The sequence below is a fragment of the Halichoeres trimaculatus genome, unplaced genomic scaffold, assembly GCF_033239565.1.
Source record: "Halichoeres trimaculatus isolate MK-OKI-2021-1 unplaced genomic scaffold, fHalTri1.1 fHalTri1_scaffold_4, whole genome shotgun sequence".
In the NCBI taxonomy this organism is placed as follows: domain Eukaryota; kingdom Metazoa; phylum Chordata; class Actinopteri; order Labriformes; family Labridae; genus Halichoeres; species Halichoeres trimaculatus.
Genome location: NW_027437182.1, coordinates 16,996,902 through 17,141,080, shown reverse-complemented (window position 1 = coordinate 17,141,080; position 144,179 = coordinate 16,996,902). Strand labels below are relative to the sequence as shown.

The window sequence follows — 144,179 nt, the reverse complement described above, 5'->3', positions numbered from 1 at the left end:
TCAAAGGTTACATTAGTTGTTGATTTTTTGGGAGGAATGAGTAGGGACGGTCTTTTATTTACCCATAAGTGAAAGTGCTGTTCCATGGTCATGCTCAGTGATCTCTTAAGTTGTCTGACCTTCACTCCAACATAAATTATCATTCAGCTCAGTCTTTATTTAGAGGACGTGCCAGGGCCTTAGATGCAGCATCCTCACTCTGTGAAATAACATCAAGGCTGGTTCGTAGCCAAGAATTCCAAGAAAACCAAAGACCTTACAATCCCATACCATGACCCTCTTTGTGGAAACAAAGAGGCGACAAAATCAGTAAGATTTTGGAGTTGTCACTCCAGGGCCCCAACGTAATTAACCAAAGATTACAAAGCAAGAAAAGAGTTGATCGTCGGGGGTTACGGGCTAATTTCAGACATGGACTGAAGACTTTCTATCGAGATAGAGAAAGAAAACAACATGCCTCCTTTGATCATTCTCAAACTTTTGGCAGAAGTTGAAAGTCTTCAAGGAAAACTGCGGACTCCTCTTAATCACTTTGCGGTTTGCTCAGGGATGCCTGTGTTTACAGAGAGGAGTCTGATGAAAAACCTTTGATTACATGATGAGCATCCACACGCTGACTCCAAATTCATATCATCAAATGAAAGTCCAAAAATAAAACTGAATCATGAGGGATTCCTCTCTAACTGTCCTGATTAGTGGTTGACAAACCTAAAAGCTCAAACTAAACAGCACCTTTTGTGTTATGAGAATCATACTGAGCTGAGATGGCAAGTTGTTTACCTCCTCTCTAAATGTGTGCCATTACATCACTGTAAGAGACGCTTACACCAGTGTTCAAAGGAAAGCTTATATCTGTGTGTTGATTTGAGGACAGGCTCTTTCTAAATAAGTAATTACCACAGCTCTACATAATCAAGTTTCCTGCAAAGCAGCAGTCTGTTTCAGGTGAATTCATAAATATACTTAAAGTGGTATGTGCTGTAGTCTCTGTGAACTGTTTGTTTACAGAGTTTCACTGCAGAAGTATAAAACAGGAATGCACAGTAATAGAAGAAAGTGTATAAAGGCAACTGCACATCTTAAAAAGTTGTTGCACCTTAGGGTGTGTAAGAGGAAGAGCCAGGTGCAAAGTGAGCCAGAGAGGAGCTGCAGCTCTGAATCTAACAAATGGCAAAAGTTGTTGGTGGTAGAAGTTTGGCTTGACCTCTGCCAACACTGGAGTTATAATTGAAGACAAAAAAAAAGTGAAACAGCACAGTTGTTTGAAGGCTTGCATTTCCCTTCTAGTTTTGTTTTTATTTCTGTTGTTTTATATTTCAAGAGTCTTAAGAACTCTTACGTTTTGTTTCATAAATGTTTTACTGAAAGCTCCTGTGAGGAGACATTTTGTGCTTGTAAAGACAAACTTAAATGAACCACGGTGCCTTTAAATGACCCACAAAATCAGACAAGATCTACTGTGATACAATTTATTCTTTCTTTAGAGCTCTTTTGGTAGTGGTGCTTAAAGGCAGGGTTGGCAGTCCTGAAAAAACAGCATGAACTTGAATGTAGCATCTCGTCAGGACTCCACCTAGCCCCTCCTCCCCCCTCCTCTTGGAGCTCCTCCAAAACAACGTCCCCCGCTCACATGCACAAGCGCCGCTGACCCGCGACAATGATTGTGAATGACTGAAAGACGGACTCAGCACATCATTTTATGTTTTGCACTACATCAAAAAAAAGGTTAAAACGTAAAGCTAAAAAACAAACGTAATACGTTTATAATACTCGCAACTGTCATGCTAGCATTATCCACTTTTACCTGTGACACGATGTCAGGAGTAAAGCTATAATACAAATAGTATATGGACATTTTCTCTAGGACTTACTAAATATCACAGATTTTTTTTTGCTTGTCAGAGCCCCTGTGGTGAGAGTTTATTAGACTCTGATCCAGACTACAGCCCAGAGCCAAGTACCTCATCAGGTCAGAGGGGACATGCCCGAGGTCGAGCGAGAGGGGCAGCAGTCAGAGGCAGGGGAACAGAAAAAGAAAAGAAAGCCTCCATCTTTCTTTTCTTGCTCTGTTTAGCGGGAGGAGCGGTTAGCAGTAATCAGGGTATGGGTAGTTTCTCTGCCATTCTTCTGCTGAGTGCGAACCTGTTCACCGCTAAACTAAGGAACACGCATTGAGTCAGGGGCAGTGCGTGCCAGTGAAATGTATGCGCAGCAGGAGCGCAAAATGGCAGGACGGGATTTGATTGGTTTAACACATTGGATCGATGTGATTGGCTGATGATTTTCTGGGTTTTCTCCTGCTGTAGATAGAGTACATTATTTGCTCTCATTTAAGAACATCATGTATTGCTTGCCATCAGGACATATAGATCATTTTAACTGGTTTAACAAAAAGTGTATCGAAATCAAACTACCATTTATACCTTTACGAAACCACAGGAGTAAACAGGACCATCAGGAAAGAGACTGACTTTCTCTGTACCCTATTTAAATTTTAAATGATGTCATATGAAGTTAAGGCATGCTCCTTCAACAGCCTCGTTTTGCATTTCTGACAGATAAGATCTGGAATAATGGAGAATTTACTGTTTAAAGAAAGCAACATAAGATTTTTTGTTTTGTCAAAAAAAAAAAATTCTGAAACATATGCAGGACAAAGTTGGCCCGACAAAAAAAGTTAGCTCTGTGTCCACAGGGGGCGCCAAACAAACACAACTAGAAGTTCCTCACAGTAGCTTTAAATACAAGCCTAAACAAACAGAGAAAGACGAGAACAATACATGAACTCAACACTTAAAGACAGCAGTGAGTTTCTTCTTCAACTTTTATCTTCTAATCTTTGCCTTCTTTGCTGTGTACATTATACACTAGAAGTGTGCAAATAAACAATTGAAATATACAGCCTAAAAGCCCATTAACAAAGGCTTAACAATAAGCCCTCTCATGAGAGACGCAGACCTGAGGGTTAAAACACCTCATATAATGGTGATAACTAGCTCACTATCTATTTCCCAAGAGACCTGCCAGCAGCAAAGAAAACAAACAAGAAAGTAAATGAAATTTAATTCACTAAGTCCTCCTGTCTCATGAGGGGAAAACAGTTGTAACAAGAAAATGACTACATTTATGAAGCCAGTGATTGTGGAGCTTTATTGACAGCAGGTTGTCATTTTTACAGAGTGAGCTGAAAGTAAAATCAAGATCAGACCTAGTTTAGCCTACGTACACCTCTGAGAAATTCTTTATTTATAAAGCTGTTACATCATTCTGAACATTGCATATTATGATGTTTTACAACAACAACAATCTTATTTTGCACAAACCAACTATTTGCAGCATCTACTGTGTGTGATAAAAGCTATCAGGGATAAAAGCTGGTACTGGACCTACTTCTATGGCTCTGTTTTCCTAAAACAAGGTGCTGTAATAAACCTCCAAGTGTAGCAAGGCACAAGCAGACATAGATGTAAGGTTTTCTTTCGTCTTTGATCGCCAGGGGAGAAAGAAAACTGGAGATGGTGCTAATAGGTGGTGAAGTAAAAGTCTCAGCAGGTGGAGTTTCCTCTTCACCTTCAGAAGCTGCAGACAGTTTCCGTATGGAGCCAGCAAAAAGTCCAGGGCTGCAGAACAGCTTCTCCTCTGAGAGGACTGTCTGGAAAGTGTGGAGTCCCAGCGTGCAAATAAAAGAGACCCTATGTGTGTTTCCAGTGGAAGATGAAATCTGTTTTCTTTACCCAGCAAGTCCTGCATGTTGTGATGCATTTAGAGTAAGATATTTCAAAATGTTCCATTATTAGTTGCACGTTAAAGAAACAAAAAGGTTACAACTAACTTAACATTGAGGCTCATAAAAAAGTGCAGTGTGCATACAAAGTGAACCTTCATGTGTTTTTCCATCATTACTTGAGACCTAAAACATTATCTCTCCAGATTTTGTGTCAATCCTAAATGATAAATCTGACCAAACAATTATGATGACTTAAATTGAGTGAAATAGATTGTAAAATTGTGTTTAATTTTCAACTTAAACGGATGCGATCCTCAGTGGAGACACTTCAATAGCAACAGTAACAAGATATTCTTTAATGCATGAGTGCCCACGTTTTCCAAATGGAATATAAAGTGGCTCAAATGCCTGAACACACCATTTCCCGTTAGCCAAAGCAGACACTCCCATCAATACCTGGACATTTATGGGTCACTTCCTGATCAACTCCCATCATCATTAATGATCCCTTCATCTGAAATATCATTTTAAGACCCTGACAGTGTGCACACCAATTTTCGACACGTCATTACGAATAGTGTCGGAAAGGAGACGGCCGACTTTCACGCTTCTATCAAAGAAAATGGCATTGTGAGTCGTGTTGGGCTTCTGAGGCCCACATGACAGGGTGAGTGCAGGAAGTGGCTGCAGGATAGAGTTATTACTGTAAAGCTGCTGGAAAGAAGCCCAGATATTTGGAAATTGTGCCTAACAGGAGATCAGGACAAACCTATCAAGGTCTTGTCATTTAAAACCCTTTTTTTTAAAGTTTCCATACTTCATGGTGAGCGATGAGCAAATTTCGCTGTAGGCTGACTGGATGTCAGACAGGACCAGATTGTGTCTTCGCATGACAAGCACCTGCCAGCATACAGATGTTGCTGGCAGAGTTCAATGTCAGCTCTTATTGGGATTAAGCAGATTAGCTAGTTTGACTTCTCCAAACTCCTAAAGCTGTGTCCTGGACTGCAAGTGTGTCATCATTACCCACATCACTGCATTTAGATCTCAAAAACGTCCCTGCAAAACCTTTCAGCGGCATACATCTCTCCATATGTTGGGGGCTATTTGCTGTGATTGCCTGAGGGCTCTTGGAGACATGAGGCAGCAGCCAGAGCTTTCCCTCACAGTCAGAAAAAGAGGGGTCAGATCTGTTAATGACTGGCTCACTTTGCTGGATGCGGTGTGGAACTGGCCCCGATGCCCCAGTGGTCCCCTGTTTTTGAATGCTGTCCATCTGGCTGAACCGTTCAAAGACTTTCCATGTGGAGAGTGACTTATAGTTCTGCTCAAAACAAAAAGGATCATTGTTCAGAGCTCTGCTTCAACAACCTTGGAATCTATTCTCTATTATCCCACTCCGATGCATGCCTCTGAGAACAACGACCAACCTGGTGGTTTAGAAATGCACATTAATATGATAAATAAGATTAAGACGCTTAAAGTGATACTCCGGGATGGAACAAGTTGGGTCCTATCACAAGGTTTAGGGCAGAAATTACCCCTACAGCAGTGTTTTTGTGCAGCAGAAGCCCAGGGCGCACACACCAAACACCCCCTCCCTGCTCCTCTGCCGGTTTCCTCTGCACTCAGACGGGGCCAATTTTTACTTGACCAAAAATACAAATAAACGGACTCTCACTGAAAAAATCTGATATCGGTCTGCATTTATGCTTTGTTCAGAGAATTTTCAGCGCGTTACTTTCACACAAAAACACTGCTAAATAAGGCTCTAGTTCTCATCCTGCCGTAAAAGGGCGCTACCTCCGCTGCAGAGCCACAGCTGGCTATGAGGCTCTCGCACTAAGTGTATCAATCTGCGCGCGGCGTGCCAGATATAAACAAACGCAGGTAGTCTGCCAGGATGAAGAGACACGATGAGAACTAAAGCCTTATTTAGCGGTGTTTTTGTGTGAAAGTAACGCGCTGAAAATTCTCTAAATAAAGCGCGAATGCAGACCGATATCAGATTTTTTCTGTGGTAGTTTATTTGTGTTTTTGGTCAAGTAAAAATTGACCCCGTCTGAGTGCAGAGGAAACCGGCAGAGGAGCAGGGAGGGGGTCTTTAGCGCGAGCGCTCTGGGCTTCTGCTGCACAAAAACACTGCTGTAGGGGTAATTTCTGCCCTAAACCTTGTGATAGGACCCAACTTGTTCCATCCTGGAGTAACACTTTAAGGTTCCAAACTTAACACCCAAATATCCAGGTAAAATCTAATTTGTAAAAGACACTGGAGGTAAGATAGTTTTATATCCCCTAAAATAAAGGGGTAACGGCTGTAAAACACCAGATGCCTCTCCTGTTCAGCTCTGCTCAGTTATAGTAGCTGTTTTTGACAGACACTGGAGCTGTGATGCATCAGTTCACAGTAGGGCAGGTCAAGCGGGACAGGAAGTTGTGCAAAACTACCTAAAAACACCCGGTGACTTTCAAAATAAAACCAGGATTGTTTTTAGCTTGACTGCAACAACAAACCGGCGTAATGAGCATGGCCAGGAATCAACAGGTTGGAGGTTTCACAGCCCAACATGAATGAAGAGAGGCTTATCAATAGAGTGGGAAGTCCTTAGTCTCTTGACTCCAGCTGTCTGTCAGTCATGTGGCTCTGAATTGTTCATCTAACACAAGATATGAGTCAGTCCATAGTATGACCAACAAAACAAAGGATAGTGTTAACATTTAAAGAAGTCTTTTCTGCACTTCTAAATTGAAAGAGAAAAAGGAACACTGAAATTTTACTGACCTTCAGATGTCAGTACAGTAATAAACCACACAGAAGAAATGTGAACATGGCTCTGCCAGCCACAAACATTCTGTCGTATGGATCTCTGTAGCTCACCTGGTTTTTACCAGAAAAAACAGCAGATTGACTTTTACTGGGTTTTTTTTGGAAGAACGAGTACAAGTTACTATATTCCCTCCAGGTCTCTGTACATGAAACTTTTTTTTCTAATTGAAGCATTAGTGATTTGAAAATTGCATTTCATTACATGTCAGGTTCAAATTGATTAATTGTTCACCCCTAACACAGCTGGTGTGACTTGATGTCCTAACTGTGCGTTCACACCAAAAGAGGCAAAAGAGACAAAAGCGGCAAGCACGCCCTAGAAAGCAGACGGCGGCCAAAGTGGCAAAATATCTTAGCCACTTTGGCCGCACGTGAGTGCCATCAAAGTAAAATTGCGCTTGTCATTTACAGGAGCTGCACAGCTGCAGCTGCTTGCTTGTGTTGAACTTCAGTTTAAAGCATTGCATGAACATAATGTAAAATCACTATCTAATCAGTCACGAGCAGAGCAAGTGAAAACCAGGTCACCGGCGTGTGTTCAGATCCTGACATACAATCGGGTAAGAAGCCATCCACGCAAGGATCCAGAAGGATCCAGCAGAAGACTATTTGATTTTAAAAGTAACCTGCGCCCCCCGGCGTAAACCTCAGATCGTTGCCGAAAACAGTTAGTCTGGAGCTCTGGTGTCATCTCATTCAGATGAGGCAAGATATGCTCGCATGCTAGGCTAGGCTACGTCTTTGTCATAGACTACACTTTCTACTTTTACAGCACATTTTTTTTAAACTCACTAGAACAACCTACTACTTCCGCGACACGATCCCAGGCAACATTTTTTTGTTGTTGGTCGGGGTAGCCAAAGAGGCGCCCATTAAAAACAAATAGGATGAGCCTGAACACAATTTATGAGCTTTTTGGTATCCATGATGGAACTAGTAACCAGAGTTACATGTGTTGTTCTTTAGGGCCCGCTCAGTCAAAGGACATCTCTACTCTGATTGGTTGCCACTGTTTGCTGCTGAACTGCGTCATAGCTAATTACCATAAAGCTGACCGAGGCTCAACTTCTCATCAGGTGCCGCTTTTGACGCTTTAGCTGCTTTAGCCGCTCAGGACGCCAGGGTCTCATTGAAAATGGATTAACTTCTGGCGTGCTTGCCGCTTTTGTCTCTTTTGCCTTATTTGGTCTGAACGCACAGTAAGACAACACTCAGCGGAGCGGTGCTTTAGTGGTTTGGAGCCATAAAGAGTGAAGAAACACGAAACAAGTTCAAAAAGGGAATTACTCTCCATATTTTCAATAGCTTTTTCTCTCTAAAGCCATTCCAATTGTAGCTTGTTGGAATCTTTCCTGGTTTGTTCATAAAACTTAGTACTTCACCAGCTCCTCCCAAAACGAACTACTTCTGAAATGCCAGCAGTATAAGCCATGCGGAATGCCTGCTGAGTGCAGTAAATCTGACTTTAGCTGCTGCAAAACACAGCAATCCGTGTCATGATACCACTCAGACCCTCCAGGATTGGAGGCGGTTGCTTGCTGTCACCAGAGTGGACGCCCATTCATGAGACGCTAACTGAGCCATACCGATTGTGGTTCAGAATCTTCCTGCATTAACTTCTGCTGAGTTTTCATTTCAATGTTGACCAACTTCTAAAACAGAACACTTGTTTTGAGTAAACATATAATAGGTATAAAACTTTTTCTTTGACTGCGATGACTTTCAGAAACATGTCATTTCCCCAAATAGAGAACCTTTCAAAGCATTATTTTTCATCTATGATTCAAGGATTTGAATACCTTTGCAAGAATTCACTTCAAAATCCAAAAGAAACAGAAAACAAAAACAAACTAAATCTAAAACAATAAAAGTCTTTCAAATCTGTGATCCGTGCAAAGTGGAAACTTCAGGCACACTGAAGCTGCACAAACAGGTTTTCCTTTGAAGAGGAAAACACAGCTTCCAGTTTGATTTGAGTTATAAACTCTACCATGCACTGTCACTATTTTCAAGACACATACACCAGCATTCACACACAGGTGGGTCCAACATTGAACAAATGAGTTGTGACAAAAACATGATGATTATGTTGTTTTTTTGCCATCAAGCTGAATTACATCTTTCATGCCACCACTTCAGCTGTAAAATGTCTTCCATTGAAGTTTCATCCCTTCAGAGTTGTAGATCTGTTGCTCTTCTGGTGTGTGATGGACAATGTTTACTGTGGCCATGATAAACTATTTCCTCATAAATGGTTTTGTCACGGCCTTCTGCTGGCTGTCATGTGGGATTCCGCCTGCAGACTAAAACAACCATAATTCACTGGCTGTATTTACCTCCTCAGAGGACAGAAGCTTGACAGATGATAAATGGCCACTGCTGACAATCATCAACACATACCGCCCTGTGTTTGCCTTGAGTATAAGTGGCGCCAGGACATGGAAATAAGACTGTGACATATCGCATACTGGAAGAGAGACGGAAAGTAAAGGAAGGAGAGAGAGAGCTCTATTAGCGGCTGTTTGAAATCTCTGATTTGTATATCAAGCGTGTTTGTTTCTCTGTGTGTTGACTGTGTAATGTTTTCCTACTGTGAATGGATTGATGCTGTACATGCAGACCTAGCAGGGGAGACGCACAGCTGTAAAATGAAGATGTTTTTTTCTTCCTGCTGCTTCTGTGCGGTGGAGTCTTACAGCATATGAGCACATGACTCAGAAGATAACACAGTCAGGGTGATGAATGTGCGTCTACTTACAGCATATTTTGTATAGAGACGTTTTCCATATGGCCTAATGATGTGTGGAAAAATCACCTGCTGCACAGCCTGTGCAGTCTTTAGTGTTTTTTTTTCTGTTTGATAGCTTGTTGACAGTGCACATACAGTAACTCTGTGTGTAACAGGGTGGGGTGATGATTAGAGAAATCCTTTTTACATCACAGCCGCCTATAATCATCATTATGTCTGTCAACTTCAACACGTCGTTTATAGAAACATCAGACTCCCCAGTGTCTCTTCTCTGAGTTGAAATCCTTCAGAATATAAGCTTCAGCAATACAAACAAGACTCCTGCTGTCCCAGCACCATACTCGGTACTACTCATGTTCGACCAAGAAAAGAAACAATGCTTAGAAACTGAAATAAATGAAGTAAACAGTTTAAGTATATGCTGCACTGTGCTGTATGTTTGCAAAGTTTGATTTGTAGTCTCATTACAGTTTTTAATTGGCAACCAACACATTTCATAATAACTTCAATTAACACAGAAAAACATCAAGAAAAAAAAGAAAAACAACAACAACAAAAAACCTTTATCTTAGCTAGTTGGATGTAATTTTATTCTGCGATAAAAAAAATATTCAATGCAAAGAAATAAAAAAAAGAAAGAAGAAAAATTTCATCGTACCCGCTCTTCTCTCACAAGATACTAATTAAATAAATGTTTACAAATTGAAAAGGAGCTGCAGGCCGACAAACTTTTTTACATTTAATTATCCCTTATTTTGAAAATTAACAAACAAAACAAATAAACGAGTGTAAGAATCCGCATGTCAGGTCACATTTTGCCACAAAACAAACAGCCAAATTTGGATTAAAACATTTCCTTGGATTTGTTTAACATACTGGTTTTTATATTTTTTATCAAAACACTCACTCCATAACTTAATCTTATCATACTTTATCTCTCATGATTTGGCTAAAACAAGAGGAATTTGCACAAAGCTGTAAAATGTTATGGTCGTGTTTGCTTTTAAATATCCATCTTGTGGTGAACAGATAGCGGTGACAAATAATCCACCATTCCTGAAGCTATACTTGGCAAGCCATTTTTAGTAAAATCCTTCCATAGTTCCTTGGTGTTCTTTAAATAATAAAAAAAACTGCTGCATTTTGACAAAGCAAACCTAAAAGTTTGATTAAAAAATTGCAATAGTTTTGAATAGCTCTTGTTCTAAATCACAGTGCCATTTTTTGAGTGTTTGATAATGTCAAAAGCATCAAAGTTCCTTGGTATTAAAAAAATAAATTAATGAAAAAAATGAATGTATTTTGACACAGCAAACAATTGAGTTTGACTTTTTTTTTAAATGCAATAGTTTTGAATAGCTCTTGTTCTAAATCACAGTGCCATTTTTTTTCTTTTCTTTTCTTTTTTTTTTCATTAAACGACAAAGTGAACAGTAGTCTTGATTGACTTCTTAAGACATAACGTAAAGGAATACTGTGACTGGCCAACAAAAAAAAAAAAGAAGTTATTCTCTTGTTGTTTCAAAGTAGTTAAACACTAAAGGAATTATCATATCCAGATTCCCACACAACTGTCACTCAGAGGCCCTGGATATTTGATGGCTTGCCCTTAAAATTGCAGTTTTTCTGCCTGTAGTGTGTCTCTCAGCTCCATCCTCCGTCACAGAAATTACTCCTACTGTTGACATTCACAGGTCTGCAACTGCTGATGCTTTGTGAGGCCATTTTAGCATATTAAGAGGACACACTTTTTGTCTGCTGCAGACAGACAGAGAGCAAATGGGAGAGTATTGTCACTTGGTTCCTATACACTTTGTAGTAATCCAGAGTACAGACTGCTGAGGGCAAACTCTATACCTGTGCAAAAAAACTGATGCCTTTGGAATGACCGAATCAGAAAGAAAATTCACCGGTTCAGCATACACTCAGCAGAATATGTTTATTTGTATACTTTTTTCTGCTTTTCCAATCCCCTTTTCCCTTCATTACTATCAACAGCGGGTCAAATGCTGGTCTGTGTTCAGTGACTAGCTCTGTTTGCAGGTTTAGAAAAACAAACAACCAATCAATGGGTCTGTTGGAGGAGGGACAGTCTGACTAAAACTTCAGATATTTGATGAAGAGATGAAAAAAAAAAAAACAACACTCTTAATCTTAATAAATTCATGCTCAGCACGGGACACAGCACAATTTGATGTTGTTCTTTTTTTTACCAAAAAACATGCATGGTTTTTTAATAAACATGCACAGTATGTTTTGAATGCACCTACAATCCTCCACCACACAAAACAAGGATAATACTCTATTAATCAAGCCTTTTATCCAGGTGAAGTACTCCCCTGAACACAATATTAATTAGCACCAAGTCTTTGATCTCCCACTAACAAGGAAGTATGCAATTTATTAAGTCTTAAATAAACTTTTTATGGATTGAGGTCTTCGTATTTTCCCTAAATTTAGCTGTCTGATTGCAGCGGCTGCTTCCCTCTATGGACGCTTCTATTCTTGGGGTAACCTTGTCCAAAGATGTTTTGCTGCATCTTGGAAAGACCAATTTGGCCTTGGATGGCATTTAGCCTTTCATTACAGAAAAAAAAAGACAATTATAGTTCTCATCTATGCAACACTAAAGCCAATGGAGTGCCTTTGTACGCTCTCCTTCGTCTCCCTCCATGTGCCACACATTATCTATTTGTTAGAGAATTAGGAGATTAGTCATGTCAGACCTTGCTTCCTTTGTGGGCTATCGGTGAATTATGCTCTGTGAAGGACGTTTTCTCCAGCCAGCAGTGAAAGGATCCCTCATTGTTTGCATATATTTCCCACACACATACTTTTTTATGCTGTTTGGGCACACACGGGGAGCCGTACAGCTGCTCTCTGCCCTCAACCCTGCCAACAATCATTACCGAGGATCTGAAACTTAACACTTGGATGCATTAGGCTCATGTGAGAAAATGTACTCCTTGTTTATTTAAGTCCAAAAAATTCAGGGCCATTAACACAGTGTGTTTTCTACTTCTACATATCAGAAGGAAATACTGTTCACCCGCGGAATTGAACTTTTCCGGCAAATGAAACTCAACCTCTCCCCTCAGTTAGTTTCAGCAGGGTTGGAGTCAACAGCATGACATGTGGAGGCACTTCTGCTGGAGGTTAGTGATGCATCACATATCCAAATAGTTTGAAAAGGGCTCTGAGGATTTAGATCACTGTCTAGATACAGTATATTTGATTTGTTCAATTTCACCCCTGTGAAAATCCAAAGAACAGACCGTTTTCAGAATGTCAATGTTGTGTATCACCGCCATCGTAATGCTTACATATCCTGCTTCAAGACTCGGAGGTCTCCTCAGAATCCGGTGCACACGGATGAAACGGATGATTCCCAGAGATATCCCAGGGATATTGGATTTCCCCGGCAGATGAGACTATTTGTGACCAATATGTCAATTTTTTTCAGTCTGTTTGCAAGTGGCAAGAAATGCAGGTGCTGACATCTCTCCACCTAAGCAGACACATGTTCTGCTGACCAGCAGAAGCTTAGCGTCTAGATGTGGACAGATAACGCTGTGGCGATTTATTAACACCCTGTCCGGGTGACAGGGTCAGCTTAAGACCTGACTCACATTTGGAGGAAAATTTTAAGCCTGACACTGCTCCCTCGCATCTGATTTGTGGCAAAAGTCCACCTTGGTGGTTTAGATATCATGCAAATTATGATTAATATGTGAAAGATACAATTTAAAAAGACTTCCTAATGAACTGAACTGAACTCTGTTATCTCAGGTCAGGGTAAAATTTGCCAGAATCCAATTCAGCCAGGCAAGATAAGAAAGATGAGCAAGATTTCATTAGGTTCTAGTATGATAATTTAAAAATGCAGACACAAATAGCCGCCTCCAGATAAATCACCCTAATGATAACATTGGAAGATCGATCAGTGCTGGCAGCAGCCTGGTGCTCAGTAAGGGGATCTACTTTCACAAGGCATTTCTATTTAGACTGATGTGCATAACAGCAGGCCAGCAGACAGGCAGTTCCCTGCTCCCCGCGTGTCACTCTCTCTTTCTCTGTCAGACTTGAGAAAATAGAACTTATCAGCTCTGCAAATTAATTCAGTAGCTTGTGATACAAGTGTGTTGCCCAGAATTTATTTATTTTGCCAAGTTTCATTACATTCTCTTTAAATTGAAGGGCTACTTGCAGAGTTTCCTGAGTAGTCCCATCATTTACAATGATCGGATGTTGAAAGTAAACGCCTGCCATAGCAGCCTCAGGCTACGTTCACACTGCAGTTAAAAGTGACCTGAATCTGTTTTTTGGCTCAAATGTGACCTGTATCTGATTTGTTTCTGACAGTGTGAACAGCACAAGTTGCATTGAATCTGACCTTTTCAAATCAGATTCAGGCCACTTTCAAATTTGGTACTAAATCAGATACATATCTGATATTTTTGAATGCGACCGCGGTCTGAACAGCCAGGTCGCATTTAATGCGACTTAGACGTCATTCTACAGCACCAGTTTACCTCAGGGCAAATGATTTCAAAGTCACTTCATGGACAGAACATAACTACAGGTTATAGAAGTGATTGTTAAAAAGTGTATGCTTTTTTTTACATAAAGAGTTTTAGTTATTCATCCAGCTACAAGCTTGATTAAACAATGCATAAAAGGATGAGTGATGAGAAAAAGGGAGAGAGCGCTGGGACATCGACTGGCGTCTCCATTACACACACAATTAAGGATAAAGGTGAATGAATCGTACTTTTGTTTTATGATATCTAACAAACTTAGTTTATTAACACTGCGCCGACTTTTTGAATGGATTAATCAGAGACACTGATGATCCATCTCATCCGTGCGTATTTGCTGCTGTACTTTCCTACGAGACAGCGTCAGTCAGAGATCCATCTGCTCCTGTCCGATCTGCCCCCAGACAAACTACGAAACATCAGAACAGATGACAAAACTAAGTTTTTGCCTCTTTGTTCACCTGTTCAGCGCACTACTCTGAGATGTAGCACGGTCGGTGGGAGAGACCCCGATGCAGGAGACACCCTGGTGCGGGAGAGAACGTCCACCTTAAGGTTTATAAGAAATAAAATATAGCCATAATTACTTTAATAAGATGAGCTGCTGTAACATCAGGTTTTGCGTTATGGAAACAAATTTTCCAGCATTGTGAAGCACAGTTTTGCTCTGTGTTTGTTGCTCCTCATCACACCATGCTGTGCGTGATGTCATTAATGATAAATTGAGCATGCGTGTCACTTCTGACGCGTGAGCTGTTTAAATCACAGTCTGCAGTCAGGTCACATTTACAGGTGCTATCTAAACAGCTAAACACAAAAATTGGATTTGAGCAATAAATCGGAATTGAGCATTAAGGGCTGGGCCCTGTTCTACAAAGCAGGATCACTGCCTAGCGAGGTAGCTTTGAGGATAGGTTCCGGATTCCCTGTTCTACTACACGGGATCACTCCTCAGCGAGGTGAGTCTCCATGGCAACATACGCTGAACAGCTAACCTGCTCCGGGGCAGGTTAGGTTCCAGATTGAACTCGCGGACTATAAAAACCCCGCCCACGAACCAATGAGCCCTCACGAAAAAGTGGCTTCTCCGTTCTTAGAGGATCCCGTGGACATCAGAGCTCGACCCACTCTCTTTTTCGGATGACCACCTTTATGAAAGGTACCGATTTTCCAGGGAGGGGTTGGTAGAACATGACACCTTCTACAGGTAGTTAAAGGGAATGAAGAACTCTCATTGCCGTAATAAGATCTTTAATGCCAACACTTCTCTTCCAAGACAATATTTTATTGCCCATATTAAAATCGTCACAGGAATTCATGTAGGGCTCATGTGGGCTACATATCACAAAAAACGTAAACACGATAGAAATGAACAAATGAATCAATTCATCTATGAAATAAATTAGGTATGTTGCATGTTACAGTAAAAGTGCATGGTGAACAGTGCTATTTCAGTATGATAATGGCACAAAAGATTTTTTTTGCACTTCACTTACACATTTAGACTAGACTAGAAATTTTTCTGCCAGCACTCCTTCCATGCTTTAGCAGCGGTGGTGTTGCTTTTAACGTTAATTACATGTTTCACCTCGTCATACTTCCTCATGATCACCTCCTGCTCCTCCTGTGTGAAGTATGCGGTCCTTCTCTCTCCGGCCTGCTCTGACAATCCAGACAGCTTCATGTTCGCGATTGGTCAGATGCAGCGGGCTCCGCCTTATATACGTGCACGCGCTCATTGCCAAGCTGGATCCACCTCTGAGGTTGATAACCAGCAGCATAAAACTGTGTAGTGCTACCGCGCTCAGTTCAGCGAGGTAGCTCCAAAGCTATCTCGCTAGACTGAATTTGCGTCGTAGAACAGGGCCCTGCAGTCTGAACGTAGCCTTTGAAAATGTAATCTGAACCTGAAGCTCCTGTTGGTGTTAGCGCCCCCTGTTGACAAACTGATGCCTCTTGTTTCCTTTCAGATGTTATCCTGTACATGTGAAAATAGGGGCGTGTGTGCCCTCTTTACCCCCTTTTAACCTCATTTGAACTTTGATGACCACAAACAGAGCTGTGAAAACAGCTTTTTTTTGGCTTAGTGGGTATGTGACTACTAGTACGTACGGAGCCAGGTTCAAGCGGACTCAAGAAACAGCAGGTTTTGTCACTTCTGTATTGTCTCATATTCTTACACTGGTGGTTGCTGCTTGCTTGTAAGTCTGATTTCACTCATAATCTGACTGACAACTTTTCATTCACACCACAAACTGCAGCACATCCATAGTTCCTCTGCCTCAAGTTGTCTCCCAGGGTTCAGAGCTTGGCCCCTCCTGTCAGCATATACTGGTCTTATACTGTCTGTAAATGTCTTGTCTGACGTAAGATGTTTCTTATTCCTGGAGATATTCATAAATAATGTGTATTTGTGTCTGTGGTGGAAATGTAACTGAGCTGCTGCTGTCTTGGCCAGGACACTATTGGAAAAGAGATTTTTAATCTCAATGAGTCTTTTTTTCATAAAAAGGTTACATAATAAAAATAAAAACTTGGTTCAGCTTGGCAACATCATTCTTTAATATGGTCTCCATTTTTTCTGCTACGCCGATGGCATCCAGCTTTATATTTCCACAAGTTCAATCACAGCAGAAACCCACTCCACAACAACAGACAGCCCAACCAAAATCAAAACATGGATGGTTTTGTCATGAGGTCTTAGCAGGTGACATTTGTTTGTGGCATATGTACATAATAATGTTCCCCTCTTCATATTCAGTCTGGATCAGTGTGGAAGGTGGAGACGTCAAATGGTCCCTCCTATCATGGATGTTGTGGTTTTCTCACTATAGGCTGGTCAATGCCACCTAACAAGCCATGTAAGCTGTCACCAAGCAGATCACAACTTTGCAACTTGACCATTGATCGTGTTGTGACAGCTTTACTAGCCTGGTGTGCTGTGGCCTTTGAAACTAAAGTGTTAAGATTTCCAATTTCAGATGCGGAAACCTGGATTTATCTAGGTGTAAGCAGTGTTTTTAAAACCAAAATCTCTTTCTGCTTTTTAAAGAAGTCAAGCATGCATCTTGAGAATCTCTGTTATGGAAAACACAAGAAGAAAGAGTGTGTTTGGCAGCTTGCAGTCAAGACTTTGTCCAGCACCTCCTGGCAGAGTTTACTTTTGAGGCATTAGGTTTAACTGTATAAAAATAGCATCTTTACCCATGGACTTGTTTTTTTTTTTTTTTTTTTTTTTTTCTTTCATACCAAGGTGTCAGTGTTCATTTTGGTCATAATCCTCATAGGAGCTTTCACAAACTGATTAATTTGAAACGTCTCTTTTGCTCTCAACTTAGGCTAATCATCCTTTTTTCCTCAGCAACCATTCAACATAGCTACATAAACATGTTGGATTCTGGGAGGTGATAAGAACTCAGGAGAAGCTTTACTCCCTGTATAGAGCCAGTTGGCAGAAATGTGGACATATCTGGCCTCACTCTCCACATTGAGCTTTTTTCAAATGAATATTGGCACGCTCTGGCTCACTAGAGGCACTTTATGGTGTTGTCAATAACAATGGCTGCCTGTGGCTTATTTATTTTCTTATCAGCCTTAATCAGACTGTGTTGACAGTGACATCTGTGCACAGCCATATCCAAATGCTGCTGATCCATGTACATATTTGTGTTGTTCGGTGTCATATGGCTCCAGTGTATGATTTGACATTTGTGTTTGAAGATAGAATTGACCATCTTATTTTGGTTATGGTTGCATATGTTCTTAAAGAGGCTGAGCTTCATGGTGTGTGTTTAAGCAGGCATAAATGTAAATGTGGGGGCTTGTTAAATAAAAAAGTGCAGAGGGATTTAATTTGAAGTTGTTTCCAGCATAATAAGATGATAAAAGGGATTCCAGTCCAGATTGTACAGCCGACGAATGAGTGAAAGTTGCATAAAAAGACTCTGGCCTTTTGCCCTCTGGTGTCGAACTGAACAGATAGCTGCTGGTTTTGGACAGCTGTATGACTGACTGCATCTCCGCTGAGGAGCACATTTTTCCACTTTTCTTCCCCCGCTCAGCTGCCAGAGATGCCGAGAGGCGTTTGCCTGTCTGAAGAAGCGACGCTGGACTTGTGGGCAAATGCGTATGTGTGTACGTGTGTGCGTATGGGTCTGTGTAGTGTATGTGTACTGCCCGTGTCTACCTCTCTCACTTGCTGAAACATATCCGTCCAAATTTGACAGTGCGGGGGCAGACAGCCATGTTGCGGAATTCTGATCATTTAAATGCTCAGAGGCCTTCTTGACTAGCAGAGGTGTTAAAAAAAGAAAGACACACGGAGAGGAAGATAGAGAGCAGCCCTTCATATGCCTCCATATCACATAAGGGACTGCCTGCCACTTTCCTGTGAAAAATAATGCTCACTTGTCAATCTTCCAACAGCCAGTCAGATAGCCGCCAGTCCCATGGAGACCTATTGAGGTGTATGCTTTGTTTCATCTGGGGCACGCCTCAGAGGAGAGCGGCACTGTTGTTTCGATGAATTGCCTCCAGAATATAGGGTAGGAAAAAAAAACACATTTGACACAATGCTTTGGCTGATGTGTTATCCTGCTTCAATTACAAAACAAAATGTTTACTCAAGAATCTTCGTGTAAATAAAGCCCAAAGCTGTGCAAGTGCTTTTTTTTTTTCTATTGATGGTGTTACTACAGCTTAAAACCTCTTCAAAGAGTTTTAGCCGGCTACGAAACAAACTGAACAAAATCAACATTAGCTGGAGAATTAATCTATGAAGTAATGTAACAATACAGTTACCATAACTCATGATATGATATGATTCATAAAGCTGAGATGAAGATATGATCTACAGACAGTCAAACCATCAAGTAATCAAGTTTATATCCAATTCCCATAGGAGAAAATGCAGCCTAAAAAAATTACTTTTTGTGTTGTTGTTTTTTTCTTTTTTTTACTTTTATTAATTTCGCCTTTTAACCGCAGTGCCTTACATTAAGGTAACTTTGGGTTCCTCTGATTATGAACCTGCTTTATGCATTTACTTTGAAAAGATGTAATGGTACTTTAGCCACATTATATATTTATTGGTGTAAATGGCTTAAAGAACAGTTAAAATGTTTGATATCACAGCTTCTTGGAGAAGAGCTCTGACAACAGACTGGGAAAAACATACATTCACTCAACAGGGCTGAGATTAGCTTTTAGCTGCCTGGTAAATGGTAACTCTGGAATAACTCCAAGTATTTATGATACCTTAAAGGATGTGTTATGAAAATGTTAAGTCACATGAGGAACAGCTTTTTTTATTTTTTATTCTATTTGTCTTAAAAAAAAAAAAAAAAAATATATATATATATATATATATATATATATATATATATATATATATATATATATATATATATATATATATATATATATTATTATTATTATTATTATTATTATTATTATTATTATCATTATTATTATTATTTATTTTTTTTAGAGAAGACTGAAGAAGACTGCTGTGATGTAATGCTGTAATGCCCATATGTCTTTTTATTGTCTTTCTCACTTTTTTACCTCAACTTTCAGTTTTTTCCAGAAGTTGCCAATGTATTTGTTCATATCTATACAACTACAGAAAGGAGACTGGGGCTGTGTCCTAAATTGTTTACCTTTGCACTGAAACCTACTATTTTAAGGGCGAAAAAAAACAAAACAAAACAAACAAACAAAAAAACATTGTGTGCTTTGGTTTCCTGGATTTTAAACTCAAAACGGTCAGGAAGCTGGACACTTCCCACCCTCAGTGATCGCCATCTTGGCTACATAAAGAAAGGAACAGGAATCAAACGATGGTTGGTGGTTGTAATCAATGAATAGCAGAAGAACACCTGTGAACAGTTGTAAAAAGCAATCATAATTTCTGGGAAGTACAAAGCCACAGTGTTTGATTTCAAGAAAACACCCCTGTTAGATTCTGCGCCCTGTTCTCGTGTACACAGTGAGTGAAAAAAGATGATGGCTATCCTCCCAGGGGGGTTATTTTTGTCACAATACCTTCTTGCCCATATGCATGACCAACAAAAAGATGAACATCCTGGCTTGTGGAAAGAGGTTGTCGGGATCAGAACCAAGTCCAATTCCTCACTCAATAAGCCGAGTTTAAACAAAAGCTGAAATGCAAAAGATAAGCCTTTCTCTGTTTGAAAACCACTTTTTAAGCAGCTGTTAAACAGCCCGGCACAGAATCTCTTAAAGAAAAAGATTAATACCCGTCCTAATTACTTAAATTACTGCCTGATGATAAATCGGCTAACACAGGGCTATGTACACAAAGGTACTGTTGTCCGCCAGAAAAAGCAATTCTCTGTAGTCAGTGGCACAAACTATAAAGGTGTCAAGTGATTTATCTTTGCAGCAATGCAAATAAAGAAAAAAACACCCTGCAGCTTGAGGAAAGGTCTGCATATCTGTCCACACAAACATTTCATTTTGAAATGCAAACCCTGTTTAAGTTACATGATTCACAGCTCTGAAGCAATCATAAAACCTTATAAATGTGAGAAAACATAACTTTACCAGCAGAAAGGCTCTCATTTTTCTCTCACTATGTTAACCTCTAACAAGTCCAGAGCAGCCATCCGTGCCGAAAGAGATTCTGTCCTAAACATCACGTAGGGTCGTCCTAAATGAGGAGGTTTGTATCCGTCTATCTCGCACAGAGACGGAGAGATTGAATGTTTTGCTAATTATTCACGGGGATTATAAATCACCGGGGTGTCAGCGATGGCAGAGGATGCTTCCTCACTCCTTAATACAAATGACACGAAAAACAACAGCTGCAGCAATAAAACGCTCTGCCATAAAAAAGAAGGATAAATAAATGTACAAAAAAAGGAAAAGCTGGCAGTCATCAAACATGTCGGCATGGATCTCAATGTCACCTCAATGACTCGATGCAGGTTTTAATGTGCTGGTTTCTCCATGCTCTGGTCTTGTGCAGTCAGTTGTTTAATTCATTAATCTCATTCAAGCTGCCTTTATGTTTATCTTATTGGGTTTTAATTGTTATTGTTTTCCTGTCTGTGTGGCAGGTTTCCTAACTGTCCAGAGGAGAGTTTTACCTCCCCTCCTGAGGAGGAACAACCAAATCTGATTTGCAAGATCTCTGCAGTTTGATATTGGTCAGCCAACAAATGCATTTTGTTCGATGACAGTTTTATATTTCACAAGCTTTCAGTTGTCATAAAGTGACACATTTTAATAATGGTGATGTTTTTATCAAAGAACATTCCCAGATGAACTCAGAAAAAAAAACAAAAAAACATCAGCTCTGTGGTTTTCATTATGCTGTTGGCTATTGACTATCTCTGTGCAGTGGAACCCAGGATTCAGAAAGAAACATTATGTAATCTGTAAGCGGTCCTGCTCAACCTGTAGGGATTCCAAATTGCACAAGCACTCTTCAAATATGTATTTTCCCAATCAGAGATGATAGAGCCCAGTAGCTGATCAGGCTGTTAGGGACAGGAATCAAAGAAAAAAGTTTCATCAATGCATGATTTACAGTTTTCTTAATACAATGTTGTCTGCTCAGCTCTGCTTGCTTTACTGAAAAATGTCTTGTGTTGCAAGAAACAGTGCAAACAACATACAATCAAATGATGTGCCTTAACTTTATGAGAAAGGACACTATCAGAGCAATGTCTAAGAGATTTCAACCAAGGATAAAAACAGCAGCAACCATAAGGACATATTTGTTGACATAACACAGCATTTAATTTTAGGAGTGCCATGTGTTTGGTGAGCTACGCCACTGGTGTAATGGTTTAAAAGGCGACTCTGTCAATCGGTCAGTGGTCGCCAACTGTTGGTTAAAACCATAGACTGTATAAAACTTGGAAAACTTGGACGTAGTCTCGCTGACGTCACCTGTCTGTTTCTGTAACGGAAAATGACGCACATCGGCTATAGCGGCCATATTGGTAGTGGCAAGGGCTTCGCCTACAGCCATAGGGCGCCTGTCGGTCACGTAACCCTCAGCTGTGCCTCTTATTGGGGGAGCTCACGATGTTAAAATCCTCTGAGCGGCCTTGTAAGAAAAAAATCTACCCTCGCACAGTGAGTGCCAGTAGTAAAATTAACAACTCCAACAGGAGACATTTTTGAACCAGGCTGTAAATAGGTTAATTTCTGCTTTGAAAACAGCTTTGTTTGGCTTGGTGTGTATGTGACTTCCGGTACTTCCGGAGCCAGCCTCAAGCGAACACTCGAGAAACAGCAGATTTTGAAAGCCACTAGATATTGCAGTCAAACTTTAAACCAAAACAGTGAGTGCTCATGTCTTAGCAAAGTCATTAGTTTCCAACTCTTGGGACAAGCATAGACTAATGTTTTGGCTTAGTGTTTACCAATCATATTACTATAATAAATGGAAACCAACTTTTTTTTTGTTACCCATGTAAAAGTTGAAATGTGCCGAACTCATTCCCACAGAGTAATTTAAAAAGGTGTATGTAAGAATAAGTCAATGACCCTACCTCCCTGCTTTTTTCTTAAGATGAAACCACTGACTTTGGTTTCCCACAGGATTGATGCACACAGTAGAACATCATGTTGCCCCTTTTCCAGGGCTCAAATTCTGATGACAGAAATGTTAAGTTAAACATTGAACACACAAAACTATCTCATGGTTCATAAAAAGAGAAGCGTTTTCTGCTATTCAGGACCAGTAATGAACAAAAAGGTCCTACAAAAGTAAATCACTCTTTGTATTCATACATTTACTCCACCCCAGCAAAACTAACCAAAGTGATGATTTATTGCATCACAAAGCATTTTACTGCACTTTGTACACCGTGACCTTAATCTACAAGTCTGAAACAGACCATAAAAACTCCAGGAACCAAAGTTCCTTTAGTTCATGTGACAGCATAATGAAACGGCCAATAAATGACTGATGAGGGACAATATTCTCCAACAGCCTCTCCCTCCCAAGGCGAGTGTCACCCTCTTTCTCTCCATTTACTGCTCCCTGTCATTATGCAGGGCGGCAGCTGAGGTGGTTAACTACACCGAAGCCGGGTGAGATCGGGTGGTGACTCTGGCTAATGAAGGTGAAACAGGATGACACTTCATTTCCACATTAGCCCCCTCCTTGTCCCTCCTTACTTCTCTCTGTGGGTTAACAGTGACCCGATACGCCCTGCTCATCTGTGTTCTGTGGCGGTGCACAGTCGGGATTTTATTCCTCTAAGGATTGACTTTGTATGTCATCACACTCACAGACACACAACAAGCGGCTTACTAAAACAGGTTTTATGTTGAACTGATGAAGCGCACAACCTTCAGATTCAGGTTGTGCAGCCATTGGTTTGAGACAGACTTACGCTCTGTGCCAGGACCAAGTTTCCCCTTTAATCATTTAAATGATGACAAGCTGGAACATCTAACTGCTGATTCAGACAAAAAGGTTTTATTGGACAGAAGTGACCTGTTGGATATGTTCGCAGTGTTATCAGATGTCTTGTTGAAATGATCTCAGGCTGCTTGGACTTCCAGTTTTATATGCTTGTCACCGAATGTAAAACACATGGTGTGTTAATATTCCTGGTAAACATGTGACACTGACTCAATAAAAGGCTAAATAAACCACTGGGCTGATTCATATTAATAGAGGGAGAGTGCAGTGTGTCTTACTTAAGTGTTCAGCTTCAGTCTAAGGCACAGAGGGATAAGCTTTTCTGTCTAAGGCTTGTTTTTCTTTCTTAAGCAGAGCTGGATTTGTTCTCACCACGGGATTTCATATTAAGAAAATTAATTCTATGTCAGACTTTTCTTATTATTCAGAGATAAATAGCCACTCATTCTACAATATTCTTTAAATTGTCCTTTTTGTGACATTATTTTTTTTTCCTCAAACAAATTTATTCATGTTTGAAAGTTTCCTAGTGCTCAGTATCCTTCCTGCCTATGATTCCTCTTCCAGCCCTCTGAGGCGTGAGTTTCCATGATGTGTGCAGGCAACAGTTGCTGTGAGCTGCAGTGTCCACATAGCCAAGGGTCTGTGATAACATGATAAGACAGTGATTGAAAGACACAGAGGGGAGGCTGAAGGTTTCAGGCACTCAGAGGGCAGGGATAGATACTCAGTGACCCAGAGGAGCTGCTGGGGGCTGATGGGAGAGGTGGATGTGAAGGAAACTGACGTGTGTGGAGAAAGTCAGCAGATGCTGAGTGTTGACTGAAATGTTAATTCTTCAGTTTTGGGGTTTGTGTTGATTTCACTTTTCTCTGAGTGTAGCAAAAGATGTGCACTTAAAGATAAGTAGTTTTTGCAGTCATCCGTCATAAAGAAAGTACGTTTGAGCTCAAGTGTGATGTATGACTCTTTTAGTAAAGGGCTGCCTCATATATTGATGTCCTCTGAAGAAAAGAGGAGTATGAATTTGCAATCCTGAGTCTGTGTTTTACATTTAAATCTTGGGTACAGTTGGATAGGTCAATTCCGCAAAGAGATCTAGTATTTTTTCCTTTTTTTTTTATTATTTTAAAAAAAGCAATAAACAAAATGCATAGACAAGAAAGTAAAATTGCAAAGTAGAATATATCGAAGTTTTTTAGTTTGTTTGTTTTTAAGTCCAAACTTTTGAGATGAAGTGAAAAGTGCAAAGTAAGGACACTTCTGTGTTTTACCTTTTACATTTTGAATGAACTCAAAATGTTCTCACTTAGTTGTTTTTCCCAAAGATACAAAAGGAGAACACACTCATGCATCAAACTTTATTTTCAATGTTTTAACCTTTGTTCAGGAAATGCAGCGCATGAGTCAGCAAGTGCATTTATCAGATTCTTTTTAAATGTTGCATACATTAGCCCTTGGGTGTAGAAGAAAATCTGGCATTATTTATCGATAGTTCTCCACCCACAAAGACATCAAAATGAGAAAAAAACAACTTAAGATGTAAAAGCATTTTCGAAACCTCACTGAATCAAGATGACTGCTTGCAAAAACAGTTTCTCTCTCATCCTTTTATTTTAATGTAGATGTTCATCACACATTTGCAAGTCTCAGTAAAACTGTGCAAGAAAAAAACTCTAAAAAAGGAGGTTAAATGCTAAATCCACCCCCTGCATTAGGCCTGTAATGTGTAGCTCTTCTTTAATCTGCTTTGACCAGTTTAAATATTCTCCAAGTGAGTTGTGGGAGTGCCCCGCCACCTGCCTACACTGTTACAAGATTAATTTCCTAATCCCTGCTAATACTTTCTCCAGCAAACATTTTAAAAGACACACAAGTGGCGAGTGCACCGCGTGGATTTCCAATATGAATTGACTGCTGTCAACTTTCCCTAAATGATGTAATGGATTCTCCAGATTGACTCGAAGCAGATGATGATACCGTGTAGTTGATATTGTAAAGTCTGGGGAATTAAGCCTGGAGTATGTGACCCCAATTAGCACTTATCTCCATTACTGGGAGCGCTGCAGTCCCATGAGGTGGATTTTAAACGCTCATTGTCAGTCAGTATGAGGCGTCAAAGAACTTTGAGAATGACACCATTTGAGTTTGTCAGCTTTATCTAGAGAGATTTGGCTTACTCGTTATAAAAAGTCATTTTTGTATGCAGAGAGATGTGGTGTTGCTATGAAAGGATAAGTCAGCACTTTTCTCTTACACAGGGAATGTGGCTTAATAACACTGAGTTGCTGCTGAGGGTGTTGATTAGATGCAATAGGTGAAAATCTGAAATGCTGGAAAAACCAAAACAAACCAATATATATTCATGAGGTTAATTACAGGATGTGCTAAAATGATACCTTTTCATTATTACGCCCATTGTCAAAAAGCAAGTAGCACTGAGAGGTGTCAGATTACAAAATCAATGCCAATTATATAGATATTATGAGGCAGTGCTTTTCTTAGGTTGGTAGGTTTTTGCTTTGCGGAGAACTCTAAACTGTTTGCTGTCAGTGAGTGTTTTTTGTTCACGGTTTCTTATTCCCACTGTGAATCAGCCTGCATAGGGTGTTAAAAGAAGAAATGAGGTGTGGGGACAGCTGTTGGGTAAAAGTGTATACTTGTTCATCGTACTTACTAGGAACTTTGAAGCATTTTTCGGTGTCCTCCCAGATAACTGATATTTCTTTTTATATTTTTGTATTTGAGGATAAAAGGCTGTGATTTGGGGAGCAAAAGGAACATGTATTAATAGTTTGTACTTACCAAGTCTTGCTGAAATCACTATTGTTAACACAAGTCTTTTTTCATGTGTGTGTTTTCATCCAGACACTCAGCCTTTCACTGTAATTCTCACTGGACCCCTAAGTCCATGTCTGGGATAAAACTGAGGTCTCTGACATTGTTGATCAGACTGTGAATGTGTACAAACAGGGATGGACCATAATTTGGTCAGGGTATGGTATTAGAGGTTTAGAATAGAATAGAATAGAATAGAATAGAATAGAATATTTCTTTATTGTCCACCAAAGTGGAAAATTGTCTTTGGCTCACCAACACAGGAGACAGACAACACTAAGATACATAAGAATGTCACACATTAAAACATATATGAGACTAGAGGTAGACCGATATATCGGCCGGCCGATATATCAGGCCGATATTTGGACATTTGTCTCGATCGGCCATCGGCCGTATTTTCTTTTAAAAAGCCGATTTTTGATCCGTTGTATAAAATGACGCAATATTTGATCAGGCACAAAAAAGATGAGCACCTCAAACTTGTGGAACCACTTGGATACATTACATACTTTTGTTCAAATTATATTAATAAGTTTAAATTTCTTTTTTGACATTTTAAGAAGAGTGTGAATGTTTACTACTGCTTGTGTGATTGTGTGTTTACTCAGACAAAATATTTCATTGTTTTGAAAGCTGAATAAATGTTCAGAGGACTGGACACGACTTGTTGTAATAGATTTCTTTTTGTTGCTCAGAAATTGCTGTGTTTCACAAAAATGTGATAAATATATATTTATTTAACAATCGGCCTGAATATCAAATTGGAAAAATCGGCTATGCATATCAGCATCGGCTGGCCAAATTTGGAAAGCATCAGCATCAGCCCCCAAAAAACCCATATCGGTCGACCTCTATATGAGACACAATATAAAGGTTTAGGTAAAACAATATCTAGTTAAATGAATTAATAAAACACAGTTTCAAAAACAGTCTAGGTCATTTTGTGGATTTGTCACTTAGTCCTATTTAAGGTGGTGGTAGCATTTGGTATGCGTGGGCCCTAGACTTTTAGTTTTTAAAGTATGCCTCATGGCTCCTGAGTCAGGGAATGGTGGTCATAAAAAGTGCGGCCACCCTATGCTCCATCCAAATATTTACTGGGGATCTGCTTTCCATGAAGGTATTTTGGGTGCAAAACGTTTTAAGCACCTATAACATCGAATTTTTAGTTGTGTACATTGAATTTGTATGTGTATCAGTAAATCTGATTTCCCACACTCTTGAGTTGTGTACTTGTAAAATAATTTCTTGTATTTGTCTATTTTTTGTTCTTCCCACAAATACAACACAAAAATACACATTCACAAAATTTTAATTTGAAGTGCACAAATCACATTTACTGTTGCACAAATCATATTTACAGGTGCAGAAATCCTTTTCTACGAGTCACATATTTCAACACTGACACGCTCACATTTTGCACCTATTGTTGCAGTGCACTAGGTGCAAAACATACTTGTGCACCTGTATCGTATGAAGTGAGGGTGGGGTTAGAATTTGAATATGTGCAAATCTGAATGTGAACTTGTGCAATAAGTATGTGAAATAATTTACCTTGAAAATAGCTGTGTCCTCTAACACATGAACACAAATTGCTACAAACACTCAAATCCTCCCCACGAGTCACACATTCTCTGTTTTTTTACAAGCGCAAATCAGAAATCGCACTTCCGGTTCTGCTGGATGGATGGCACTAAACGATGCCTCAGGGGTCACCAACGTGGTGCCCGCAAAAACCACTTAAGGTGCTCGCAAGGCATGTTCCAAAAAACAGCATTGCGCAATAGCAATAATGGAGCTCCTTACTACCATTATTGCTCCATAAATCATTAATAATAATTGTGAAATAATTAACATTGACCTGTGAGCAGTCTCTTCACATAGTATGACTACTATTACTATGATAAATGTTGTTAAAAAGTGATCTGTGCAATTTGTTCAGAAAGTATTTATCAGACAAGAAGCCCTTTGTGCCACTCATTCGCAGTGAGGTAGCCCCTGGTCTCAAAAAAGTTGGTGACCCCTGCTTCAAACACTCACTGACTACTGTTAAATATATAGTCTATTATCATATGTTATAGATAATGCAGTTCATGCTAACTTTAAATTTCAGTTTAAAACATGCTACTGGATAGAATAACCAGTGTATCAGATTGCACTGTGAGTGGAACAAGTTAAATTTAGCCCAAAAAGTAAAGAATTTTGTGTTTGTTACAGTATTTCTTAGTTGTCACGATGCTTCTTGGCAATAAATCTTATGCCCTTCAAAAACCCTTTTTAATGGAGCCAATTTTGCAAAGAACATTTATGTTTGGGATAAGCAGCAGAGTTGAATATGTGGGTCGCGTCCATGGAACATTTGCCAAATCTTCTCTACTGATGTCAAACAGTATTGTGCCATTAACTCTTGTTTGGTGGATTGGATGATTGAAATCTGAAAAACAAGACCTTTTTTTTTTTTTTGCAATTTAACAACTTGTTTCTTAACTCTCTGTTTTTGTTGAATTGTTCTTTTACGTTAATTTCAACAAAATGACATCATAGTGTAAATGTAGAGAAATCCTATGCTCGTTGCAGCTACTGCTGCTTCATATTTATTCAAAAATATCTTTGTTTGAATGACAGATTTTCAAGTCATTTATCAGAAAGTTGTGAGAGCACCGTCTTTACCTTTAAGTCAGTGTGATGTGTATTCACTTGATTCTTTGTCTGTAATGGCAGAATGCATTCCTCATCTTGTGTGTCTGAAACTGTTGACTTGTTAACTGGTAAGTGAAGGCAACTTTATGGGTGGTTTTATGGGTTGAATGAAATTGTGTAATCAGAATAATTAAGTGTAATGAATCAGCAATTCAGCATGATCAAACAAATACCTTTATAGCCTGTTAATTTCTTGTTTGTCTGTAAAACTCTTTACACAATGAGTGCTTGTAAACGTGTAATGTTGTATAAATTGCACATTGATGATGAGGCCACTAATGCTGCTAAGACTTGCAATAAGAATGTGATTTCAGTTATTAGGATCTCATTGATGCCAGATTTAGCTGCACACTCAAGAGATTTATTTAAAAAGAAAAAACAGTAAGACTGCAGCAGTTGACTGCAACTGTATTTGTTGATGAAGTAAAATTCAGCACACACCAAATCAAACACTAATGTCGCTCTCTAGCTTCATTTCACAACATCCTGATCTCTTGCAGATGCTAAATGAAGCCATTAATCAAATCATGTTTTGGTAGAAGGTGTAAAATTTAAAGTAAATAAAACACACTGATTGCTCACTGATTTTCCATTGTGTTTCCCAATTGGTGTTGTTATATCACTTTCAACCAACAAGTGGCTTGTAATCCAGCTCATGCCAAGAATCACGAACGAGAGCTCCGTTTCAATGCTTCATAATCACCTTGCTTATTATTCAGAGGAGCCTACCCACTGTTGATAAACGCCTCGGAGCAAATTTGTACAGAGGGTTTGGTTAATGTGCACCGCTGTTTTAATCAAGTGGACCTTTGTTTTGTGCAGCTGTAGAGTTTGTCCAGCAACCTTGCACTTTCTCATGGTCATTATGCATCGATCACATCAGAGTGAGAAATTCTGCTGAGGAGAAACTCTGTTCGACTTGACTGCTTTTTAGCATCTCACACATCTGTCTCTAAGTCCGCACCTCTTCTGGCAGCATTCACACTCTAGCTGTAAATCCTCCAAGCATTTTATCATGCAGTGGTGACAGTGAACACCCCGAGTCAGCTACCCCGACCCCCAAGGACCTCTGCCACTATCGACCAAGTGACCCAGTGTACTGTAAGGGGGAAAACAACATTTCCTGCATCCGCTCTGAGGTCCCCCGGCAGAGAGAGAAAGAAACCAGCGATGTGAGTGACACAGGGTGACAAACACTTTGAACCCAGACAACAGGAAATTAATGCAAGTACCGCAGCTCAAGGCACAGCACATTTCAGGCGACACACTTAAATTGACACTTCCATCCAGATGACACATGTTGATACCTTGGCTCAGCTCGTGATTCTCTGCGTCTGGTTGTCCTCCAAAGCTGCTGGCACACTGGCCACATAAAGACAGAGCCTGCAGAAACTGGAGCCGCCCTGTGAATACAAATGTGGGCAGTTGAGTCTTTCCATTCAGGAATAAGTCCCAACAAAGCAACTCTACTAACTTAATACAAAAGGAGGGATGGCAATCATGCAGTAAGATTATCCTGTTAAAGTCATTTGAAGCACAGCTTGTTCATTGGAATCAAATGCCCAAAAGTCTTTAGTCTAATGCCAAAACAGCTTTCTCTCACTTTGTGCAATGACAGCAGCCAGGTTTGGCCTCAAATATTTTGTTTCTGACATGACCTGAGGAGCTGCTGTTACTTCAGTACTGCCCAATCCAATTAACCCTTCAACATCAGAGACACTCTGATGCTTTTTCTTCCAAAGTCAAATGCCCAAACTTGAGCTGTGTCCAACACTGCCTCTGAATCTAGAACAGTGAAAAAAAAATCATCATAGATATTCTATTTTGTGATCTAGTCACAGGTGTTGATCCAAAGTGTGGTATTAGAGGTTTTGGTGGGCCCTAGACTTCACGTTTTTAAAGCATGCCTCATGGCTCCTGAGTCAGGGAATGGTGGTCATAAAAAGTGCGGCCACCCTGTGCTCCATCCAAATATTTACTGGGGATCTTCTTTCCCTGGTCTGCCAGCCACATCTGTACACTGTGATATCAAACTGAGCTGCAACGTGGCTCTCACTTGATATCACCTTCGAGCAGAAATGCCCCCGATGAGCTCAAGACAAAACAGCCATTCGACATCTGTGAGGATCCCCCTGGCTCTGCTTTAATGCATTGAAACAGTGCGTGTGCCGGGAGGAAATATTGCAGGTCCCCCCTCCTAGTCAGACAGCACAATGAGCTTTTACCGTACTGATTACACAGTGGGCTTAAGCATTGAATTGCAGAGCCAGGCCACAGCCTGTCATTAAAAATGCTTTCCCGGGAAGGACATCTGCAGTGGCAGCTAGACTTGTGCTGTACATAAAGGGTGAAACTAATCAATCAGGCGGCAGCGCTACCATAATCCATTACACTGAACGTTATTGAAATACATTCAAATTAAAAGTCTATTTCCAGGGCTTCTGCTGGAACATGTAATAGGCACCATTCATGGCGCTGAGTGTCAATACTATGATTATCACAAATAAGCTCAAAGCAATTTAGCCCCCTGTATTAACAGAGACTTGGCTGGGAGGGCGGAAGCACGCCTGACATTAGACCATCTGATCATCTAAATCTATTTTTGATTGTTGGAGATCTGAAACCACCGGATCAGATAGCATTAATTGCTTGTCCTCTCTTTTTCAGTCAACATAATGCCTTTTCCCGTTCTCTGTCTGCAATGTGATCCACAGAATCTGAGATGTAATTTACATGATTGGCAAGACATCTTATTGTCATCTGTACGAAGGCAGACACAAGAAGTTTAAAGAGGAAGCTTTAAAGGTCAGGTCAGTAATTTCATAAGCTGAGAAATATAAATTGGATTGATTTTTGGGCTTTCCTTTAGGAATGAAACATGTGGCTGTAGTGTCAAAATCTTCTCTGACTCCACTCATTCATTGCCAGAATAAGCCTTTACTGTCAAATTCTTTGGACTTTTATCAGTGTGATATACAAACTTAGATTAAATCATTGATACATTTGTGCTAATATTTATATTTTTCCTCTTTTAAGTGGTTTTGGGTGTTTTTTACGCCTTCATTCAGAGGGAACTGGATTGTAGAGTGAGAAACAGTGAGATTGGGGAGTGAGCTGCCAGCTCAAGGGCTTATGGGTTGGGCAAACTAACAGCTAGGTTATACCAGTGACTGTATCAAATTGTATGGAATTGTCTTGAATAGTATTGTGTTGTATCTTACTGAAACACGTTTTATTGTATAGTATCTTATTATCATGTGTTATAATGTGTCATGCCCCATAATACTATATGGTCCAGAGTAGTTTTGTGTCTTTACTTACCATAGTGAGTTAAATCATATTACTTCGTATTCTTTTGTTTTGTATCGCTTCATATAGTTTCATGTCATGGGTGCACTGATTGCAATTTTCTGGCCGATCACCGATCTTTAAATAGCCTGACCTGCTGATACCAATTTGGGCCGATATCAATTTCTACTTTTTGCTTTTTAAAACTGACAGCAATATGTCTTCAATGTTCCGATCTTACTTTACAGAAAATTATTGATGGGTACCTTTGGAACAATAAAATCTTTACGTTTTAACTTAAACAACCAATAGAGTTTCTCAGAGCAAAAAGCAACAATAGCTGGCTGTCAGACCTTCCCAGAGGTACAAAATATCAGTTTCGTATGTAAGGATGGGCCAATCACCATCTCTGATCTCTAATCACTGATCCCCCAAAATTAAGGAAGTTGTCATTTCTATTCTATTTGATATATATATATATATATATATATATATATATATATATATATATATATATATATATATATATATATATATATATATATATATATATATATATATATATATAATTATAATTATAATTATTTATATTATACTGTATTTCTATTTTCTATATATTCTATTTCTATATTCATACATGTCTATTTCATATCATTTTGCATTGTCTTAAATCATACCATGCAGAATCATACTGTACCATATTGCATCATGTCACAACAAGAGAAAGGGGAAGGGTATCAAAAATCAGTTTCTGTTAAGAATCCATTAGAAATTTTTTAAAGGTCCCATATTATGCTCCTTTTCTGCAGTTCAATATGGATCATTGATGTCCTCATAAAGTGGTAGTAACATGTTTTGGTCCAAAAAGCTAATAAATCAAGCACAGCAGCATCGTTTCCAGGCTCTCATAGCCCCTCTGTTCAGAACGCTCTGATTTAGTGGGCGCGACCTTCATATGTTAATGAGCCACTGCTGATACCACCCTGCTCTTCAGCGTCACTGAGAGCAGCACCATGTAACCATGACTACAGAGCTCTGAGTGCACAATGTTTAGAAAACAGCAAAGCTCGTTAACCGTAACATTACAGACTAAAACAACAGGCTAACCGCAGCTAAAGTTAGCATCCTGAAGCTTACACAGAGACAGAGGGACACTGAGGAAAAGCTCTTACATCTGCGAGTGTATCTGTGCCAGTGGACCAATCAGGTCAGACTTGCAAATCCCCAAAATGTGAACAGCCAGTTTTAGGTAAGGATTTTACATTCATAAGCACTACTAAGTACAGGTTTTGTCATTAAATATCACATTTTGTGGGCTGGGAGGAAAAACAAAGACACACATTTCACCAAAAAACTTAATAAAGTGATTTTTGCATAATATGGGACCTTTAATCCATCAATATCATTAGTCTGTTGCTTGACGACTCCCTTTTCAATTCTTTACATTACCCTGGAGTGGCCAGCCTTCGCATTAATGTCAAATGATGGCCACACGTCAATCACACTTGCCAGTCAGCAGCAGAATTTCCAAGATGGTGAAGAGATAGAAGCCATCGAAAGCTTGGCTTCATTTTAACAAAAAGGACACTAATAACACAAAGTGCAATTTGTGCAACATGGTAATATCATGAAAGGGTGGCAACACCACCAGCATATTAAAACATTTGTCACATTTGCATGGTGCTAAATATCAAGAATGTCATGTCATATGTTATTGACACAGAAAACCTGTAAAGCCTACTACTTGTATGCAGCTGATAAGAGTATCAATTGATAATAAAATCTTTCTTAATACATATTCCTACCACCACTCAAGTAGACTGAGAAATTTATGACCAGTGTACTATGATTCAGTCGCCTCTTTTTATGTTTGAAGTTTGATATGGAAGTGAAATTTGCAGACACTCCTTGTAATATATTTTCCTAGACGCACCCAGCAAAAGAGTTCTTTGTGCATATACTGCTGGCCATGGTTGAAATAAACTGTTGATAAGAATCAAAAATGTGCAATTGATTCCTGGCAATGTGCTCTCATTTCAATAAAATGAAACACGATTAGATCTCACAACACCTCACTCATACTATATTGAAAGTGACCCGTAGGTCAGTATGAATTAAATTATGCTGCATATTGCATCTTCTTTTAGTTTTCTCAGATGTTTTTTTTTTATATATATATGCATATGCACCTGTTTCATCACTTCATGCCAAGGTTTAATTGCATTAGAGGCTCTTATTGATGGATAAAAAAGACCAACCTGAACTCAAATGTTACCATGACATCTTCACATTTTTAACCCCTGTTTGAATCATAGCTAATTTAAAAAAAAAAAGAAAGAAAAGAGCTCATATAGGCATTTGTTCTCTGTTCCTATGCTTTTCAAACTGAGAAGGGAAGTGGAGCGAGCCTTGCATTGCCTTCTTAACCAATTATTTGACTAAGACAAACTACGACACAAATAGGACAATGACAACACAAAGGCAATGAAAGTTATATGGCAAAGATCACAGAGAAAAAAGTGTTCTTGGAGATGTACACTCGCTTGCAGTTGCTGGGCGCCTGTGGGACCACTTGGCCAGGATTAGCATGACAAGGTTCCTCTGCAAACGCCCTTCTGCATCTTAATGAGCAACTACAGTCCAACAGAGACATTCATAATATATTTTATATCTCGTCTTCATAGTCTCCCTGCACCTTCGCCACCAGCAAGGAAACTCAGAATCAATATTCAGTTGCGATGCACACCTATACTCAAGGTTACAACTGTTTTCCCTCTACTTATCAATTATATACACAGTTCTGGGCCCCTCACCGACTTTATGGATCCTATTCATGTCCCACTGCGAACGATTACAGTTCCCAGGCAAGGTATTTTGATGAGACCCTGCAAGAGTCAAATCAATGGATCTTGATGCCTTAATCATTTTAAACAGAAATTCTAATTTATATATTTGCACATATATATCTACAAACATTTATTATTCACAAATTAACATATACTGCATAATCTAATGTTTTCCCCAGGGTCTTGTTTTACAATATCATGCAGCTACTAATGCATGTTTAATGGAAATAAAAATACCTTTGAGCTTCAAATAACTTATGATATGTTCCTGGAGCACATGAGCAGAATTTTACATATCATCAATTCTCTTTTATTCCATCAAAGCATGAACACTATTTTCAGTAGAGGGAACCTGAAGCTGATCACTGATGTTTTAGCGAGTGACCTTCAAACTCAGACTACTTCTTCTACTCCTAAGGGCAAAGACTGTTGCTTTGGTCATGTGATCCCCACATGATTGTTGGTTTTTCATCCTCTTTCTTTAAATTTCTTTAGCAGAAGTGTCTTTTTATTGCTGATCACATTTCTCTTTTTGAATAACAATGGTATGCTTCAGAAAGGAAAAGTTTTGAACTGCTGCTGCACGCTGAAACTTTTGTTAAATGTAGGTATCAGAAATTGTCGTCTCTCTCCAATTTGAATGTTAAATTTGTTTTCTCATACCTCTGAACCTGCTTATTACAATAGCAGCAGCGCTCAGAGCATAAAGATGGGAATAGTAATGCTTATAAAGTAAATAGTGTAGGTGAGGGGCCATTAAGTTGTTCCATGTTTCTTTGCCTCCTCCTGAATGATGGATAGAGGTGTTGATGCAGTCTAATACAGCAACATAATGGATTACTTTGCATGAGCTTTGGCATACAGTGCGTGTTGCGTGAGTGGAAGTTTTCTATTTTGGCCTGCAGACGCTTGTACACAGTAGGAGATCCTGTAGTTATTGCTCAAGGCACCCCTCCGGCAAGTGCCAATGAGTTTATCAGAGGAATGTTAGATTTACTGATGAGACAGAGTCTCTCTGCTGCAGAGGACAAAAAGCAAAGAATCAAACATCTCCCCTGTTTACTGCAAAACACAGGGATAACTCATGCTATTACATAAAATGTATTATACAATTGGTGAGTGAAACTGTTTTAGCATAAAGGAAGTGGTTACTCATGGTGAAGAAACTTTTACATCACTCACAAAATATTTGACTGTCAACTGAAATAAATGTGAAAGGTCCTATATTATGCTCCTTTTCTGCAGTTTAATATGGATCATTGATGTCTTCATGAGATGGTTGTATAACATGTTTTGGTCCAAAAAGCCAATAAATCAAGCACAGCAGCATTGTTTCCAGGCTCTCATAGCCCCTCTGTTTAGAACGCACCGATTTAGTGGGTGTGACCTTCATATGTAAATGAGCCACCGCTGATACCGCCTCGCTCTTCAGCGTCACTGAGAGCGGTGCCACAAGCTCCGAGCGCACAATGTTTAGAAAACAGCGAAGCTCGTTAACTGTAACATTACAGGCTAAAACAACAGGCAAACCACAGCTAAAGTAAGCATCCTGAAGCTAACACAGAGACAGGGGGGACACTGAGGAAAAGCTCTTACATCTGCTTCACAGCACACAGCATTTAAAATACTCACATTTCCAGGGTCCCAGGTTTGTTTGCGGGAGGTTGGTAATGCGCCTGGATTCAGGACCAGTCTATTCGCTAGCCCTCTGTTGTACTGTCCAAAGTTGGAAAAGCAGTCGGCCGTGAAGTGACTAGCACACACATGCACAGTTTTACTGAGTGTAGCTGGCACATTTCCCTCATAAATGAACTCTAGCCACAATCAGGTCAGACTTGCTCCTGATCGGTCAAAAAAGAGAATCGCTGACGTCGGCAAATCCTGGAAATTAGAAACAGCTCGTTTTTGGTCAGGATTTTACATTCACAAGCACTGGGAGGAAAGCCAAAAACCCACAAATTTCACTCAAAGACTGAATAAAGTGATTTTTGCATAGTATGGGACCTTTAAACCTTAAAAAAACAAACAAATAGACAACCCGAAAATGTCACATGCGTTCTAAATACTTATTTGAACAGATGGGTAATTAGCTGCTGTTTAAAGTCTATTCTCAGTGTATTTTGGCAACCTTGTGTTTGATATATTTCTAAGTCAAAACCTGACAAATAAAAAAAAAAAAAGACAATTAAGTTATTGGTCCAAGATGTTAGGCATATAATCCAGAGAATGAAAAACAATCCCACCAAACACTGGTCCCCAAGAGCAGAGTTTAACACAACATCCCCTCACATAGTAAAAACACTTTTCTGCGAAAGCTTGGCTCAGCCGTGGCCTCATGACTGGTGACGATAAAGAAAACTACTCCAATGTGAGATGTTGTTGACCACCAATGGTTATAAAGAAATAAATCCTTGGACAGCAGCCTTCACAGACCTACCTAGGAGTTTGAAAAAAGTGCAATAAAGTTGAAGAGTTTGTGAGATAGTTTGGTCAAGTTATTTCAGTATTCAAAAAACATGAACACTAGATTATGCAATATTTAAATTCCTGAGTTAAAAAAAAGGAGTCAATTAGCAACAAAATGAAAATGTTTCTCTTCTATAGAGAAATGAAAAAGCTGTGTTTTTTTTCTTGAAAGGAAGTTTGTTTAATGTATTCAACCACAGTTCAGCTTTCAACAAAAACTGAGCTAACATCTTTTTGAGCTGTATGATGAAATGGCCTGCACTAAGGGCAAGGAAAGACATATTATGAACACTACAGCATGAGCGTGACCGAGTGACCTTCCCCTGTGATTTGTGTGGCTTTGTAGAAATCTTTTGATTAACATTGTTTACTTTTTGTCGGTGCTGAAAAGCTGAAAGACTGAAGCAGCTTTGACCAGTGTTAAACTATCAGTGCCTTTCATTTAATTTTTGCACCACTTCTTATCTACTGCTTATCTTATTTTGTCGTGCAGCAAACTTTTTTTCTGCCTCTATCAGGTGTTTGGGAGGGGAAGCAGTTGTTCCTAAAGTTCCATCTTCCAAGACTTGTTCTATTCCCTCTGAAGAAACCCACCATAGATTCATATACACGCTCACGGTACTGTAAGTGATACACAGATGATGAGTCTCTGTACTGAAACCACAACTCAAGAACTCTAAATGAATGAAATGCAGGAGTCGTGCCATTAATCACAGTGACTTGTTATGAGGGTCCAGGCATGACGATGTTTCTGCTCAAATATTTCTTCTTCTGATTACAGAGGCTTTGGCAGGTCTCACCTTCAAACCCAGTCAGAAGAATTAGCCGTTCCCCCCTTGAGGTAAATTGGAACTCTGTATACTGGCAGGGAATAGTTTATTTCATCTTTTTTTTTCCTAAGCCAGTCACTCTCATCCTTTTTCATTTGAAATCATGCATCTAGTAATTTCATAATTATGGGAGGGAATTATAACGAAGGCAGCTGGAGCTGCAGGTTAATTGGATTTTTCACCTCGACGGGACCGGATCTAAGTCGCCCATGGGCCGCAAATCTGTGCATTTGAAGTCGGGAACAGGACAAAAGAAGCTGGGGGAAGAAAAGAGTGAGCTGTTAAAGGATCCCCTTTGACTTCAAGAGTTTGAGAAGTTACTTTTGCGCTGCCTGTTACTGTTTGTGGCTTGAGAGGTTTTCCTTTTGCGTGTACACACAAATCACTTTCATGCACGTAGATGGCATCTATAATTGGCGCTGTGTTTTCTGTTCACAGGAGTTGCTGCAGCAGTGGCTACTGCAGACACTACTGATAACCTCCCAGAGTTCCCTCTCTGAGGGTTTGAAATAAAGTTCTTAAACTGAACTCAGCATGCATGTTAATCACTGTTAATGGCCACAGTCCTCTTCATTCTTGAGTTGGATGATGAGTTTTTATTTGAAGCTGTCCTGAAACTACATAAACAATCATTCTTTATGTGTAAAAAACAAAACAAAAACAAAAAAAACAAATGCACATAATGATTTATATAATTTATGTTCACTTTGTAATTATTAATTTTTATTGCATGAAGCAGGCAAAGATGATTGATGAATACAATTACGTGTCCCTGTGAGTAAAATACTGAATCCTTTTGGGTTACAAAAAAAAAAAAAAAAACCTCACTGGTTTTAGTTTCCCTGAGAGGACACAGGCACCCTGGAGACTTAGTGCATTCAGGGATTAAAAGCACACACAGACACAGACTCACACATATAGAAAGTCTTTCATCAACAGGAAATTCTGTTTCATGCTATTGCATCACATCCTACAGAAAATCCTCGGATACTGAAAATGTACCTCTGACTCAACATCCACAAGTGCCCATGTTTGGTCTCACATTACTCTCATGCCTCTGTTTAGTCAATAGCACATCCGTCTTTAGCAGCTTCAGCCCAATTCTGCTGACAGTATTCTCCAGCATGGTTTCCAGGGGCCGACTCGCTCCTCTGTGGGAGCAGCCGAGCTCTCAGCCCCTCGGCTCCTGGCCTACTTCTGAATCAATGTTTGACAAAGGGCGAGTTTCTCCCTGAGCAAAAGACGGGGAATTAGAGAGGTTTTCGCATGGTGAGAAGGCCACACGCAAAGCTAGAGGGTGCCCAGTCCACATTCCCTGTCAGACAAATAGCCAAAGTAAGATCCTGTTTCACCGACTTTAATAATGAAAACAAACCGGCTAAGCAGCCAAGTTTATCCACTGCAGAGGTCACTGTTAGGAAAAACAAACTGCTGCTTGAGAGGAGGGTTAAGATAAGGGTTGACAATTATCAGTTTGTCTGAATAGTGGGAGAAAACCAACCACTTTAATTTCACTGTGAACTTGGTGTTTAACAGATTAGTTACATTTCCTATTTCAGGGTACCCAAGACAGTAAAAGTGAAAGTAAAAAGTGAGGGTGTTGATGCTCCCAAAACAAAGAAAAACCCTTGTGTGAGAAGTGCATCAGAAAACTAGTTTTCAGTTTGCTGCAGAAAAAATCCTGAAGTTTAAAACGTTTTTTTTAGTACAAAAAAAGAGAAACTTCCTCCTCTGCAAATGTAGGACAAGTTGTCTCCTCTGAATCCTATACTTTCATTCTTTCTCTCTGTAATACCTTTGTTACAAGTTACAATTTATAAGATTTGTACAATATACATTTATAAAACTGTCAGAGAAATTATTAATTTCCAGAAAACACTGTACTTATGTGCATGGTAAAATGTGGCATGAAATCAATGATGCTTGCCTGTCCTTCATTATTATGCATGCATTGTTATATCTGCCATTTCAACAGTCAACAATCACCCCAACATTTGATTCCTAACTGACATTCAAGAGGTCGTTGCAAGAGATCACAATAAAAAGAACGTAATTCTTCTATGACAATTTGTAGCCTCAGATAATTGCACGAAATGTCACATAATTGTGGAAAAAGTCAAAACAACACACAGCCCACACAGCATTATGTGCACCGACTCTGACAGAAAGTGCCATTTCTACTAAGTTCTGAGTCATTTCCTTCAATGCCAAATGGTAAATAGCGCAATTTCGAGCCCCCCTGCAGAGAGCTGTCAGTCCGCCTCAACTGGTGTTATTTTAAAATGCTTCCCAAATTAGCATTACCTGAGGCATAAACTGAACAAGAAGAGACTCCCGGCTTCAGAGGCAGAAGACATTAATTAGAGCAAATATGTGTCATACTCGGACATATTATGTGTAATATATTTCTACAACTCCAGCCAAGTGTAGCATTGACCTCTTGTTAGGTCCTTAGACACGTTTCCACTCCCACACGGCATTAAATCCAACATTTTACAGGAGTCCTGCAGTCCTGGGCTGCTTAATAGTGCCAGCTCACTCAATAATTTACTAAGTGGACAATGCTGTGAACCAGTGTCATTTTTGAACCTTTATTAGTGTTACAACCACACAGAGGAACATTTACAATGCAATTTTCCTACCTGAGTTTCTCATCTTTGAATCACATGGAAAGATTTGGCTTCTCTAACACACACGGTGAAATGAGCTCTCTCTATTCTGCAGCGATTTGAAGAAGAAAAAAGAAAACATAACACAAAGCAAATAAATCTCGTGGAGAACAGATTCACCATTTTTTTCTTCTCAAGGTGCTCGAGACTTACTAAGAACCTGAGTCAAAAGTATCTTTTGTCCATAGCAAAATAATCGGCAGTACCAAAAACACAAAGCATTGAAAAGCAACTGGCATTTGACAAAAAATCTCACATTTATTTTATTTGTTAAACAAGTGTTGAACTTTACATCAGTCTTAAGTGATGAGCCCCTTGGTAACATGTTTACATAGAAAACATGAGCTACAGTACAGCATGTATACCAGTGCTGGAAAATATTCACACATTTCCCATTTATTTTTTGGAAAGATTTCAATAAATAAAACGTCCAAACTCAGGCGGAAGAACTACATTTATGATAAAAACTTTATTGTCAAAAGTCGGTTTCATGTACGCTCGCCCATCCCTCTGCTATATGACTGTTAAAAAGGTCTATTTCATTAAGAATTACACAAAAAAACTGTGCAATGCATTAATCACTTTAACTGGGGGTTTGCATTCCCATTCTACTAAAGTAATCATACTTTGGCAAAATCAAAAAATGGTTGATATCAATGAAACTCAATAAGCAAAAACACTGTTCACAAGTGGAAAAAGTGATAATGCATCTTTGTAATTGGTTGAATCTTTCTTCCATAAAATTCAAACATACTACCATGATGAAGTGTTGGAACCATAAACACGCTGTATAACATATGTGCAACTTCTACACAATAGTCTCTCAAACGTTAAATTTTTTAATTAAAAGGTTTCTTCATATTTACGGTTTCCCATGATTTTTTATTTTACACTAGCAATACAACAAAATATATATTTGAGCCATTTTCCTTGACAACAGTTCAATGTACAGTTGAGAAAATATAAGGCCAGGGGCTTGATTGCTAGTGGTTATACAATCCAAACTTCATGGTGATGGAGGGCGAGTCTGGGCCAACGGGACCTTATATTCCTTCTCTAACAGTCTGATCAGGAACATTTACAAACAGAGTCCTCGTCCTGGCCCAGAGAGGGTGGGTTGTTTACAATAAAAAAAGGAAAGAAAAGAGGCTTCGACGCAGATGTTGAGGACTGTATGTACAACCTTTCCACCGGGTAAATTGCTGATCAGATGTAGCAAGTAATGTTATTTTTTTTTTCTTTTTAAACTTTTTTAAAATTTTCGTACCTTAAATTTTTCTCAATAATTCAACAGCAGCAGCACATTTAATACATAGTTGGCTTGTCTCTTAAAATTGAATTCAACTCTGCATTTTATGTACAGTCTCATTGAATTTATGCACTGCCATTGCTGTGCACCAAGTCTGCAGGGGGGGGCGAGGAGGCATGTCTGGGGAAAAAGGAGATGGCAATGCAGCTGGAGGAGAAGGGTTTGTAAAACGACAAGTGTTTGAGACGGGGCTTCAAGGATCTCTTCAAAATAAAACACAAACTTTGCCTCCCTGGCACCAGTGTGTCCTCCAAGAGGTCAGGGCTGCAAAAGGGCAGGAGCATGATTATTTAAATACATTTAAAGGCTTGTCACTAGCTGCATCTGTCCTTCCCGTACATCGCCCTCTGGGATGCAGCCTTCTGTAGTGATAGGAATAATGTAACCATCACTGCTCCCTCGGCCTATCTGGTAGTAAGCCTGGAGCTGGTGGCCAGATCCCAAGTTAGGCATGCTCTTGTAGTAAACGTCCTCATTCTCACTCCTCTTAGAGGGAGACAGGTCCTCCACCACATCAGGGCTGCTCTCAAGACTGGGAGAGTCCCTCAGATTAGGCATACTAGTGTACAAGGAGTCTCTGTTTGGGGACTGCAGACTGTCATCAGGGTTGGTGGGTGTCAGCTGGCTGACAAACGTCTCCACTCCCCCGTCTGTTCTCACCTTCTTCTGGGGAGCATACAGAAGCGAGTGAGTCCGCTGGGGAATGAGCGGCGCCTCCAGCTCCTGCTGATGGTGTAGCTCGAGGCCCACCGTGTCACCCACGTGCACCAAAGACGAAGCGTCGGCGACAATAGCGTCGTCTTCACTGCTGCTGCCTCCCACCACCGTCACCTTGGGCGGAGCCCGCTCCGCATGGTGGTGATGGTGGTACTGCGGGTGCTGCTGGTGGTGGGGTGGGTGGTGTAAACTGGGGTGCTGCTGCTGTTGCTGTTGGAGGCTTTTGTTACAGGCACGCAGGTTGTTGTGTACTAACTCAGAGATGATCATTTTCTCGAAGGCAGCATCGTCCAGACTGAGGCCGCAGTCTACGACCTGCACGCTGTCGCCAAAGTCCCCATTGCGGAGTGAGTAGCTATTGTTAAAGTTACCATTTAGCGGTAGAGTATCCATTGCACTTGTATCCCTCACCGCACTGTTCAGTGAGTGCCCTGAAAAGAGAGGAACATGTGAGTCTTTTTTTTTTTTTTTTCCATTTGTCAACATCAATAACAATCAAATAAGGAAAGAGAAGTTTAATGCTGTTCAGGATGCACTTTCACAAAGAAAACTGTCGTTTAGGCCATGCCAGAGAACTGTTAGTTAGGCACAATCCCCAACATCCACTTAATACGCATGCATCATCACAATGAGAAATCATTTTACTTTCTCACGTATACATTTGAACTTTCCCTTTCTTTAGAATAAGCAGAGCATTGTGCTTTTTAGTCTGCCACAAAAGTGACAAAGCAATGAGAAGGATCCCAAACAACATTAAAAAACAGACTGAAACAGTAAACACCATCACAACACACCAGGCAAGAGTAGATGTCCACAGGTATGAGGCCACAAACGGGCAAGCTACAACACTTACAGGTTTTTCTAGCAACTAAGAGGGTTGGATGTGCCAAGGGAAAGAAAAAAATGGCAGAGATGGGAAAAGATGACATGGACAGAAAGGGAAAGTAGTCATGTATCGACATGGGACAGCCATCTTTGTTCTCACTACAAGGGGAGCCCACAAGCAGCACTCCACCATCACCACACACAGCAGGTGAAAAGACTCACTTTAGACAACTCACATCATGTCTGTCTGCTCAGGCTATCTGGTCTAAGAGCAGCTGATGTACAAAAGAAAGTAAAATGATTTATTTTAACATGAAGAAGAATCACTCAAAAAGAACAAAACACAAAGTAAAGTCTGCAACTTAGCAAGAGCAAGGGTTCAGCAAATAAAATAGACAAGCGTTAAATAGCTTTTACTTTTATAAATAAAAGCCAAAGGCTCCTTTTTTTGTAGGTTTTTGTTTGTTTGTGTTGGTACACTTTGTGTCCATTAGCGGGCAGCTTGTGTACCCAAAGCTGGCAAAGGTCAGAGCTTGCCTGGAGCCCGGCACTTGGCATCCGTCACAATGACAGTTCCCAGCGAGACCCCGGTCGCTAGCAGTACGGCTGAAGAATAACACAGCCGCTGCAGAGGTCAGAGGCAGTCATGTTTGGAATTTCTCTAGGCATGGAGGTCATGGAAAACAGCAGCAAACAGGGATAAATGTTAGTTATGCCATGATTGAGAGAGCAGATAAAGGAAAAATGTGATCTGCTAAAGCTAACAGGCCTCCTGGAAGAACAACTAACTTAAAAAATGAGGATAAGGACAAATGGGATATTTTCCTTGAACGTTTGTCTTTGTCCAAAAAAAGGGGAGTCATTGTGATGTTTGGGGGCAAGTTACAAGGCTTGTTTTTATAAGACTATCAGAGAAAGAGGTGGAAATGACAAGTTTGTGAATTAAAAAGAAGGGTAATTTAAACAGCTGCTGCCATGACATCCATGTGTTTATGACTGCAAAAGGCAATTAATGTCCAGAGAGGTGTGAGGGGAGTACTGCTGGAAACTGAGTGTGCTGAATGCCACAGTTGGACGGGCATTTTAGGATTAAAAGAAAAGAAAGTAAAAGAAAAAGGGAAAAAAAGCTCTAAGTGTTCCTTTCTGCCAGAAAGAAAGCAGCACATTTTGGGGGGTTGGATAAAATCGCAAATTAAGCCAAAGAGAGAGAAGCAGAGTTACGTCAAAGCTGTCAGATCCTGAAGATTACTTCAAATGACTCAGGAAATCTTTTATTTCTCTTCAGATGAGGGGAGAATTTGGTGTGATAATTTTGTGAACCACTTGCTCACTGAGTGTGTGTTAATGGCCTAAAGTAAAACCAGTGATTGTGCCAGGGAGGGGTTTGGTTGTTTTAAATAAGCATGCTGAAAAAAATTTACATTTGATAGGCAAAGTTAAGTTTTACTCCCATACTTGTCTCTCTGTAGGTCACTAGAGGAAGCACAAGGGAAAAGCACAAAACATCACACAGATGCCTTTTCATTTTCAAAACAGAGGAGTACACAACATATGCTTCAGTGTCATGTGCAGCTCAGATACAGACTCATTTTTGAAATTGTCATCTGAATTTGCAGCTTTAAGAATTTCTCCGCTAAAGAAAAATGAGTACGTCTGCAGATCTAAATTCACAAACACAGGTTTACCTCTACACACAAAACTGCCTCCAACACTCAAACCCTCCCCAGGAATAAGCTGTTAAATTCCACACGTAAATCTTAATAATCCATCAGTTTATACTGCAGCTTCAGCCCGACACCACTGTTTACATTATCTCACTGCAGAAGATGTAGTATCTCTTTCCCATCTTAATCATTATGTCCCACTCACAGTTTGGATAAGAGAAACATGAGAGCTCTGTGGGAGGATCACGACCAACCACAAACATCTCTGTACTACATGACACACACACACTGCATACACACATCATGTGTACTGCCTATGTGTGATACACACTCACAAGGTTGGTTTGCACTGTATCAGGTATATGAGGGACAATGATTCGGAGGGAAAGAGGATACTGCAGAACATCCTGCTTTGCTTCTGGTCTGCTTTATACTCAACAGAAAGGGAGAGGAGAATAAAGGAATGCAGGTGAAATAATTAAGTAAGCACACCTGGCGAGTTAAACACTGGAGCCGTCGGGGTGTTACATACGACTGTCTCAGCCAGCAAGGTGTTATAAGGGTTGTTAGTGCCTTGTGGTCGGAGGAGTGGGTTTGTTAGTAGATAGTTTCCGGTCATTCCTGGATAAGCAAGACAAGAAGAGGAGGAGATAAGATATGCGATAGTGAATGAAAGCTTCATGAAGAACAGAAAAACAGGACAGTTTCTGCAAGGTTGCTTGTAATTTTGCAGCATGTCGTGACATCTAGTCTGCCAGCCAAAAATCTGGGTCAAAAGTATTTATTTCCAAGCTGAAAATAAAGAACAAAGTCTGCAATGCAACCGGGGTGAGGTAGAAAATGAGCTCCTATTGATGCGCTCAAGATGTTCAACTTCTCTCGGGCCCCCGCGAGTTAAAGGCCTCAGGTCACAGCTCTTTAAGCCTTCAAATTCATCTACGTGTTCGTCGCACATCATTCAAAAACTATCTATTTTTAAACAACTTCTCATCTGTCTGAGCTCATTAATGCATCTTCTCCTCGCTGAATTTCATGAGTCATGTCTCTTTTCCAATTTGGGCAGCATCATTTGTCAATAATAGCACTCGGCCTGCTTCCCTTTGAATGGGAAAAAGGTTTGAGCACTTGAATCGGCTCAGATTGTAAAACCTGCCTTCATACAAAGAGCAGAATCCTTCCAAGTTTGAAAAATCGAAATCTTAACTTAGACTCACATTTGTCCATTTCTTTCAAAAAACTCATCCTCCTTTAAGTTTCCTCTTCAGCTTGCAGCGTGTTTTAAGGATCTGAGGCTTTTCCACTGCCATTTATCACCTGTGTTAAATGCCATCTGTCATGTTGGGAGGTCTCCAGGGATGTTTTTAATGACAGGGAAGTGCTTCCAGGAGATAGAGCCCTCCTTTAGTGCACTGACTCCACAGGGTAACTAGGCTGCTACACCCTGGAGTGATCAATATCCAACCTCCACTTTAACATCTTCGGGAACCAGTTAAAGAAGAACAAACAAAAAAAAACCCTACTTCTCTATTATTGCGGATGCATCAGTGAGTCAAAATGTGCTCTAAAGCCTGAGGTGTAATGTTTTATTTTGTAGGAAGTGACAGCAGAAAAAGAGACAGGAGTCAGAAAGCGGCAGGGACAGGAGTCAGTGAAGTTAAACCACCTCGCTTTAAACCCTCCTTTCCTTTGCATGCTTGGAAAGCCATTTCAGCTGCAGCGGAAAGCCTAACAACGCACTAAGCACTCAGGGTCACCGAGAGTTGAACATCATCTTCTCATCATCATATTTGTGCTCAAGCTAAATAATAAATGACAGTTTTTTCTGCTCCCTCCCTCACAAATCCTCCTGTAAAGTAACAAAGGTCACCTTATGTGCCGGGCAACAAATGGCCTCTGCGTGTTAGGATTCCTCTGAAATAAACTTTATATTCTGCTGTTTTTAGTCTTGTCTATGTTTCCCCTGAGCCTGGGTGTGAACTCTGGACAGCCAGCACTTACAGAAAAAAACCTTCTTCAAGCCTTGCCCCAATTTGAGAGTGACGTTACCGGCCAGGATGACAGCTCATGGTATTTGAGGACGGATTTTTGTAATCCTCTGCAGGCAGAACAGAGAGACTAGACCAAAGGCCTAAATCTTTTTTTCCTCCTTCTCCTTTTCCCCGTCCTGCTCTGTCTTTTCAAGCTGAAGGCATTTATTCTGATTACCAGAGTGAGATCGTCAATGGCCGCGTGAGATCATAAGAACTTGAAGGAGGTATATTTTTAGCTGTATGATGAAATGTGTGTATAAGTGTGAGAGAAACGAGGTGTGAACTGACCTTGGTTAAGGGTGGAGGTGCTGTTGATGTCACCTGAGATAAAGGAGGACTCAGATTGCTTTCTTACGGTGTCATTCCACATTCTCCTGATACGACTCTGTCAGGTCAACAAGGGACAGTCATTAGGACTTCAAACAAGCCCGCTCACCTTTCAGATCATCTTCCATTTACGTTCTATGTGCATAGCGCTGGATTTATCACTCCTCGTGTGCCTACTCATACGCAGTGAGGCAGGGACAGAACTAATGCTCCTGTTTCTCTTTGTGTCTTTCAATGGCAACTTTTGAAAGACTTCAACTCCAGTCACAAGAGCCTTTCACATGGCTGAAGGTTATCGTGTGATGGAGACAGGGATGTTTCTCTAAAAACACATCTGGAGGTGTTTCATCAAGCCCGTATGAATAATAAAAAAGACATAAAGCAAATGTGTTTTCTTTCAATTCAGGCTTCCCCCCTTTGGTAAAATGTGCTTGTGGTGCTCTTTAAACAGCGCAGTACTTCCCATGCACATGACGTTAGTGAGAAAAAAAGATAAAAGCAAGTGCTAAAGGGGGCAGAACAGCAGAAAGGTACTCATGCAGTACAGCAGATGCTGCTTGTAAAATGTGGCATGATGTGTATGTCTCTTGATCTGTGTCTGAAGCTGAAAAACACAATGCGCATGTTTTCAACCTTTTTTATGTAACTCTGTGGTCGATAACAATATGAACAAACTGAATTAATTTGTTTGAGTGTGCTGAAACAGTGGATCTTTGTGTGAGGCTGCTGGTCTACCTGTGTACCAGACGAGTAGCGTGCACTGGTCCGTGTGGTTGATGTTTTTGCAGAACCGTGCGAGCTCTCCGTCGGCAGACCTCCGCAGCAGTACGTGTGGCGGAAGCACTTGCTGTACTCTTTGCGGACCTGCCAGAGCAAACAGCTGGGTGTTTACATGTATTGTTGACTTAACATATGAGTGAGCCAAAAACCTTGAAGCAAGCTGTGTTTATTCTTTATATCATCGTGCAGCGCTCTTTGAATTTGTCATGCTCACACAAAGGTCTTCTGACATTCTGGTGCGATTCACTTTGAGAGACCACAAAGAACTTACTTTTTTCTGAAGAAGGCAGTGGAAGATAAAGATAAACATTCCTTGAAAGGCGTTGAATATGGTGAAGAGGTACGCCATGACAATTGAGGCCTCGTTGATAAAGAAGAGGCCGAAGGACCATGTGAGACCCAGCAGACACAACAAAGCGAAGGCACCCAGGACCCAGGATCTGAAGGACAGGCAGAGAAAACACAGAGAGGAACATGAGGGGCATCTCTCAGGAGAATGAGTGTGATTTTGAATCACCATTACTATGGCAAAAGTAGGATAAAGAGGGAAAAAAACAGCAATCCTTACAACCTGTTTCCCCACTGTCCCGCACTCTAATGCAGTCCCTGTCATCAAATTGTCGTAAATGATACAAAACCTTGATCTGTTTTCCTGTGAGTAATGTTTGATTTCTCAGAGGTGACATATCAGCATAATCAAACAGAATATCATATTTATAAATAATCTTAAAAAGCTTTATCATAGGCTGAATATTTATCCGGTGAGTGTGGTGTTAAGCTGGAAAACTTCAACAGATGTGGAAAGAGTTCAAGGAAAAACAACACAAGGTCCACTGCCTCGTGTGTGAAGGTCCTGTGGAGCCTTCAGACACCAGCAGCAGTCACAGATCAGCACTCAAACACTCCACAGCCACGAAAAAAAACAACACCAACAGTGGATATAAAGATGATGAACTCTGTGAAAGTGAACAGTCACACGGACAATGGATGAGTAGCTCTGAAGCTGCAGTTCTGGGAGAAGATGAAGACAGAAAAATGGAAAAAGAAAGAAAGAATACAAGTAGAGAGAGAATAAACTAGAAGCTGAAGAGGGGACTTCTGGGGCAACATGTCCTTACTTGATAAACTGTTTATTATCTTCATAGCTAGAAAGCATGATAAGCAGGGAAAGAGAGACACAATTAGATCAGAGCGCATCACAGCGTGGGTTAAAGTGAGATATTTTCAACTTTGATCCGAGGGGGAATCAGGACAGGCAATAGAATTAATGCTCCAAGATGAGGAGAGAATTGTGTGTTTTTTTTCCTGTTGATGATTCAATTACACAATTATGTGAAAAGCATTTGGTGGGAACACATTGGCTGTTGTTGCATTTATGCTACTGTATGCGAGGGTGGGTGTTGTGTGGGTAAAGAAGTCTGAGTCATACGTTAAAAAGCTTACCCCGGCAAATCTGTATTATAGTAGCCATCGCACACGCGATAATTACTGGTGTGGTTCGCAGAACAGAGAGAGGGGAGGAAGGATAGCAGAGGACAGAAGAGAGGAGAGGAGAGGCTGTGTGTTAACTTTGCTTTCACATGCAACATGCAATGACACTGAAATTCAGAGCAAACTTTGGCACAAAGGAAAACACCACAAGGACACAGCTATTAATACACAATGTGCTTCTGCAGTTCAAAAACATCCCAGTGCAAATCTGACTGCCACCCTGGTGGGTCTGTGTTCTGTTGTGGTTTTCTTGATAAGGTAGAAGCCTATCACAAATAAACCCAGTGGTCTAAAAAAGCCTGTTTCTGGCTGTTCATCCTGATTGCAGTTTTACCACATCGCCCTAATGTTGCACACATTCATTTAAGAAAAATGAAACATAACAAACACAAGATGGAAATAGCCACACCACTGAGTCTTTACAAAGTGGTGAGGGTAGAAGTGCGTCACATATGGTGCGAACTGACATGAGGCTGTAAGCAACAAAACCAAAAAAAACCCACGGGAGAGAGCCTGAAATCCAGTCTGCAGAAAACAGCAATAAATATTGCTTTCATAGAAGTCCAAGAAAACAAAACAATTAGTGCAACAGCAAACATTGTTTCCTTTCCCAAAGCAAAACACGTCATAAATGTCGAGGCAACACAGAAAGCCTCAACCAGAAGAACTGCTGGTGGTGGTGGTGGTGGGCTGGTCAGAAGAGGATTTTTTTTTCTTTTCTGGGATATGACGCTGGGATCTTTCAAAAGAAAAAAAAAAAAGCTTGACATGCTCCAGCAACAAACACACATGGTAGCTGTTACACTGTTACCCCACCCTCGCAGAGCGAACAGCGCACAGTTAGGTCGCAGCCTGAGAGTGATGTGTGTCATGCCAGAGCGGTTCTGCGGCTGGTGGCTGGGAGCGAAACAACAAAGGACGCACAAGACGACTCATAAAGTCTGCAAAGTCATCGTGATGGGAAAGTCGAGCCAAAAGTTGTCCGAAAACTGTGCAACAAACTGAAGCCAAAATGATTTGAGTATGGTCAGAATAATCTTAAAAACTGACAGAAAAAAACTGTTAACATCTCTTTTGAGGTCAGTACTCAAGTTTGGATAGGAGCTGGGAACATGATTCATTTTCTCATGGAATATTAATTATTAGAATAAAAACATTACTGTAGGAGTAAAAAAGCATTAGCTTTGCAGAGGACAGTGTGAGAACAGCACCTGTGTTATAACACTGATAAGCAGCAGAATGTGGGGGTTCAGCAAACAACCCTTTTACTTACTTTATATTCTCCAGGCGGCTGGAGTCTGGTTTCAGGGTGGTGGAGTGCTTCACCATTTTGTACATTGTGATGACCAGGAAGATGAGATTGAGCTGTCAAAACAGAGTAATGGCAGTGTTAATAAATGAAGATGTAGAACTGGAGGTATAGCAGACAGAGAGAAGGGGAAAAAAACTGATAATTTGCCTATAAGTATTAAAGGAGGAGAGCCTTTAAATCTCTGCATGTCCATAGACTAATCCAATAAACATCTATCGCTCCAGCCTGCCTCAGACCATCCGACTGGCGCCAAATTTAGTGTCATTGATATCAATAAGAGCATGGAAATGCATTAAAATCCATCACAGTGGAGAAAAAAAAGGAAAAGGTAGAAACAGCCACACAGCAGCAGTCTGAAGGAGAAAATAAGAGAAATAAAAGAGTGTCTTCTGTTAGGAAAAGACTGCATATCATTTTGTGCACATTGTGGCATATTACAGGATATCAGCAGCCACAAAGGGCTCAAGGTAGCGAGGTGTAGTTTGTTCGATTCTTCTATGTGGGTAGATAAAAATAAAGAAGGCGAGATGGAGGTCTAGCATGTTCCTGTGTGTGAAATCTTAAGGGAGCCAGTGGCACATATCTGGTTGAAACAAGGATGCCAAGTGCTGCGTTTTTCACCCGTTTATTCGCTACCTTAAAAATCAATAGTGTGATTTAGAGACACAAAGGCTGGATGGGCAAGCAGGGAGCCCGCTTCAAATAATTTACTTCAAAAAACATTTATTCTGGGGCAAACTAGTCCCTGACACAGCATGTACATGCACTCACAGCAGAGGTAGCAGACTGTGAGCCAGGCATGTATGAATAATGTCAAGGAATATCTTAGCAACATTTAAATGTGTGCCTCAAATACTGTGAGTCAAAGGATCAGAGAAATAAAAATACAGCAGACAAAAACACTTAAGATACCAAATCTGTGGAATGTGAGAAACAAAAAACCAACATACAAATAAGCTCTTAGCAAAGACTAAAGCTGTTTCCAGGTGAGTGTTTCACTGTGTTGCAGCGTTGTGTTGTCCTCGTAATGACAGACCATTGTTGAGCTGAAAAGACAGCCGCATGGCCAGCATGAGGGCATGAAATAAATGAATGACCTTTGAGAGCCGAACTCAGACCTCGGACATTCACTCCTGAACAGAAATTCTCGGTGTTCTGCTGCACGCTTCTATCAAAAGACTGCCTGTGATCAATACATCACCCCTCCACATGCAATCAACTCATGGAGCCGTGCACAATAACACGGGCAGTAAAAGAGGGCGGGAAAAAAAAGAGCGAAAAAAATCTTCTTTTATATCACAGGCGGCACTGAAACTATGTTTTGTTTCGCAGCTATCAGCCATTATTTCTATCAGTCGCCTGCATGAGTCAGACAGTGGGGGGAGGGGGGCGGGACGGGGAAGGCGAGGACTTTTCAAAAAGCCTTTCACACAGCCTGGAGTGGTGACATGGATCCAATGAGACAGAGGAGAGGGACACAGTACTTTAAAGCAACCTAGCAGCACGGCACATGTTCCCACCCCCACCTACACGCTTTCGCAGCCCTTCCTGGGGGGATCCCTCCTTTGCCGGAGCAGAGCTGTCTTGCCTCTATCCTTCACTCTGTCTCTGAATCATCGGTGCAAGCCATGCAGAAGCACCTCGGCACGCTGGGACTGAGGAGAAAGCTTTTTCTGAAGTGGACTGTGTGTGTACACACTGAACTCCAAATGAACTGCGGGGGATAAAATATTAAAGGTGCAGATGGAGCTGTCCAGATGATAAGAACTGCTTGCGACGTGTCATGATCCAAGAGGCCTTGTGTTGAAGCTATCTCAAGCATACTAATGGCTCCCCCCCACCAGTCATTACTTCCATGTTCCCCTTTCATGGAGCTAATACCCCCTGTGCCCAGAGACAGGGCAACCTCAGCCTGAGAACATGGATCTAAATGCTTCCACCAGCTTTGTTTTTGTCTGCGTTAGAGCCTGATTCAGCCAGGAAAAAAAATCAGGAAGGGCTAGAGAACAAGAAGAAACAAAAGGATGGAAAAAGCATGGCCACCCTCAGTTAAACCAACATTAGTTGGCACAAACAGAGTTTGGGAGGTGGGGTGGGGATCCAGACATGAGCCGAGGCAGCAATGTTTTCTCTCCTTTTCTCTTGCTCATGTGCCTTTTCTCCCCCTCTCTCCCTCATTGACAAGGACACAGCCAATTTGTAGAGAAACCAGGGTCACGGATGGTGTAGACAAACCTTGCTCCTGCACACTCCCCTGAGATGCCCCTTTCCACAGTACTTTGTCTTTTTGAGTCAATTGTTGCACAGAATCAGAGGAGCAGTGCACGCTGCCTGAACCAGTGCTGCAGAACCTCATTCCTGTCACACATTAGCTCTGCTACAATACATTAGTTCCTCACAGGGTCATGATTCTATCTCTGCGGTCATCACCGCCGGGATCCTGATCATCATTTTCACCGCGGACACATTTTTCATGCAAATCATCAGAGAAGCAACGCTGCGATTGGAAAACAATGAGGGCCCAATTTAAGAGGAGGAAACATATTCCTGTGTGGCTGACAGAGCATTTGCTGAGACAGGGAGAAATGTGTGTTTGTTTTAATACAATGTTAGCTTTTCCCTCAATTATAAGCTCACACGTTCAAGGCGGGTGTTGAGCCAAAAAAAAAAAAAAAGAAGAAGCGAAAACAAAAAAGAAACAGGCACTGCAACATTTACTCAAAGGCATTTCAATCTGACACAGGTTTCTGTGTGCTCTATCCATTTTTTAACTGCGACATCGAGTGGCTATGTCTGTAAAAACTGTGAAATGCGGTCCGGCGAGCGGACTCTTTTTTTATTTATTCTGTTACAACACAGACAAAGAGCTGAGCTATATCTTTACTTTGAAAGCTCCAAGCGCTCTGCAAATGGCTCGCTGGAATTTGACATGGGTGCCCCCTCTCTCCCTTATATTTTCAGTGTCAGTTTGATGTTCAACAGAGGGCACTGCACCTGTAGATACAGTACCAACCATTATGCCTGATAATGAACACAGGACTGAACAAATATCACCCGTCCTCCCTTGCGCAGCAGCAAGACAAGTTTGCAGAGCTTCCTCATCCCTTGGTGTGCAGGAGGGCAAAGCAATACATGGTGTGTTGGGCTGAGAGAACACATCTGAGGAAAACCACCTGCTATTTCCTCTTTTTTTGTACAGGAAGGCAAGACTCCCTAAGGTCTCATTCTTCTGAGCCTCTCTGATGGAGCGAGAGATAATAATGTCATGACCAGTAAATAATTGCATGCCTCAATGGGACATATGTCATTATGATATCCTATATGTCCTTCACCCTGACAGTCTCTGACCAAACAGAGAGGTGCCTTTGCTTTTCTTCTGCTCCACACTAGTGTCATCTGCTGTTTACTGAAGGCAGACAAACACCCGAGGAAGCAGATGCAGAGGTGGGAAAAGGGATTTGTGAAATGTTGCAGTGCCATCTCGCTGTGTTTGCAAGCAAACCCAAACGCCATGTTTGTTTTTGAGGGTCCTTTGTCACGAAAACTTGAAGGGCATTCAGTGTTGTCCGCAAAGTGAGACTTTTATGGGAGAAGTGTGAACGTGAGGTTAAAGTACACTATCACATCCTGATCCTTGTCAGGAGGTGAGTGGCAACGGGAAGTGTCGAATTCTTCAGAATCTGTCTTTGGTGCAAAATTAACCTGTCATCACTGAGGAGCAAAAAAAAAAAAAGAATCCGTCAGACTCTTCCCTCAGTTCAACCATCACGCTTCTTTTATCTCGCTCCTTCATCTCTTTCATCTCTGCCTCTCAGTCCCTGACTCACTCTGTCGCTCTCAGTATTCAAAGAAAAATAAAACGGCTTACCATGATGATAAAGGTGACAGGTCCTATAAAACTCCATATGAAGTGATTGTCCACATTTAACCAGCACCTGTGACAAAGAAACACACACTTCAGCTGAGGAATGCTGCATGGTGAAAACAATATCAGAGGTGCCTTAATGCTTAAGGAAATAAATCATATTTTTGCACATTTAGGTGTAATATCTCCTCAATATTTCACTCTGAGTGTTAGAAATGCCCCTTTAACAGGTTGAACATTAACACAAGTGTAGACTCAGAGGGCAGACCCCATGAAGCCCCTCTTGAAAGCTTGTTCTTAGCTGTGATCTGGCCATTAATCTATGTAAAAGCCTTTTTTTCTGCACAGTACTCTCCTCTTTAAGAGCGCATTTACAAACAAGAGGTCACAGGAGGGTCTTTAAGCAGAAAGGCATTAATGTAGCTGCGGCCCCCCTGAAACCACAGTGTCGAGTTCGTCAGCCACTTTCAAATGACATAAAAAATTGAGCAGCTGTCCAACCCTGGCGAAAGGAGCTCAAATGTTTTGGTGGTACTCTCCGGAGAGGCACAAAAGGCGCTGGCAGAAGTGATAAGTAGATTTCTTTTCAAAAGCTGCCACGCACAGACACAGCAGGTAAACCCACACAGTGTAGCATCCAGAGTGTTTTCGTTGTGCATTTCCAAGACTTTTTTTTTTCCTTAAAAAATAGCACTTACGCTTTCTCTGTCCCATAGCTGCTGTAGTCGATGGCTGCGGACACAGCAACCACAATGGCAGGAAAAAGATAACCCGTTACATAGTAGTACTTTTTCCGAGAGTATTCGCTCTCAAAAACTTCAACGAGCATGAGGTACAGCTGGACCCCCTCGAGACACATCCAGGAGAAGGAGGCCAGGAAGAAGTAGTGGAGGATCCCTGCGATGATGGCACAACCAATCTAAAGCAGAAACACAACTTATTATCCAAGAGGTTAAAAAACAAACATTTTTTCATTATATTTTTGTCCTAAACATGTCGTCAAGTCCTTGGTTAAACATGACACGAGGAATCACCACTGAACTCCAAATCAAAACTTATATATCACATATCCTGTCTTTCATTAAAACGTCTTAGAAAAAAGTGAATTTCACTGCTGCTTCAGCTATTCAGCTGATCACTCTTAGCTGAACCTGCTGAAAAGGTAATGAATATTCATTCACCACACGGGCTCTGACTATGCACAGGTTTAAGTTTCCATCAGCACTGTCGAAATTCAAATAGCATTCATATTGTAAGGTTAGAGCAGATTTAATCATAGAGCTCAGCTTTGATTCCCAGCTGTATGCAGAAAATTGTTTTGTGCTTCAGGAGATTGGAGAGAAAATGTAGGTGAAAAAAGGGGGGAAAAAAGTACAGATGCTGACTTCACCATGGCAACTGCGACTTTAAGTGAAAGAGGAAAAAAGAGCTGTCAAGCAGAAGACACGGCCCCTTAGTAATCTATATTAATGGTGCTGTTCCACTCATGTCATGTCAGGGACAAGCAGGGTAGGTTAGAAACAAACAATACTTAAAGTCTCATCAATTTTCCTCTGAAAGGGTCTTTTGTTTTGTTTCAGAGGTGAGCGGAGATAAAGTGAGAGGAAATAAATCAAAACCAAATCAATAAGGTGAAATTGTTCTGGCTTACCCACGGTTTCGTCATATCGATACCAATTAGGAATATTAACTCTGCAATGAAGAGATTGATGCACAGGTTCTTGTGGATGGTGTTGCGGTCGCTCTGTAAGCCCCGGAAGAAGCAGAAGGTGAATATACTGATGGTGAGGCAGACGAGAGATACCACGATCCCCACACGAGTGATGACGGTCAGAAGCAGAACATGCACTCTGTCCTTCACCTGGAAGACATAAAGGATGAATAACAATTTACAAAATATGTCTGTGAGTGAAAAGAATGTCAGCTCTGTGATCAGCTTTCCCGACTAATGTGACCTAATTCTAACATCTCTTCCTCCCGACTCTCTTTACTCAGCTAATTTAAGATTACAGCTAAGCCAAATCTTACTGAAACACAAGATGATTTTAGGGGGGAGGATGTGTTTCTCGTGCACAACATTTTGTTGATTTTCTTCAAACATGACTCCAGATTTTCTTTAGAAGCAGGGGGAAACTTTTCCTTCTCAGCTTCAAAAAATCCATTCAAGAAGTCCCCACTTATTCACGCTGAAGCCATTATCTGTGATGGAGGGTCTTGAGTTCTCCTTGTCTGATTTTAGGAAAGCACAGACCAAAATCATGCAAGCAAGTGAGCTGAGGAAAATTACACCAAATATTTAGATTAAAAAATGTACAAATGTTTCTTCAGGCTTCCTTTGGGGATTCTTTGGAAGGGTTCTGCATATTTTAGAAAAAGTCTCCAGATACTTGAGAATATGATGTGTGTCGAACAGAGTTTGACTACATTTAACAGCTAATGAAATCAGTACAGTCACTTTAACAGCAGTTTTCACTCCTAACCTAGCCTGTAAATAATCTGTAGCCACAGAAACAACAGTGTTTGCAGTTTGCCAGTGAAAGAGATCAATAGTTTTGAATACTACAGCTAAGGGTAGAGTAAAAGGCAGTTAGAGGTGCACAGAAAAAAAAAAAAAAAAGAAGGAAGTGACTTACTGAGATTTCTCTGTGTGCCATGAGGATGGCAAAGTTGGTGAGATGGCTGCAGGAGCAGGTAGTGTGTGTTTTGTTGGAGTCCAGGAGTTTGCAGCCTTGGGTGGACCAGTAGCCCATCATACTCCTCTCTGAGTAATTCCAGAAGGAGCAATTGGGGTTGAAGTAGCGCTCCATCTGCAGATAAAAAGAGATATGGTTAAGTGTCCAAATAATTGACTGCCTGAAATTGAAGTACATGTAGAACACAGAGGCCATTTACCCCCTACTCGTACAAAGTATTTCTCCGCACTGATATGGATGAGGATTTTTCACTTCACAGCTCTCATGAAGCAATTCACATGTTGTATCTCATTTGGCACATGCTTGCCAAATCAACCGAAGCATAGTCTTGGTGTACGACGCCTTAATAACATAGAGAGGCATAATTGTTTGACGGCATGTCTTTGGAATTGCACAATTTCTCTGATAAAGAATGGAGACACGCACGGCCCTCTGGGAACTCTAGTGACAACTTTAAAAGACAAAAGATAATTGGCGCTCCAGTAATTTCATCCTAGATTGTACGGCTAATCTAGGAGTTAATTTCCCCCACTATAAGAGAAAATGGGTATCATTTATATCCCAATGTTGATTAAAGAATTAGTTTTCATTAAGAATTCACTTAGGTTCTAAAGACTCCTTTAATTTGATGTTCAGTGGCTTAAATAAACTGCCGACTGACCTAGCCAGACATTTACAATTCAAATAGCAGATCTCTGTCTACTCCTGATGTTCCCTCCTGGTGTTCTTTAATATGACCTCTCCATTCACTTCAGCGGGGGACACTTACATCAATGTGCTTCAGGGTAAAAATCACCGGGTCATTAATGAATACACGGCTGGACTCTTTGTTGATTGAGGCGGCGATGATGTCAGAATTGACAGCCACCGACAGGTTGCGCCCGTAAGCCTCATTGGCCATCTTGATGGTGGCGTTTTCTGTGCCAAGGAACTGGCCCAGATTTTTGTAGAGTACAAACACCAGCTTTGCAACCCCTGAAGATGAGAACAGACAGTGGAGAGTTGGAAAGAATAAAGCCTGCAGAAGATTTCATACAGTGAGGAAAAAGAAAAACATGTTTTTTGACTGTTTGCTGCAGAGTGTTTAAAAACATACATAAAATTAAGAAAGTTAACTGCAAGAATAACAGAAAGATGAGGGACACACTCATACAAATTTGTCTGTTTTTCAGACAAAATCCAAGCAAAACTGAAACAGACACTCTTTACTCTTTTTAAGCATGGAATAAGCCCTCCATTGCTCCAAGAGCTGGCTGAACAACAGTTTCTGTTCTTCGGAGACATTTGAAAGAGCTCACCATTCCGACTGTTGAGCTTGACGGTGTTTGCCGATAGCTGGATCGAAATACCATCCTTACTGGATTGTGGAAATTTAAAATCCTGGACCTGGCCGTCTGTGCTGAGGACATAAACATCCAGGACTGCCAGATAAAGAGGGGTTGGATAAGAAGGGATAGAAGGAGGAGTGGATAAGATAATGGTCAATTCATACTGGTGGACTTGACAGCAGTAGCAAAAAATGAAAGAGAAAGAGAATACTGATGCCGCAGCTTTGTCCCTGACATTTCAACAAAAAATGAGATGTTGGCACAGACCAAAAGACGTCGCGAGGACTCAAACACTAAATCTTTGTGACAGTAAGCTGCACAATAAAGTGTCAATCATAAAGTAATCATTTCATCCCAGTGAGACTCCTCTAATATGAATGAAACAACTGCAAACACGAAGGAGAAGTCTTCCTTATATGGTTTAACGACAGGAGAAAATGAGAGAGGGAAAGGGATAAACAATGCACTTTTTCTGAATGTGCAGCAGGCTAATGTTCACATTAATGTATAGAGTTACAAGGTCTGGACGCATGCATTTATAAACTAAGTGTACGCAATCAGAGAATCCAGTCTATTTAATTGTCTGATATTCATCACTTTGTCAGTAAGCGACTCGTTAAACCTAATATGCGTTGTTTTCTTTTCCCCCGAGGTTTAAACACTTATTATGAAAACAAAGCACTTTTTTATGCTCTGGTCTTGTTTTCCCTATCACAAGAGTTCCTCTCTCAATGAATAGAAGGCAATCAAATTAACTGTGCAGGCATCAATCGAGCAGGCTTGGCATTCGCTTACTGCCAACTCTACTTTTACTTACTTATATTGTCTGCAGGAACTTTAACAATGGCAGGCTCCATGAGGTTGTCAGCAAGGACGAAGGCCCCTTCCTCCAAAGTATCCAGTAACATGGTGGCTGCGTGCGTCTGCTCTGTGCTGTTCATGTCCTGCCAGGACTTCAAGGCCTCTGGACGCAGAAGGTTATCCACTGTGTCCACAATGGCCTTGAAGAAGCAGACACACAAAAACAGAGACAAACAGACACAAAGATACTTGGGTAAATCAGAGAAAAAAAGAAGAATGCTGGTAGTCATAAGGGCAACATGCAAATATTTGATTGATACATGGAGAATGAGCTGAAGCATCAAATTTGCAGAGGTTAAACAGAACGTGATGACAAAAGAAAGGCCAAAGGAATTTTAAGGTGTTTTTTGTGTGAGAAATAAAAGATCAACTGAAACTGGACTGAAATATTTGTTTAGCATGAGTATTGATTATGAAACTGCAGAGGGAGGGAAGAATTGGAGCATCATTGGGAGATTCAGTTTCCTTTTCAAGGACACTGCAGTACAGGCACTGGGGTTAGAGTCTATTGAGCTAATCAGGTCTGTCTGATGGAAGGACATTAAGAGATGGTCTGAACAGAGTCAAAGAACAAGAAGCAGCTACTTTCTAAAAACTCAATGTTTCTTCATGATTAGACTTCTTTTTTCAGATTCTCTGCAATCAGCCACCTTTCATAAAGCTCCTAGGAAACGTCAAGGGTCCGTGTGTGGGACTAAACAAAAAGTGATTTATGTAATTGATTCACCACCCAATCACCGTCATGCAAACATTTTTCCATCGTCACACTTTCTGCCATCTGCACAGCTCAGGGCAGGTCGCAGACAAATTGAGCGTAGGATCCAAGCAACGTTGGATTTTCTTCAGGAAATGATCAAATCAATGTGTCTAAACAGGTAATCAATGGTGGCGACCGGCTGGTGGAGAGGGTGGGGGGCGGCTATAGTGATGTTGCGTCAAGTATGACAGATGTCAGATAGTGCTGACTCTGTTATATCCATCCCTGAGCCTCTGATGCTGTCATTAGGCAGATAACTGCAGTAATTTGCATTGACAGCACCTTCCCAAAAACTGCTTCTTCTTTCAAGTTTGAGAACATATTGTGACACAACAAGATGAGTTGTTATATCTCATTTTGAGTGAGTTATATGATGTTTCCCCCTTTTTTCTAAATAACCTTTTTTTTTACAATCTTACGATCGTTGCCTGGCTAATTAGCTGGATCTATTTTAATGCTGTCCCACAGGAGAGATCTGGATTAAGGGGGGTGACTTTGGTGGCAGGTGAAGGACGACCATCCCTGTAATAGTTGAGGGATATCTACTGCAAAAACACTGAACCCAACCTGAGAGTGTTTCAGGAAAGATGAAAAAAATGGTTTGACCTGGCCAATCCTATTAACCAGAGAGAGCCGAAGATGTGCCCCCTTAATTTATGAAACAAATGACTTCCACGACCTGAAACCTTTGTCCTTGTGAGCATGCTGTGATAGGTAAAAATGAAAAAAGGACTGATTAAATCACATGAGAACTTTTGGATGCAACCATAGAAGAGTAAAAAAATATATCTCTCATAGAAGAGAAAAAAACTGCATCAAAGCAGCAAATCCTTCAGTAAATGAATAATGAGAGGGATGTAAGAACAGGATGTTTGTTTGAATTGCACTGTTACACAGCCAGACGTGCAATCTTGAGCAAACACTTAGAAAACATACAACAGGGAGAAGAAAAAAAAAAGAAAGACAAAGTAAACCATCCCTGCCAACCCATTGCAAATGGGGATTAAAAACACAAATACATAGACACTCATGTGAAGAAGCGACCTCATTAATTGGAGAGACCAGAGACTCAAGTATTTTCGGTATAACTGTGTGTAATGCTGTTTAACTCAAAAAAAGAGAGAGAAAAAGCAGGAAGCAGGGGGAAGGGGGTTGATGAGAGTGCAGAGGATGCATGCTGCTGAATTTGGGCTGGGCAAATATACAGTAGCACAGGAATAAAGGAGGGAACGGCAGCAAGCAGAGTGGGCGGAGGCATTGCTCCAGTACCTTCATGTATGCCCTGCATGTCCTTTCTCGTTTTTGAAGCTTTTATTTAATAAGGAAAGAAAAGACAGATAAAAAAATAGAGACACATGATTTGCACAAGTTCATGAACTTGAGAAAAGGTTTAGCAGAAACAAGACCCTGACTGAGTAGTAAATATGCAAACGAAGCACTGAATGGCTGGTGTAACCTGGAGGTCAAAGAGTAAAAGTGCAGTGGAGTAGACTTATAATATGCTGTATTTTCTCAGAGCTGATAAACATCTTGTAAGTGTAATACAAGTACATTATGCAGAGAAAAGTTAGAGCCAACAACACAAATGTACAAATATAGATCTATGCAATGTGTTAAGAGTGAGAAATAACTGTTTTTTTATTTTGTATTTTTCTGTCTCACAGCTTTTCTTAACTTGCACGAAAGAGAAAGTGACAATAACAGTTCTGCACATAATAAATTTATTATATTTTGGCACCACTGTGTTCCTTTCTGCTTTTGTCTTTCAAAAGTATTTACTTGTAAGTGCAAACTGTTGCCGCAAGACAGAAAGAGAAAAAGAAATGGTGAAAGGAGATTTTTTTTCCTTTCTTTTTTTTTCTTCTGGGAAAATGTAGTTACCTTGTTGAAGCTCCGCCCTGCAGAATCCTTCTCACTGGGCCTGAGCTCCTGCAGCTGAGCATCCAAGATGTCCACCAGCTGCTCCATCAGGCGCACAGAGGAGCTGACGTCCCCGGCAAAGATGGGGCTTTTGGTGTGCTTGGCTAACTCATTAGCCAAGTTTGCTGCGTTTTCACCGCTGCGGATCTGCAGGGGGAGAGAGTGAATGATGATCACAGGAATGCAGGAGGACAGACTTGGAGGGTTCTTTACAGACATCAAATCACACTTGAGTGAGTCCTTGAAATGCCAGATTTAAAAAGGGGGTTTCATCTTTTCTTTATGTAGGATGAGTTGCCATGGCTTCTGGTTTCTTTACAGTGAGGAGAGTTAAAATAACAGGAACAGTGAGAGCTGCTTTCTTTATCAGTTTATGCAACAACGTCACACATTATATGGAGGACAGTCAAACCATTGGTAACTTTACTATAGAGATCCTCGAGAACCTTTACGGTAAATTTAATGGTGCAATAAAGCTTTGTTACATTCATGGCATACCCTGAAGAGACTGCATGTTTTCAGGTGAATGACATCTGGCTGAACTACAATTAAGACAGTTTTGTAGTCCTCTTTTATAAGAATGTGTCCCCCTCATGTCTTCAACCCCTCCTCCTTTTTGTGTTTTTCTCATCACAGACTCATACAAACCTTTTGGGCTACTTGGTTGACCCAGTGGGAGGTGCAGTTGCTGAGATCAGGGCCCTTTGGGTGCCAGACCCCAGTGGAGAGGACGCATAAATAAGAGGCAGTGCCTAGCAGGGAAAACAAGAACAGAATGGTCACATTCAATTAAATCACACAGATTTTTACATTTTTTTTTTTTAACCAATGAAGACTTTACTTGAAGACCAAGTTCAAGGGCACAAATAAGGAGAGAGAAATACAAACAAGAGAGACATTTACAAACATGCAAATCCATTTACTTCATTTAAATGTGTAACCAGGGATGGGCTCACACAATACAAGTCAGAGCTAAAAAATATCTGCCCTGAAAAATTTTCACGTGGGGAGATAGTTTGAGGGCTATCTAAGAACAAAAATAAATGAAAATTTGAACAGAAAAAAAACTTCAATCATATCACTCATCACCTGTGTTTCTGCTGAATTACTTCCTTTTCAAAGTCCTGCCTCTTTTTTCCAAACATTATTTTGCCCTAATGAACTCTGTGTCCAAAAGATCTTGACAAAGTATTACCCTCCAACGAATACAGGATGCACGTCAACATGTAAGCTGCAGGAGAAACAGCTGAGCCTGCTTCTCTGCTACACATTTGTTTTAGATTTAGATTTGATATGATTTAGAGTTACACCACTAAAGCCTTATCCCATCATGCCCCTGAACTCTGACTTGAATTTTTGTTGAATACAAATAGAGAATATGCAAGAATATCAGTCATGTTAAACAAACTAAGAAACTCCCTCTTGGGATGCCTAAGGTCATTGAAAAACAGTGAGCACACTGCCCCGAGGAGTCGTGTTTACCTCGCGTTCCCTTGGGGCAAGGCCGCTCCACTAGCATGCCCCTCTGGGTCTGAGGCCACTCGATGTCTCTGTTCTCAGTGGCCTCGCAGAAGCGCTCGGGTAGAGGGAAGGACTCGAGGGGTGGAGGGGAAGTCGTTTGAGGAATCACGGGAGGCGGTCTGGGCACTCCCCTGCTGCCCTCCCTGAGCCCTGTTGTGGTGGTGGTGTTGGCCGCGCCCCAGTGCGCGGTGGTTGTCGTGGTGGTGGTTGTAGTTCTCAGAGGCTGAGGGGACGCAGTGGCTCCTGATAGAGGTGGAGCTGAGGAGAGACAGAGGGTTCAGAGGCATTATGTGGAGCTGGACTGTGATTTAATGGTGTAGAAAAATAATAGTTTCTCTGATTTATGTTGAATGTCACTGGGACACATTTATCAGACATTTTAAAAACACAATGCATGTTAGGATAATAACAATGGTAGTTTGTTATGCTGCTGCAGTGGGAAGTCAGCTTCTTTATATGCCACCCTACGGTGCAAACTGTAGACAAATAATATTCTGGCAGGCATTAAAACCGTCACCTTCCGGCAGCCCGATGCCCTCATGTGCCACTAAACCTTAACGGCTTCCCCTGTAAGCAACATACCTTATTTTTTTCTCAACATGTTAAACGCTGTAATGCTTATACATCCAAGTATCCTGTTGTGTAAATTGCTGCTAAGTGCTTTGTGCAACAAGCGTATGTGCCTTCCCGTTGACTACAGCTTATTCGAGGCACTCCGTCTGCAGTGAACAAGACAATAATTACAGTAACATCCTCCTGCCTGGCAATCATTCTTGCCTGGGAGATTTTTGTGGCATGGCTGATTAAATTTCACTAGAGCAACAGCAAACCTTTACATGTAGCCATGGTGCCTGAACATTCATTTTACAGTTGTTTCTTGCTAAAACTCATACTCTGATAAAGCAGGTGTGCAGTAACTCATGCAATGCCTCAGGCAAAAACAATATGTTTCAGTCCTGGAAAAGGAAGAAGTAGTGCACTCCTTACATTTAGCATGAGCCACTAAGGAAAAACTACAGAGACATTTTTCATATGATACACCAGAGAACTGTGAACGCACTGTAATTACATTTCATAAGAGTGGAACATAAGGGAGTTTCACAGATGAAATGTTGATAAACACTAACTATCTGGCATAAATCTTTTCAACATCTTCAAGTACTGAGAGATAGCATGACCTTCCTTGAAAAAATATTTGTTTGAATTCAAAAAAGATAAGCTATATCAATCAGAGGAGCTCTGATTGGGATGCAATGTGCATGCTGAATCTAATCGCATTTGAGTGCTTTGATTTCCTCCATTAGGCTGCCTGCAGAGCATGCAGAGAATGTGAAGAGGTGCTGTTATAGTCACTCTCTGTAGCATACGCCGCAGAGGAAACATGGGATAGCCAGAGAAGAATAAGGAGATTCAAAGTGAAGAGGGAGTTGAAGGCAGGACATGGGGAATTTGAAGAGGCACACATAGAAGATGATGACAGGAAAATCTGGAAACAATGGGGCCAAGTCAGAGGAGGGGAAGACAGCTTCTGTCTTCTGGAGAATTGGAGGAGAAGGAGCTAGACCCCAGGCGGCAACACCTCCATATCTATTGCCTCCATTGGATAATGGGTCTGACTGATAGCAGCAACCCCCCAACTGACCCACCTGACAAACACACGCACACACACACAAACACAAACAGTAGCACTCCTTTCACCATTGGCCTCCAGGTGTGGATGAGAGGCTTTGGTGGGTTGAGGCTGGCTGCTACCTGTGGTGAATTAGGCTCTATTGACCAGAGACGATGACTCTGTGTGTCTTCCTCCACGCACACAATCAAACACAGCACAAGCAGGCGGCGTGGAGTTGTACACAGTTGACTGACTGTTTTGACACTGAGCTGAAGGCAGATGTGGCTGGCTGGTCTCACCACCTCCTCCTCCTCCTCCTCTCTCATCCCTCCTCCTCTACCTGTATCCTTTTACTTAACACAGTGAAATTCTCGCTGCACAGCCTGTCACAGCGGTGTAGAGACAACCTGTGCTTAGTGTCCTTTCAGCACCAGCATTTAGCTGGCCGAGAGAAATGGCTGTCTCTATTCTGCACCAATACACTTTTATTGCTATAACCCTTGTTTCTCCATGATGCACTGAGACGACTCTGAGGTGAAAACAATAGCCACAAAAAGTTGCAAATTTCTGGTTCTGTTTACACTCTCTTTTTCCAAGGAAATAAATGTGCTTGGACATACTTTGTAAATTATCTTTGTTTCTTTTTGAACATCTGGCTTAGGGTTGCTTGGCAAGCCCCCAGAAGATTCCCGAGAAACTGTGAGGCCCTTTATAGGTTTCTCATTTCCAAAGTATGAAAGATGATAACGATAAGATCCTACTCTCCATGGGTGGGGAGTTCAGAACCCAGACAGAAATAAAACGAAAATGAATCGCTGTTCGGCAGGCATGACTTAAGATTAAGGGCTTCACAACCCTCGGCCAATAAATCAAAGAGACGTGCGCTGTAATCCAAGCACATTCCTTTAGCATGTCAACTAACAAGTGTATCTTGTTTACACCACTCACTCATGAGATCTGCTTGTCATGGCTCCTTTTGATACTGAGCCTTATGCTCTAGTTACAGCACATGGAAAGAAATGTCTTTAAAGCTTTTTTTGTTCTAAGTTCTGTTTTTTGCCTGCTGTCAGAGGTGAAAATATGAGGGTAATTAATGTACGACTTAGTTAATACAAGGCCATAACTAATGGCTTTGGCTCTTTAAACTGTTGAAAAGCATTCCATAGGAGAGGGATTTCCCCACAGCAAACTGTCTGGCTGCAGCTTTGTGAGATTTGCTGAGCCAATGTCTATGCTGCATGACACAGAAAAGCTGTGACGGCACTGCTAAAAATGGTTCTTCTAGTCACAGACTTCAGCCCTGCATTAAAGAGCTTCATTAACAGGCAATGTGATGAAAAGGACATACATTAAAGGGATAAAATAATCCTGTCAGGATTGCATGTATATGATGCAAACTAATCCTCTTTCCTGTGTAGAGGGGATGCTAATGTAAATGTGGGCTATACTTCCCACAGTGATTCCCGCATAAACAATGCAACCTCTCTGACCACCGCTGTCCCTGTGTACATAGCATGTCAGCCCGTAATCCTGCCAGCAACACAATAATCGTATTACCTTTCTGCCATAGCTTAGTTTAATTTGATCCAATGAGAGCTGAAAGGAATTAACCCGTAGGTATTAAAACAGACACTCCTCTATGGCTCAGGGCAGTCTCTTCTTCTTAGAGATGTCTAAGTGGATAACTGTATAAGCAGTCACTGTGAGGGATGAGTATTGATCCATCGTGCTGCAGCAGCTTTTTCTTTACTTTTTAGGATTCAGAACATTGACCGGATTCACAAGGTGGTCACTTTCCTGTGACATCACGCTTAGGGTGGGAAGCTGAAGTGTTGTTACAAAGCTGCGTTCCCGAGTTGTGAATTGTGTACATGTAGGGTATCTATTACATTGTACCAGCTCCTTTTATAAGAACTGAGATATCTGAAGGGTATAGGAGCTGTGATTCAAAGTAACAACAGGTTTGGAAACCTATCACTCACAGTTCAACAACAGCTTGCATTAGCATCTATCAACTTCACAGCTAAAATTAAGCTAGCAAGGACATAAGTTCGAAGTAAACTTTAACCAGACGCTACAAGTTGAATGTCTTCTCTGTTGAATGTTTAACAACTTTGGTAAAGTTAAAAAAAAAAGAAAAAAAATTAATAATAATAATAACAAACCAAAAAAGCTTTCTGTAAGCATCTGGCTAACAGTGCTGTTAGCTAATAAGCTGCCTGAAATCATCATTAACTTCAATTTGGCAGTAGCTAAATGGTTATCATACATGTCCTGCATTTGTTTGGCGTGTCTTTCAACAAATCAATTGGTGACACAAGTTTCCACCACAGACTGTAAAGAATGGACCTGGTCTCCTTGACTTTTTGAAGCAAATCGGCTGGTGCCGCCATATTGGAAGAGAGTCTAACACACAAACAGCTTTAGGTTGCCCCGTCAGTCACAATCCCTTTTCTTTAAGCTTGTAATTAGCCAAATCCTAACATGACCAGTTGTCCGAATGTAGAGTACATTAATAAGTAACATTAGCTTACATCTGCTTTCTTGCTAATGGAAAGATAAGCTGGTTAGCTGCTAGAAAATAAATAAATAAAGATTTTGTTTGACTGTGGCCATTTATTCATTAATTTATTTATATTGTAAAACAAAACCAACTGATAACATAAGCTCTTAGCCACTTTCAGGCTAGTTAGCGACTTAATGCTAACATTAGCTCATGTCTGACTGTAGCTAACAGATCACAATGTATGTGCTAGTAAGCAGCTTTATGCTATTTTTAGCTGTCAACTGGCTGTTGCTTTTTTTGCTCGGACATATATTCCAATGTTGTTGAAATGTTGTCACTGCAATTTCGTTGTACTTGTTACAATGACAAATAAAGTTCTATTCTATATATACATGTCTGATGCTCTTATCCTACACAGCCTACAACTTGGAAAAGAACCATATGACATTGTAACTGCATTATAGCGCTCTTCTTTGGCAACACAGCTGAATACCTTTCCTGTGCAGTATTCCTTTGATTATGACAAAGGAAGCTAAATCCCACGTTCTGGCTATATAGCGAGAAACCAGGACAGGATCCTTGATTATCATGTCTCAGCTGCACTCAGCCCAAGGGGAACCTTCAATTAGCTGCCACAGAGTGCGTGCACATGGTGTGATGTTCTGCAAAGTGCTGCTGATAGTCAGAACAGACTTATTCATAACCTCTTTGTGAGATTTGACGCCCACACTTTTTTGCACTTGAATGTATCTTAGTGGTTCTGTTATTACCACCGGGGTTATAGGTCTGGGATTGATGACAGAGAATTGAGACAGGAATCCAGAAGAGGAGAAGAGAGGACAGCAGAGGAGCACTCAGAAACACGCACACACACATATCCACAAAATCCCTTCTCACGCACACTCACAGAGTAGAGATGAGACTTTAGCAGAACCCAGTAGTCATGCAGGGGTGACAAATTAAAACCGACAGTGTGTGTGTCTTTCATATTATATGTAATGGCCTCCTTTTCAGTAGGCACCGCGCACTTGTTCATCAGGCTAATGTTTCATACAGATTACCAGGTGCTGTTTGTCTTTCCAGAGTGGTGAAGGAACACACATTTAAGGTTACTTTCAGCTAATTTGCCACAAAAAGGAAGTTAAAGGAGATAATAGATCTCACTTGTCCCCTCCTCTATCCTCTGCTCAGTCGAGGAATAATCTGGTGATGATGTAAAACAAGGCTGCTAGGGAGATTTACTTCTTTGTTCCCATTATGTAGGAGACTTACTCCTCACTAAGGTAAAAGAATCATGTCTATGTACACAGCTAATGTTGCTCCTGGGTGGTAATCTCCTCCTAAATGGAAGAGGAACAGAAAAAGTTAGCAAATCAGTGGAAACACAAACACCCATGGTCTGTTTCTGTCGTCAAGAAAATGCCACGCTCAGCCTGCATGAGGGGACCTAGAGAACACAGTGAATGGAAAATAAATGAGTATCCCATCAGCTTTCAAGTTATTCAGCACCAAGCAGAGGTTAATTGAAACAAGGTGTTGAACTGTGAAAAAAAACAAAGTGTAAATTATTTCCTCTGCTAATGCAGCTGCTGAAATATCTCTGCTTCAAACATGCATCTACTCTGGATGCACTCCTGCCTCTGAGTTCATATGGAAATGCGGCTGTTCTTGAGTATGAAATGGTGTGATGATTTATAATGCGTTTGTGATGCATTTTGATATCTACCAATAATAACAATAATACACAAAGGAAATTGGATTACACGTCTTTCACTCCGCTCTGCATCTGTAGCTGAGGAGGGGAAAACATGGCATATGATTGCTTGTGTATCAGCAGTAAATATGAAGAAAGCAGGGAGAAAATTTTTATAATTTCCCATGAGTCGTGTCCTTGTGTATGTATGTACAGTGTACGGATGTCCATGTCTTAGGGAACGAAACCTAATAGTTGGATTATGTTATTTACTGCAGCCTCCAATATTTCTCTTTACCCACAAAATAAACTCATTGATTCATCCAGACATTGGCAGAGTGCACTCCCACACAGACATGCTTAAAAACACATGTACACACTCATATACACCCTCACACACAGAATGACACCAAAGTATAGGGAACAGACATAGCAGCTGCCAGACTACAGCCTGCTGCTTTTTTTCTCCTCCTTGCAGCTTTCTCTGTACTGTACGTGCCTCAAATTTCAAGCGTTAACTCTAAGTGTGCCGACCAGACTGATATTTAATGCGGCGCACACGGGAGGATGTCTTCATACAAACACGGATACACTTCCAAGGAGATGTGAAATCATAAGCATGCGCACACAGACATAGCTGTGGAAAAAACACAAACCCTATTACAAAAAGACAGGCACACATAGACACAATAATCAGGCTTGTGTGAAATAAATCTCCTCAAAGGCGTGTGTCAGCCAGTGATGGGGGACCATTGTGATGTCTGAGTAATAATTCTTTTAACATGCCTTGTTTCACAGTCAGACTGTAATCCAACAAGAGACTGTGGATCCCCTTGGCTATAAGGCTCAGTGTAACCATAATCACGTCCCCCCACTCCTCTCTTTCTTATGTAAAACAACTCTTAGTGACATTTTAAATCATCACCCAGCATTCACTCTTGCCCACATACTTGTGTGCTGTTGGTGAGGATCGTTTGTGTTTGATAGTTCAACATCAGCAGGTCTGACTTTTCAGAAGACGTGGTAACTAGCAGCCAGAGAGCATAAAAAAAACACTATCTTGAATTGGAGTGTAATGTCCCACCTTGTCTGGCAACAACTGGCCGTCATGTCTTACGAGGTTCATGGCAGGAGGAGCAGCAGAGATCATGATCAAGTTTCAGAGGAGAGCAGGTGACCTTCTGGCCTCATGTGCTCAATAGCCTTCACTGACACCAGACACTGTGTAGACTAGGTATTATCCCACGATGCAATATCACAGACTTTGTGAACAAGACTGTAAAGCCCTGTCGTGGGATTTTCCCCCTTTTATCACCCCGGTTAAACTCACCCCTATATCGTTACTGAGAATGAGACCAGTGGGTCACGATGTAGACAGAATAACGTCACAGTATGTCATAAAAGAGCAGTTAAAAAGGTGCAGGGGAGGAATAAAGAATAGACGCTGGCATATAGGGAGATTCTGTGGTCCAACGGTGAGGAAGGAGGTCTCGAGATGAAAATATGCTCTCCTGTAGTGCTCTCATGTCTCAGAAATTCTTCCCAGCTCACACAGAGCAAAGCTCAAAACATTATCAGTAAGCTGGGCAAAACTCTGGGAGTTAGGGACTCCTTGAAGTCCTGTAACAAAGAGAGACTTGTTGAATTTACCTGCCACTGCTCCAACATACAGGTTAAAGGGCCACTTTTTCAGGGGATTTTTTTCACAGATTCTGAGCGGTCTTCCACAGATTTTTGTGCGCAGTGCAGTGTTTGCTTGGCTCTGGTCCTTGCTGGCTGGGATTGTCTCGTGAGTCAACATCCGTGTTATCCTGACAACAACTGATGGGAGTTTAAGTTTGTAAAGAAGGAATGTGAGAGAGTACTAGAAAGAGGTTGCTTGACTACAACTTTCCATTTAGAAAAAAAACTACGTCAGTGCTGGTTTTCATCTCCATCTCTTGTCTTCAACATCAATCAAAATCATGTGCAATCATAGCTTAAGCAAAAAAAAAAAAAAAATGCCGACACAAAAGCATAATGTCAGTTCAATCTGCACATGGTTTTAACCATTGCATCAGTGGATAAATATTTCTGAATGACAAACTTTGGTGGCGTGTGATCCCTGATCTGAATGCTCTCTTTGTCCTCTTGTTGTGTGTGTACAGTTTCTCAGAGGGCACAGCTCAGGATTTACTTAAATCCTGTCATTTAGTTCACACTGCCTTCATCGGGCATGATTTGAACAGTCTGACCACGGCTTTAGCCTGATTTCATGAGGGAAGCCAAACAGACACATGTATGTGTAGACCAGCATGCATAGGAATGCAAATATCCACATGTAGAGCGCAGTTCATGGAGAAGAAGGATAGAACAATGTGATGAGGGTTATAGAGAAATAAGATAAGAGACAGAAAGAGGGCAACGAAGAAGAGAAAGAGACATGAACAACAAGACTTAACCAAACTGAGATGAGAAAAAGAGAGACAACAAGATGGGAGCAGACAGAGGAAGAAAAGTCGCAGACATGAATGTGACAGGAGAGAGAAACAAAAACAAAAAGGGTGATTTTCCACATCAATATCATCTCCTTTCACAACACGGTGTCCACTTGGGCAGTTGACAGGGGGTTGGGGGAGTTTGTTGTCAAGGCAAACAAACAAATTGGTCATTTTTTACACATCCTGATCCCTTTCCCTTTACGATTGGTGAGCATGTCGCAGACAGAAGTCTCTGCCACTTTACCTGAACATCTCATACAGCTGTGAACGCTTGGATTTGATGTTTAAGCTTTATCTCTTTTTTTTCCTCTCCATTCTCCCTGCTTTCTTTCCAAATGTTGCTAAGCACTGGTTGACGATGTGTGAGCGCTGCAGAAGTCAGGAATGAATCATAGCGGTGCTTATTAGAGGGTTGTAGATTCATCAGAATATAAGAGGTAGGCTCTCTGGGGTGACTGCTAATGCATGTGACTGGAGCGTCTGTAGAGCTTTCTTTTTTGCATTGTGAAGCACTTTCCGAACACACAAACTACAGGGCGTTGTTTTGACCACATGCAGAGTTTGTTGGCTAATTGGCAAGTCGCGTCTGTGAGCCATGCCTTATAATTTCCAACAAATTGGGTTGTTCTCTTCCCTTACGATTCCCACTTGCAGATGTATAATTTGAGGGTGGCGCAAAGATTGAGACTGTATGCAAATGTATTGACATTTGAACAATTAAAGAGGAGGTCTTGATTTGTGTGGGTGTTAACTGCAGCTCCGGGGGCTTTCACACGGAAGTTATTCAGAATATAATACTGTGACAAGGGATGAATAAAAGGTTTCTGAGGCTCACCTGTGTCCCATTGAGCCAGCGAATAGAGCCTCTTCGTGCATACTTGTGGTAAAAAATAGCTCTTAGTATGCTTATTCAGTGGTTTGAGGCCACGTATTGGAGCTTGGCATGAATAAACGGTCCATAGAAGTGTGTGCATAATGAGTTTTCTCTGGGAATACCTCATTTAAATCAATTTAATCATCTCTCTTACAAGATGCGACAAAGGAATATGTCTTTTTATGAGCTCCTATATGCAAGAAGGAAAAACAGGCATCGAGTCATCGTTAAATGAGTGGATTATGGGGCAGCTGGTCAAAGCCAGGAGAGGGACTTACTGACCCATTTAATGTCCACTTGCAGTGGAGCCGCTTGTTGGACGTGACCCCATCCACTCCCCCATAATCCTACAAGAGATGATCTTGCCTCGACAAGAGCAGCGTTATTGGACTTGACAAGAACCCAACTGTCTGCCACAGGAAGTCTCGATATCACTTTGTTACAAGTGCCTTCCATAATGGAATGGATCATGTGAAAGATTTGTTTGTGCAATAGAAATATGCGAAAAAAAATAGGATGTGCATGAAAATGCTAACGGTTACATTCTCACCTAACATGATCCTATGGTTGATTCATCCTCTGCACATAGTTTCAAATTCCCCAGTGCAGAAAAAGCTGGAGGTAAAGTAAAAAAACAAACTGTGTGTGTTTTTTTTCTCTTTTCACTTTGAGAGAAAAATTTCAATTAACACCACTTTAGCATTGACCTGAACAGTTATCGATGCTCTTTTGTACAAAAATGCTTTTTGGATATGCATGTGCTTCACTTTCATGCACGCTTGTGATGTTTAGAACAAAGAAAACAGAACGTTTTGAAATGTTCAAAACACATTGCTTCAACTTTTAACACCACAAAAGCATCATGATGGCTTGTTTCAGTGCCTAGTGAAGCAGGCACTGAAACAAGCATTAAGATATCACAAAGAGGGCATCCAGTGACAGCCAGAAAAAAAGTGCCATCATTTATGTGTCAACATCAGCCATGTGGGAGGACAAGTTTATTGACATCTTGATGATCATCCTGGACCATTCTCCCCTGCACTCATCGACTGCAGCTCAACATACATTAGTCAGCAGCAGAGCCCGGCTCACGTCTCATTTGTCAGGAAGAAAGAACAGGGTCCTTGTTGACATAAAAATAAAGATGTGTGAATGCCAGGCCCCGAGAAGCAAATACAGTAAGCCAGGTAGTGTATGTTGCTGAACACAATCTACAAGAGGGGAAGTGGGCTCCTTTCCGTGCTGCTTTGGAGGGCTATGTAAATAAACATATATTTTTCACACAACACAAAAATATCCATATGAGAGCCTATTTTAGGGTGGTTACAGCTCAAACCCCTGATTTCTCATTCAGTAATGAGTAACCATTCAGAAAATAAATCAGTCGATGGACTGTGCCGCCTTTCTGTACACGGCTTCTCCTTTTTTTTTTTTTTCAAACACACAACAGCCCGACTGGAAACAAAGGCTACTGCATAGGGTATTGATTGAATTTCTACTGTACAAAAGACCTTAATGATATTTAAGGCATGATCCAAATTCTTCTTTAGATGAGATTATGAGCTGATTCATATGAAGTGGCTGTAGATTCATTGCTCAAATTGTTCTAAAATGCTTATAAAATGCAAAAGTTTGAAATGGAAAAAGTTGTGCTTTATAAACGTGCCTGTCTTTACTGCATTACAGTTACTGCTTTTCAACCTGAACCAGCAAGAGTGATGCTGGTCGATGGGGTGAACCCAATTTATAAGCTCTAAGGCCGTGTCCTATCAATACAAAAGTGGACATGCAAACACTTTAATAAATATTGAGCTCTGGGATAATCTGTGGAAAAGTTGCTTGACCTCTGTGGCTCGTCACTGGCAGCGTTGAGCATTACGTGGACTTAGGACTCTGGGTGTGGAGGGGATTAGGATAATTACTGTTATTATATTCTCAGGATGAGGACTATCGCACGTCTAGGCGAGCCTCCCTTCAGCTCTTGACAGCTAAATTAAAAACATACACTGATGATGTGACCCCGGATGATTGATCCTTCTTTCGTGTATCTCATAAATTCTCTCTCGAAGGCAGAGCCCTAAGTCCTCACACCCCACTCTCTGAGACAGAGTTTTTTTGTTTTGTTTTGTTTCTTTTCTTTTTTTCCTAATAGTCAAGAGAGATTTGGAGTTCCAGCATCACTTGGGGAGTGATCTAACCTTGCCCTAGGCCAGACTCTGCACCTGTCCAGGCATGTTTGTTTCCAGAATTGAAAGTATATCTCCCTCTCCCTGCCTTAGTCTCTAAAAAAAGGGTTATGCTTGCAGGGGTCCCTTGGGCTTTAGCACCAAGGACTCAAGGAACGCCCGGATGGTAAACCTCCCCAAATCCCTGAGATACTGATCCCTTATGATATGGTAACTGGCTTTGAGGTGTTGTTTACCACAGAGCCCCACTCACTTCACCCCCTGAGATGCTTTCCTACACTCCAAAGCTTCCGTAACATATCTAGCACATATTAGATTCTAAATTAAAAATCAGTCAGCTGTGACACTTGATACATAGATGGGCTGTACCAAAGGAATATCAAGGTACACTTGACAGCAACTATTTCAGCAATGCAATTTACATGATTGTCTGCAAAATGAAGGATTGCAGGACTAGGTGTCTTACCATGTGCTGGATCAGGGGGGCCAAACTCCAGATTGTATCTCAGGATGTAAAAATTATTCCACACATAGAGCTGGTTATCTCGCGGATTATAATCCACAGCTGCAATGTACTGGTACTGGTTGGGAAAGTGGATGTCAACGTATTCCCCATGGTTCTGTTTGGTGTTGTAAATGTAATCGATCAGGCTCTTGCTGACCTCGCTTTCGTTGTCTTCATAGGTGGAGCGGACCACATAGAGTACTCCACAAACCATGAAGGCATTGGAGGCTGAGCGCTTATCGTAGGCTGTGTCCCATGTAGCCTCGAATCGCAGCGTGTATGGGTTCAACTGGCTGATTACCATCATGCCGTTGTTCTGCTCTGTGGCGTAGATCACCCACAGCCCATTCTCATCTACGGCCAGGTCAATGTCTGTTTTCCCGCCCCACTTGTAGGGTGATGTGTCGTGGTAGTTGGCATTATTGATGATGGCCTCACCACTTTTGATTCGAGTCCGCAGGTCAAACTTCACAATGTTGCGCGTCCTCTCCTTGTTGAAAAACACGGCACCATCGTAGACCACAAATCCAGTCCCATCCACACGGTGGGGCAGCTTGTAGGTGATGGTCTGCCGGGCGTTTTGAAAGTCATCCAAAGAGGAATACTCTATGAGAGTGTCTGTCCTGTATGGAGTCCAAGGCATAAAGTAGATTTTGTCGCCAGCTTGCAGTGGGTCTTTGCACCAGGCACCAGCTTGTTGCTCCGCTTCAAATAGAAAGGAAGGATCACCGACAGCTTTCAGAGTCCCAGGACAAAGAAAAACTAGCAATGGGAGAAAAGTAGAATGAGAAACAGGCACTGGTTAACATGTGAAAAAGAAAAGGAAAAATATAGCTAACATCGATATAGTCTCTACAAAGTCCTCATTTTGTTTAACAGGTTGTCCACGAGGAGTGGGAACAAACACGCATTAACAAGTGGCCAAAACACATCTACAATCTAAAGCCAATATTCACAAGCAGTATAAGGATTTTGGTTTGGTGCATAGAAAGAAAAACAGGAATAGGAAAGATGTTAAGCATAAATTTAAGTATATAAAGTAGTCTGAAACAAAAAGAAGCTTGGCCTCTTTGACATTTACTGTAGGGAGTAAAACACAAATGAGGGGACGTAGAACAGAAACAAAACTTAACGAAACAATTGGTCCTGTAAACATAAAAAAATGCAGCCAACTAAAGTCACTTGGCAACAGACGGGAGAGGTTATGAGAGAGCAGGAATCAGCAGAGTCTGCAAAATGTTTATGTGTACTTAGATATCTCTTATGTACACCACCACTTCGACAGTATAGACCTGAGAGGCTTGTCATTACCAAGTGGTGTAAATGTCACAACCATTAAGATTTAAAATATTCAGTAAGGGTCTCTTGAGGTGTTTGGTTGTCACTCTAGGGCGTTGGAGGCATAAGAGTCAACATAGAAAAGAGCAACAAGTGGTCAGGTGAGAATAATGGGGAGAAGAGTGAGAAAGAGGGGTCTTGTAGAGAAAAGGGGACAGTAGAAAGCAATAGTTTGAAAAAAGGGCCAAGAAACACTGTTACCATGGCATGCTATGGAAAAGGGTTTGGAAGCCAGGCAATATGATAGTCTACTGAGTAGCAAAAACACCCAGAGAGAAAAAGGAGTGGAAGCCCATGTGGACTGCAACCAGCACGCCCCCTTTACATCTTTTGGCTGCTTTAATGCCGTCTGTTTTTGAGGCCAGCCTCACTTCCTTTAATACACTATGCTGGACGTGAACATTACAGTCGGAGGATTTTTTTTTTTTTTAAGATATGTCTTTGATGGGTTTGTCGGGGCCACCATGGGAAAAAAGGTATTTTACAACCAGATGCCACAAAACAAGGAGCTAGGGTTTGGATCGTGTCTGTTATTTACCTTTTTGTTCCACTTCTATTTTAAGCGTTGGAAGAGAGAATAAAAGGGGTGCAAGGGGAAAAAAGAGATTAATATGAATTAAATGTCATCGCTACGATTACATATGCAGAAACACGTTATGAGACATGGACAAAGACGGGCAGACCTATTCAGAAAAAGCAGGAAAGTTGTGAGAAAGGAAACACACAGCTGTCAAGGTCCTGTCTAGGAAAAGGGTTGAATAAGAATATTAGATAATGTCTGATCACAATTGTGTCTGTGACCAAGCATTGCAATTGGTTATAGCTTAGTGGTGGATGGATTGTGTTTGATCCACAAAAATACTGCCAGTGTGTGCTGTCACTAATGGGCCTTCACGAGAGTTCAAATTTTTCCAACAGATGTTTTATACTAATTCGAATCACAGGTAGGCAAGCCTGCGATTGGAATTGAATTTACAGACAAGTCAAAAATTGATCTCCTTTTTGTCTGCACAGTAGTGAATGACCTTCAGAAATATTTCTGCCAGTCAAACTCCAACCTGTGGCTACAGCAGTGAACAAACATCACAAGATTGTAGTTTCTTTATACAGTGTATAATTTCACGAGTCTCTGGTTGTGTCAAAAGACCAATCTGAGGCCATTTCAAACTGATGTATGCTTTAATCCACCCACCATCATAAACCACAATGTTTCAAAAACTCAAAAACAAAAAAGTTTTTTGTGTCAATTTTCTCAAAAAGAAAACTCAGATACAGCGCAGTTTAAAAATAAATTCATCAATATGGAAATATATTTCATTACAAATATAATGCCATTTGATTTTCCTGGACAATGCTCCAACAGACTAATGCCTATGAAAATCTGCATAACAACAGCATAAAATGTTTTTAAGGTCGTGTACACATGTATCATTACATCTGACTACATTGGTGAAAGAGACAATACAAGTCTCTCAAGCTTTACAAAAGAAAATGCACCATGCATTAAATGACACTGTAAAAAAATGTATTTTTTGGTTTTCACAGTTAATTTGTGCTTTCCCTTTACAGTTTTGCTATAAATTGGCCAAGATAGGCTGAGTCAAAGAAGGCACTCTGAATGAAACGGTGCAGAAAAGCATTACCCATTCAATTTACCTAAGATATCACTAATTCATTTTTTACACACAAGAAGGAGAACATTAAGACTCAAATAATTCAACCTAATTTTCAACAACAACACTGATGTTTTCTCGAAAAAAGAATAGTAATAATATATATATACACACAAAAGGCAGGTGAAAGTTAAATTCTCATTCAGATACTATCATTGTGGTAGCCTAAAGCTGAGGTCAGACTAGAAGACTGTTCGGATCTCGTGTTCCCCAAGTTGAAAAGTTCAGCAAAACGCCGGCACTGAAGTTCAGTCACTCAGTAGATAAATGTGAAGAAATCAGAGAGGAGACTCGGTGACGCTTCTTATGATCATAGAGAAGGTTTAGGAGAAATTTACAAATGTCTCACACCTTTTATGGCGGTGTTTAAACCTTTGTCTTTATCCCACAAATACATTACATTAATCTTGTTTCATCACTGTGAAACCACCGGCTTAATTCTGCTTTTGTTTCTAAACTGTAGAGTCATTTAAAATATAAAAGAGTGAGAGATTTAAACCTGGAGGAGGGTACTTTACTGTTCACACCTGAAGTTGTTTTTGGGCTACGTCTTCTGGTTTCTGTCTCGAACGGGGTCAAATGAACCAGATCAGCCACAGAATGCCTTTGAAGCTCAGCACTGAAACACTGGCTGTACACACCCTGAGCTAGATTGCACCGTGGGATAATGTGCATGATAATAAATTAGGTTCCGCTTGAATCCCGTAACCCCCTTGGCTCCAATTAGAGCAGGTCCATCTTTGAATTTGAATCTGTTATAACGCTGAGTCTGACCTAAGCTTTAGTGGTACAATAACAGGCAGTGTTGAACATAGAGATTCAGAGGGGTCCATAAATGGTGCCAATCTGCAGAAGAAATACAAGTCCGTTGCAGCAAACTAAGTGATCAAACATGGATAGGAAGCAAACAAATTATCAACAGTTGAGTTCTCAGAGGCTGTCTCAGCAGCAATAAACAAAGGAGGCGAGGACAGAGAGGACGGACAGAAAATGGGGTGAAGGAAGCCTGGAAAGAAAAGGAGAGCACATGACTGAAGACCTGATGACGTTAGTAGAAATGTAAAAATAGAAATAGAAATCAGTGTGATCAGAAATCGGTCATTGGATGAGGAGAGTGAGTCAGATAGCCAAGGAGATTTCCTGCAGATTGCACAGGGGAAGGGAAGAGAGTCAGTCACTTTTGATATTTCAACATTAGCACAAACATGAGAAACATTCCAACCCACACTAAACCCACAGAGCCTAAACTTTCTCTCTTAGACATCACAGACTTTCTAGGATCTCCTTTTTTGAGATTCTTCTAATAGATTATAATTAAGGTTAAACATCACTCATCATAACTTTTAAATCTCTACATCAATGCATGTCAGCTGTCAGCTGCAAGCTATTTAGTGACTGCAGTCTTGAATCTACATAAAGCATCCTATAAAGTACAACTGATCAAAGGGACAAATTGAGCACAAAGCAAAAATGTCAAAGGGGACACAAAAATCGTGCAGTCACAGCTTAACATCAATTCCTCATAATCTGCCCTTAGTGTCGCATGTAGTGGGTTTACTGACATTACTATGTGATGAAGTATGAAACTATTAGCAGTGTGGACTGTTAATGCCCACTAGCACATCTACATTCTGCTGGGGCAGAATGGGAACTCAACATTACCAAAATAGCTTGCACAGAAAAGTGTTAATAAAAAAGGAGGCCTAGCTTTTATTCTGCCTGATCCATGCAATTACTCGGAGCAATTCAGAAGACATTTCAGCGCCAGGTGGAGGCAGAATTTACATCCTTGGCTGGAACATGAAGATAATGCAGCTAATGAGGACAGTTCATGGCAGGAACCAAATTATGAAGCCAAAAAAGGATGAAAATGGTGGAAAATGCAGGCAACTTGTTGCAAGAGCCACTTGCACAGAAGTAAAAATTCTTAATTGCTTGCATATTTATGTGAAGGCTTGGACAATAGCTTGACTGAATATAATAGCACATCACACTCTGTTGGTAAAAAAAGACAGAAAACATCTGTTTATCATACAGTGTTATTGAATTTCCTGTTCTACTTCACGGCACAGATGGATTTTAAAGGGATAGCAGTCGCCAGTCAAAATGGGGACACTGTCTGCAGTCCCGTCGTTGATCAGCTTAATGGAGATTTAATACGTTTTCTTGCAAAACAACTTCTCAAGTCTTGTATCCCCGTAAATCCTGGGGATCCTAAGCTGCTGAACCACTGTAGCGATTTTAATCACAAATCTCACAATTTGGCGTATGATCCTGTTCCATCTGAAAACTAGGGAACTGGAGTAAAGTCTGAGCCTTCATGGCTCAGAAGTGTTGCACATTTGTTCTCTGGTGTTGAAAAGTTCAGTAAATCTTCCCCTATGATTGCCTTTCTCTGGCGCTGGTCTGACTCGACAAAATGATCTGGGGTATATGGATTTTATTTTTGGGTAAGAGGAGACAGAGGGCTTGTGCAAGGAAAGAAACATATCACAGAACTGGTGGGTAAATCACAATCTACCACAGTTTACAACAGGGCTTGAGTAGGAAAGGCTGGACTGGGCTTGTGCGGGCTGGATCAGACTGGGACAACACTAAGCACTTACCGGGGCAGTTGCGATAGGAAACATTCTGTGTTCTTGCTCCTATTCTGGTTGGGCATGGACCTTAAGAAGCAAAAAGATGGGGCTACAGACATGCATGTTTGAAGCAGCTTTATGTGACCGGTTTCAATTTTTGTAAGACAGGCTTTTCCAGGACTAAAAGTCCTTGGGTAGAAGTTTATTTTTTCACTACACCACTGCAGGCTTTGCTGTTTCCGTGGTGCAAGACAGAGGCAAAAGACAATCATTACAGTGGGTGGACATGAGTGCACCTTGAGGCTAATCCTACTATTAAGGTTTGAGGTAACACAGCAAGATATGGGATCGATACTTCACTTAACAACAAGGCAAATAAAAAAAAAAAAAAAAAACTGAAAAGCAAAGAAACAAGCAACTGGCTGTTTGAGGTAAAAGCTGCAGGATTTGGCTCTGCTCAATAAGGGGGACTCAAATACTCATTATTTCTCATTGCATGTTTAATTACAGGTCCTCAAAAGCCTCAGAGAGGTTAACCTTTGAGTTGTAATGAGTTTCACCATCTAATGATGTTCACTAATGCATTCTGATTCGACACTGAGGGGGACAGCTGGAACAGGTATACTGATAATGAGCTATGTAGAAGAATTTTAAAACATTCAGAAGTGTGTTAAAAAAATGATGTCATGAATATTTTGGGCTTAATTTTCTTTTCCATTGATTCAAAAGTAAAGGACACCTAAAGACATCAGCATAAAAAATACGTATTTGACTCTTCCCTTCATTCCCTCTCTCTCATTATTCCAGTTCCACCTGATTAGTGATTCCAGCAAGTCATCTCCATCGTTGTCATTAATCAGTTTGTAAAGGTTACGTGAGGGAATTTCCCTCACAAATTGCAAATGAAGATGGCAGCTTAAAGGACAGAGGGCAATCTAAGGATTGTTTGGGAGCTCAATGGCGATGAATATTTTAGCATCCAAGGTGCCGACAAAATGTTAACACTATCTCTTTAGATGAAATATTACCTTGTTGACTTACGATTGAAGCTATTCTGCTGCGTTACATAATGAAACATCTGTTTACAAATTTCAACACCTGTTCTATGGATGTATATTAAGCCATCAAGGTGAGCTGTGCTTTGCGCCTGATAGACTTCTCTGCACATGACTTGAGTAATGAAACGCTCGCTTGCCAACACGGAGAGTCAGCGTGACTTCCTCTGCCCCCCCTTCCCTCTACTCTGCTACATTGTAACCAGGCTCGTTGATCTGCTGGAAACACGGCGAGCGCATCAATAATAAAAGCAGTGCAGAAGAGGACTGAAGGGTTTTACAGGTCATATTTCATGAAAAGTTCATGGTGTGACACAGATGGAAGAAGAGACTGCAGAAAAAGGTGCTGGAAGGTGTTGCACAAGGAGAGAGCAGACTGTCTGGACAAGGCAGGAAGAGGAAGAAATGGGACTGAATGTGGTGTGACACCAAAGTAAGAGAGAAAGAGATAGAGGGCAAAGAAAGAGAAACTGAGAATGGGACCGTGTGGGAGAAGGGGGGGGGATCAACTCATGACACAAGGTTCATACTTACTGTAGGGCACACACTCATACTGGACCTCCAAGTACTTGTAGGTCCCTGGGCAGGGGTCAGGGAAGACATCTGAACCCGTGATCACTATACACTGGGTCCGGTTGTTGCATCTGGGGGGGAGACAAAACAAAATCACCTTAATGCTTGTGCCTGAACGTGTTTTTAATACAAGTATTAAAATTTTTAAAACATTTTTTACATGAAAAGCTTGAGTTTTCTGAACACTTTGCGATTGGTGTCCCTTTCTGGAGCTTCCAGGATGTCAGTGTGTGTTAAGGTGTTAAGCTGTGAACAATGGAAGAATCCAGGAAGGCTACGCACATTTTTTCTCTAGTAGTGTCTCATGTCTTATCTGAGTGGGTACTGTGTGTGTGTGTGTGTTTTTTCTAAATTGTGTGTAAAATAAAATTGGGAAAAGCACAAAAACCACACAAACCACTTCAACAAGCATTGATGGGGACAGGACAGATGAAGTCTTGTTCCCTTAGCACTACAGTTGCACCGAAAGCCCATGTGACGGTGGAATTTGCCACCCACATCTGTGCCTGGTGGGGGACATTTGCTGGAGATAAATATAAAGTCTGTGTTCACTCGAATGTCCTGACTTATTGATTCGAGCCGGCTCCTTCCCTGAATGGGTTTCCATGCTGAGTAGCTAGATGAAGCTCTTGAATTTGCACCCAAAATGCCATCAAAGGTCTCATTAATGATTTTTAGTGGCAGCCTCTATAAATCTCGACTGTTGAAGAGCGTAAAATACTGAAATACTAATTAAAGCATTTTACCTATCAAAAAAATGAAATTAGCAAAATGAGTCCTGTGGCAGATTCTGTGTCGGATAAAATGTATATATATATATATATATATATATATATATATATATATATATATATATATATATATATATATATATATATATATATATAAACCATATTTCAGCTTTCACTCTTGGTATACCTATTGTTTTTCTTTTTAGTAGTGATTTTGAGTCAATTTTGGCCCCTACCTTTAACATCTGGAGAGCAGACATTCTAATCGAGCAAGTGGCGAGCTCTGAAGCCCGGGGAATTGCAGGTGACCAACCTTTCGCTGTACTGAAATCATGATAATGACATCAATACCCTGAGCAAGACATCTCTGCTACCAAGGGGACTAAAATTTCTATTGGCAATGTGAGGAGCCAGATCAATAACTCTGTTCTGCTGATTTAGCAGAGACCAGAGATAATATTTGTTTCTTCTTATCCCAGACCAGTGCGCCCATTTGCAGCGGATCATTGGAAAATGTATTACTGGTTGCATTGTATTGCACTTTGGGTTTTGCTTTTGTTTTGGGCTGCTGAGGTAATCACTGCTCTGAGTCCAAATGTTATTAATATAATATTAGGTAGCACAGCAGAACAGGGCAGGGTTGCTCACTGTTGAGGTGTATAGCATTAAACAAACACACAGGGCTTGGAATAGATGCTGCTTGGGTCTCAGATTGAAAACTACTACATTTAAGCAGCATACCATCAACGCAGGCAGTGTTTCAGTTTACAACTCAAAAATTATTCAGCAACTTAAATGAGCAGCCCCTGTGTTCAAAAGGAAAATAAATCAGGAAAACGGCAGGGGGAAAGAATTAGCCATTACTTTTTCTTTCTTTTTTTTTTCAGCACAAAGGCGGTTCATCTCTCCCTTCCTTGTTTCTTTTTTCCCTTGCCAGTGTGCATGCTATTAAAAAGGTTCACTTTTTTTTTCAAATGGAAATCACTTTTATAATTTTACCACAAGAAAAGAAAAAGTTTTGCTTTTTTTTCTTTTGTTTTGCTTTTGGCAATGTTAAATCAGTGTGTTATATCACAGAGCCCTAATGACACATATTTGTGTCTTCATCTCTGTGTGTGCGTGTGTGTTTAGTGGGAGTCTCAGGGGGAATTTCACTTCATTATTGACCTTCACGTGCGATAACACATGAGAATATCAGCATATTGTATTTGTTTTTATGGAAATGAATTACGGCTGTGGAATTAAAACACATACCTCATGCTGGGCCCATAATACGCTCCCTGTTTTGGTGGGTAATATTTCATGACTCTGCAGTACTTTCCATATATTATATGGTCACTTTGATGATTCTGCCCCCTCTGCTCATGCATAAGCATATCATGCAGAAGCAATATAAATTACAGTGCTTTATCTAACAGATCCCAATGAGACCGGGGAAATGAATGTCTGGTTTATATTAGGCATATGAAACAGAATGATATCAAAAATAAAATTCATGACACTAATGAGACACAGACCTGCCATCGTCTCTCAGGCAGATGTATTAAACAACAGTAAGCACCGGAAAGGAAAAAAAATCTCATATTTCTTTTGAAACAATGTTGACATAAGTGTTGATAGCTCTCTCTGATATATTGCCCTAATTTCACAGCCGTGGAGCAGCTCCGTGGTGCCCTGATGTACGGGACTGTGCGACTCTGATTCTTTCTCATCTGTGAAACCTTCTGCATCTCCTGAGACCAATTCGAAAAAAGCCCTAATGACTCCTTCAATGCACAGTCCTCGCCGTCAATTTGAGAGCGAGCATGTAATTGAAATTCCTCCCATATAAAAAAAAAAAAAAGTTCAGCATTCGGGCCTGCTAGGGCACAGGTCTCAGAGTGCACACTAATTAAATACATGTAAAATATGATATCTCTGACTATCTTTTGATAGTCTGAGGCTATGCAGTAATTAATCATGTACATAATGAATATTAAGTCAAAGGAAGATTTTCTCCACTTTTCTCCAGAGTGAACAATTCTAATTCTATAAATACCTTGACTGTTTGAAAGGATTTTCCTAAAGAGAAAAAAAGAGCACTAATTTATTTTATCCCATTTTGCAAGAGAAAATAATCAGCTGGAAAATGAGCTCAGTAAAATACTATGGTGGCCAAATTACCTTGGTATCAGAAAAATGTTAGTTTAGAAATCTGTCAGTTGAATAGATAATATCAGAGAAAATAAGCAGTGATTTTATTTTTTATAGAAAATGATGATTTGAAGCTTTTGAGTTTTAAAAATTAAGAACTACATTCCCATGTGTTGAGTACTAAAGTACCCATCGGATAAAATCCCAAATCTGTAGCCACCTTTCCTTTATTCAAAACTACTCAAATTAAACAAAGGTCAGGATGTTCCTTAAGTGCACCAAAGTAACACTAAAAATATGAGAAGGATTGAGAAACTTCTGCCCTGATTGCCTCCATTTCCCTCAACCAGGCCATTAATCATGCTGCAGTATTCCAAATGTAATCCCATCACATCTCTGACCTTTTGGGAGAGGCACACATCAGTACAATTAGAGCGTCGTGGAAAATGCTGCTTGGATTTGATGCAAATCTCCTTTAAAAATGAGCATTCCCCATTGACAGCGGCGAGGGACGCGATAAGATGCCAACAAGGTGTAACTGATAGCACTCCTGATACCATGTATCCCCATGCAATTTAACCTTTTCTACTGTCGTCACAAAGCATGTCACAGGGATAACGGGACACTGAGATAATGTCTTAAGTAATGAATTACCTTGAGTATGATACCTTCAAAGTTAAATGACCCGATGACAAAATGTGAATTATTTATGAAACAAGTATTCTGGTGGAAGTAGAAATCTGTCACGCACACTTGAAGTTGCTCATGTGCTGATCACAAGACAGGACCAGTCAAAAGGCAAAATGCTCTTTAATTGCTGAATTCTTGATTCTTAAGCTCCCACTGCTTAGTTTTAAAGCCCTTACAACTCCAAAGTGTTCAGGAAGCGGGAGCAGCCACTTGAAATTCGCAATATGAAAAAAAAAATAACACCAGCAGCCAAAACAATGGCTGTGTAACTGGAGGAGAAACGGTGACATGAGTGAGGGGAGCACATTACTGAAAAAGGCACAATCTACTTCCTGGTGCTCCCAGTTTGAATTTCAATCAAATTAGTGTCTCTTAAACTCGAAGTGACCCGTCTAGCTCCATTTCATCTGAAATGCTGATGAGGTTCATGGCACAATTATCAAGGCAGACATCTCTCTCAAGAGGCAAGCCTGTTGATAACAGACAGACCACTGAAAAATTAAATCATTTCCAGGGCCACAAAATGGCAGCGAAAGAAACAATCTGTTGCGAGCAGGACACAAAGCAAACACACACACACACCCACACATGCCAGATGTATAATCAACCCCAATATTGGTATATTTAGAATATTTTCAAAGGAGGTGGCCCGATAATGTCTCAGGAAAAGGGTTGTTAGAAATTAACCATCAGCATCCTGTTTTCAACTCAAGGCTTTACCAAATAAAGGGGAAAAAATGTCTAATTACTCTCACATGCTTTTGTGTATGCTTTATTTACTGGAGCTGCCAATGGTGCTCAGCAGGGGGAGATCAGGAGGAGAGCTGTCTGACTCACATCCCTCCGTCTCACTTATTGATTTTTAAACCAGGAAAGGTATACCTCCATGGCGCACAAGTCAATGGAAGTACTATTGTGACATACTGCAGGTCTAAATGTGACCTTTATAAAACTACAGACTGCAATGCCAGCACATCAAAGCTAAGGACAAAGCTGGACGAGAATAATTTCAAAAAGAAGGAAAAAAGCTGTAAATATCAGGAGTCCAGATCAAGATGTTTGTGCCTGTGCTGAAGAAATACTGTCTGCTCCTGGCCCTGTGTAACCTGACAGAGCTTTAGCAGATTTGTTAGGGGAGATGAGGAAAGAATTACAGACTACAGACAAGCAAAGCTGACAGAGATGATTCCGGTGTAATTGCTATAATTGCTGCCAAAGAAGCATCAACGGAAAAGTGACATCGGAGGAGTGAATACTTACTCAAACACACAATTTGCATTTTATGTGTGCGATTAATTCAGATCACACTTTTAGACTGTGTTTTTATTTTTACATTCAAAAAGAAGAAGTTTTAAACTTTGTGCTTTCATGAGTGCTACTTATGGTCTTTTTTATCATAAGAAGAATCTAGTTGTCAATGATGTACAAAAGAAAATGAAGCCTGACTGATCTGAAATGATAAATTAATATTCAACACTTTTGAGGTTCAAAAGGGTTTAACTTGATGCGGGGTTTTTTGGTTGTTGTTGTTATTTGACTTTTTTTAATTGTATATATATTAGTGCTGGGCAAGTTAACGCGTTATTTTCGCGTTAACCCGTTAATCTATTAACGCCGTTGAATATTTTATCGCACATTAGTGCATGTTGCTCACATGCTTTTATTTTGTAAATGTCTGTTGCTGACCGCGGTGAAACCGGAAGTGAAATTTGCGGAAAAACACGATGAGTAACCAAAACAAGCATGGAGAAGAGGAGCAACGCCACGGAACTTAAAGGCGCTCGCCGCTTAGTGTATCAGTCCTCGCGCACGGCGTGCCAGATATAAACAAACGCAGGGAGTCTGCCAGGGCGAAGAGATACGATGAGAACTAGAGCCTTATGTAGCTGTGTTTTTGTGTGAAAGTAACGCACTGAAAATTCTCTAAATAAAGCGTGAATGCAGACCGATATCAGACTTTTTTGGTGGGAGTCCGTTTATTTGTGTTTTTGGTCAAGTAAAAAATGGCCCCGTCTGAGTGCAGAGGAAACCAACAGAGGAGCAGGGAGGGGGTGTTTGGTGCGAGCACTCTGGGCTTCTGCTGCACAAAAACACTGCTGTAGGGGTAATTTCTGCCCTAAACCTTGTGATAGGACCCAACTTGTTCCATCCCGGAGTATCACTTCAATGCCCTGACAGTGGCAATAAGCTTTAATTTTGTGTTTACATTTTGTAAATTTGATTTGCACTAAATATGTGATTTAACTATTACTGTATAACAAGTACTGATTTAGTGTTTGCATGACAGATGTTAAGGCACTTTCACAATGCGATTAATTATGATTAATCAGGGAAATCATGCATTTTACAATTAAAAGTTTATATATATATATATATATATATATATATATATATATATATATATATATATATATATATATATATATATATATATATATATATATATATATATATATATATATATATATATATATATATATATATATATTAATGTACCTAATAAAGCAAAGACGATGGAGTAAAACTGATGGAAAAATAATATAATGTAATTGTACACTGTGATATTGATGCATAACCTGTAACTTTTATAGAAATTGCAAGGAAGGCACTATTGAGAGGATTCCACACATCCATCAACGATCTAAATCTACATTAAGTCACCCCCTCCTTTGGCCTTATATCAGATTTAACTATCCACACAGGACAGTAGATTATATGTAATGTACTGTCACCTCGCCTAACTGTGTAGTTACTGTAAATCTTTGTTTTAAGCAGTGTAAATCTATAATCATAATGTGTTGGCTGTTGATTTTGTTATTTTGCTAATGAGTATCACTGATGGCTCTTTCTCCACTTTTTAATTTACCATATCATCATCATCACTGGTGAAGTCTTGAGTAGAGAGCAGTTTCATGGCCCATGAACTTGTGCACACCCCTCTGAAATGCCCGAGCTGAATCTGGATCTTTATGAAATCTTAATCTGCTGTTCTTTAAATAAACACTGGCCCTGAATGTGGAGAGAGAAAGAACAAGGAAGAGTGCTGTCAGGCGGCAACAATGGAGCCCCTCGGAGAGCCTTGCAAGCAGTCCTGTCACTGATATAAATAGTGTAAGCAGCATCATTAAATCTCCAGATGTGCCTCACATTTATGGACAAGAACTTCAAAATAACAGCTGATAAGATGTCGATACCACAGAGTCAACATTATAAGTCAGATGTGCTTTATTAATTTAATGTAAGCTGTAAAAAAACAAACAGTGTCAAATACCCAACTGTGAATGCTAATGATGGTTTTCACAGTAATGATTAATAATAATTAACAAAGTCTAACTCCTGTAATCTCATTAATGAATCTCATGTCTTCTGTTGGAGAGCTATCTGCTTTGATCATTCCAGTCAATGACACACTCCATGAAAAACCCATGATCCATGAGCACAGCAGGACCCAACCATGTCATGTTACAGCGATCAATGACCTTGTTATCGAATACTTACAATGAAGCTCATTAGTCAAAGATAAATCAATAGATGTAAGCCACTTATTCATACCGAATTTCTTAATATGGCTTTTTATGACAATGATTAGTTGAGATGTGTCGTTGTCATCTTTACTGCTCCTCAAACTGCAGTGATAAGGACTGGTGGTCACATCTAAATCAATAATTCCCCAGCACCAGATGGCCGGTGTACAACTACATCTAGTAGATTTTATGCGTGTGGTTGCAGTCGTTATCATTTTCATCAGCACAGATGAGGAAATGTAATTATTAAATACTCGAATCCTGGAAAGAAGGACATGAAAAATCACTGCACTGAATATTATTATCAATGAATTAATTATTTCAAACTGTACTGCCGTGCAGTTTCACATCTGCCGGGGAGGTGTCCACGTGAAAAATTCCTGTACAGATTATCACCCACTTGAGTCAACTAATTGCTTGCAGCTGAATGTTCTAATTGAGCCACATAGTCCTGAGGCTATTTTCATAAAATCATTGTGCTCATGAATTTAATATGCCAGCCTCATATAAAAACAACTCAGAGTGCCAACAGGATCTATCAAACTAAGCGAAGCCTCAATCCAATTCTCCACACTTCAGGACCACATCAATTTCACATGTTTAAACGTGAACGCACATTTCCTCTAATGTCATTTCCCCACCACACGCTTAAATTAGCAGGCCATGGTAATCATGGCAACAAATATTTTTGGCTCACTGGCCCTTTACTGATGGAGAATGTACAGTAGAGAAAACATTTTTTTTTTCATCCGCACAATGTGTGCTGTGGGCTCAGCCCCACATATGGAACGCTTCAGCAGGAGCCAGAGTGCAGACCGGAGTCTCAACTTGCGGAGAAGTGAAGAGCTCGGACCTCATGGCTATGAAACAAACACTGCATTCCAAACAGGAAAAACAAAATCCCCACATTTCTCAATGGAAGATAATTATTTTTGGCAGCAGAGGCTTTATTTCATTATGTTTGCTTCTTATTTTAGTCTCCCCCTGTAAATAAACGGACAAAAGGAAACAAATCACTAATTAGTCCCATATGCACTCTTGGGCGTTTGTCAAGCTGTCCTTGAATCTATTTTTTGACTGTTTTAAGTTTCTGCACTGATTTCACTAAGACTGCCTTTATGACTTGGATAAGGATTGAACTGTGTATCTTCAAATCTACGGCTCACTTTCACATAAATAATATTATAAATCTGCCTTCACACTTTCCAAGGTGGTATATTTCACAAGAACTTGCACACTGTAAAAGATCAATGTATGGCACTTTATGTTAATATATGCCTGTCCCAGTTGATTTTTTTTTCTTCTTCAGGTATCAGATATAAACTCCTAAAAGGTTTCTTTTGTGAGATTTCTGAACCCACCCACCTGAGAGCGACCTTTTGTTCAATTTCTTAGGACATCTTCTTAGAAGGCATATATTTCTCTCTGTGCTCTGAGCACAAATGCTCAGCAGTGACATTGAAATTCTAAAAAACACTTTCAGAATATCATCTGAACCGCAGCCTCTGGCACTCTCAGGATATGCATATGACAAATGAAACAGAGTTTGGTTGAGACTGGTTGCGGGGTTTGTTGTCAGGTGGCTCCTGCTGGGTCAGTGTTTGTGCTTCAGTGGGCTGTTTTTGTTCAAGCCTGGCTGAGGGCGGCGTAATACACAAGGCCACAAGCAGGGAGTATGCATCCTGCAGCCTTTCAACACAGACAATGTGAGTCAGCTATCTGACTTCATCAAATGGGGCTTGACAATAAACCCCCTGAATACAAGAGCTCCATTGTTTTATTTCATTATTTTTTTTTATTTCCCCAAGGTAGCTTGCCAGAGTTGCTGACGCTCTCATACCATCCAATATCTCTCTCTGTGGCACTCATATGTCATTCCATCCTGTGCACTTTGGCTCATGTGGCATCCCTGTGTGACAACTGGTCTCCTGGATAAGGTCTCATGCTTGTGGTGTTACCAGTGGAACCCCACCAAGCGGTGCGTGTGTGCACAGGCCCATGCACCTTATTGGGTTTGTTTACCATACTAAATCATTCCTCTTCTACATGAGTGATATCTGCAGAGACAGAGGCTTTAAATTGTTGGACATCTCTGCGGGGTCAGTGATCAATCAGCCAGTACGTCTTTCTCGGGGGCAGCCCTAAATTTAAACAACAGAGTTTAGGAAGGGGGCTAAATCCAACAGTGTCTTAACGTTTAGGATTTAAGAAGTGCTAACAACATGATGTGTTCTAATGAAACCTTAAAATACATTTATTTTACTTTTTAAAGTAATATTATTATCATTATTTTAACCACTGACATGATTTGGTAATCAAATTAACTTATTGACCTTGACTTTTAGATTTATAAATCAAATTAATGCTGCCCTGCTACATCAGTGTGGTCTCAAACCATGACTTATAGACAGCTTCAGGCTGTACCTGTACACTTGGCTCATAAGCAGTAGCTCAAACTCAAAGAACTTGGGTGATATTTTAATACAGTTTGACACAAGGTGCTAATTTCTTTGACTTGATAGCTACACCATCTGGGAAGTGTTTTACTTTTTATTTGGAAGATAACATGCCAATCAAAAGCACATCAATGTTATTTTTCATTGCTGCAGGAGCAGTGGCTAACTTTGGTGGGATGAAAGGGACAAAAAAGGCACAGAATAGAAAAAAAAAAGTTAATTTTAAGGAATTGAAATTTTAAAATTCCATTAAACAATATATAATAGGAATTCAAATTGAGTATACTATCTTAAAATATATTTTACTGGTGTCTTGACATAACATGGCTGTAAAATGTAAACCCTGCAGCTGCATCACAGAAGCATCATCACAGATGCTGGATTATGCCAGTACCTGCTACCAGCAGCACCTCAGCTCAGCACTGGTTAACACGCAAACAAGCCATTATTAGAATAAAGTTCCAGTGGCACGTTTACTTCCAGTGTCGACACTTGCAGTGCACAGAGTGCTGTGTGAGTCCCTATAGCCTCTGCTTATGACAAAGCTGCTGTTGGAGGGCTTAACCCCTCAAAAATAGACTGACATCATTAGAATTGTGATTGAATAATTCAATTTTCATTTCATGTACATAAAAACACACCGCACTAAGACGCCGCTACGGAATAACATTGTTGGATTGCAATACCCATTCCTATAATTTCATCCCTTAATCGCATCACCATAATGCTTATCATGTTCACTAAGTGTTAACTTATTACCCAACTTATTTCATGTTTTATTTCTTTTATTGGTGTAATATAGAGTACTTTTCTCCCTCTGCATATTTGTTTGTCAGACTCACCCTGCCACCCACACGCAGAGGTAAACATTAAAGTTTTTTTTGTTTTGTTTTGTTTTGTTTTCTAAAAGCAAGTCAGCTCAGCTTCACTAAAAAGCCAAAACTAAGATAACAGGGTTAGACTTGTGTTAGCAAGCTTAATCTGCTGTGCACAATGTAAAGCCTAATGTGTTTAAAAAAAGTAAATTGCAATAGACAGAATAATTAGCTCCTACAAACCTGATCAGAGCCACAATTTTTCTATGTTAAACAAAAAAAGCTCCAAAAAGAGAAAGTTACCTTTTAGAAATTTTAGAGATTATTGTTTAAAAAGTTTATTTGTTATGTTTATACTTTGAAATGTGAACTTGTTTTTCTTTGTGTGTTATTTCAGCCCTCTTTGACATTTCACAAAAATCACTCGTCTTCTTGTTTATCAGCCCTCGCTTCACCTCCCAAGCTCTGATTGAAGTTTGTAATTCTCTTCCAATGCGGTTCAGCAGTCTAAGCATCGGTAGTAACATAAACGTCTTCAAGGTTATTGACGCTGACAGGCTACTGTTACATTTCCTTTCTTTTTTCTTTGGTTTAACTCCACACTTGTACTGAGTTTTGCTATTTTCGATTGAGTAAATCAATCCAATGGCAGCTCAGTTATTCTCCATGGCACATGGTTTTACTCCAAGATGATTTTTTCTTAACACAGGAAAAATGGATGCCAACAGGGGCAACTAGACAAATGGAATGGTTGACACCGACAGCAGTCCATATCTGGTTGCTCCAGGCAACAAAGAAGTGGTTGCTGTGAGCCCTGTCAATTATTTTCTAAAAGCTCTGTAACTTTGGCAGATCCCTCATTTTGGAATCAATTTTTCCAGTGCTGCACAGAGATGTCCTTTTTCTCCTTACCTTTGTGACATGATTTTGTAGGCATCTGGAAGATAGCAGTTGATGTTCTCCATCTGGAAAGGGTCAGCGTCGCAGATCTTGTCATCTGTCCGGCCGTAGTTGGCACTTTCGATCATTATGACATCACTTCCTGGACACCGCAGATCGATAGGGTAGCCCTCACAAGACAGCTCTCTCCGTACTAAGCCAAATGGCAGGGCAGCTCGACTGAACCCTGAGGGAGAAGAGAGGGAGAAAGAGCTCTTTCAGTGCAAATCGAAGGGAGATGTGTAGTCAGGCAGACACAGAGGAAGACAGCATGAAAGGCGGGAGACACATGATATCAGAGCTGGAGGTGCTTAATGTACACAGAGCAGCTTTTTTGTGCATGTTCGCCCCCTGTTTTTTTTCCTAAAGTAGAATAATGTTAGATGAGTCAGTTAACTGTGAATTCAAGCACCAACCTGACACACATCGGCATATTGAAAAAACATTTCAGATCCGAAGTGCACCAGTGGACTAATGGTGCCAGTATGTCAAACACACGCCTAACTGGTCATGGAAAAAAAATCAATAATTGTCATTAAAATGTAGTTTGTCGACTAAAGTGTCTGGATTGTGACCCTGTGAACATTACAACAGATACAGCCCCAATAACCAAATCTGACAGCAGACGTGGTATCAGGATTTATAATTCTTTAAGACTTATTTGGTTTTACCTGTTATGGTCTGTAACCACTATTTTGTCTTTTTTTCATACTGCTGTGTTTTTTCATTTCAATATGGGAACATGCTGTCATCGCAGAACCCATCACCAGGGACTTGTGGTTTACTTTCAAAGCTCATTTTTCAATCCAAAATGAAAAAGTACAACAAGTATCTGTGCAGCATGAGTGAAATTTAATCCACTTTGCAGTTCTGACAATCGAAGAGTGGGCTATTGTAAGGCAGGAGGAAAAAAAAAAGTTTGTGTGTGTCTGTGTCTGTCAGAGAGGGTGAGGGGGTAGGAAAAACAGAAAAGAAATCAATATTGTGGCTTTGTGCTCTGCAAATGTGAGCGATGCCAACAGCTACACTTAAACTAAAAGCGAACTACATACGTAAACTATAGCAATCCAAATACAGGATATTTTTGGTCGAGCAGCTTTTAACAGCAGTGACACGTCAAGTACCGGAGGAGAGTTGCACTGAGCTTAAAGAGATTGCCAGCTGCCCTTCTGTGAACCCAACCAAAGGCAGCGCTGAATAATAACCACTGCTTCTTTTAGAGCAGTTTTGAGTTTGTCACCTCTTGGAATAACTGTGCTGTTACCTGCAACTTGGTTGATGGCTATGTTGTTCATGTTTCAAAAGCCTCTATCTCCCTAATGAGGTTTGGTTCACAGTCACAGGAGTGAGAGGAAAAAAATGACATCATTATTACCTCTCCTGCACTAATTTGTTTGGCACCTGGACATGTTGGATCGATCTGTATGTGCAGTGATTTATAATTACAAAGCACTATTTTTGTTTTCATGAGCCATGCCGTGAAATGTTTCTTTGAGAGGTAACAGTTTATTCAAAAACTAAAACTTAAGCTCTGCTAGATTGACCTGAAAACGCTAGTTTCATTTTACTCTATTGGAAGTTTCATCAATTAAGTACCAATACAATTATCCTTCTCTGATTAAATGCTATGCCACACTGGCAGCAGATTAGCATTCTGTACTGTGCCTCTTGCCGGGGAAATACTACCGTGGTATTTTACAAAGGAAGATAAATGTCAGCTTGTATTGCCTGATCCTCCGTTTGTGCACCAATCAGGTGAAAGCACGACTTCAAGGTGCTCAGTGAAGAGCTGAGGGTAAACAAAGGATCTATCTGTATAAAGAAGGGCAGCTGGCCGATGTAACCTTTATTTGTTTGGAAGCATATAATCAGGGAGGGGTCTTGTTTTACTCCCTCGACTGGACATCAAACTTTCTCATGTGACCAATACAAAAAAGCTTTCTAATATGATGACCCCCACCTCCGGAGTCAAAAAGAAACGCTTAGGGTGATAAACAATTTATCAGAGGTATTGGCCTGAGAGTAAAAGCCAAAGAGAGGGGGAAAAATTCTAATCACGGCGTGTAAGGAGCAGAGCTTGACAACCAATCTAAAGCTTGTGTCAGTGCACTCCAGCATAGCTCAATCAAAAGTCGGCAATACAATGTGTAGTTACTACGAACCAGTATGTTAAACATCAGTCAATGCCACATTACAACTTTCAGACTCAAACCAAAGCCTTGAAGACGATAGATGAATAATGGAGACGCATTTAAGCTTTTCTCTCATCAAGGAAAATGTCAGCTTTTATATTTAAAGACACTTCATCAAAGTAAAAACAGAAGACTCCTAGATGCAGAAAACAGCAGAGTATATCTAACTGATCAAGAGCCGCACTGGAGAGGAGGGACTGTCAGGCTTAGCATTTTTCAAAGCAAGCATCCATGATGGTATGGGGACACTTAAGTACCCATGGCACAAGTAGCTTACACATCTGGGAAACACCATTAATGCTGTATAATATATACAGATTTTGGAGCAACATATGCAGCCATCCAGACAATCCCCTTTTTAAGGAAGAGCTTAAATATTTCACCTGGACAATGGGAAACCACAGTCTGTATGAATTACAACATAATAGCTCCACAGTAGAAGAGCCCAGGTGTGACTGAAGACTCAGAACTGTTGAACGGCTAAAATTCCAAAATCAGGCAATAATGGGACATGTCACTTTGAAAACCTATGAACTGATCTCGTCACTTTACAAATGTTAACTTCTTGTTGTCAAAAGAAAAGGTGATGCAACACAGTGCTGAAAACTCCCTGCCCCATTTTTTAAAAATGTGTGAGTGGTATCTCATTTCTTTTTCAATACAATATATTGTTTTTTTTAAATATTTGATGTGTTTTCTTCGCCCTTTTTAATCTAACACAGCTTCGGTGTTCTTTCTTTCTTTTCCTTTTTTTCAAGCATTTTACCCAACATTCTAGGGCTGGGCGATATGGCCTAAAAATAAAATCTCTGATTTTTTTCACAAAAAATTTGATTTTCGTTTTTTTGACGATTTTTTTTTTCCTTTTAAAGAAAACAATAAGTATAAATGAAAGAGATAACTGTTTCAGTAACTTCACTTTGTAGTTTTAAAGGAGGCAGACTTATTTACATTCACAATGATTAAAAAAAACACTTTGTTTCTGTCTAGTTTTATTTTTTAAGGCTATAGCCTGTTTATCCTTTAAGTTTAATACAAAAAAATATAAGTAAAAATAAATGCTATTTATTCAAGTGTGGACTCATAAAATTCATGCCTCCCTGCAGTCAGTGCCCTGGTCGGGGCACCCCAGTCTAAAAAGTCTGGTCCGCCCCCTGCTTAACAGAGCGCACCTTGATGCTGGTTCGTTATGTTGCTCTGCTCGTCAGCGGATGGATTTTTGCTGAATGGAGGATTTAGTTGGTGGAACAGAGTGAGTTGCAGGGAAAGACAGAACTCAGCTTTACCCAGGTAAAAGTTTAACAACTTCTCAGTCATGTCTGTCCGAGCAGCGCTCTGTTCGATCGCCCATCATCGTCCCGTCTCCCTCCCCGCAGTCTACTTTCACAAATCATGATCCGTCCATGTCACCATAAGAGGGGATTTTCTTTGGTAGAGTGAGGGTGTTCTGAGAAAAACTAATGTACATTTCTTTACTGTCTAAATCTCAAAATGATTAGAGTATTAACTTAGAAGAGCAGCATGTTTTATGCGCGTCAAACACATCATCAATAATCTGCAGGTGAACCTAAAAGAGTCCCGGCTTTGGAAATGTTTGAGTCAAAGATCTAAACAAACTCCTGAAAAGTGACAGATAGAAAACAGAGGATTGGAGGAAAGGGATTTGAACGTTTACTGACGAGAGGTCTAGTTTATGTCAATCTCTTTGGGCTGTTGATACGGACTATAAGGAACACGTGTCCATCAAGGTGTTGGGTCTCAAAGACGCACAAGAACATTTTTATGACATTTAGGTTTCTGTTGTTTTGTTAGTGAACTGTTACACACTGTGCACACACGTGGAGTCAGTTCTTTCCCCCGGTATAAAAGGTGCGCAATAGCGGGGAGAAAAAAAACAATTTTTTTGTTTTTTAAATCGTCCACAAGGAAAAATTCAAATTAATCGATATATTGCCCAGGTCTACAACATTCCAACTTTTTCAGGATGTGTTTGTATATTAAACATCTAAAACAATAACTTTCCTTCTATTGCACTGAGTCCAAGCTTGTTTCTCTAGAGGTCACAGATTCAAAGTGGATCAATCGTGCATGGTTATACATGGCTGGATGGGATACATTCACCCTACAATCACCTACTTTGTGGCTTCAAGTGAAGCTGTCTTTTGACCATGCGCAAGACTTCTGAGTTAGATCCCCAAGTCCCACAGCCAAACCCGCTGATGTTCTGTGTCTGAGGAACACTTAAATCACTCTGCAGAGCCTTTAAGATCTCTGCTTCTGGTTTTATGATTTAGGACTGATGCAGTCTCTACCCTTAAGTAGGAAAACAGTAAGTAGAGCAATGAGGAGATAAATGTGTGCTCAAGAATACTCTTAAGACTCAGACTCCGAAATACACGAGTAACCTTTCAACCATGCTGATGATGACAGGCCCTGTAATAACAGAACATTTTCGTGTTCAAATCTTGGGAAAATCTAACAAAATTGCTGTCCTTTAAACGCCAGCTGGGCTTGTGCATCATGGACTGAGCGCATGGCAGTAAACAACCTCCAAAAGCCTCTCTCCATTGATTAGGCCTGAGGCTGAACTACTTACTCGCCCTGGTGTGGGATGGTATTTTTGGTGCATGGGGAGATGAGTGACACGGACAAATCAATACAGGGGACGCCCAATAGTCCAGCAATCAAACTTAAATCCAATAGATAAACGTTCTCCCTGCAAACAAGTTAGTAATATTCCGCTGCACTCTCTGTGGCTGTTTACATCTGTTACATTTTTTTTTTTTAGGTTAGGTTCACTGCCTCTCTTTATTCTGTTTGGAATGAGGTCTCTCTGGAAAAACTCCTCTCCTGACATACAAATTTCAAACTGCAGTGGTGAGATGCAATTTTCAGCTAAACATTCATATGCAGACATACCATTAATCAAAACAAACTAAGGAGAAAAACGTATTTACTCGCTTATACTGACACATCAAAACTGCTCCCTGCTCTTTCCTGTTGAAAAAATCAAAGGCGTATGCACTACTTCAAATAAATCCCCCTTTCCTTATTTCTTGCAGATAATAAGACAACAAACACCATCCATTGTGCTCTGGCACAGTGGTGCTTCGTAATTACACCAGAATATTATGATGACAATGAATTTGACATAAGCACAATCTAATGCTTACTGTCTCACTAAACTAATCATTTCTTTATTCAAATGAGCCATAAAAGTAATTGTAACTTAGCTCATGAGGACATTAGCATAAAATCTTAGAGAATGCATGGAATGAAAATTGTTATCATTCCATATGGTGACAGTAATCAATGCTAAACGTTATCAATGTTGGTTGGGTGTTAAATGCTGGCTGTTTTCTCAACACTTGCACTGTAAGTTTCACACCTAAGAATATTCCTTCAATACTGTGTTTCATAGTCCTTTATTTCTTTTTTTAGTTATGAGCTTTCAACGAATGGGGAAAAGTTTGCTGAGCCAACAAAACGCCACATACAGTACACACTACCGGTGCAAAGGCGCAAAAAGCAGAATCACAGAAGTGCAACTTAGTGTTTTTAAAGTTGTCTTTTTCGGTTGTCACACGAATAGACACACAGCTCACACTCAAAAGGAAACTCAGCACCCTCCTCTTCACAGGTAGCACACACTTCAGACACCTCCTCAGAATATGAGATGTTATTTTCCTTGCTTTGATGCTAACACTCTGATAGTGCATGCACACCTATGCAAGGGTTGGAGACACAGATGCCAATCAATCAAACACCTAAAAAGGAAGTGGTTTACATCTTGTATTATAATTAAACCCAAGGCAGCAAAGGATCAAGGAATAAGGAATAAAATATGATGTGGAAATCTCCATCCTGTGACCATGGCAACATGTTGCAGCAGAGACAGTGCTGGTCAGATCTCTATCATGGCCTTGCTAACGCTCCTCCTAATCAGGCATTCTGGTCACCCACCCCACTGCCATCCCCGCTCGAAAGCATTTCAAATCCTCTTCATCAGACGTACAGCATGTATGGAACTTGGCTAAGACCAGTGCCTTTTTACAATACGCTTTTACCGTTTGCACGGACAGGAAAAGAATGAGAGTTGCCACATATTTACAGCTAACGGTGAAATTAAACAGCTGTTTGCCTTTATTTCCTAAGCACGTCATCACTCAACCTTTTGGCGTGCACTTACAGTACACGCTGTTATCACATGGTTGTAATTGATACTGATTGGTACAGAGGACTTATATTTCCATGGGTAATAACACTTTATTGCACCAATGAGAAAGTTTTATTTAAACCTTCCCGTGCTGGCGTTCACTTCCATGTGTAACCTTTGCCATTACATTTGGTCCAAACACAATCTGCAGCTGAAAAGCTCGGGGAAACTCCCATATGAAAAGGAAGGGCCATTATGCACCGTCTCTTTGGTGCTGTAAAGTTTTAATTCATGTTTTTTTTCTACAGATGAGCCAAATCAATTGGAAAGTGACCATCTGGTAGGATACGAGTGTCAGTGAAGCAGTGGTAATGAACAAAATGTCGTCCTATTTCACACAAACGAGAAGTCATTAGGATCTTTATCCGCCATGCGGGGACCTTCTACCGTGTAGTCCCATGAAACTACACATTACAGTGACCTGAGGGCCATACTGTACATACTACATACATCAAGAACATGACAGCTACACATAGCTTAAATGTGGCCTCTGTAATTTTAATGAGGACAACAAACTTGAGTCTCTTTCAATTAAATTAAATGATGTCATCGTAGCCTCATGCTTATTATGCAGCATCACTGACAGAGGTCTTTTTCTGCTTTCATCAGGACCAACTTCCTTCAAGTAAAGGTTTTCATGTGATGATCCTTGATCCTTGTAACTTGAGTTGCACATGCATCCAGAGGTACTCTGGGGGCATAGCAGAGGCTGATCAAAAGACCCATTCAGCCACTCACTCTGCCATCATTGTGGCCAATGCACAAAAGAGGTCTCCAGATTATTTTGATGTGAAACCAGATAATTTTTTCTGTCGAGAGCCAATGAGAAGTGTGACGGGGACGCTCCTGATGTTTGTCCTCCGACGTTAACACATCCCTTTGATTTTTCTCGCTCTTCTGATGAGAGCTAAACAGCTGCTTGTAAATGAGCTAGCATGGCCGCGCGGCCTTTCCATTATTCTGCACTCCTGAGCCGACAAGGTCACTTGCTGGGGGGATTTGGGGTGAAAGAAAAGTATGGCTTATAGCATTAGCTTGGAGCCACAGGAAACACAGCTTGAGACCACAAGGTTCTGCCATTCTCCCTCCTGACTGTGATACAAGCAAAAGAAGTCTGCGAGGGAAAAGAAACCTTTAAGTCAAGACTCTTCCCACAGTGCTGATTCTATAATCCAGAGATATCCTTTACAACAGCGTGTATTCTTAAGAAGTCAGGTCCACACAGGGGAGGAGAAAGAAAGAAAATATTGCAAATATCCTGCAAACAGCGGGGTACGAGGTAGACCGCTGACTTTGTGTGGCCATTGTGAAAAAGAGATCCACTGCTCTGACAGAAATTAACATTCTTCTGATTTCTTAAGCTTTCACTCATGGCTGTGTATCTATTTTGTCCTCGTTGTGCGATGAAAGCTGATGTCATATTTTGGGCTTGGCTAACTGCAAAAGACAGTCACTTATGTAGAGGTTTATCCCACTCTGTAATTCAGCCTGTAACATCTGTAGATTATTAAGCTCTCTGACAACTGATGTTGAAACGATGACTTATGTGGCACAGAAACGCACCAACGACACTTCTTAGCTCGTATTTCTATCAGAAGAGATCAGTGACAACGCAAAGTTATTCTATTGGGGGAAAGACATCGATTTTTCTGTTCTTATTTCATACATCCATCAGCTCTATGCACAGTGTAAGACTGCAGAAAAGAGAAATTGCACAGAGCCATACTAGTCTTGATGTAAAAATATTTCAGAACTTAACATCAGGGGCTTCTTTGAGAAATAAAAATATATAAAAAGGAGGGAAAAGATCCCATAACACTTTATGTAGTGTAAAATATGTGTGAGACTGGTCAGTGTAAGGTCTTTGAAACTAACTCGCACAGAAAAAAAGACAGGAGCAGGGAGAGAGAGAAAGATATTGGACTAAAAAAAAAAAAGAGGCAAAGAGCAGCAGGGGAACGAGCATTCCAGCCTCATTTGTATTCTCCACCAGCCAATTCACTCCAGTTCATTTACATCTCCTCTACTTCCATAGCAACAGCAGGGGGGCTATCAGGAGCATCTTTGATATAGGTACATGACTCTGAAAAAGATCTTGTCATTTCTCTCTGAATAGAGGCAGCGGTAAAAAGGCTGCGATTTTCTTCCCTCTTTTGGTGTTAAGGTGGGCTTCTTTAGCAGAAATTTACCCAGTCTGAGATTTTTTTGTATCGACTTTTTTCTTATTCTCTGACTAGCACCTGTGGCCACACAAGCCTGAACAGCAAATACAATCATCACAAAGGAAAGAAATGTGATCCTTTAGATTTTTACTCGAGGATTTTACTGTTTTTAGACAAAAAGGGACAGGAGCAAAGCCAGTTCGCAGCTACAAAAAAGCATTTTTTTTCTTCCTTCTTATCCAGAAGAAGTTGAAAAGAGAGAAGGCGATGAGTGTTTCTGCCAGACTAAATGAAAAAGCACGGCACCAGCCAGAAAACACAGCCTCATCAAATTCCATGTACACTTGTATGTAAATCAACCTTAAGGCCTAATTAAGCTCTATGGGGCTCATCAAGGTCATAAATCCCCCTTTTTTCATAATGCATTATTGACTTCACATCATCTGCACATGTCGGCTGACTGCACCCGCACAAGCACACAATGTCATCTCACTGTCTAATATCGGATAGCCCTGGGGCCAGGCGGTGAGTGTGTGTGTGTGTGTGTGTGTGTGTGTGTGTGTGTGTGTGTGTGTGTGTGTGTGTGTGTGAGAGAGACAGAGAGGGAGAAAGGGGTGAGTGCTTTTTAGGTCACACAAAAAAGCAAGGACATCTTCTGGTAATGAAATGGATGCTATGACCATCAAATGCAATTTTTTTTCCTCTCATGGTCTCTAACAAATGGTCACTGGTAGATCTGAGTCTTAAATTACATCATGTTTTTACACGATCAAGGCTAGGTCGAGGCTCTTTGCCCATTTTATTACGAACAGTGTGAAAATAAAATCCTGGTATTAACAGCAGTCCTGGAAGTTAACAGCTTTCAAACCTTGACTAAAGTAAGAAATTATACTGACTGAATGGTTTGTGAGTATGATGCCAGCTGTGATTGAGCCTAACTTTTTGAGGAAAGTGAGAAACTTCCTACCTAAAAGGTATTTTGTTGGAATAGTAGCAGATTTATTCCACCAGTTGTTCTGAAACACAACTGATAGAAAGCAGTAGCGAGAGAAATCTCAGTACTGATACCAGTGTCTGTATCGACTGCCAATACTTCCTGCATTGCAGTATCATGTAACAGCAAGTACACCAATCAATACCATCAGCCTCTTGAAATCATTGGGGCTTCGTTTATTTATTTTATAATATAATAATCCAAAATCAAAGTGTAGAGTAACAGATCTGGTTAAATGTTGACAATTGTTGTCTCCCATCATTAATGGCTATATTTTGTTAAATCACTACAATAGGAGATGTACCAAGTATTGGAGCATGAATGCAGTGGAAAAATTGTATTAATGCTTAAAAAATCACACCACCTTACGGGACAGAGGCACTCTGAACAGAACTCAGCCTTATCTGTGATATGTTCCTGGGAAATATCAAATAGTGTAAGATTTAAAATGATAAAGCTGTGATTCAATGTCAAAGAACCTTAAAAGCTCAGTTTGTTTGTCAGCTCTTCCTCAGGTCTACATCATTCCCACAGTTTCCATTACAAGTGATGAAAAAAAAATGAACTCAGATACACTGGGTAGCCCACACTTCCCTCTCTGCTCCAATGAAGCGTTTGATGCTCCTCGATTCAATAAGGAAGCATTTCCCAATGGGTCACCAGTGGCAGTACACACAAATGAGAAAGGTCCATCTGCTTGGTTTTGCATTCCCAGAGTGCACTTCTTCAAGCAGAGGTTCCTCTCCCGGAGACTCGGCTCTCATGTGTATGCATTTGTGCCACATTATTCAGCTGGTGCTTCAACTGACCCCCACCTGGCATTTAAATTCCCTGACCAACCGGGTAGTCATGCCCTGATGACACAACTGCTGCTCCAACTGAATTCTTTATGCAGCTCTTATTCAGACTCGACCACAGACCTGCCGCCTTCTGGGTAAGGCTGATTGTTATGTGACACAATGCTGTTTTACTACATGTACACATATAGGCCTCCCAGGCTTTTGTCTCCTGGCTGAGCTCACTCAAGGTTATTCTGCACCTAGAGTGTACTTATCTGACAAACACTGTATTTATTTATTTTTATGACAACTTTTTTCTTATCTTTTTAAATTTAGGGTCTGTTATCTAAAGATTTCCTGCTGTTCAAGGATTCTGTCTCACAACACTTGAAGAAGAGAGCTAGCCAAGCTAAAATTGAACTTTGGATCCAATTCATCAAGGATTTATTGGCTGTTTTTCATTAAAGTCCAGTCACTGAGTATTATCATGATGACCTTACATTGAATATGTATTTTTTCCCTCTGGTGAGCTCATTGTTATTGCGCTCAAATGATGGTGAACCCCAATACTTTGATTGGAAATTTCTAGATTCCCACCAACCCCATTTGAGACCAGTCCAAAGACTACGTATGTCTGCCTCCTGACATTACCTCCTCCTCCATCTGTTTCTAGCCATCACATGTCACAGCAGGGGCACTTTGAAGTCCCCGTTTCAGGATTTATCACGTCTCTCACACTTATCTGCTCTGATTGTTGCTTGTTGGCTATTTTAAAATAATTTATGTGGATTTTTGTGAGTATGTGTGGGGGTGTGTGGGGATTTAAGGAGCAAGAGCAACTGCTAATGGAAAGGCAACAATCCAGCTAAGCTGTGGGGTTTACTGAAAATAACACTTTTTATCCAGTTTTAAAATTTTTAGAGCAAAGGCTCCCATTAAACGCCCTTTTCCCAAACCCATCATTCACTTGAGAGGGAAGGCTTAAGAGCAAATGCCCCAGCCCTTGACACATGGAGGCACTCAGGGGTCATCATGACTCAAAAGGTCAAAAGCTGAGTCAAGCTTTGTCTTAGCACAAATACCCTGCCCTGATATGCTGTGTTTGACAGCAAGAAAACCAGCATTTCATTACTTCATCAGTCTGAATGACCAACAGAATTAGGGCAATAGACTGTAGGTCAGCTTTATTGTGGACTCTCAGCATTTTCTCAAAGCAGTCAGGAAGCAGGTTTTAATATAAAAAAGAGCTATAAGAAGTTTGAACAAAGAGGAAAATACTGACTGTCATGGTGAAACTCTAAGTTAACAAGCTTCATAAATAGGCACTCAGACTTCTTTGAAAAGCCCCTGCTTCTAAATCCTTTATATTTATGGGCGTAGTTTCACCACCCCTCGTTTACAGGAGCCTCTTCAGGATTTATGGCTGCTCTAAATCAGGCCTGAAAGCAAGAGGACAAAGAGGATTCCACTAAGGGCAAGCAGGAATATCTTGCATCTGACTCTTGAGAGTGAACTGCAAACTGTGTGAAATCATAAGCCTTTGGATCTATTATGTGTTCTTTGCAGCATCTGTCATTACATGTTCTGCAATCAGTTTTCATTGCATGACATCCAACCCGTAACCACACTTTCCTGTGCTTCAGTGAACAAGCCTTTCAAACAGCGCGCTCACAATAAAAACGTGATTACATACCTCTTGAACACCTGCAGATTGTTGTTGTTTACATTTGGTATTTCAGTGTATATGGCATGAAAAACTGGCAGGCATGACTCAATGCTTTCATAAATACCGGTTCTCATACGACCACTCCAATGCATTCATCTCTCAGTTACTCGTGTTGCTTAAACCAGAAGGTGGTGTAAATTGCTCACATTGATACATGTAATTCAGTGTGTGATGGAAAGAACTGCACAGCATGCACAGTAACAGTTCAGTCCTTACATTCTCACTGAGTCACAGAAAATGCTCAGGCATATACGAAGAGAATATTGCACTGCTGCACTTGGTGTGACCTGAGCGCTGCAGTCTAATCACCTTAAAAACCCCTTGGTATTACAGTAGCAAACAGGAAACCAAGCTACATTTGCCCTTTGACCGGCTGAGCTGGTTCATTTGTCTGGTGCACATGCTGGTTCCTGTTTGAAATACCATCTAGGCTGCATAATCAAAAACATTCTCCTCGTCTGCCCCTTTTGGACTCACTTCATCGGCAGTCCTCGTGTGAGGTCTGTCTGCAGTCCTTGATGTCCACTCGCAACAAAATAAAATATAGCAGAACAAAAAAACCTGTGCCATTTCTACCAAAATGTGACCTGCTCCAGGTATTTTCTCAGTATAAATGCTTTTTGAGCCACATATACTCTAACCTTTGAAATCCATTCCTGCAGCCAACCTCAGTTAAAGCTTTTTATTCTAGCAGCGCAGGTTACAAATATAGAACAAAAAGAGAACTTTAAAAATGGAGGCGTATCTCTGACAAATTGAAGCCTGCTTATACAAAGATGCCCACATACTGCTCGTCACATCTGCCACAGACAGATCAGAGACAACAGACAAAAGCACAAAACAATAAATGCTCCATGAATAATAGGTCTTTGGTTATAGACCACTGCTCGGGAGATTGATAAGTCGTGTTTGTTTTTTCTCTACTTGGGAGTCAGAAAAGAAGCTGCTGGGTTATCTGAACGTGTTTTGTAGATTGTCTGGCATTTATTTGTTAGGGGCCCACATGTTTCTACCTGAGCAAGAACAAGGCGAGACAAAGCATGACGGGAAAATCCAAAGGCAGACGAGGACATGTGGGTAGATGACTAATGTAGGGTGCCTGAGATCCCACCCAGCAAGGGGCCACGTGGGACCCATGTGAATGCCCATTATCCACAAAGATCAGCACCGAGAATGATGGGAGAAGGTAGGTTTTTTCACACTAAGTCTGAGGCTCTGTCACGCTGAACCACTCTCCTAGACAAGTCTGAAACCCAATTAAGGAGCATGTTAGAGGTTGAGCACCATGCAGAGAAACACAGTCCTGTTGTTTCGTGTGAAAGGTCCGCCAGTCCCATGACTTGATTACACAAATAGCCACATCCTTGCGAGAGAAATACTCTTTGCTTTGGTTTAAAAGGAAGGACACATACAGCTCACATACCTTGAAAAACTGAGCGTGGGGACAAATAGCCGCATGAGAGAACATTTACAGTGCCCCTACCATAAGTAACACACAGAGGAGAGTAATTGGAGTTGAAACAAGGCATTGTGTCTCCTGTCTGAACTGCTGTTTTGGTGTCACGGCCGAGATCCCAGCATGAGTTATGAATGACGACAGCTAACAACAAACTAATGAGGCTTCCCAAGGTTATCTGTGCATAAATATCCATTAAGAAGAATGCTGATGCAGCAGCACAGGCCCACAGACACCCAACAGTGACCACTAGGATGGTTTTTGAAACCTCTGGCAAAAGCTGGAGGGTAATTATTCCAGTTTTTTCGATAATGATACCAAGGCTGGTATCTGCTTCTAATATGTCTAAAATATGCTGTTGGGAAGTATCACAGCATTAAAAGATAGTCAAATTATCAACCAGTTTGTAGGTCAGGTAAAATGATGAATCTGGTTTGTAAGAGCAATGTCTGCAGAAAGTATAATTTTATTTTAAGCTTTTAAAATGTCAGCAGTCAGAATTTTTCCACCTGTGACATTGTCCTTTTACAGGAGGTATTGGTATCTTCCACAGCTCAAGTCTAGACATAACTGATATCTAAAGAGAAAAGTATATGACATCCCTCCAGTAATTATAATGAGTTTCTAAATTTTGGGTTAGTGGAGCATCTCTTAACACCACAGTAGCCAGGTGTACTAAAGATCAGTGTTTGTGTATAAGGGAGGAGGGTGACAAGATGTCAAGAGCTATGCCATGCTCTTGCATGACAAACAGCAACCTGGAGCCGGCAGTGACAAAGCCCTAATCCTGAAAATCCCCCCCTTCCTTTGCTGAAAATCCTAATGAGGATTTGAAGAGCTCGGCAGGGAGGAGACCCAGGGGCTGTGGTTACACCTTGCCACTGCTTGCTCTCCCAGTCATTGTCTCCTTATCTCCTTATTGGCCAAGCCTGGCTGGCGATGAAAGAGACGTGACAGCATGGCAGGCCTTCGCACACAGACCCCACGCCTGCCTGGCTCCACGGGAAGCCAGATTCCACTGTCTGCTGCAAACAACTAGAATGACATCAAGCGGGAGGTGGAAAGACAAAACCAACAGAAGTTGTTTACTGAAGACACAGCACAAAGGGGAAAGCCACCCCTTTGGCCTTAAATGTTTTACTACTGCTTCCAATATGGAATCAATTGGAGGCAGTAACAACTTTAATAGAGGTTTCATGAAATAATTACCTATGAAATTATTTGTTTCCATTAACGAATTAGCCATGGGCCAGGTTTTTCAAAGTACCTTAAATACCAAATTAAATGGTCAGGGAGCAGTGTGTAAAGTGTGGCGACGCAGTGGGGTACTTTTCATTTCCATGGACACAACTCTGGCAGAAATTAGTACTTCAAAGAATAGGCCGGCTGCCCATGGGTCTCCAAATGCCTACTTGAGAGCCAGTATTTGGATTTTTCCTTTTAAGATAAAATACACAGGCAAGGCTGCTGAGAAAGAAGCCTCCTAGAGGAGGAAATGAAAAGCTGGTTCCTGGAAAGCAGTCACAGCATCTCAGCCTCTGAAGACTATCATATTCAATATACAAAATATATACTTTGCCTGATTAGATTTACCTGTTAGATACTAATTTGCTTCCATGCCCACCTAATAAAGTTATGTGTGGAATAAGAACAGTGTCTGAAAAGGAAAACAGCTTAATCAGAAGGTTGAATTCAGTAACTTTGCTTTCATAGATACAATAAAAGGCTAACCAGAGCAAATATGTGGTGCTGCAGTGCTGCAAGGTGCTGGACCCTTGCAGGTTCACATTAAGCCCTGGGCTTTTACTTCCAGTAATTACATTTCAGAACACCTTGATTGTCTATTTTTCTCTATTCACTTTGAGATGAAGGCTCTGAGGCTCTTCTTTTTTCTCCTTTCACATGGCACAAAAAGAGGACTTTTAAAGGTGCCCTTCTCTGTCGCCCTTGAGAAATCTCAAGTGCTTCAAACATTTCAAGATTTGAGAAGAAACAATAGTGTGGTTTCAGGGTGTAGGCAAGGAACAGAAATTGCCAGTGTCAGACTTGTTCATACAAGTTCTTGCCACAGAAAAGCAGCTTTTATATCATGACAAGCTCTCTGTGCACCCCTGACCTAAGAGAAGCAACCAGCACAGACCCTCTGATGGTGGAATGACAACATGCAATCAACGGAAGCAAATGTTGCCGAATCCACATTCATTTTCTTTGTTAAGCAATTATCAACCATGGTGAAGCTTTACACCAGCAACGTTATACGATAAAGACAAAAAAACAACGTATTCCTCCCTTAATACCAGAGTGATTATCAGAAATCCGATGCAACTCAGGACTTTGGACAGATTTATAATTACATCCTGCAAACTATGCCCTTCTCAACCCTTGTCACAGAGCCCTTGCCCCGTTTCTAAATCAGTCTCACCTTAATTTTAACATTCTTTGTGAAAGCCTTTGAAGAGAGCTCAGGCAGAGTAACATGTGAGCTGTTATTCTCCCTCTGATACACACAAATCCTTTCACCCGGCAGAAAAGACTAAATTATTTTTTGAAGTCATGCGAGCCAATTTAACCACAAGTTGCTGCAGAATATCACCACTTCTTCTTCTTTTTTTTTTTGTTTTACATTTTTTAAAAAACATTATTACTTATGAATTACACCTTCGCCTCACTTCTGGTGGGTTGCTATGGTGACATCCGCAGAGGACACCAGTAGGACAAAAGGAAATAAAGCTTCTGCTTCAAAGACGATCACTGTGAGTGCCAGAGGGCAAACTTGTGTTGATGCAAAACAATATCAAAGGCGGTCAGAGTAAAGCTCACTGATTAAAGTGAAAGATGCAGATTTTTGTTACTTACTGACCTGTCTCGCCTGGCTTAACATGTTCATTACTGTTAGATATAACTCAGTTATGTCAAATAATCATTGCTGTGACATGTAACTCCCATATAACATTTTTAATGTCTAAAATGACTTTTTTATTGATATTTGGCTACATGCGCTTTAATTTATTAAAAAACTCTTTTTTTTTAAGTCAAGAGACTCTCCTTCACATTTGACATTTACTCCCTTGCTTTATGCAATTATAATACCACAACTGGTTAAGCCCCAGCTCATTTGTAGAAGATAAAGTCTTCAGAAAAAGATGTTCTTCCTTAATAACTCTACAACAGACTTCTAGAAATTTCACATGCTAGCCCTTTCAAATCTAACCGCTATGTTATTACTAAAATCTTCACCACTCCTCTTTATATATTGATATCTTAATATTTATACAGGTATTGATTTAAGTATCCATCTCACAACATTACCCTCCTGGGCTTTTGTCGGGTTACACGCTGGAAAAATGACACAATACTGTTTGCAGCCAGACTCTCTTGGATACACTGCGAGGACACAGCTTTGATGTATTTTTATATATTGTTAAAAACTTGTTAAGAAACTGTTGAGTAGAGAAATATTATTGTGTTAAGATGTAAAAAAAAAGAGATATTTATGCTTTAACTGTAATAAAACACTAGAGAATATAACTTGGTTAATTCTATATCCATATAATTAGGTTCAAAGGCTCTAAGCCCCAGGGTTCCTTTGATATGTATTACACTGTGCCATACACTGACTATATAGCATAATTAAATTAACACACTAAAACAATTTCATCAAGAAGTGTAACTGAGTGGGATGCTTGGGTTGAGAACACATGCAAGGATATTTTCACTGGTTCGATGTGCAGAAAGTAAAAGAAAATAGGAGATGAAGGACTCGGGTGGCAGTGAGTCAGCTGCACACAGTCAGCTCACAGGCATGAGGACACAAGTCCAACCGAAAGAGTCAAATCTGGAGGATGAGAAATCTATGGAAGGAGGTTAGAGACCAACAACACTTCACAGTTACAATCTTAGTCCTTCTGGGTTTGAGTCTTACATCAAAATGCATAAAACACAAGCGGTTGCAGCGGAAGGCACAAACTTTAAACTATTTACAGCATTTCAGTAACCCATTTAATTCAATTATAAAAATGCATTAAAAAGATATTAGGGGTAGACACAGTGTAATGAAGCATGTTTACTTGGGGATATTGTTTGTAATGAACTGTTTCTGGGATGATCTCCGCGGCTGAGATGGAGAATATAGAGGAGGTGATGGAACCAACAAGAGGAGCAGGTGTTTGACAAATGTCATCAATGAATTGCTCTTGTCCTTTCATGCAGAAATTTACCCTGTTCTCAAAAAGAAACTCTACTTGTACAGCAGTCTTTGTTTACTTTCTGTACAATGTAATTCACCATCTTCAGGCTCTTTGGATCACCTTGTGAAACCAGATGCAACACACTGGGGACATAACCTAGTTAGAGGCCAAGAAAGCTAGCTGACACCCTATGGAGTTTTACTTTCATATACTGAGGCTTTGAAATCATAAACCCTTCTCTTTGCTTGAGGGTTCTCAAACAACATGTAAGAGTACAGACATGTATGTAACACATTCATTTCAATAAATGAGAATATCGAGGAAAAGTCCTTTTTTTCAGGCGTTCAATTCAAAAAGTGAAACTCATATATCATATAGATTAAATACTCACAATACAGTTCAAAAAATAAAATAATTCCAAAATGAAAGGACTTGTGGTAGAGAAATGTTGGCCTTCTGAAAAAGTATGTTCATTTATGTGCACTCAATTCTTGGTTGGGCTCCTTTTCCATGAACTGCTGCATCAAAGCAGCGTGGCATGGAGGCGATCAGCCTGTGGTTCTGCTGAGGTGTGATGGAAGCCCAGGTCGCCTTGATAATGGCCCTCAGCTTGTTTGTCTCACTGGGTCTGGTTTCTCTCATCTTCCACTTAAAGATACCCCATACATCTTCATTGGGGTTCTGGTCTGTCCATTTTGCAGGCCAATCAAGCACATTAATGTCATGTTTATTTATCCAGCCTTTGGTACTTTTGGCAGTGTGGGCAGGTACCAAGTCAAAATTAGGCTCCCCATAAAGCTTGTCATCAGAGGAAAGCATAAAGTGCTCTAAAATGTTTTGGTAAATGGCTGTGTTGACTTAGGACTTCAGAACAACAGCAGCAGATTACACAGCATGTCAAACTAGACTTAAAGTAAGTTGCATTCTGTACCTCCCTACGCTTCCTTCAGACTCAGGGTCCTTGATTCTTGAATTTAATGCAAATATTACTTTTATCTGAAAAACAGACTTTGGACCTCATAGTAATAGAGCAGCTCTTCTTCCCTTTAGCCCAGAAAAGATGCTTCTGACCCTGACTCTGGCTTAGGACGTGCTGAACATGAGGAATATGACAGTTGTAGCCAAATGCTTCAGGGCTCTTGATGCACTGACTTCAGCCTCAGCCCACTCTTTGTGAAGTTCCCCCAGGTTCTTGAATTGTTTTTTTTAAGACAATCTTCTTAAGCCACACTAAAAGACTGTTTAAAAGCTTAGGAAACATTTGCAGGTGTGTCCGGTTAATGAGCTGATCAGAATGTGACACCATTAGTTCACAATATTAAACTTTTTCACAATATTTGAATTTTATTTTATTTTGTATTTACTGTGAGATAAAATCATCAAAATCAACAGAATATTCAAAATATTAAACTCTTTGTACGCTTAATCTATGCTATATGAGTTTAATTCAGCTACTTTTCCACAGTATTCTAATTTACTTCTTGATGATAAAACAGAGCTACTTTTATGTGATTTCTGCAACTCCCTGTTTCTTTATTAAAGAGAAACCTACAGAGACCACACACTACTCAGATTTCACACTTCTTATACGAAAGATCAAATCCAAGCCAGATGATTCATGGGAGACACATATGGTAACTTATATATGGTGCCAGTGTGACTTGCTGGAGTGTAAATGAAGCATCTTGAGAAATCATTACCTTCCAAAACTTGAGTCAATCATCCGATATTGAGCTTTTCTTTTTCTTAAATCAATAAAGCAGGTACAGTGCAGTTTGCCAGGGATTCAACAGCTGGCACAACTACGCATAATTTTAATAGATTTTCAGATACATTGCCTTGAAAAGACGCCAACTTTGGTTGGTTCCGCATCTAATCATCAAACATCCAAAGTAATGTTCCCCTTATTCTTGTGATTAAACACAGACATGTAGATAAGGATGTGGTTTATGAGATATGGTTTAAATGCACAAATCTTGTAATTACGACACAGCAGAGAGTGATTTGATCAAAGCTAAATGCACTATGATTAAAACACATCCAGGCTTTATATTTTTCCGAGGTGTGAAATCTGTGCACGTCTGCCATGAGACAGAACATTTTAGCAAGGAATTTACAAATGGATCCAGCTCTGATGCCACTGGGAACAACTGGCGCTTTCAAGCAGAAAATCTCAGACAAATCACAATTTACCAACTAATGAAACCACTCAAGATTATCCCCTATCCGCCTGTGCCCACCGTCCTCAGAGCTGCACAAGCACTACTTACACAAGCACTGCCTGCACTCAGGGGAGCAGATTTGGCTTTAGTCACAATTTCCCTGCTCAGGCGATATTCCTAAATAAGACAATAGCTAAAAAAATATTGTCTGGCAGTGGCTGTCATTGAGCCTGAAACAATACTCATTCAAAAGGTTCTGTGAAAAGGCTGGCATGAGAACAAATCTGTGGGTTATAAGAGAAACAAAGACGACTGGTTCAAAAGTACTTACCCTCTGTGGAGTGCACTTGGGCTAGCGTGATGAGAAACCAGCAGAAGGTTTGTAGTTTCCACAGGGAGCATGCCATGGCGCCTGGTGTTGATGCTTTGTGGCAGGTTTGTGTCGTGACTTAAAGTTTCTTGCTAGAAAAGTCCAAGCCGGCTGGTCTCGGAGATGCTCATCGTTGATCCTTTCACCTATGAAGCAGACACAGAGAGATCAGCTCAGGGATGAAAGTTATTCCGTGAGCTGGCCTGACCCTGCCTGTGCAATTTAGCCTGTCACACTCTTATCGAACACCACTTGATGCTGCATTTACATTATACTGCAGAGATGTGACAAACCTAAAGCTGTGAAATGCCTTGAACCCACGCAAGCCAGTGAAATAAGTCCAGAGGTCAACAATCCTGAGGAGGAAAATCCCTTAATGGTAGATGGATGCTAACTGGCAGAGTGGGGTAAAGGGCTGGGCCCAGCGGTGATATCTAACAGATAAGGCCCACCCTGTCCATCTCCTCGTGACCTATACAGCTAGTGATGCTAACCTAATATGTGCTGTGACAAACAACATTTTCTGTATCCAAGCAAAGTAAACACTCAAAGTGACTCCTTTCAAACACTTTGAATCAGATAGTTTAAATTAATTTTTCTTATCTGAAATGTAGATACACAGACTGTGAAAATCAAGACTTATACTATTACTAAGGTAATCATACCAATTTAACAAATGATTAAAGAAAATAAAGTTTTGCTGCATAACCTGTCTGTAATTCTCCTTTTCTTTTTTTAAATATTTTTTTTTTAAATTGATGTATTTATGTTGCTACTAGTTGTCCCCAATCTTAGGAACAAGTAATGATATGTGATGATTTAATGTGCTTAATTTACACCTGTATACATCAGTCCACAACATTATAGTTATCCTGGGGCTGTATTATCCACTCTCGGCATTTCACTTCTACTCCAGAGCAGTTTTAAAAGCAACAGCTCTTGTGTTGACTGATATTTGGTGTCTCTTTCCACCCCCGCGCCCTGGCCAAACAAACAAATAAAGAAACACTACTGAGCAAATGGTCACTTCTCTCTGTTGTGACTGACCACAAACCACCTTATCTCTCTCCACTCCCTCACTCTCCAAACCAGATTCCTGTCTCTTTGCCTCATCCATACCTGTCCCGCCAGTGCAAGTCTGTTTGAATGTTTGTTTTTGCTTTCTTTTGCTACAAAAGCAAATGGCCTCCCCCCTGTCATGGATCCAGTGCTGGAGTAGTGTCGAGTGAAACCTAAAGCCTGTATACCTGCGCGCCCAGGCATGCGTTTTGCACTACTAACGGCTCCCTTTTGTCTGTATGTTTACACTGCTGGGCTAAGCTCAGTGCTCTTGCTCCCATGAACCATTAGCACATTCACCATGGGATATGGCATCACTCTAGCAACAAGGCACACAGGACCCCATTAGAAAGTGTTTTTTTCTCTCTTTTTAGCACAGTCAAAACAACATTCCAGTTTTTTCTTCTCCACAGCCTGCAATTGTTTGTTAAGACTCAAGGTACTGAATGTTGTCATGTTGGAAGCTAACGAGAGAACTCCACTGAATTGACAGTGAGGGATTCTGTTTGTCATGTAGCATCAGAGCTGCACAAATCAGCCTCGGCTGGCTCCTCCACACTGGAGAATAACCACGGCCTGAGGAGCCTTTGATCCATTTTGTCTGAGTTCTCAGACGGTGTAATAACTCATCGCAGAGAAAACATGCAGCGCGCACATATTAGCCAACAAAGTTATAATTAAGCCTGCCATAATCAGCTCATCTAGGATGACATTACGCCTCACCTGAGACCTCTAATTTCAGAGCCATTTAAAAGAGGTTAACAGGAGCAGAGCACACGCAGCCACAGTGTATTTAGTTTCAATGGAATAATATGCAGTCATGAGGCTCGACAAATGAAAGTTGATCGCTGAGACCAAACAAATTGGATTCCAACAAAACCTTAACCCTTGTCTGTTAGCAGATCAGTGCATGTGGCACCAATTAAATTTATCAGGCAAGTGGCTACAAATAATCAGCCTACACTGCAGGTCTATACAGAATGAAGAGGACTTAAGAAGATTGTCCCCACAACAAAGCTTTGTAGTCAGTATAGAGGCTTAAGGATCTTCATCTGCGCGCACAAAGACTTTGCTCTCTCTGTTTTGTCCACTTAGAGAGACAGAGAATATTTACATCACACACACACATTTACATGTGAATGATAATACTCTCATTCAATCTTTATATTATGCACAAAATAATTTACTGGGAGATAAGCGATTAAAAGATGCTGGAGGTGTCTGAATGAGTTTTTACTAGCTTTACAGCAGAAAACAGTGATGTGATAAGAAACTGGGGAGATCATTGTTAATAACTCTTTGGAGCTCTTACAGGTTCACACTGACTCCATCGCTGGAGGTGCTGGCTGTAGCGTTATATTCATTTCACTGTCACTCAAAAAAATGAGTTTTATTTCCCCACCATCCCTAGCCTTGTCACTCTTTTATCAAATACAGTCCAACTTTGCATTTGGTTTGCTCCGTGACCTCTGTGCTGCGTGCACAGAATCCAAAACAGAGGCACACTGTGGGGACGTATACGTGCCTCGTGCAATTTCAAAGACTGCTGCTCATGACCTTGACACAAGTAAGATAACCTGGTTAAAGGCTTTACAAGATAGTTTCAATAATTGGTGTATTTCCTTACTTGCTTTGGCTGTAATCATATTAGAAGAAAGCATGTTATCGCACAGATTTTCTTATCACAGCTGAGCTTAATGCAGCGGATGAAGCGCTGCAGTTAAAGCTTGTACTAGCAAGTCTTCAGTCATTACATTGTCTACTTGACCCCATTTTATTCCTCAATTTTGCTAATTAAATATACCTGAGTGCAACTTTAATTACCTCTGGAGCAGGTTAAAACAAGTATTTCACTACAACTGAGTCTCTAAGGCTGATGCGGATGCTTGTGTTTACATATGTAAGCAGACTATTATAAGGCTCAGCCTGAGATAACACTGCTGAATCAATATGATTATTCTTGCTCTGTTGTCATCATTGCTTAGTGTTATAGAAGAGACTCTGTGCCCAACAGACCTCCTGTGTCAGAATGTGAAGACAAAGACTGAACGCCTTTAAACACTTCTGCCTCGGAGGCAGCCGAGACCCCCCACCATGAAAAAAACCCACACAATGTAGATCACCAGTACACAGGGACGGGTGTTGGGAAAATCAATGATAACAGTGCTATACTTTAATACATTTTGTATCATGCTGTGAGTGTTTAACATGCTGAGGCACCAAAGGCGCAGGGAGACTGGAGGAAGACGCTCTCCTCATTAAACGTGCAGAGGTCTCCCCTCTCAGCTGGAGGTGTCTCTACTCCCCCTGTCTTCAAACCCTCAGCGATCATACCTTGATTTTTTTCTTTAATAGCCCTCGACTTGGATGTGTGATCTCAGAGTGTGGGTGTAAGCCTCTGCCACAGAGCATTGTTGTGCTGGGAGTTTATGAGAGACACAGACAGGTGACGGAGAGCATCGTGAGCAACATGACTGCTTCAAATGCAGGAGACACGATCAAGGCAATTTTCTGTGATTGTTAAGCACAGATTGCTAACATGTCAACAGGCGTCACACTGTTTTGGCTAAATATGAAGTCATTGCAGACAGATGTTTAAGTACTCTGAGAAATGGGGAAGCCACAGGGGCGTGGGCCCAGAGGCTTCCAGCATATGTGTGCTTGATTTATCCGCAATACAACAGAACGCTTTATAATCCACAACCGGGTGACGAAATTGTGAATTGCAGGAGCTCAGTGTCCTTAAGGGGAAAAAAGGCTTGGTAACTTGGAAGAAGGGGTTATTAGACAGGAGGGGAGGAGGGATGATTGAAAAGGACAGTTTGAAATTTGAATGCAGCGGGGGTCTGAAAACAAGAGGCAGATGTGAAAGAAGAAGACAAAGCTCCTGGTTGTCCCTCTCTGGCTGTTAGAGGGCCACAGGAGAATAGAAAAAGAGTTGGGGCATTCTGGGAGAATGTAGGGGGGGCCAGGATAAAGGGAGTGCGTGGGGGAGGGGGGCTCGAGTTACAATAAAAGATTGACAGCTTGCAAGTCTTGCTTGACCCTTGAATTAGCCCCTCTGCTTTCAACAAACCCCAAGAAAGAGTGGGGATGTTAATTGTCATGGAACATCACAGGGATGCAAAGGAAGGGAAATATGGGGCCGGAGATCCACTGAAATGTAAATCGGAGCCAAAAGACCACCACATGTTGAATGATGGGGGAACACATTTGGTTTCTATCAGGTTTCCCAACAGCATCCTCATACATGAATTCATACATACTATAAGACTCCTCTTATCTGGGTTTCTCTTCCCTTCTTTGAGGGAAAAAAGTGAAATACCTGGGGACACGTGGCTCAGTCACAGAACACTCAGCATCAGCTGTGGAGGAAATCTATCCCCCAGAGAGATTGTGTTCCTGCTTTGACACTGCTGAAGATGTACAATTTGCAAGCGTGAATCAGAAAGCTCACACTCTAGAGGGGACGGGAGGGATTGGGCTGGCGATCGGATGAGTCTGGAGCCCCCACTGAGTCAGATATGGGGCAGGGAGGAATCAGAGGCTGACCCCGCTGCTGCCGAGGGAATGATTGAGAGCAGAACAGGGGCCAGAGGAGCTGAATGACGCTCAACCAAACTCTGTGTGACTACTCGTGGCCCGAACACTGGCCCCGACCCTGACAGGAGCTCAGCCAGGGAAATACCAGGTCAAACACGCACGCTGGAACCGGACGGCTCAGATACTTTAGAACAGGACTCAGGGAGGGGAGATGTGGGTGAAAAAGGGGGGAGGAAGAGGGAAACAACGAAGCATGAGGGTTTTTCTGGTCCAGGGAGTTTTCTGTGAAAGCTGTTATATAACATTTTATAAAAACATTACAAATATAAAGCCTCACATAGTTCCAACCTATTTTTGCAGGAAACGTATGACTGTGACATCTATTTTTCCATATCCCTATACTGTACTGCAAAGTCACTTATCATCTGCCAGTATTATCTAACCCATTTCATCATCTGAGAGTACATAAATAAATTGTTTTTGAATCTGTGGATCAAAACGTTTGGATTAAATAAATCATCAGCTTTTATGCGAGCCACAATGCCGGAACAGAAGACAGTAGCATGCAACAGAGCGAGCTGGAGCGTGTGACATAAGTGTGCTGCTTGACATGCTCATTGCTCTTAGTGTTTGCACCATTGATCATTTTTATGAGCCACTCAATTAATCGATTAGAGTACTCCCCACTGGTCGGGACATATGGCTACTAAATAAAGCAATCATGAGCCAGACTCTGGCACACTCTGTCTCATAAATACATTCATAAGACAAAAATGTAAGCATCACTGTAACTGTGTCCTTAAGTGCTGGAACAGTATTCTAGGTGTGGTTTTAAATATGGGATGAGCATGTTTATTAGTGTAAGCCTCTTCTTTTCAGAGTGTCATTCTAAGATAACTTTATTTACGAGGCCCATGTGTTGTTTTTCCACCTGTGTCCCCGGGCACTGAATGCTACCTTGCCCCCTGCCTGAATATATATATATGAAATCCATGGCCTCATAATCACTTTAGCAATGCAACCAAAATCCTATTAGCGCTGAAAGATACCTACACCTGTCTGTCCACACGGATTATAGCCACATGATTTGCTACAGTAACAAAGTTTTAATACAGGTTCCATACATTTTGAGTTGTAATTTTGATGTTTAACTGGGAAGTGAAGTGGATTATCTCAAATGAAATTTCAAAATGTCATTTCCACTTGCTGATAGCACAAAACTATTCCTTTCATGTCTGTCGAGATAAGAATGATTCAGCCGGGGCTGTTAAACGGTGTCTTTGCCAAATGTTCCTCCGCTTAGGAATTAATAGGCTGACATTAATACAGCAAGATAAATAGGAAGGTCAGGAATGGGAGACCTGCCATTATATGGGCATCTCATGGTGATAGTACCTGCCAATCAAGCCCAATAAGTCCTTGACACTGCATGATTCACCTTGGAATACACTGAGTAAATGCAATATGTAGTGTGTGTGTGTGTGTGTGTGAGAGAGAGAGAATATATATATATTTATATATATTCTCCTGTCAAGAAATGCAATCCAATTAGTACGAGCACATAAATACTATTCAGGGTTAGTGCTTGGAGAGCCCATTAGGACACCATAAAGAGAACATTTGTTGTGAGATGCAGTTTGTCATGGCTAAATTAGTCAAAACAAATAAGGGATTACAGAAATGGATCCAAGCAGTTGGCCAAAAAAAAATCTCTCAATCTCATCTTCTCGATTTCCATGCAAAGCTAAAACACTGCAGTGTTGCCAAACAAGGTCATGCAACTTGACCAACTCGGTATTGGTAGCACTACACAACTATTGTGCCCGAGTCATTCATGTTGATGGCACGCTTGAAACTGAATTATGTTGTACAAACAAAGAGTTTGAGGTCAGAGATTTGCTCATGAGGGTCACATTGACTGAAAAACTGTTATTGAGTTCAGCAGCTTGTGTAACTTATTTATTTTCCATGTTGTTGTTCATCCAACACAACATGTTTGTTTACAAGGAAAAAAGGGAGTGGGGCATTTTTGGATGCTTGGTTTTTAGTCTATGATAATAATGTGCTGTATTTACTCGGATATGCACCAGTAAGCAGCTTTGGTGACCCTTCTCCCTCCCCCTCTTCAAAATGAGCCGTCGAATGGTTAAAAACCCAGCTTCATCCCTCTATTAAGAACCTTGCCATCAATAATGCACTGTGATCGTGAGGCGTTATTAAACAGGATGATTAATTTTTAAGGCAGTGGGCAGAAACACAAAATATGGAGAAGGTAATGGAGAAGATTACTGGTTGGAGACAGGTTTGAAATGGAAAATAATGACTAATGTGGTCGTGTTGTTGATCAATACAGATTCAAGAAACAAAGGGGAAAGTGAGGAGTGAAAAGCAGAGCTTCAAATGTACTTTGAATTAAGTATGTGTCATGAAGTTAATCCTTGAATGTACACTCCTACATAGAAATCGTAGCTCATTCTGCACTTTCTACATCTGAATTGACTTAAAGCTGCAAAATCCTTCTTTCCTTTGTTTGCTTTCTAGAGCTGCATCTTCTCCTAGGTGTCTGGTATATTTAACAATGGCTTAAAGGTAGCTTTTACCTGGATTCCCCCCCATTATTGCATTTTTCTCTCCGTACACATTTGTCAAAGAAACACAAAGAAAGAAGCTGTGTCTTTGAGTATTTCCTAAGTGGCACACAAAATCCTGAAAAATGCACAAGCTTGGAAAGCAGTGACTGTTTCTCGACGACAGAGCTGGATATTTTGATTTTCTAAGGGTGCTAATTCTCTCAGATTAGAGACATTGTGTATAACGTGGTCAGCCACGGCTCGGTGTCTAATTGAGTCTTTTAACCTTTCTGTGGCTCAGAGGAAGGACAAACAGAGCCAAAATACGGGACGTGACACAAGCTTAGACAGCACGAAAATAGTAAATAGTACAAAGGCTGTATGTACCCTTAGTGGAAAGCAGCGCGAAAAGAAATTACTCCAGCAGTGGAGTGGATCTGCTGTAGCCTCCGTTAACCTTACATACTTCTATCCCTGTGCTGCCATTTCCACTTTCAATCTTTAAAATGGCATGAATGCCTTTGTCAGACAGAGGAAGCGGCGTGTGTCAACCTTAAACAAGGTATAGCTCTGCATCTCGTCAGGAAGCTCAGACAAAAGATGTGGGTGGGTGTAGTCTTTCCTGAATGCAATCACTTGTCAGCCCTAAATCTTCCCTCAGTACTGCCCTGACAGGTAATAGTGCTTGTTAAACCTGATGAAGGTATATTGAAGTTATCTTTTTTTCTATTCAAAGACACAGAAATTGTCTGAAAAGCATTTAGCTGCTTCTCAGAAATGAATCTTTTACACGCACTGCTGCACAATAAAAAAAAAAGCCTAAAAATAAATAAAAAGCCGAGCATCTTACACCACATTCATACACAGCAACATGACAAGCTGGAGTAATTGAAGTTGCTTTGAATTTTCAGGCAGTATCATTAGATTTCCCTTGTGCAGTTTCGGTGTCATTCCTCCCTGCCCTTTGCCCACTTTCAGCAGTGAAAGAGAGAGGACAGTTTTGGGGCCGAGCCTTGATTAGCATAACATCAGCACCGTGTGGGGGATTGTGATGCAAACAAGCCGAGATTGGCTCATTTCAAGCTCCTCTTTTAATAAGTGAGGTGCTTTAGCAGCTCATTTCTGACTGCTCACTGTCCATCGGATCAGATTCTTTGGGATTTAAAAGAGGGAGAGAGACGATTTCTTAATGTAGCAAAAGTTTCAACCTCAATTTAGATGGGCGATGACAACAAGCAATGGTTGTCCGCAGGAGAAAGATAACAGTTAAGAAATATTGTGTTTGTTATGGTGAAAATGGCTCCTCTCGGGAAAAATGCCCACTTCCAACTGACCATGATTCAGCCTTGAAATGATTAAAAAAATTATGTAAATGGGCCTGTGGCTTATGTTATCGTCCCCTGCCACCCACAGCAGGACGGCAGATACAGCAATCACTGCTCCTGCACCTTGTGTATGTTTAATATGTGTTTGTTCTTTCGTGATAACAAAAAGGAGGAAGGAAATAAACAGGGCTTTCCTTCCTTTTTTTTTCCTCCTGGACCAAAGTCAGGGAATCTAAAGACACAAGAAGAGTGAGAAAGAAGGTGGGAGAGAGAGGAGACAGTCAAGCAGACTGTGATAAAACATTCACCAGGAAATTATCTCCCTGTCATAAGGCCCTCCTGTTTTGAATACCAAAGGGATTTAAATTCCCAAACAAACTCTGAAAAGGTTGACCAGTTCGGTGCACCGACAAACGATTGTGGATTGCGGCACGGGCCGCACCTTTGAACCACTGTGCAGGAGGTAGCATGAAGCACAGATCTTAATCTGAGAATCTCTGCATAGGTAATCCACTGAAGTGTAATTGCTACGGCTCCAAGTTAGACAAAATAATGACAGGAGGATGAGACTCACTATGAATATGAAGTGAGTGTGATAACACTGTTTCATGTCAGGAGAGGAGGTTTTACTTGGACGGGGACTCGTGTTATGGAGGAAAACTGTCACGCAAATGACAACAAGCAAAATCTGTGCGGTGGTTTCTTCACATGAGGCGGCACTCACAGCCCAACAACGCACTGTTAACATGAAATGTTGGGTTTTACACACCGTGATAAATCACAGATTAAATCATAGAGTAAATTGATAGGGACTGGCTGTTTGTATGATACCTTAAGTGATCCAAATCTACAAAAACAAGCTATTTGAGAACAAAACCTACTCGAAAAGAATTTCTGTTAAGACTTCAAGTTTTGAGTTGCGGTGCTTTCTACTGCCTTGAGCGTAGGCACTGTACTGAAATGTTGCAATAGAAAAGGGGTTAAATTTTTTCCTTCCCCCACCTCTGTCGTCGCCTGAACATTTTATTAAGTGGCTAGTTAAATAGCATAAGACTGAATTTATCTTTAAATTAAACACAGTTATTATTACATTTTATTGGCAACCAGGGTTAACTAGGGTGAAAACTGCATAACAAAAATTAACTCTTGCAGTTTACAACTCCCAGCTTTGTTTATTAATAACAGTGAAAGAAACTTTATGAGCATTGACCAGATATTCACTCAACAAACCATCCAAAAAAATGACTTAATAGAAAAAAGAATGCAAATTAAAGTCACCCTCAGTTGAGGCAGTGTTACTACAACTTTGAAGTAGAAACTTCGGCGCTCGGATAAACTTTCATCCCTCAGCAAACTTTCCCATATTTTTTTTGCCGTTATTCGTAAAAATATCCACAGCATCAATTAGCGCTTTTGTTTCAGGGCTTACAATGCATGCTTCAGTTGTAAGAACCGTGTTAGAAAAGCTTCATTACACATTTCTGCCTTGGTGCAAATTGTTTAACTTCTGTTAAAGTTTAAATACTAAATATGCAGCTGAGAGGGTCTTGTGGCAGTGACTCTGGAATATTTCTGCACTGTCTCTTGGTAATATCTGCACAGCTCTGCCTATGCTACACTGCTTCCATTATGCACTGCAGCTCATGAGCCTTTTCAGGTGAGAGAATAAAAGATCCCTTTTTTGGCCCTTGCAGTAAAGTGAGTAGGCGTTGCGGTGTCTGCAACATTCAACCTCCCTCGCTTATTGTCAGACTCTGCCCCGGTTTCTGGTTGCTATATTTTAACTTCACGGTTTATGGAGTAAATGTTCCCTGCTTCATTATCATACAACATGCTACCTCACCTCTGTGCTGGATGGATGCTATCGTGCAAAACATGACAACTGCTGCATCCTTTAGGCGGAGCTCGGCCTCTTGACTTCAGCCCCTTGCCTACCCGCGAGCCTGCTGGACCTATTTCTGATGGTAATGGCTGTAGGAGCCACATCCTGTCAGCTCACTCCACACTCACTAGTAATCAGCTCGAGTTGATGAATGACGGAAGTGCCACTGGCTGCACTGCAATGACAAAAATGCACCCGTTTCTGCCCCCCTATTTCACTGTCCTCTTTACGCTTCCTTTCACCCCCCCTCTTTTCCATCAACTACTAAAGAATGGCACTCATCACACTGGTTCAGCTGCTGATGCTGAGGCTAAAAATGAAGCATGTGTTGCCGGGGTACAGATGCAGTGCTTGAGAATTTGTGCAGCTCAGAGCATTTTGTCTGGTCATCGTTTTAACTCACTTTGATTTTTATCACTGGATGACTCATAAGGAGAAAAACAAACATAAGTTTGACTCCTGCTTGTTATGTCTCTCTTTTTTTAAGATAAAACAAAAGTTTTTTGTGGGATAAGACGAAGACGTATACGTGCTTAGTTTTTCTGCTTACTTTAAAACAACTTACAGCAGGTTCCTCCCTGGGTAATACCAGGTTTTATCGACTGCTTTTATGAAGTTGCAGTCAGCTGCGTAAAACAGTCTGTTAAACTTAAAACCTGAGGCTTTTTTATTAGAGAAATTACACTTTCACTGTCCAAGCGAAAACTTTGTTTTCTAGGTAAGACACAGAGGGTGTAATCACATTCATGACTAGAGATATTTTAAGAGAGTGCAGATTGGGAGAGAATAGAGAATTAGAATAGAAGAGATGTACTGCAAAATATTTTCTTAAAAGAAAACCACGCATCTATCACATTATGTTTTTTTTAAGTCTATTAATGTCTCTATAAATATTTATCATTTGTAAAACAGTGTAGCTGATGAACACGCTGTAAAAAGTTACAAATGAGGCTGTATAAAATAGGTATTTAATTCTCAGAAATATGTTCTTACGAGAAAGTTTCCCAATAACAATATCTTTAAAAAAATGTAAATGAAATAAAGTTCACCTAATTTACGACTAACAAAAACTAACTGAAGTATGTCTATGTTCGGATTTGAAGCCCTTCGTACTGAATCCTTTCAACTGGAAAGTCTGTGTCTTATACTTCTATATTTCTTGCTTCCCCACACCTGTGTATTTCACTTTGATCGATAACATACCAGGTGTGAAGTGGAGGGTGCAGTTCTCACACTCGTCTTAATTACTAAAACCAGTTTGTGAGGGCCTGGATAGCTGAATTAGACAAACAGGGCGGTCTAATGGATAAAGCAGTCAGGGTATGTGTGATTTATAGCAGGATTCACACCAGCAGAGCTGCCTCACACCTCATTTAAAAGCAGGCATGATTAATTATTAGGGCAGCTTGTATATGTGTTTTTCCTGTGCTAATGCCAAAAAGATCAAATCAGGGATGTCAGTGTTAAGAATTCCAATTTGCATCAGAAATGCATTAATAATCACGTTTGTGTTCACACACTAACACAGTGGGGCTGAAGTTACGAGCAGTATTTAAGATGTTCATTACCTAACCCCCCGGCAGTAGTGGAGGAGGAGAAGCTGGACGGAGCAGGCAGCAGTGGTTGCCAGGCCTGGCACAGCTGTACAAGCAAAGCTGTAAAGAGACGTCACCGGCCTCTGTCGCTCAATCTTCCCCTGTGTTAATCCCACACTATCTGCATTCACGTCAGGCCCGATCCTCATGTCCGTCGATTGCTTTCACACTCCTAAGTTCAATTTGGCAGGAAAGTGGACATGTTGCATCACTTCTCCTGGCTGAAAAAAATCCCCTCGGCATTGTTCCCTCATCGAATAATCTTTTTCTGAGGCGGCGTGATGATCCAATCCCAGTCATTTTCAGCACAATATTTCTTGTTTTCTCATTCAGGTGTGCACTAAACCAAGAGAGATGTATGCAAAAAAAAAGAAGGTTTGGAATTAAATGCTAAATCTAAGCTGTGTCACTTCCAGCAGCAGTGTAGCAAATATGAGTACATATGAGATTTGAAAGCCTTTAATGCTACTGAATCTCTTCTTAGCTGATCAGATCATCTTCTAAATGGCCTCAATACACAAGCAGGGCCATGTGTGTACACAGGAGTCAGCTTCATTCATCACTATTCATCATTTACTGTATAAGAGAGACTACATGCTGTCGTGGCAAACCCCACACTGTTACTGTAGCCGGTCAAATGCACCCCGGTCAGGTTTTCTTAAATCCCCACTATGTTTTACAGGCAGGAGTTTTATACCCAAGCTCCTAAGCAAACAAATCCTGGCCCTCAGGGCAGAATTTTTATTTTAACATCTCTTTTTGAGACTGACATTTTGTCCTCTGTTTTCAAATGTTTTCCCGAGAAGCATCTCTCCGGTTGACCCAAGCCGAGCCCGTCGCCTCTGGCTTGTCATGGAGAGAAGAGTGATGCGGTTCTGTGGGCAGCAGAGAGGGAGGCTCTGTACTGAGACAGCAGCAGGTGCAGCTGTGACAGTTGCCGTGTTGTTGCTAGCCCTGCACTGTAGCCGAGATGAGGTTCACAGATGTAGCCACTCAGTGCGCTGGTTTATTGGCTGCCTGAAACAATGCATCTCTGTCAAGAACAACTCCTCCTAAGGCCATTTCAGTCTAAGAGTGCTCTGTGCGAAACAAGGCGGAGAAAAACCTCACTCTGACACACAAGGTCAACTCTGCTCCACAGCAACACAATCAAAGCTCCCCGTGCTCTGCCAAAAACAAAACACATCCCAACCTGAAGCAATCACGCTGAGATCTGGTAGTTTTAGTCACATTTTCATGTCAAGTGGTTTGTCCATCGAAAGCAACATAAAAAAATGTCACCTTTGCATAAATGTAGATGTTTTTCAATTTGAACGTTGAATCACACAAACTTTTGCCAAGTATCGTCCCCGTTTGTCAAAACACAGTTCTGATTAATTATTACCAAGCATCTGCCGTGCGCATGCTTCTCAAGTACCACCCAAGGCTGCACTTTACCCCCAGGTGCATCTTGTGAGACATGCATTACAATCATGCAACGCTCTCACTAAACTGCGCCTGCAGTAAATTAATAGCATCCATTTTGCCTTCCTTTTTTATTTTTTTTCCTTTGGACAAGAAAGCAAACCTGATTCCTTTCTTCAATTCAGACCCTCGAAGTAGCCGACAAAGTCCAATCCCAGGTAGTGTTTTGTTGAATCTCAGAGTAGTGGAGATCTGAGATAATATGACTATTGTTTTCCTGTAAAGCACCCAGTCTCTGCTTGTTCAATTACTGGAAGGAGCCTCAACGAGGGCGGTTAAATCATTTGCAGAGACATTATCTACGCAGAGAGAGAAAGACAGAGAAAGAGAGAGGGAGGAGGGGGAGGGAAGGAGGGATGGATGAAGGGAGGAGAGCAGATACAGGGGCCAAACTTTTAGTCTGTAGAGGAAACAGAAACAGTTTTTTTTTGGACCACACATGGAGGGTAGTGTGAGGATAAAAGCAGCAGGATTCATGATTCACTGCAGGAAATTAATAGACTAATATGGCTCTCTCTGTTTCGTCGCCAAAAACCACACAATAAGATAAAATTGTTTTCATTACAGGTGATGATGGATATCTATGCAGATTATGAAAATGTACAAAATTTATTATGAGCGCGCAACCACAAACTCCATTCTTCCTCACACATACATCTCCACCAAACAAAAGCAAGTCACAGGCGCTCATCTGTCAGCGTGAGCAATCATTAAGAGATAATTTGATTGTTTTTTCAACCTCGCCTGTGTTTGATGTCTCTGGCATGGTAGCAATTGAGCAGACAATTATTTTGTTGATTAGCTTAGTTTTTAGCAACTTCCCATGCCTGTGATATTCCTCTGAAACTCCCAGACCAGACGCTCAACTCCATCTGACTTGGCAACTACATTACAAGAACAAAGCTTTCACACTTCCCAACTAAATACTGTAAAATAAAATGTCTTTTATCAGAGCCTCAGACTCTCCAAACCAACCAGATAAAGTCGGAAATATGCAGGCGATGCATTAACTTGGAAAAAAAAAAAAAGAGGGCAAAAACATTCGATGGAAAATGTTTCTGGCAGGATTTCAACTGAAAATTAGTCAGCACCCTGTGTTTTGGAGTGGATTTACTTGCACAGCTCTTTTTTTCCAAGTCTGACTTTTCTGTTTGGTGTATTTGATCATCCACAAAAATCAACGTTTCTTTGAAGACTCAACTCAAACATGTTGACTTCAATTTAGGTGGGCTGCCACTGTTAAATTAAAGCGCTCTGAGAAAATCATGTGCACACAGATAAAAAAGGGTATCTCATTTTTTTCTGAATCAGGACACACTTTTAGTTCTATTTTCTCCCATTGGAAGCTATGCTATTGTTTTGCTATAGTGTTCTTTAATAGCTTTAGTGAGACGTTGCAACGTCCTACTGGTGATATGCTGTGTAGCTTTACATTTTTCAGCCAGGAACCTGGCGGAATTTTCGCCTAAAATGTTCGCTAGTTTGGAATTCAACACACAAAAAAAAAAAAAAATTAAATCATTTGACAGACCAGCTTCACTGCCTCTAACTCATTAAAAGACGACCCATCCTTAAAAACAAAACCTAATGATACCCTAATATAAAACACCTGTGAACAGATTTGCACTTTTCAGGTCTATCTTTAGTCTTTAATTTTAACACCCACAGCCCAAGCAATGTATTCACGTGGGGTTTAACTTACACTTGCAGTAAGTTAGAACAGTCAAGGACAGCATCAGCCTATACGGAGGAAATATATTGCTCTGCTGTGTTTGCCCTCACCATCCCTAAATAACAGCCCTGTCTTGTTGGAAAAGGGGCTTTTAAGCGTGGATGTGCTCCGCTCTCCTATAATCCAGCCGAGACATTACTCCTTCCCCTGGCAGACGTCCGCAGATCCCCCCTTTCTCCCAGCCAGGCCCTGCTCTCGGCTGCTATGGCAGAGCGCAATAACTGCTGTTTACTCAGAGCCTCGCCTCCCAGGTTCTCTTCAGTCTCTCTCTCTCTTACACACACACATACACACACACACACACACACACACACACACACACACACACACACACACACACACACACACACACACACAAATTGAATATTTTCCCAAATAGTGTTGCAGCTGTGCACCGATAAGGACGAGAACTGTTCACAGAGCACAGAGAATGGGACAGGGTCAGCGAATGTGTGTGTGAAAAAAGTGTGTGTGCGTGTGTGTAACAGAGATAGAGAAAGAGAAAGCGAGTGTGTGAGTGGTCTAAATGGTTAATCTTCTTTAAATTATAAAAAAGTAAAATATAAAAAAAGTTAATGAACATTTTGTTTAAAATGGCGACGTGAAAACAGTTGTATGTGATATATCAACAGAATTAAATTAAACGAGCCTGTTCTTCTTATATTGTATTCCCTGTTAAAAGAGAATAATATCCAACATGGTGGCTTTAGTTTAAATTGAAAAAGTTGTACTTTTTGTCCACAAGTTTTGGGGAATGATCTTTGTATTTGCTTTGGGAGTGCCCTAAACACACACTGCTAATGGCACACAGCACATCTTATCTGAAACACACCCTGTGTTTGCAACATCATGTAAAAGCTACAATCAGAAACAAGGCCAATGTGTTACAACAGATCGTTTCGTGACCAGGGGACAGTTTATATGACCCAGTTTTGCACTTTGCTCTTCCTTTTTCCTTCAAACACCTTCCAAAGAAGCACAGAATGACAAAGAGATGCCAGATAAGCTCAAGGAGGCTGCCATTTAACCGGGGAGCTACATAGGAGAAGCCATCGGCTAACATCCGTGTTGTTTCCCGTCACAAGAGTCTGAATTGACCCTCACTTTCCAGCGCCTCTGTCCTTGCTGTGTAATGCTCTGCTAGGAAATTATTTAGGCAAGCAGAAAGTTTCACCTGCCATTTCAGGGGCACTGAATCCCCTGCTGCACCAGAGGCCTTTGGCAAGTGGAAACAAATGTTTCACAAAATGGCAGGGTGGGGAGCACGCTGGCGCACAGCATTTTACTGATTACCAATCGTAAAATAAAATAAGTCATGAAAGGGGAGGTTTTTGGCCCTCCAAAGGCCTGCACGTTACATCAAATTTGCCCTGGCTTTCTTTTACAGCCTTGTTCCTTCCCTTTAATGGGCGGCACTTATCCGCACAGTATGGCTCCTCGTAGGTGGTTTAGCAACAGAAAAGATTGCATCTGCAAACACAAACCCACAATTTACACGCCAAATAACTATGGGCATGTAGATCTAAATGCGTTAATTCTCTTCTGACGCATTCACAACTGCCATAATTCACTCCATTTTGCTATGGCACAGCCAACACAGCCTTTGTATGAAATGCAACTTAAATTGGGAGATTGCTCCTCAGACTGTTTTGGAAACAAAGACAGTGATGCTCAGAAGTAAAAAAAAAAATTGAGATGAGCTTGAATGTTCACAGAGAATAAAAGAACTAAGTCCTCATAACGTAACATTAGCACTCACAATCCATTCATCCACAACGCAACCTTTAAATCAATCATATGGACCCACCAATCGCTGCTCAGACAAAGACAACAAGCTCATCTCCACGTTTAAGAGGGAGAGAGTGCGACACAAAAACAAAGTGAGGAAATGTTGCCACTGGTCAGCACTCACATCGAATCAAATCAATGACAAATTACCTTAATAAAGCTGGAGTGGAAGTGCCTGGCCTGTTGTGAGAATTTTAAAATGTGGAGAGGCTATGAAAGCTGCGTTATGATCTGTTTAATGCACCAGTCAGACAAAACCTCAGCTGCTGTTTCAAGAGAGGAGGGGTGGGGGGGAAACACGGCAGCGAAAAAAAAAAAAAAGAAATGAAGCAACAGTCCGTAATGTCAAAAAATTTGGATGCGTTCACACCCACTCTCAGTGATCACACTCACTCAGACGTAAGAGTATCGTGTGCTCAGGGAGTGTGATATAAAAGAGTTGAGAATAGAGTGATATGTAGCATGCTGTCTCCCCCCAAACCCATACAGAAGTGTGCTGGGGCTGTATCGATCCGAACGCAACGAGCAAAAGAGGGGCAATCTGGGGCTCTGGTAGATCAAGAGCAGCTGCAGTTATTTGAAACAGGACGCACTTCATCTGAAACAAACTAGATTCTGGAGTTGAATGCTCATAAAGGCATGCCTGAGGTGAAGATACCAGAGTTTTATACTCTGACCAGCATAAACAAGTAGTTTTATGAAGGAAAGATACACCAGGTGCTGTCTGGTTAGTTGAATATTTAAAAAATATACACTTTGTTGAATAAAATTTTCAAAAGGTGGCGCTTTGCGAAGCGTGTTCCAGAGTTTTTAGTTTGATGTTATTTTCCATTTAAATCTGTTTTATTTTCAACACTACGCTCCTTTAAGAGTCATTGTGTAATTAACTTGTGTGTGAAAGCTTTGACATAATCTCCGGCCCAAGCGCACAAACAAATACAAGTGAGATTATGTTTTACACAACATGTTTTAGGGAACTACTTCAAAGAAAGAGAGAAGATACACAAGTCGCTCTGTTTTACCAGCTCACACACTCACACTCACTTCCAAGGCTCAGCCAAAGCCAGTGGCAGAAAATACCACTCTTTCCATTGTGGAAGGGCTCTGGACACTTTGATATGCTAATATGTTCCACCCAAACAGCTGGAATTTGCAGATGCATTAATTCAAACATGTTTTTTATGCAAAAACATGTGGGAAAAAAATGGAGACCTCCAATAAAGGAGGTAGGATTGAGACATGTAGCTCCTAGAGCGAGATAAAGCATGGAGCCAGCTTATTTCTTACACATTCCTGAAAACTCCACACTTGATCACAAATACAACGCCTTTGAATTCAGCTGAATGACACTTTGTTATGCTAGGCTAGGGAGATAAATCCACTTCATCCTGCAAACACTTGGTTTATTCTTTTGTTCTCTATCAACTCACATACATATAGCCTTGGAAGAAGAAGACGGTGCCCTTTCAATGAAGTTTGTTATATTAGACCATATGAGTGTATATTGGATTAGAAAAAAAAATCTCAACACTTGTGACACAGGGAGTCTATATTTCTCACACACAGTTGAGATTAATGTGTTCCAGACGAAACACACAAATGAGACTCATTCATGTTCTCTGTAATCCAGGCAGGAATTTGTAGCTCCCTCTCTTTAAAAATCAGACGCACAAGCTAAAAAAACGCAAAAAGCTGAGGGCATGTGGAGGCTGGAGCTAAATTTATCCCAATCCACTGATCGATCACTAGAGATAACTGCTGTGCTCCAGGCTTCCGTGCATCACCGGCTGGCTGGCTAGCCGCTGTGTGTGTGTCTCGGGCCGGGAGATAAGCACACACTGCACCGCGTGTGTGCCTCCGCTGCCTACTTTAACACATGGTTGACAAGATGCTTTTTGAATCGGTAGGCCTAAATAATAAATGTGCAGTAAGAGGATCTAATTTTACTGCCACTCTGCGCCGACTGGCTTTGAGTTAAGTCCAAGCAGCCAAATCCGTCCTCTTTTATGCGTGTTTTTATATTTATCCCTCGCTTTGATTGATTTCCACGACTTTCCCTGCGTTTGTAGCCCATTGCATCATCACAAACTGTGTCGCTCTTCGGCCAAAAGTAATTATTACATGGGAAGGCAAGACTAGACTGTTTTTTCTCTCTTTCATTTTAGTCTAGTCCCCAATTATACTGGATTAGCCTGTGAATGCGCTCAAGAATCACACCGACATCGCTTCTCAGGTCACAGCTCCCATAAATCCCTATTCAACAAGACCGTCAGTGGATTTAAAGAAGAAGAAAAAAACCCTGGTGACCAGCACCACCAACCAAACTTCATCTCTGAGGGAATACACTCCAATTAAATGGTGCTTTACATGGTGCTTTACATGTTCTGGTTCACGTAAATATACTCCCTCCCCCTCCACTTTTTAATAGTTTCCATTCAGGCAAACTGCAGCCGGAAAAATCACACCTGGTTATGTTTTGATTGACCATTTTTTATAAATTAGCAACAGTGCACGCTCGGACAATTTAGCACCCACGAGTACGACTTCAACAACGTTAAACACGCATTGTGGTTGCTTCGTGCTACAAAGTTGACTTACTTTTTAAAGTAATGTGATAACATGGAAGATTGGTTGTGTTTCTGTGTTTTTAAAATGAGCGTCGTAACTAAACGTCGTTATTTGTAAAAGTTACCCCACTCTCCATCAACTTGTCAAAATACTGCTTAGCCTCTGATTTATTGAGACCAGGATGTAAAAACAGTTCTTACCTTTCTTAAAGCAGTGACGCCAAACAGGCTCAAGCGAAGTCAAAAGGGATGTGAAATGCAAAAAAAAATAATTATATATATAAATAAATTTAAAAATGTCAGATTGTGGGAAGACTGTCCTCTGCAGCGAATAGTCTGCAGGTCTGAGGCATGCTCCCCTTCTCTGGGACAGACACACTGAGGCTGGCTACCAGGCGGCAGGTTCCCCTCTCAGCCGGTACATCCCGCTCCTGCATCGGACACCACACACTTCCATGGCCGGCAAGGTGTTGCTCTGCTCAGCCCTGACTCATTTGTTCTCACTCCCGGAGCAGCAGCACAAGAAGCGGCGGCAACAACAAACGATGAAGAAGAGGAGAGAAGCGGAGCTCGGGGACCCAGAAACCGCTGAGTGACACACACACACAGAGGGACAGACAGAGAAACACTGAGTGTGGGGCTTTCAATGTCTTCTAAAAAGTGAGGGAGAATTCAGTGCGTTCTCTGCGGACGAATTCTCTCCTGGCCCCTGTGGATAAGTCTGTAAAGACTTTAGTGGGGGTAAGTTTCAGCGGCTCGCGCGTGGTGAAGATCCCGCTCACAGTGTTGTTGAGACAGTTGGAGGAAGCGGCGCGAGCGGGGCTTCCAGTAAACAGCGCCAGTGCAGAGGAGAGCAGAGCAGGCTGCCGTCTGCACGAGCTGTCTGAATTGAGAGAGGGGTGGGCTCCAGTAAAACCCGGCATGGATTCCTCATCCTCGCTGACTCGGAGTCTGTACACAAATCAAACTTATCATCATTCCCGGAAGTAGCAGCTCCCTATTTTCACTTCTTAGAATTTTTTTAACTACGTCACACAGAGAAAGGAGGTTATTGATATTACTCCCTAATTCTCCCCCACACACATTTTTTTCTAGTTCACGCTGTCTTCCTTTTTGGGCATGAGAGGCCCATGCTCTGAAACAGTAGGCAGTCCAGCCTATTCAACCAATGAAAGAGGACTTATTCTACTGTAATACTAGCACGCATCAAAAGGAACACAGAAGCACAGGCACTTTTTCTATTCCTCTTTCAATCCAACTGGCCTCACAGGATAGCACAGTGTGGCCCAGGCAGCAGTGGTCAAGCTGCTGCAGCTGAGCCAAGTGTGTCTGTGTGTGTGCGTGTGTGGAGCCAAAAGAAGGAGAATATTTCCTCGATTGTGCCTTTTTTTTTTTTCTTTTTCCCTCTTGCAATTTTCTTCTCCATGATTCATGACACCATTTGGCAGTCCAGGGAATTTTCTTAGGTTAGAGTAGCTTTGACCTCTGCGCTCCTAATGTGGGCTGCATGCGATGTTGGTGTTCCACCGTTTGTATTCACTGTATAATGCAGGTGGTTAACATTAATTCTGAGCAACATGTTCCTTTTGAGATAAAGCTGAATTTTAAGATGTGTTTCAGCTCATATCTCTAGGTTCTTATATGAAATATTGTTCTTGTTGTTGAATTCAGGATTGATAATTGTCAGTGCGGCTGCTGTTTCTCATATTCCCATTACTTTGCCTATCTTTAAAATCAGAACATCTGATCATAAATAAAACATGCTGGTCACAACTTTTTCATGTTTATTCTTGCATTTGGTGGAGACTTGGAGCATGTTATGATCTGCTCGAGGTATTCCGTCCAGAAACATTATCAGGCAAGACGTAGGTACACACCTGGCTTCAATAAAAACTGTCTTTCACCTACCGAGGGTAAATGTGAAGTTGAGTCATGCTTGCCAGGTGAAGGTGAACGCAGCAGAGGGGCAGACTTGTGTTTTCATAAGCATAATTTTACATAATAATACAGCCCTCTTTTTCTTTTTTTTCCTTTCCTTTTTTTGTGAGGGACAAAGAAGAGAAAACAGATGTAATAAAAGGTCACCCAGTGGCAGGCGTCCATATCTAGAAAAATGTTTATTTATAAGACCAGACTAAAAACACGTGTGGTGTCTCTATGGCTGCAGTGTTGAACAGCCCAAACTGCCATTTTGAAGGAATTTATTTGAATCTGCTTCTTCAGATTGTCAACAGAGGGCATTAGACTTATATAGCGATGGTTGTGAATGAATATGATTTATTGAACTGTATCCACAATTGAATACACTGTTAAAATATGAAGGCAGAGATTTTAGGATGCATCACTCAGTAATTAATTTTATTTAGCTTATCATCGACTGTGTGTGTGTGTGTGTGTGTGTGTGTGTGTGTGTGTGTGTGTGTGTGTGTGTGTGTGTGTGTGTGTGTGTGTGTGTGTGTCCGACGCTTAGCAGCAGTTGCTAAACTATTTACGTGCAAGTGCTCATTACAAACAGAAATAAAATCACAAATCTGAAATGCACAGCTTCTGTCATTGAAGGGTTTAATATAAAAACTCGCTCTTTTCAAAAACAAACATTCCTTAAGAAAATACTTAATAGCGATACATACACATGTAGAAAAACTGAGAATCCAAGAGTGTTTTTGCAGAGTAGTTAAGATGTAACTGCACAGTTTTCCTGTTTTCATTTCAGTTGAAAAAAACGGCAGATGCTTTGGACAGACCTCAGTCATCCATGGTGAGAGCAAACATGTCCTCCCCTATTTCCCATGTGGCTCCGAGCCTGCCTCTTAACCTTCAATTGTTAGCCCAACAATGCTTATTGGTTCCTTCCCAAAATATTTGCACATGATTGACATTTCAGGCACACATGACCAGTCACAGGACCACTGCTGCCGACCCCAACAAATCAGGCTCCTTTTTGCTGCTGATGAACAAAGATTTGGCCAGGTTACATGCTTCAGAGCACAATTAGCAAAGCCACGTTCAAACTCGATCACTCAATCATTTGTCCATTAAGTGTTATTAACTCTCTTTGTTTTCTCCTTTTATTTGAGAAGACACTTGACACAGGCATCCATCAACAGATTTTACGAGTGTTAGTCACTTGTGTTATTCATGCAACTTTAAAGAAGCGAAATATCCTAAAAGTGTTTCTTTACTTTTTTATGAAACTACACTATGCTAAATGCAGATAAAGTGGTACATTTGTATTTTTTTCCCTCTTATATCTCACCAGGCAAGAGTTCAAAGTGTAGCTTTAAATGTGTGAACTGCAAACTGTGTACATTTCTGTCCCCTCTCGGTTTGCATGAAATCCAGCAGCTTGATCTCTTCCCAAACCAAGTGAAACTCCTCCACAACGCGACTGCACCTACCCTCCATGTTCTCTCATCAATTTTGTCAAGCTGGCTTTGGTGGTCTCCTTGGATATCAAACCTCTCTGAGTAGACTCATAATCAAAGAAGGCCTCTCCACACAGCAGAGACTCGGTTAATATTTATGTAGCCATGGGCGACTATGCAGCTCAGAGTTTTGACCTCACTTGTGCAGCACCTCGAGGAGCGGCCCTGATTTCTGCACTGGGTGGACTAGGCGGAGGGTATTTAGGCAAATCACAGCTCTTGTGCTGGCTTATTTGAATACACTGGCGGCATTGTGTTTCATTCAGATTCAACGTCTAAACACTTAAAAAGCTTCTCAGGAAATAGTGTATGAAGGTGTTGCATTTGAGCCTGCAGGTGATTATGGAACAATAGCATAATTCAAAGCTTTTCCCAGAGATGTGCCTCTTAATCTTGGATGTAGATATTGGATTTAGACACAAGGGATGGCTGGTAACTCCTTCAGTCAAGCTTAATTTGTGGAAACTTTATCTTTACATGACTAAGTCCAAGGTCATAGTGCTGTTTTTTTCTCTTTATTTTCATTTTTATTTTTTTATTTTTTTATTTTTTACAAATTGTATATAAATATGGCAAATTAAATAATCAATACCAGTCTAATTAAAAAAAACTTTAATTTCTACATAGTAAGTTTAATAAGTAGCCAAAACAAGAGAAAGTGCAGGTTGATACAGACTGTATAGGCGTCTGATTTTTGTGTTGTTGTTCATTAAAAATGCATTAATTACCATATGTTAACAAAGACCAGTTCTTTATAAGTTTATTTTTCTCCTGCTGTCTATTTGTAAGTCTTTTGAGTGATCATACTTTGTGTTAAATGCAAAACCTCAGGGGTATTTATACTAGTAAACACTTGACCCAACAAATCAATAACTGATAAAAGAGTGTGACCGTCTTTGTCTCTTTTTTTTCCCTGTAAACAGACCAAAGTAAGGCCGCCCAGACAATCAGCTTCTGTTTAAACGTGAACCGACATGTATTCTGAGAGCTGGCACACCAAGTGAAATATGATCAAATCAAGTCCCAATGAGTGATCTCATCATTCTGCTCACATTTCAGTTATTTAATCACTCTGCCTTTTCAAAAATGCTCCTATGTCTCCCACCACCCATCCTCCTTCTTTCCACCACCAACCCTTCCCCCCTCCTTTAAAGGGTCCAGGACTTATAATTGACCTAGCAGACAGGAAGCAATTAAAAAGAAGTCAAACACATGAGGGGCTTTGAGATCAAATTAGAAAAAAAGCAAAGGTCCAGTGTGGGCATGTTGGGCTCTGGCTTGCACAACTGTCAAATAAGTTGAGTGTTAAAAGACCACACTACATAAACAAATCATTTAAGCAAACTGAGTCATGGTGTAAACATTAAAAAAGTCTTTGCCCTCTTGAAACTGTGATCAAACCTCCTCTGAGATGCACTTTCTGCAGCAGAACGGTCGTTTACCCTCCCCGAGGTTTGATGTATGAGACACATGTTGGTTTAAACAAGCAGGGGGGAGCATCAGATATAGGTGAAGAATCTCTATTCAAATGTTTTCTATGGAAACTTGGCCGAGTGGAAACAGATGTGTTTCACTTGTGACCTATAAAAAAATGATATATGGTCACCAGTAATATGGTTCAGCAGAGGCCAACCGTTCCAATTTGCTTCACTTTGCCATGTCAGGCTCTGCGTTGTGTAAATGTGGACACATTTTTCAAACAAAAGATGTGGCGTTCTCACAGTAAACCAGTGAACGCTCAGTGTACTTTGAAAATGACTGGGTTGAAAGAAAGATCCATTTGTATGTGATTGCAACACTTCTGAAAGCCCAGGTTTGATCACAATTATAATTCATCACATTGATGTATTATAATTTGAAAACAGAGAACATCTGTGCTTTTTTCACTTTAAAACTTCATGGAACAGGAAAAAAAGGCTCTAAGAGTAGGAATAAAAATGTCTTACACTGGTTGAAGTAACTTTCATCCATAGTACAAGATGAGAAAAACAGTATGTTCTCTAGTTAAATGAAAGGGACTGCAGCTACTCATATTTTTCTGTTAGAACTTTACATCAACATTCATCATTGCCAAACCAGTATTTGAACACATAATTTTGTGACAAAATTAATTCTATTTGTGTTTTATTTTGAGTTCAAGCGGAACTTCATTTTACTAGAGTGATCAGTTATGCTGTAAAGTAGTTTTATTTATGCTCTACCAATGAGTTGCATGACCTGCCTTATGGCCCACAACACCCACGCCTGAAGATAGATGGGCAGTGCAAGCCAGCACATCCCTGGGGTCATCAGATGGGCACCTCCCTTCACCAAAATTCCCCCAACTGCACTGAGCAAGAGAGTAGAAATAGATAATAAAAAAAAACCAATCAGATCACAGCAATTTCCAAAAGGATGTCATTGACTTCTCTTTATAGTCTTTTCTTGGTTTCCCAACATCAACAACCCAGATCCTGATCACATCAAACTCTACCAATATTTTAGCTCCCAGTGCTGCTGTTTGAATTTTTTTTTAAAGAAATTCCACTTTTTTCTTTTACCCATGCTAGAGGGAACATTCACTGGTGGCTGATCACCAAAATAGTCAATTAAAACTAGAAGAGTTGCATATCCAAAATTGCAAAGAGGAGTGACTTTCAGACAGAATCATAAAACCTAAACACAGATCTACACATTGGCAGCTTTGAAACACAACCTCTCCTAAAGGGCAACAAAGTGAAGTAGCATAGATGAAAAAGAGGAGTAAGTCAGTGTGAAGAAGACAATACTTCAAAATGTGTCTTTACCTGGACAGACAATAATAGAAATCAACTTTATTAGTGAAGTGTGCAGGGGATAATCTGTCTGCGTTAATACCCTCTAGCATGAGAGGCAAATGCCTTCAATTGTTCTCTCTAATGAAGATGAATACCACACCGCAAAGACAGAGAAAATACGTGACCTCACCAGTCCCTTCAGAGGTCAATAATCTTTCAGAATAATTGCCTGAATTTTTAATTGAAGCAAAATCTTACTTAAGCATTCATCATAGTGGATGGACATTCCTCTCTTCAATTTTGCATTCCGATTAATTCCACTAATTTAAAAGTAACTGCTTTGTGCCAGTATAAAGGAACACAATTATAAGTTTTAAATACATATAGCTTATTTCCATAAAAAATTACTGTTTTAAATACAGAGGCTGCTCAGCAAGGCATTAAAATGGACAAACCATGTCAGCTATTGGCGTAAATGCTCAAAACTTATTACCAAGTCAACAACAATCTTTGAAGGTTTTTCAATTTGTCAAAACTTCCACACAAACAACTTGTTCTTGGGGGTTGATTACTTTTTAAGAGGTGTTTCCTGCCACACGCCTCAGAAAGCACAGGCTTTTTGCAAATGTGCAAGGTCATATGTAAATACACTGAAAGCACATTCTTTAATACTCATCCGTTAATAAGTCTGCAACTGCACTCATCCAAATCATTTGACACAACTGTTTATTAAGCCAAATTAGTACAAATGAAATCTTTCCAAGCCAATCAAATAGTTTGCTTGATTGGTGGTGTGCTCTTCCTGGCTCACTGAAGAACACATGAATCCAATAGAGGGGGGAGGGCCGGGGTGAGGAAAAGGAAGGGCAACTCCAATTTCTGGGGACAATGAACTAAATTGTTCTGTCCCAATTTCTCAAGAGACACTTTGTAATCACAGCTAATTATTGTTGCGTGGTAAAGTGCTGAGGGAACAATAGTTGTCTTTTTCAGACTTTTCATGAGATGTTGAAATAAAAAAGATATTTTGATGATTGACAAAAGTTGAATTATAAAACACCTGAGGTTGTCGACAAGTTGGCACTGCAGGAGGAGCAAAAATGTCTGAGTGTAGGTAAGGATTACCAACAAAATGTACTGGTTGAGAAATAAATTCATTACTCAGAAAAAGTATGGTTTAAAATATATGTGAAGATTGCCATTGCTAATCCATTAGTGACCTCCCCAAGAATCGTGCGGGTTTTTATTTGTGAATGCCATACTGTTACATTTATGACCTTGCAGCAGCTTTTTAAAAGTTACAGGATGTTTAAAAAAATACAGTAAGTTGAAAAATGTTCTAATGCCTTTTTCCCCTTTGAAACAAAAGGAGTTTGTGATTATTAGAATTAAAGAGCTTCAACTTTAGAGTTGACTGTGATCCCTTGAGAAAATTGGTCCCAGCAAATCAGGTGTTTTTCTAAGTGAAGCCTCTCAACATAACTTCAATTATTGCAATGCAATCGTTGCTAATGAGGAATTTTGGTTTTGGATCGAAGTTGGCAGTAAAGAAATAAATAAATCAAAGCACGACATCAATGGTCTGAAAATTGGTCTGTTTCTGCAAATGCCTGGTTTGAGGAAAATTGCACATTTGCAACCCTAAACAAAGAAAAGAATTAAGTAAAATGCACAATTTCAGTGCACACTGTTGTGATCGTATAATTTAACATATTTTGGATTCATTTGTGCTGTTTGGGGCCATTCAGAGGCTGCCTACAGGCTGAACATAGTCAATTGAATACAATATAAGTACAATACTATACTAAGGTACAAGAAACGATGAGTAAAATGTCACACTAAGAAATTATACGATATGATACAATACCATACCAAGACAAGACACTACACGATGCTGTACTCAGGATAAGATACAATATGATATAATACAAAACAATTTTTAGAATCAGAACAATTCTTTGATAAGATACAATATAATACAATACCGAGATACAATGTAACACAATACAATTCTAAGACAACACTATAAGACATTTAGCACCAGCGCAATATGAAACAATACATTAAGGGGATACAAAGGGAGCATCATTTGACACTTAAAGCTGAACCTATTGGTGTTAGAGACATCCTTATAAGGTCAAGAATAGAAAGACAAAAGCAACTTCAGAAAATATAAATACTGAACACCCAGGGTTGTCTGTTAGATTTGACTTTGCTTTCTCCTTGACTAAGCTATATAGACTATTTCAGCTTAAACCATCCAAGTCTCCTGAGTTTTTTGATATGAAACAATATGATTCAAAACAACACTTTGACATGACACGATACAGGAAAATGGGTAGAACAAGCACAATATGGAACACTTTGCAATATGATATCTAGTTACAATAGGATACAACACAATACTTAGGCACAACATGACATGATGCTAAGATACGATACAATCATATACTATGACATGAAATAATACCAAATGGTACGATACGGTATGATATGATACAGGGACAGCTCCAGCTCATGGTGCCTAAAACAAGACATAACACCAGGGGGGGACAGGCCATTTTCTGTAGTCCTAAACTCTGAAACACTCTGAACCCTTGTGTCCAAACAGCCCCCACACTGGAGAGTTAAAGGTCTTGTCTCAGGTCCTATTTTCATTCCTTAGCTTTTAACACTTTGGGACATGTGTGGTCCCCTGTGTCTTTTTTTTTTTAAATTATTTTATAAATTCCAATTTTTTTTTAGTATCTATATTTATTGCTTTTAGCTACTGTTTCCTGTTTTTGGTAAACATACCATGCCTTACCATACATTTTGAGATAAGCCCAGATGATCCACTTTTGTCATCTTATATTGTAACATTATTCTTGAACTTGTATGCCACATACATTAATTTTTCTCTACAGAGGTATAATAAGAAACAACAATCAGTCCAATTATGCAGCGTATGAAATGCACATACCAAGACTACCACGCATAGCAACAATATTACTGAATATTTTCTGCATAATACAAAGCAGAAGTACATGCTGCCTTCAAAAAAGGTTCATGATTACACCACTTTAACTATAACAGATAAGAAGTGCATCAGTGAGGTATTCCTGAAGCATAAAATCTCTATAAGCTTCACATCTATCAAAATAACGAGCCCAAAATTATAAAAGTTTTAAGTGCACTGATCGTTGACAAGATCAGTAACAGTGATTAACCTTCTGTTCAAAGGAGAACCAACATTTTTTTGTTACACTTACATTGTTATGCTCATTATTTCTGCTGATGTGCTCCTATTAAACGACAGATCTGCCAACAGAGGGGTTATTATCTCACTGTACAGTGACTCTGAGATCAGGGCAGACACACACAGCAGAGGCTTGGGTTTGTATAGAGTTTAGAGCACAGTCACTGACTGGTCAACAAACAACCACTGACATTATGGATGGGAAAATAGATAAAATAGCAAAAAGACGTGTTTAATTAACTGTTGTAGGTTTTCTGTATGGTGTCTATGTTATGATAGCTTGAATGATGTCAGAAGAGACGATTTAAGGTTTTCATATATAAAAAGAAGTTTTATCTT

General features: G+C 40.6%; 1 protein-coding gene across 27 annotated transcripts; it reads right to left on the bottom strand.

The window, feature by feature from the left end:
* Positions 1–40,799: 40,799 nt before the first annotated feature.
* On the bottom strand, positions 40,800–135,308 carry adgrl2a (adhesion G protein-coupled receptor L2a). Of its 27 annotated transcripts, none has more exons than XM_074667380.1 (27): positions 134,623–135,308; positions 114,858–115,042; positions 94,626–94,839; positions 83,326–83,435; positions 78,023–78,037; positions 76,108–76,908; positions 64,252–64,548; positions 63,418–63,521; positions 62,731–62,916; positions 62,119–62,157; positions 60,049–60,232; positions 59,202–59,324; positions 58,673–58,878; positions 57,844–58,017; positions 56,862–57,071; positions 55,909–56,129; positions 55,214–55,280; positions 51,307–51,398; positions 49,986–50,030; positions 49,661–49,687; positions 48,814–48,982; positions 48,498–48,626; positions 47,724–47,820; positions 45,898–46,026; positions 45,197–45,214; positions 43,964–44,016; positions 43,208–43,347 (listed from the first exon to the last, which is right to left on the bottom strand). In XM_074667380.1, the coding sequence occupies exons 2-26, from the start codon at positions 114,931–114,933 to the stop codon at positions 43,979–43,981; spliced, it is 3,771 nt and encodes a 1,256-aa protein (XP_074523481.1). In that variant the 5' UTR covers positions 114,934–115,042; positions 134,623–135,308; the 3' UTR covers positions 43,208–43,347; positions 43,964–43,978. The 27 variants fall into 27 exon arrangements, with proteins under 27 accessions (XP_074523492.1, XP_074523466.1, XP_074523467.1 ...); XM_074667379.1 differs by having other exon boundaries at positions 43,978–44,016; XM_074667365.1 differs by lacking the exon at positions 43,964–44,016 and having other exon boundaries at positions 40,801–43,347; positions 134,623–135,307.
* Between the last annotated feature and the right edge of the window lie 8,871 nt (positions 135,309–144,179).

Excerpts from the sequence above, each read along its gene's own strand:
- adgrl2a (XM_074667365.1), bottom strand. The coding sequence starts at position 114,933 with ATGGCATGCTCCCTGTGGAAACTACAAACCTTCTGCTGGTTTCTCATC. Across the intron at positions 59,325-60,048 it reads AGTTCCTGCAGACAATATAA|TCCTGGATGTTTATGTCCTC; the intron begins GTAAGTAAAAGT and ends TTTATCTGGCAG. Across the intron at positions 48,983-49,660 it reads GATAATAAACAGTTTATCAA|ATCCTGGGTCCTGGGTGCCT; the intron begins GTAAGGACATGT and ends CCTGTCCTTCAG.